Here is a 142,602-nt window from a genome sequence, read left to right on the forward strand (position 1 = left end):
CTAATCCAGAATAAAAACTGCAGCTCTCTATATTGCACCGCTTACAAACTGAGAGCCCTTCTCCTGCTCTCCCCTGCCAGCATGAGCCAGAACTGTCATCACTGCGGTGAGAGCAAGACATGGTCTCTCCCCAGACATGTCCTGGAAATTATCATCTAACAGCTCTACTCCTCCTGCCTTGCACCAGCCCAAATCAGATCAGAATCGCGCACTCCCAATACAATACCCAGACAAAGACATCTTCTGCTTTGTTCTGTAATAAGATGTGCCCAAGGGACTGATTAGGCATGGTTTGGACACTAATTGCTTGGCAGCCCTGTTTGCCTTCAGATACCTTGTTACAGCAGTTGCGTGAGTTTATTTGTTTCATCTAATCAATGGAAGGAAGCTGGGTAGCAGCCAGGTCTGCCAGGAGTGGTTTCAGTCCCTGTAGCATCCAGGGCAGCAAATAACGCACAAGCTGCAGGGCTCTGTGCTGCCTTGACTCTGATGCAAAGCACCTCTCCTGGCTTGCAAATGGCATCTGGGACCCATGGAGCTACAGCTTATGGCGTGGGAACCGCTAGGCAGAGCTCAGTCCTTTGCCACAAGGAAGATGACATCTCATCGATCAGGTGGTGCTCAGAGTCACCCTCAGAGTCCCACAGCCTGCAGTTACATGAATAGTTGGGCTTGAAAGAAGGTAACGTGGCATGAATGATAAGGAAACTCTGCATGAGCAGAGATGCACAATATTAAATGCATCATTAGTGTGGAAGATTTGTTTAAAGTCAGTAAGTCTTCCCCTAAACAGAAAGACTGGAAAGGTTGAAATGTCAGATTCCTATGGGAGAGAAACTCTAACTTTCCTAACTCTGCCTGTTATCTCTGTGCAAACTGCAGCGCAGTCTCTTACCACCATGCAAAGCTCTGGTTTCCCAACACATGTGGATCATCATGTTCGAGGTTTCAGGAGGCAGAGCCATTTGGGCTTGCTGCTCTGCCTCGTGATCAACACAGAATAAAGCAGGCTCAGTGTAGTTCTCCAGACAGCACGTTCTTTCTGAAGTCCATGTCCTGAACAAACTTATTAAGGACGATTTCACATCAAACCCAGGCAACTAATCACTTGGGATTAGACAGCGTGCTCCCTTCCCCCATGCCACTCGCTTCTGGACAAGACCAAATAAATACCATTGCTTTAATTCCACACCAGCAGCTCCTCCAGGGAGGCAGCTCCACCTATGTACAGCCTTTTGAAGATTTTGCCCATGCCAAAATGTATGGTTTTAGATGCTGTATTAACTACACTTACCATTTTTCTGCTGCTGCAAACTACAGAATAATTTTTATCTGACATATTCTACGGAAGCTGAGTAGGAAAGGGTTAATCTCCTGTGGCAAATACTCCTAACCAGAGAATTATGCCAACATCCTCATGAATTCTCTAATATAATAATTTGAGGGACTTTAACGATCGGAACTGAGTCGCTCAGAATATTTTCCTCAGAGAAATGTCTCACAGCAACACCTACCACCACTAGTGTCCTGAGTTTACTGACCTCCTGCTCCTCCAAGACCTGCATCTGCCATCCAGCAACACTCAGTTACCTGGTGGAGAAACGTACACCCAGTCAGGCCTCGGAAGCAAAGAGCTGGAACTGAATGGGTTTAAGAAATTCAGGAGAATAGATAAAAAAGACCAGAGGCTAAATGTTAAGCTGAATCAGGGCCAGTTGAAGCTGATTGATAATAACCATTACCAATTTCCAAATAAATAACAATTCATAGTGGATTTGTCCCATTTCTTGGCTAAACAGTGAATAATTGGATCTAGTCCAAATATTGATCCAGAAAATGACTTGCTTCTATTGAGTAAACACAAACAAGTTTTGCTAGGAGGCCATGACTGAATTATCCTGTTACATTTCTTACAAAACCCTTTTCCCCAGTCTTAGCTGGCATTTGCTCTCAAAAAGGAAGCTGAAGTAATTACTCTAAACAATAGACTTGCTAAACATCATCTTAGCATAGGAGTTTGAGATTCAAATTTTGTTGCTGAACTTTCTTGCCAAGACAGGCTTATGGTTCTTTGACAAAAGCACCACTTCCAGGTTTTTGTTTTGCTTTTTTTCCATTTGTGAATATGAAATCCTTCCGTTTTTCTGCACAGGAAAATACAAGCTTCTCCTTAGTTGGTAAAAATCTCTTTTCCTTGGGTAATGGTAATTTTTAATTCTGCCACAAGGGAAGATCATCATTAGCTGTAAACTGCTGCTCAATCCAAGCTTTTGCTGAATAGAGGAGCTCTGACGTGAGACAGAACTTTCCTCTCCAGTAAGCTGTGCCTCAGAAGCCACACAGATGGAGCAGCAGGACCCATGATGTCTGAACTGCCTGTGTAGCAATTCCCAGCCCTCTGTCTGCAGCTCTAAAGGAGTCACAACCAACGCTGGCGTTTCTCCTTGCTTTGCCGCTGACAAGCCTGACCCTGTTGTCCTGGATAACACCCCTACACATCGCTGTAAGCTTGTGTCACCCCACCAAATACATGAAAATAGCTTCACTTGGGGATTAAAGCCCTGATTGCCACGGGAGAAGCCTTACATAAGGTCAGGCTTCCTCCCATGCATGGGAAGGTGGTGGCAGGTAGACCCTGTCGCATGGGCAGGAGCCAGGTAAGGACAGAGCTGCAAAGACAGAGCCAGCTCAGCTAGCACCTGGGCTCTCAGAGCAGTATAACCAGTTAAGATTATACAAACACAGCTTTGCTCTGGAATTAGTTTTAGGTGTTTCAAAGGCCAAGCCAGGTATCCGGCAGATATTCCTCATGTTTTATTTGTTTTTATACATATGAGATTTCTTAGAGAACAGAACAGTCTCATGAAAGAGTTGTTAATGAAACCTTTCAGCCATAACATCCCAAAACTGCAGGAAATGCTGGAATGGTAAATAATAAATATTTTCATAAAAGCAGGCTATATGTTGTGCTCTCCCTCTGACATTGTCTGCAGCTGGCAGACCTCATCTACAAGGTCTCTTAAGTAGTATGCTTCTGTGATACTTTGCTGTTTGACAAGTACAGCCAAAGATCTGTAAACAGAGACAAAAGCCTAAGAGTATGTGTCCAGGCTATCACAGCCCCAACAGCATGTCCTCACAGGGGCTGGGTGCCTGTGATTGCTAGGATGACACCAGTTTCTACAGGAGCATAACTAATAACATCAAAGAAGGCGATAACATGATGAGTGCTATCCACAGAAACTGGAAACACCCACATCTTTTTTCCTGGGATGACCAGATGACACAGATCTGTACTAGAGTACTTTCCCTGATGCTTTTCAACAAGTTGGGATTTTTTTAGCCCAGATTCAGAATGGATCACAAGCCGTCTCTATGCACATACCTCTTTCCTGCTGCACAGAGATAGAAAACTGCAGCTCTGCTCCATGGCATGCTGCTGCTCTGCCCCAGGAGAGCTACACAAGCACACATACAGCCACACCACTGACCTGGAAAGGAGCAGAGAACTGGGGGAGGAACTAGAAAAGGAGAGTAGCTGGTAGCCTGTTCTGCTTTATAATGAGGTGCCTGGGATGCAAATGAGGAGCAGGTTTTATAAACTGACAGCCACAGCTACTGCTTTAGTACCATCTCTTTGTAGCTACTCCTGCTTTATGCCATAGCTGCTTGCAATAAGTAACTGAGTGGGACGTTCAGCTGAGGACTGTTGTTAACCTCTGGAGTTTTTTTCCCATCTGGACAGCTAACTGGAAAACTGGAGGAGGCTGAGGAACTGCTGATGAACAGAGCTGATGGAAGGACTCTGTCCTGCACTTCACATGGACAGCATGGTGGGTAGGTCAGAAACGCTCCTGCTCTGGGTGGCCTTGGCTCTGATGCAAAGCACCTCTCCTGGCTTGCAAATGGCATCTGGGAGAGGTTCAGCTCTATATAGGAGATAAAAGAGCTGCTTTCAAAGAGGAAATGTGCAAATTAAAGATGTAACTGGATTAGGCTGTGAGTATAACTTGCCTTTAGATTATTTATGTCCCATGTGCTTAGTCTTGATCATATTCATTACAGCAATACAGCCCAGGATGTTTAAACTCAGAGCCAGGACAGTTGAACAACAGCCTTTGAGCAGCAGGGTCTTGTGGCTGCTGTGAGCAGGTTGGTAGGGAGGTGTCAGGAGAGTGACTGTGGCTTTGGGCTTGCTTCTGAATCACATATGCTATTTCAGGATGATCACGGGACAACAAAATACACAAACAAGTCACACTTCTGCTTTTTTTTTTTTGTTATTTTTAATGCATCCTTGCCTGATGAGTTGCCCTGCCTCTTGATGTCTCTACCTTGTTGTAAGTGGAAGATCCACAGAGACTCTCTGAGCACTGTTGGTTCTGCCTGACACTGTCACCCAGAGAACAGATGGGGTAATGCTCTGATTTGCAGGTGAACAGCATGCCGGGCCCAGCCACAGAGCAGATACCTGCCCCTTCTTCCTCCAGAGCAGCTGCTGCATGCCCTCATGGGCATCTCTGCAGACAAGGACTATGGAGAAGCAGCTGATCTGGTTCGGAGCCTATCCTTAGGCTGCTCTGAGCAACAATGGGAAGATAACCAGTGTGTTTGACCCATCCTGAGTAAGGTGGACTCCCATTTGGGGAGCTGCAAGTGTTTATGGGCACATGCCCTTTATTCATCCATTGCAAATGTGAATACTTGGACACATCTTGCAGCTTCTTGAGATACTGCATATCAGGAAACACAAGTTAAAACTCATTATGGTGTTTTGCCTGGCTGCTGATCCTTGAACGTACATAGCTTGCTACTGAATCATTTCATGGCTGCATTGCCATGATCAGCACTTTGGTTTCTATTTGTTTAGGAGCCTGTTGGGAGGTCACTGAGCACTGCAGTGTGCTCACCACCTCCCAGGGTAAACTACTTACCCACTGCTTTAAATAAAGTGACATTTGGATTGAGAAGCTCATCTCTTTTTGTGGGAAAGCAGTTTGCACAGTAAACAGAGGAGAGAAAATAGATTCAGACTTCATGTATGTGAAGACATGGAAACTATAGATTACCGTTCTGCTGTCTCATTGCTTGAAATGACAGACTTCAAGGGTTTTTTACATAACAGATTTAAACGTTGGCTCGTGAGTCCATATTTATTTAGACACTTGCTCAAGTTTTAAGAGTACCAAACACCCAGAATCTCCCACTGAGGTCAGACAGGATGTTTCTGGGGTGAAGAGAGGACCAAGATGCTCAGCCTTTTTTTATAAACAGACTAACTATAGAAAAGATTTCTAATTTTTGGCTTGTTAATTTTTGTAGCTATAGTCTGGAAGCAGCTTCCTTTTCCGAGCTGACCTTGGAAAATGTGTTAGGAGTATTTTCTGCTTTCCATATCAGGAAATGTTATTTGCATCTTAGACTCCTTTTTCCTTTTTAAAAAGAACAGAAAAGAACCAAATCATGTAGCAACAAACTGCAAACTAAGAACTTTATTTCATATTTTAAAACAAAAAAATAATTTTTTATATCTGAACTTTCTTTTTCACCGTGGAGACACTTTAGTCCAGTGTCCAGCTAGTTCTGTGTTTAACTGCTACAATTTGGTTAGCATAAGTCTGTGTAATGCGTAACAGTAATACTGTCTTTGTGCCTTTGCCATCACATGTACCAAGACTGTAAGTGTTAAAACACTTCTGTATTTTTGCAGGAATAGTCCCTCAGTGCTCTAGGAAGGTACCTCAGGGATCAATCCAAGCAGTGTAAACAAGCTGGCTTGCAGAGAGGCCAGCACCATGCCTGGCGCTTGAAGCCTGAACCGCCACATCAGCATCACTTGCAATAGCAAGTCCTAGAGGAAAAGCTGATGCTATGGAGGAAGAGCAGCGACAGGAGGGTCTTGCTGAGCCTGAGGCTCAGGGTGATGGGTCTCAGGGATGCCCATGGCTGTGACACACAGCTGAATATACCCTGAGCCGCATCCAGACCAGTGAGATGAGCCACCTTCAGGTAGAGGAGCACATGGGACTGTGGCTAACTGCCTGGCATTGACCCGACAGCTCTGCTTGTGGATATCCCCAAGTGGGGAGGGAGGATAAGCCACCAAGAGCTCCCTGTGTCACATCCCAGCCCAGATGCTCCATGGGCTCCTGTGCCCTTCTGTGGGTGCTGGGCTAAAGTGAGACTGTGTATTCTGGCCACCTTCTGGTCCCACGAATGCCACGGTGAGGCCTGAGCTGGCTCCAAGACCAGCCAGATTGCTGTCTTGTTTTCTCTGTAGCACCATCATCCCACATGCTGCTTCAGAAGGTCTCATAGCTACTGCATGAAGTTAATACAAAACCCAGTTTTAAAGAGCTGGATTCAAAAAAGAAGAATCATATTAGCGAGATCTAAGATAGCCACCAAGTGTTCATCTCAGCCAATTAATTCCTGGCCTGTGCTGTATCTTTGTCAAGACAGAGCAGATCCAGCAAAGAATGTCACCACAAACTAGTATGTTTTAGCAGAGAGATTTTCCAGAGAACATGGGTTGGAAAAGAAGCTCAGAGCTGGATAGCAAAAGCACAGTTCAACATTACTAGAGATGCTGCAACATTTTGCAATAGGATGTGAACAATTCTTCTCCTGCTTGTATCATTTCATCCCAGAATTGCTGTGTCACTATCACACAGTTTTTAGGCTCCAGGTCCTAGGAACTGTGAATTTGAAGAAAAATTCAGCTGACACAACCATCTTGGAAAGGTTGCTGGAATAAACACTCTCTCTAGTCTTGTGTGACTTGCTCCAACCCCAAATGTGGTCCAGAGTCGCTCCAAAAGTTCTGGGATGTTCTGATGAACACAATGAGTTGTTCCTACTTTCAGACTTGGCACATTTTACCTAGGTGTAGTTACTACCTGCACAGGCTCATACCATCAACCTGTCCGCAATGGTCTGGCTCCTGAGAAGTCCTTGCTCACAATATTTAGACAAAAATCTGTCATCAGTGCTGCAGAATCCAGATCAGGCCAGGAATTCCCCTTTGCTCTTTGAGGCATGTGAAGAAAAGTCCCATTAATGTTAATAAAAATAAATTATGCAAGTCTTATTGCTATTAAAAGGAGGATGCTGAATGGACGAGAATTCCCCGAGCCAAATAGATGGCATCGTTCACACCTGGGAATGCTACACATGGATATATTCCAAGCAAAATGAAAGGATACAGGATGACATCCCTTGGAAGACATTAATGTGGGCTGTACATCCTCATTGAGCAGCTCCTGCATCCAGCCTGTCACTGCTGAATGGGCTGCAGAATATTATGTAAAAGGCCAACAGCCACTCTTTCTGTTGCTATTAATGTAATGGAAAAATTTACCTTCTTTCTGAATTGTCTTAATGATTACCTAGCTTCATTACTAGCTATTTGCATCTTAATTTCAATTTTCCCATTTTAGGTCAATTTTAAAAGCGCTTGTTCTTGAAAATACATCCTCACGTAGGCAGACTGTGATCGACTCACCCTCCTTTCTTCTCCCGGATAAATAGACTGCTCAGCTCCATGCTCTCATGCTGAAGGTATGTTTCTAGATTGCAAGTAATTTTTGTGGCTATCCCTTGAGCCTCTTCCAAGCATTGAGCATCCTGGAATATATTTACATCAGAATGGGAGGTGCTGGATTTTGTTTGCCTGTTTCTCCCCCGTCCACTCCCTCAGCTTTATAGAGCAAACTTCTGCTTCATATGCACAAGTGACAATGCTGCATGGATCTCAAGTTCAAGTTACCATGAATTAATTTGTGTGAGAAAAGCTGTCTGAGCATGATCTGAGTCGCTTGTATGCCTATGTCCTGGTTTCGGCTGGGATAGAGTTAATTTTCTTCCCAGTAGCTGGTACAGTGCTGTGTTTTGGATTTAGGATGACAATAACGTTGATAACACACCGATGTTTTAGTTGTTGCTCAGTAATGCTTACACTAGCCAAGGACTTTTCAGCTTCCCATGCTCTACCGACTGAGAAGGCTGGAGGGGCACAAGAAGCCGGGAGGGGGCACAGCCAGGACAGCTGCCCCAACCTGGCCAAAAGGACATTCCACACCATGTGCCGTCATGCTCAGTACAGAAACTGGGGGAAAGCTGGCCGGGGGGGCCGCTGCTGGGGGACTGGCTGGGCATCGGTCGGCGGGTGGTGAGCAATTGCACTGTGCATCACTTGCTTTGTATATTCTATTATTATTATTATTATTATTATTATTATTTTATTTCAATTATTAACCTGTTCTTATCTCAACCCATGAGTTCTCTCACTTTTACTCTTCTGATTCTCTCCCCCATCCCACCATGGGGGAGGAGGGAGGGAGCGAGCAGCTGTGTGGTACTCAGTTGCCAGCTGAGGTTAAACCATGACAGCCTAGCAGGGAGCCATTTTGTTTTCTAAGGAGTTTCCACTGAAAAAGGGGAAAAGCACTTTAAAGCAGGACCTGAGGCTGACAATGAGGTTTCAGACTGCACCAGCACAAGGTCTGGGTTTGCAGCAGTCTAGGCAGCTGCCGCCACATCTTGCAAGGGTGGCTGGAAAGCACCGTGCCCTCAAACCAAAGCAAGCCACCAGCAGTCAACAATTTGACTTTTTTTTGTCCCATTACCCAAGGAAATATTTTGGAACAATGAAATTTACCCAGGTCTAACAAATCACCTGCCTTGAGCTCCATTTGTCACATCCTCTGTCATTTGCCTGCTTTACTAATAACCTGTTCTCAATTACGCATGTGATGGAGCTGGTCAGGCAGCCACGAAATATCGATGATGGGGTAAGCTCCGCTGCTCCAGCCTCAGCCCACTGGGACTGATGGCAATGGGCAGGGAGTGACTGCCTCAAGCTGACTGGGGCCAATGACTCAAAGTCCTCTGTTATTCCATTCCTGGATTTCAGGAATTAGAAATGCTGATTGAGTACTTTGTTAGTCTCCTTGTATTGCTTTTTCGCCTTGCTGCCTAGTACAGGCAGATGGAGAGAGTAAACTGGAGAGGAGACAGTTCTGGTCATTTCCAACAGTCCATGTTCTTGAGGGACAATGAAACTAGTCAAGAGGTTGATAAGTTTTCAGGAAAAGGGCTCCACTGAGACAAAAAAAAAAAAAATCTTAGCTACTTGACAGCATATTTTAAAGCTTTTCAGCTCATTAGTGAGAAGATGACTATACTGGCATCTGCAGGATTAGTTAATACTGATCTTCCATCACTTTTAAATCTAATTTCATTTTACTTTTTAGCAAAAATCCATAGAGATTACTTGCAGCGGTAGTATGGTACCTTCCCTATAGTTTTTCTGCAATAATTCTCCATTTTTGAGGATACTTCATCTTGTTTTTAGGATAAATTCCAGTATGATAACATTTCTTCCCTTGCACTCTTGAGGTCATGGAGATAGAACTTCAGGCATTCAGCAGCCCAATTTCAACCCTCGTCAGGCTTGTTCATGGAGTAAATGAAAAGAGGAGATTTTTCTTTGGACAAAGTTGGTGTGGAGACGGGAAACTGGGAGCATGCAGCTGTGGGCAGAGCTGTGAGCAACTGCAAATTCAAAGCTCACATTTACCTTGCTGCAGAACAGAGTCACACAGCAATGATTTTTTCCCCACTTGCAGATGTCAAGATGAGATATGCCCATGAACGCTTCATGCTCAAGCCTGACGCTGAATTTGTGAATAAAACATAATGTCTGGCAGGATTTACAGCTGCATAGCAGAATTAGGAAGGTAGGTAGCAAGCCTGTCTGTAGTGCATGCAGGCAATGGTGAGAAATCCCTTGTAGCTCCTCCTCTCTCTCTGCCCTAAAATTTTTTTGTATGGAAGGAGGAAAGTGTGCACAGATACTAAAGTCCTTCTGCAGGGTAACAAACAGTGTGGTTACAAAAATGTGGTAAGAATAGGAAAACTGGAAAGTTTTCATTACATTAAGCTAAACCAAAACAGAAAGTTTGTATTGCAAAGAGCGCTTCTCATAATGCATCTTTTTTTTCCAACAGCATAACACAGTTTGTTGTCAGACTATCGGTCACAGAAGCATCCTTGATGGTTTCTAGTTGTTTCTAGTGATACAGGTGGATCTAGCAGCCACTGCAGGCTGTATTGTCTTTATCATCTGGAGCACAGCACCCTCCTTGGTGAGAAATGCTCTTTACAGTACACTGTATTCCAGCAACCAAGACTTATGACATCTCCATAAAAGAAATAGCAGGATGATGTTGTGGTATATACTGGAAATGTTTGCCTGGTGTAAACTGGTGCTGTTTCATTGCCTCAAGCAAAGTTTTTTTCCTTTTACAGCAGAGGAATACTTGTACTTTTATACTACAAAGAGCCTCTAGACCTCATGACATGGTTAAATTTTGCACAGCCAGCACTGAATCTCATCTTAAAAACAAAAAATGTCATAGTAGATGGGTGAGCTGCTAGAAAAATGTGACACTTGGAGAAAATCCAGTTGATTTGGGAACAGATTAAGACTGTCTAAACTTGGGGTAGGTCTTAGTTCTGGCTACACAGAACTACTATGAATATTGCACAATGAGTCTAGGAAGTTTGGCATTTTCATTGAACTCAGATCTATCCTACAGCATAAACTGATGGTGTATGAGCAATTGGCCTGACCTAATGCTGCAAAATGTTCAATTGAGATGGTATGTTCAACTAAGCACGTCACCTTGTCTTGTCCCATTTGTGCAAACATTCATGCACACAGGGCTTTGCTAGCATTAATGTTCATGGTGGCTGCTGCTCTGACAAATCAGGGCACTTGGGAGACAGAAGGGATGATGGTTATTAGATGTCTTCCAGTATAAATGCGGTCAGACTGTTCCATGTTCGCTCCATGCCTGGCTGCTCCCTTCTCTTCTCTCCCAGAAACCTCTTACCCAGAGACAGGCCAGTCCAAGCAAACAGCAACTCACAAACAACTCACCATCTCAAGTATACACAGGCTTTTTACTGAACAGTTACTGACAACAAACACATCAATAAAAAAAGTATGTGTTCATTTGTGGATAACTCACAGGCAGAGGAAAGCTGGCCTTATGTGGCCTGGTAAATTGTTTGTAATGAATAATTCAACCAGCTAAAGTGCATTTGCTAATAAAAGAGAATGGGAAAGGAGATGTGTTGCCAAGCCAAGATGAAAATGAAAGCCAGAAGTAGGGCACTTTGCTGCCTTCCCTCTCTCCCCTGCATTAATACCCAAGAAAGCTTAGACCCTTTGAAAGCCTAAGAGTTTTGCACTCTGGCAGGAAACTCCAGAAATAAAAGAGAGGGCACTGTGTCATACCGTTCCTTCCTTGGGATTCTGGAGCATGCACAAATACATCATTTCTGTTACTGCACATTTCCATTGAGATGGTGTCCAAAGGCTCTGGTGGGGCTGGTTCACGCCACATGAGGGGCTGAGCAGCATCTCCCCCCAAAGCCGCTGAGGCTAAGGGTGACCGGTGAACATGACGGCTGTGCACACCAGCAACTGGTGAGACCTGCTCTCTCTGCAGCTGTCAAGTTTCAGCCCAGCGGCAGGATTATGCAAACACTAACTGATTTCAAACACGCTCCGGAGAAATTTAGGAGCAGCTGGTGATTAAGAGGATGGAATTATCACAACAGGTTTCTTACTGCCCTGCGTGACATTATCAGCCGGACGCAGCATGCTGCCCACCAGCTGAATCAGCCAAGGCTGTTGTTAGCATCAGGAATGCTGTGCATTTTCAACCCTGTGCTGGTCAAGGTGCTGCCTCCACTTGGAAATGAGTATTAGCAAAACTGACTGGGCATCTGCAGGACAGCATGCCTGGCCTGCGAAGAAAGTGGTGTGGAAAGCTGACAGTTTTACAGAAAAGCTTCCAGGCTTCTCTTTTCCCTCTTTTCAACTTTCACTTGAGCTGTAATATTTAGGATAATCAGATAAATCAGGGGACATTTCAGATAAGTCAGAAGGGACGTTTCTGTGTGCGTGTTACATCTCAGTCTCAAAAGATGCAAAGAATAATCTTTGTCTATTCAATGTGCTGCACTGTCACCTTCCTCGTGACAACATGCTTCCACTGTCATGGCTCATGGTGCTGAGGGCGGTGGCAGCCAGGCTGCAGGGACTATGTAACTGAGGAATGCTGCTATTTTCATCACACTTTGGACCATATGCGTTGAGAAGGAGGATTTTGCTACACACACCTCTGCAATGGGGAGTGTCATACGGGGCAGACCTTGGTGTGGGACAGGAGGTCAGGCAGAACTCTCTCCATAGCTGATGGCTAGGTATTTTTCCCTAGCTGAGCCTCAGACGTCTTATCTGTTCTTTGGGCACATGGGGTATTAACCTCATTGGTAAAGTGTTTGAGATCCACTGGGAAATCCCCTTGATAAGACGAGAGGTTGTTATTAAAACATTTTAAATTCCTCCATGACTGTTTTCAAACCCTGCTTTGCAACATAGTGGAAAAAAATGTTTATTAATGCCTCTTTCTTCGCTTGGCTGCTCTGCTGCAGCCCCAGGTGCTTGCTTTAATACTCTCCCCCTCATGCTCCAGTCTCCTTCTGTAACCCACCACCGCAGTTCACTGTTACCTATATACTCCATGGGCCAGCTAACCATATGGATGTCTTAATTTTTCCTAGATGATCCTTGCTCCAGGGGCCACTAGAACAAAATATTGCTTGGGAAAAGACCTATTCTCCTCCAGTTCTCATCCTGATACTTGGCAATGGCTGGAGCAATTCTGTTCGCCTTCCCCAGGGTGGAAATTCCTTTGCTGTGTTTCTTGCTACCCCATTCCTGAATGCTGCAGCCCCTCTCACAGCTGATGGTGCATTTCAGCACATGCAATCTCAGCTCGGTGGTAATATTGACTGCTGAGTGTTTTGGGCAGAGGATGCATATATGTCTGTCCAATGAGTAATGCACTGTGTGCACAGCGGGGTGCATTAATTCTTTATTTTATGAGGGCTGGCAGTGTTTGCTGACTTCCTCTCTTGCAGAGATGAGAGTGGAAGCACCGTGCCTCCTCACCAGAGCCGGCCTCTGACCATCGCTGCTGTTTGTTATTCACACACCAGAGACCAAGACCAACGGTGGTTATTACGTTATTCAAGGGAAGGAGACAGAAATTGCATTAAACAGAGTGCGGTGAAACAGTTCAACAAGGGGCAGCTTTCCTCAAATGCATCTTAAACATCTTAGTGCACTGCTGGGATGCCTAAAATACTTCTGAATTTACCGTATGTATTTCTTTTCTTATGGGAGCCAGCCTTTTTCCTTGCAGGGCACAGGGATTGAAAGCACTTAAGAGCAACAAAAGGAGGCCAGTTCATTTGATGACTGAACGCAGGTTGCTGTTGTGAGAGCCAGAAATAACAAACCACTTTTGAAACAGAATCACAGTCAGAGGCAAGGAAAGGGACATCAGCCTTGCATGCTACACGAGGCTGTCAATTTAACTGCCTCCAGGAGACGGGGAGCAGATCCTGGCTCATGCCTTGCAAGAGTCGGTGTTTCACCAGCCCCATTTGCAGCCATCCCTGACCTTGCCGCACAGGGCATGGTACCCAGCCCGGAGGACTGGGTTGCTCAACTCCCTCCACCCATAGCATCCCATGTCCCCAGCTGCCTTTCCACACTGCTGATGCTCCTTGCAGACAGATGGGGGTCAAGGTGATCTGCTGGAGTAAGATTTCAAACCTTGTTATGGTGCACTTGTTCTCAGTCAGAATTTATGTACCTGGCATGCTCGTTGCTTGGCCTCTGCTTTCTCTGTCACCATTAAAATTAAGGGACCTGTGAGGGTGACAGCAACGAAGAGAGCATTCAGCGTCTATTATACTGGCTAAGGAAGAAAGCTATGGCAGTACAGCATATTCCCTCCAGGCCTGCAAAATATCATGTCCTTATTTGCCTTTGAGACAGCCCAGAAGAGCAGACTCTTCCCAGTGCATGAAAACTTACTGCCCCAAACTCGCAGTTCAGGAGAAGCTGCCGGCCTGAGCCACTTGCCTAACCTAAGCCTGAGGACAAGGCTGCTGTGAAGAGGTTGATTTGCACCAGGAATCAGCAGGGACAGCGCAGCACCCCAACATCCAGCTCTTTCCCCTCAGCTGCGTGTCAGCGGGGGGGAGCAGGACGGCGCCGGCTCACTGCGGTGGCATGGGCTGCGGAGCTGATGTCCCACGGGTAAGCCCGTCACAGCCACACTCCAGGACTGCCTGCAGGACAAGTACACAGTGTTTCCCTGCTCCCGACACCACCTCTGCTCTGCTATTTCCTTCGATTAACCCTACGGCAATTTCCCAGCTGGAAACAGCTCCCTCACACCCAGCCTGGCCAACGGTTAGCACCGTGTTCAGGACCGTTAGCATTTAGTGTTCTTCCTGATTTCTCCTCTGAACTTTCCCAGCTTTGTAGCCGATCAAATCTGAAAAGGATGCTTTTTGCAGAGAGGCCCTCCTTCTCGCTGGCCCCCTCCCCACATCCATGAGCCGCCCCGGGGGCCGGGCACGCAGGCTGCAGAGAGGCAGAGCAGTTTGTTGGAGCTGCATGGCACTTGAGTGCTTACGAGCTGGGTGGAAAAAATGTTGAGCTGTGGGAAGCAATGATCTTCAATAACCACTGAAAAGTGTACAGGCAGACATTTAAGAGCAGCCCTGGCAGAAGAAACAAAGAGAAGCTCTGGGTGAACTAATCCAAAAACAACAAAAGAAGTTTTCCTTTGCCCCTCCTGGGCTAGAGCACTGCCTTTCCATAACATAGCCTGTCTCACTGTCTCTTTCTCACACGCACCCCATCTACTCCTGCCCAAAAAGTGTTCAGAAAGGAAAACAACTCTGCTGGGGGAACATTAATTTGCAGATTTTTCTGTACTGCAATGCAAGAGGAGAAAGAAGGGGGAAAAAAAGCCATGAGATGGCACACAGCATGGGGTAGGTCAGCCTGCAAAGGCTGAGGAGCAGCAGAAACAGTGCTGTGCTGCCTGCGCTGCCTGCGCTGCCTGCGCTGCCTGCAGGCAGCTCTTATGCCAGCAGATCTGCCCTGAAGGGAAGGACAGAGCAGCAGTGACGGCGTGCGCAGAGATATGCAGCGGGACGGGGACAGGGATGGTCTCTTCTTCCTCACCTTGAACACCCCGGGCTGCGGAGGGTAGATCTACAGCGCGAAGGGGAAATGGCTGTTAAGGGAATGGGGGAAGGAAAGCCACATGGGTAACCGTTACTCAGCCGATCTTAGTTTAATTACTCAGTTGAGCTTAATTTAGTAACTCGTAATCATAACATGTCACAAGTGACACAGGGCATCTCTTCATGAACAGCTTGGCTTGCGTTCCCACCCCAGATTGGATGGGGTTTGGTCTCCTAAATATACGTATTTGGCAAGGAAGGAGAGCTCACCTCCTGCCATCCTGTCACAGAGGCATGAAAATAAGGATCCTCTTTGCTTTTAGGGTTTAAAAGGTTTTTCAAAGCGAGTTCCAGGAGGGCTGTGATGACTCCATCCCCATAAGCATGGCTCCACACCTGGACCCTGAGCCTGCATCCTCGGGCCCGGGGCTGTCACCACGTGCTTCCTATCGCACCCGATGGGCATTTCCAGGCAAACTCTGCCTCACTTGGAAAGTTCCTGCCTGCCTGGAGGTTATTATTTGCAACAGCGCTGGCTGTTGCAGAGCGCTGGATGTGAAAGGCAATGCCCCAGGGAGCATCCTTCCTTCGGTCCAGACAGCTGCTTTCTGCGCCGGGCTACACCCAGACATTGCCACATCTCCTACACACTGAGGGAGCAACCTAGGGAGACACCTGGCCACACCTGCATGGAAATGCCCTGTTCCTCCTCCGTTTAGGTGTCTTAGGAATGCAGCAGGCAGAGCTGCTCTTAGGCAACAGCTCATATGGCAACAGCATTCACGGGGCAGTTCTGACTCCCTCGCACATATGTCTGCATCCCTCTGCTCCACTTTAGCAGGTCATCTGCAGCTTGCTGCCTGTAGCAGACAGGGTACAGGGGCAAGATAAACCTCTCAGCTGACCCCTTGCTTGCCCAACAAAGAACAAGAAAAAAAAATTATTTGCTGTTTAAACAGACAAAATTCACTAGATTTGCAGGATTAGGGAAATTCTGTTTTTTTATAAAAATCTTTTGGCATCTGGCCAAATGAACACGGTAGTGTTGGAGCAAATCTGAAGATTTAGAGAAGATAGACTGATGTTTTTATCATCCTTTGCAATTACATTTCTGATTTTTTAAAAATGCTTACCACTTTAATCAATTATTTTTTAAAAAACCAAAGAATAATTACGTATGAAAAAATAAGTTTCCTGGAATAGTTTGAATCACTGTGGAAGATGAGTTTCTAGTTTCAAGAGCTTTGGAAGACACAAATTCCTTTGCTTTTCATGGCACCAGGCATGGCTCATGGCCGGGGAGCTGCAGCTGGAGCAGGATTTGTCCTTCAGGGCAGCCAGCAGCACGGCTGAGCTCCACAGCCTGGGCCGCACGGAGCTGCATGCCTCACCAGCAGATCCACAACCAGTTAATAATTATTTCTGCATTAGTCTATGATGGCTATTGTAATATTTTCATTGTATATTTCTGCCCTTTGCAGGCAGCAAAGCTGACATTGTATAAATTAGAGGGAGGTGAACAGCAGGGAAGAGCACGTTTCCATGCAAGCTTCTCTTCTGTTAGAGAAAGGATGGTGTTGTCCAGAGTCTCTGCATGTTCATCTGTTCCTGCCCCTTCCCCGGCTTCTTTTGCGGTCGTTATTTCTGCACGTTATCTCCTTGTGCCATTTGTCAGCAGGGAAGGACGCTGGGCTTCCCTTCTGGGTGGGACCAGACAGGCGTGTGTGCTCCTGCAAACCCCTTCCCCGAATGCATCGGCTTCTCATGGCAGTCTTCGGGGCACATATCTTATGAAATAGTACAAAAATAGTCAGCACACAACTAAAATAACACATTGCTCTTTCTTCAGAAGTACTCAAGACCTGGACTGGTTTGGGAGGAAAAGATCGTCCTGTGAACCATCTCCCTTCCCAAAAACTGCTCCTTTGAATGACTTCCCAAAATATCCACACGGCTCCAGGAAAAGCTCCAGAAATCCGAATTAGAGAGGCTTGCTCTGCAGTCAAGACTTCAAACATTGCCATTTAGCAGCCTTCTGAAATACAGTATTTCAGTGTCTCTTTGCACAATAGCAGTAATACGAAGAAATCTCACAAGCACAGCTGGTCTAAATAACTATGTGTATGAAATATAAACAGACTTCTTGGGCCTAGTACATACATCCTGCTGCTCTGGATGATTTCTAAACACAGAACACAGTGAGCATCAATTGACAACTCATAAACTATTGAAAAGGGATGCTGGGCTATTTCTGTATCTTGAAAGTGTGTACTGTCTGGAGACAGTGGGAAGGAACAGTTTTAGTTTTGAGCTTAGCCTTAGTGAAAGGATTTAGACAGCTAAGTACATTTAAAAATACCTTGGCCTGTAGTTTCATTTCTTTTTCTGGAACACCTATTAAGTAGCAACTTAACCATGTATTAATGCAAACATACAAACAGCCCAAGCCCAGAAATGCTCAGTGAATTCTTTCTTAAGAGGGAGAAAAAGGAGACAATCTATAGTTCTGAATTTGGGAGAGAGTTATCTCTCTGCTGTCTTTTCACCCCTCCATGAACCCACTTCCCTGTGCAATGGCTGCAGATGGCTGCAGAGCCAGCAGACCGCTGTGGTGCAGCGAGCTGCACGCCTCAGGCTGTGCGTGCTCCGGGCCTTGGGCTTCTGTGTGACCCATATGCATAACCCAAAAAAATTAGAGCATTGCACCCAGGGGATCAGCCCTGAGCCATTTCTGACAGGAGTTAATATATGGCACGAGATCTGCTGAAGGACAGAGGGTAAGAGGCTTATTTGTCAGCCTCTCCAAAGCAGTTGTCTTCCAGATATATTTCAGCATCTCAAATATTTTGCAAGCTGCTATCTCATGCAACTGTACTAAATTTTTGCAGGCACCGCTGTGGTGGCTTAACTCTGGGTAAAGAGGCCACATTATGCTTCATTACTGTCACACTGTAAGCCTGGCACTGTTGCACACGCTGAAATCCTGGGGAGGGACTCTGTACCTTGTCTTAATGATACTGTTGACACCAAAGCCAAAAATTATATGTGGCCAGTTATAGAGATGAGCTAAGTGAAGGTTTTAGTTCATTTCTTTCTTTCTTGGAACAGAGAAGGAAGTATATATGTTATAACCATATATATTAGTGAACATTTTTTGTGATTTACTTCTCTCTGCTCCAAAAATGGTTCTTTGCCAGTTCAGACGGTCATTATTTGATTCTTAAAAACATGACGGCAGGCAGAGGCATGTTCAATATGCATAAAAATAATAATTTTGATTTGTATAATATGCACAAAAATTCTAAGGATATTGTCCACATAAGTAAGCAATACTAGATATCCATTGATCTACTGAAATCACTAGATCTACTGATACATTGGACACTGTAGTTGGGAAATTAGCTATCTTTTTTAGGAACATAGAATCTATCAAGAAATAAAAGAGCCTGTGGAACTCTCTGATAAGGGAGAAATCTTCGTTGCAGTGGTGAAGTCCTGGTAACAACATCATCTGCTTCCAGATACCAGCATCAGCAAAAACCAGGAAAATATTGGAACAGCATTTAATGATACTTTTCTATGTAAGAATTCAAAAAGACAGCGCAGCGGAAAAATATGCATTTCCTTGAGACGTGCCAAAACAGCACTGTGAATATTCCTGGTGTGACTGTGCACCGTGCCAAATGCATGGTGCGGGTACCTGCCTCCGGCGCAGAGGGTCGCGGGGCACTAGGCAGGGGATCTTCAATGATCGAATTGTCAGGAGAAGATTTCTCCATTCAAAGTGAGAGTTCAGTAACTTTTTTGCAGCTTTTTGTCTCTCACCAGAATATTCCTGCGAGCAAACTTGTTTATTTGGATATTTGTGGAAGGTGAATCATAACAAAGGAATCACAGACGCAGCTGAAACAGGCTGCCACCCGGTCCTCATTCTGGCAGATCATTTTAGGAAAACGCCACTGATTTACTGCCATTAACATCCAAAATCCTATGGAGCAATCAGGCCTTTGCTTCTCAGACACACGTGTTTGATTTTTCTGGCTATGCTGGGTAACAGGGGAGTTATTATTTAAATGGAAACAGTAAGTACAGTGTAAACAAAAGAAAGAAAAAGGGAGAGAGCATCACGACTGCTGTGATACCTTCAGCCTCAGCAGCATGAAAGTTGCGTGACGTTTCTGCAGAACATCAGGCCAAGCAGTGCTGCTTGACCACCAGCTTCCTCTGTAGTGCTGTGGGAGACCTTTGTAGGGTTAAAGAGGAGAAGGCAGTGCTCACTGGCTCTCATCCCCCAGCCCAGGGTGGCCCCTGCTGTGCTGCAGGGATGATGCTGGCTGCTGGCGCTACTGTGATTAGGGACTGTGCAGGTTCTTGGTTCTGTGGCCCATGTCCAAACAGCATCACAGCATCAGCTTACAAACCCCTTGAACACGGTGTCTTCACCTCCCATCTGGCAGCATCAGGAGTGTAACATGGTAAAGACTGCAAGGAGCTCATCTGCTTTGGTGCTGGGTGCTAGGCAGGGCATTGCTTACCTGTATTTCTGGCCCAAAAGCCAACCTACAACATCAGGAAGATCCACCTTAAACAGCACAGAGTGCATCCTTATTTAGCTGATACATGCATGTTATTTTTGGGATCAGACACCTTATTTATAAGAGCCATGGTCACTGCATAGTGCCTTCCGTAGAGCTAAGGAGAGGACATGGCACGAAAAGCTCCTCAGACTGCACAAGGGGAAACTGGGTGGCAGCACTCAGGTTGTGTCACAGGTTTGTGCACATAATGGAATTTGGGGGCCAGATCTCTAGCAGCAGAGTGTGGGAGCTCCCCACCGTGTGGGAGCTGGCCGGTGGGTTGTGCTCCCAGGATCGCTGTGTCAGACGGGGAAGAGACAGGCACTGCTGCGGGTGATTTCTCCTCTCTGCCACTTCGGTTCCATGGGCAGGAGTTTGTCCTCCTAATGAATGGTGTTGCTGAAACTGAAAGGCAATGTTTCAAAGAACTTCTGGCATTTAGCATATGATAACTTAAAATCTTACCAGGATCAAAATGCCTCTGATATAAAAAGCCATTACAAAGTTTTTTTTAATGGCTTGACTTTCTTTGCTCTGCAGTGGATACAGTCCAAGGTAAAGTCCAAACCTGAGACTGTCACACTAGCTGAGCGACACTCTTTTTGCTAATGCTGACACTACTTTTCTAATGCATCTGAAGCTTTGCTGTGGGCGTAGATGCTAACTCCGAAAAATGAGCCACCGTCACTGCTGCTGTTGCAGGGTGGGACAGGATCTTTCCTGAGTGCTCCCCACTGGGCACCAGAGTCCTTGGGATGCACGGCTGGCAGGGGCGATGTCTCTGGGAAGGGAAACAGAAAAAGCATGTTGTGCCAGGATCTGCCTTGCCGGACCCCAGCAGAGCAGCCCCTCTGCATGGCCACTCTTGATCTTCTCATCCATACTCTGGGTGATCAACTTGTGAATTGAAAAGCTGCTCTCCAAAACTCTTCATAACCAAAGATCCCCCTTAAATCATTGTTTGCTTCATTCTTTAGCTGTTGGAAAAGTTATATCCCGTTTCAGAACAGGGAGCAAAGTACTGTACACTGAGGTCCAAATGCTCCTGCACAGGGAACCTGCAAAACACCGCTACAAAGTCCGTAGGCTGGGAGGCATCCTAGCAGGGAGGTGGGAATAAAAGGTGCCATACATTGCACCTTTTGCCCCCTCGATGCTCTGCCGTCCTCGAGCTGAGCCACCCCTGACTTTGCCAGTGTTAAGGGACAAGTCCTGCATAAACACTCAGAAGGAGATTTGGCCCCAAAGGGTGTGTCTGGCACCATCCTGCCCTAAAAAACATAGAAGCCAAAAACTCCAGGCTCCCCTGCTTGGCAGCACCCTTGGCTCCCCCTGGTACCAGCAGCTTCTCAGCTGCTGAGCCTGTCTTGCTCCATGGCAAGGAGGCTCCATTTTCTTGTCACTGCCTCCAGCACTGGATACTCCAAAAACTAAGCCAGAGGGGGCTTATCAGGTACGAGCCAGATGCCAGACTCAAGGGCTGATGAACTATGGCACCCACTGCTATTTGCAGTCGGGTGATCATATGTTCGTAACAAATATGCAGTTAGTTCAGTGCAGTCAGGAACCTGTTTCATCATGTGCGCACCAGGGCACACGTACAGGCTTGAGCTGCCTCCTTCTTAAACTCTTTAACGATTTTCTCTTCTGCTGGACAGCCCCTAAGCTGCTGCCCATGAGTAGTTCACACATCTCCCCTTCACAAAATGAATGCACAAAGGCATTTGGGGAGAACTGGAATTACTCATGATTTTGACAACAGATACAGCCGAAAAACGTTTGTTTCATCTTCTGTTTTCCCCTTTGTTTCACCTTAGGACCTCTGTAACTATTTGAATTTCCAATGGAAGTTTTTAAAATGCATTTTTTCCATTACAAGTGACCTTAAGTATAAGGGGAGTTAAATATAGGGTTAGGAAACACAGCAATGTCCACGTTGAACTAAATGCTTTTGATTGCTCAAGATTAAATATTTTTCTCCTCCCCATCTTGCTAACCCAGACCTGTTCTCTTTGTGGTTTGTTTTGACCTCTGAGCTGACAAACGCTCCTGCTCCTGTGCCTGCTTGAGGGTAGCTGTGTGTTACAGCTACAGTAGTTACAGTGCAGTAGGTACACCTCGTAGTACGTTTCGTGTTTCTCCCCCCAGCATTCTCATTTGCCTTGAGCTCTTCAAATTTGAAGCCTTCATCTCTGCTTTCCAGCACATTTTCTTCTCTGCCAGCTGAGACAAGGCATGTTCAGCACTGCAACGGTGGAGGCAGCCACACTAAGCCCTGCAGGCGAGGGCTGTGGCAGAGCAGGCTCACGGAGCTGCAGAAACCCACTGCAACCCTGAGTGCCAGCATCAAGGTTTCTCTTATGAGAAAGGAAGGATGCTTATAGTTTCCCTTGGTGGATTTTTTTATTTGTGAAAGAGCCAATCTGACCTCAACAGGTCCTCTTGCACATCTTGCTTTGGGTAGAGCCAAGGCCATGGACCTGCATTACCCTTCATTACCTGCATTACCATTACCACTTTCTTGGGAGTACTCTAGTGGCAGATGGGGACACAGTCCTCTTTCATCGTGAGTTTTATATTGTCTACTCATCTGCTCTGTCAGAACAACCTCTGCTGTCAACCCGACTGGGTGGGCAGCAGACGAATCCCCATCCCCATCCTCCCGCATGGAGGGGCAGCATGGGAGCAGCTCCAGCTGTCACCTCCAGCCGAGTGGGTGGCTGCCTTGCCACACCGACAGTGCTGGCTGCATGGGTGGCCATTCCTTGCCATGTTGCAGGTCACCTGTCACTGCTGAAAGCATCCTTACTTTGCAAGACATGAGGATTCAGAGGATTTTGAGCTTGGCAAAGCATTTCGGAGATGCATCGTGGCACAATAAGATTCCTTGGTTTGTGGTTCCTTCGCTTTCTGCACTTCATTTCACACGGATTCCCAATGCTGTTCACTTTAGGATGGGTATTTATCACACACTTAAAGCCTGTCTCCAACTCATCAGAGACAGCCACTTTATCCAGACTAGCAGTTTGATGTGTGGAAGTTTCAACGTCTGCATCGGTGGCTTGTCTAATTCTCTTTCCCGATCTCCCAGCATGGAATATTGCCATCCCTGATCCTCATGCCAACGCCTGCTTCGGGTACAGAAATGTCATAGGTGAGAGTCCTCATTGACAAAACCATAAACACGGGCAGCTTTACGGGAAAGCTGGCATATTATACATGCTGCAGATAACTGCGCTGCTAGGAGAGAGATAGCACAGACAATAAAATTCAAACAATGAGTGTTTGCCCAGCAGCTTGTGAACTTGCAGCAGGCTGCTGGAGGAAGCAGGGAGCAGCTCGTATCAACTACTTCACAATCAAGGCCAGAGAAGCCAGAGAAGCAGCAAAGGAGATCTCGGGGATGATCTCCTGACAGCTGGGACCCCCTTGGGTAGATCTGCATTTGTGGTCCCTTAGAGACAACTGCAGCCCTCTGGTCCCAGCCGTCCTGCTAAAACAGGCCATGAACTGACCATGTGTGACTTTCCCCATCTGCCTTCCACACTGAGCTTTTTACAAGGAAAAGGGAAGAGAAAGCAAATGCAGGTGCAAGCAGGAGTGTGGACCATCCCCAGCTGAATCATGCTGTTCATACAGCAAGTGAGAATATATTACGCTCTTGCATGTGTGCCACTGAATAAATTATGCATTTAAAAATAGTAATGAGGCTGAAAATCAGTTTTGCACACACGTGGGTGTGCAAGAGTGCCGACAGGAGCTGCCCCCCCTGCAACAGGTGATTCCATAAGCCACCCTGGCTGCCCACACCACAAGCAGCTGCCTGCACCCAGGGCTCGACCTGCACAGGCTGTTGTTTTAGCAGCTGTGTCTTCCTAATCCCTCCCACCACATGTTAGCGCTCCCTTGGCATGCTCGGTGCTACCGGCGATGGCTGCAGCTCTGCTTGGGTGGAGCAGCTGGGAACATGAGGAAGGGTGGCCTCCAAGAAGTCTTTATTTTCATGCTGATAAAGATCAAAGTTTTTCTCTTGATGGCTTCACAGCAGTTCCTGGCTGGGGAGGCGGGCTTGCTTGGGAACTGAGTCATCTGTCCCAGGGTGAAGGCAGCTGCCATACCAAAAAGACAGGGCTGCATGTGACGCCGAGGGCAAATTGCAAAGGGCAGTTTGGGACAGAGGGACTGTTAGCCCCTGGCGAATCTGTGTCCAGAAGGTAAAGCTGTCACTAAAGGTAATTCGGATCACAGCATATGTGTCATCCAAGGGCTTGTCTGTAGAAAACATGGGTTTGCATTGCCATAGCCTTTCCCAGCCCATCACCCTCCTGTATCCCTTGGTGATATCACTACTGCCTCCGCAATCATGTCTCTGAGAAATCCCGTGTGTGGACCAGCACCCCACTGTGCTAGATGGCACATGGGCACTGGACATGATCATCTTTATCCCAAAGCATCTAAATACTTCAAATAAAGAGTGAAAGATGGCAGATGATAGACACACAGAGTGGTGTATTCAAGGAGGCGGCACTGTTAAGGAGGGTTGAAAATTTTTAAAATCATGCAAAATATTGCAAGTCTTAACAGAAAATGTTGGGGAATATCCGAGTCACAGGCCTGAGGGATTCAGCAGCTAGGTGGCATTAGCTAGGGTGGGACTTGATAGAGGAAGCTTTAAGAATCCTGTTTTGCTCACTCAGAGATTATTATCATGATGAGAAGAAGATGCCAGGGTCTCAAGCTGAGATTTAAACCTGAGGAGCTGTGCATACGCCATGAAGATGGACGTATGCAGAAAAACCTTCCTCCCAGCTGGGCATGTAAAACCATTACAGGCTTATTTGCATTGCAGGGCAAAGGGTTTGTTTGGTATGTGTTACACACAGTGCATCTTCCAGCTCCCAGGTCTGTGAGGCTGGTCCCCAGTGGGGAAGTTAGATTCTTTTTCCCAGTTACAGGATGGGAAAATAAGGGTTTGGCTGGTGAAACAGAACAGGAGAAGGATCAGTTATGGCTGGAGTGAAAAATAAATGCTTCATTTTGTGTTGACTTGAAGACTTTCAACACTTGCAGCCTCCTTTAAACGTTTAACCTCACATTCAAAATGAAGTGTCAAGTGGCGTTGCTTTAAAATGTTGCACTTGAATCTGTTGTTAGAATTTGTATTCCCCAGGATTTGGGGGCAATTTGCTGAGTTTGACCTGACTCCACACACTTTCTGTTCACCAGAGCTGACCTTTTGGGGGAAGTTTACTATCCACCGTACAGCTTACAACCAGCTTTTATGAGAAGGGCTGGTCTGATGCTGTTTGTGGTTGAGTAGCAGCCCAGAGGCAATAGCAGGGCAGTGCAGAAGGGTGAACCAGGACCCATGGGGCTGCGAAACAGAACCACAACTCTACACCTGTATTGGGTTTGCATGGCAAGGTTTTGGTAGCAGGGGGCAGTGGGGGAGGGCTACAGGCTTGGCTTCTGTGAGAAGCTGCTAGGAGCTTCCCCTATGTCCAATAGAGACAATGCCAGCCGGCTTCAAGACGGACCCGCCGCTGGCCAAGGCTGAGCCCATCAGCGACGGTGGTAGCGCCTCTGGGAGAACATATTTAAGAAGGGGGGGGACAAAAAAATAAGAATGGTGCAACTGCAGCAGAAGAAAGAAGTGAGAATACATGAGGGAAACAGCTCTGCAGACACCAAGGTCAGTGGAGAAGGAGAGGGAGGAGGCACTCCAGGCACCGGAGCAGAGATTCCCCTGCAGCCCATGGTGAAGACCACGGTGAGGCAGGCTGTCCCCCTGCAGCCCGTGGAGGTTAACGGTGGAGCAGATATCCACCTGCCGCCCGTGGAGGACCCCACACCAGAGCAGGTGGATGCACCCGAAGGAGGCTGCGACCCCGTGGAGAGCCCCTGCTGGAGCAGGCTCCTGGCAGGAGCTGTGGGGGACCCATGCTGGAGCAGTCTGTTCCTGAAGGACTGCACCCTGTGGAAGGGACCCACACTGGAGCAGTTCGTGAAGAACCACAGCCTGTGGGAAGGACTCACGTTGGAGAAGTTCGTGGAGAACTGTCTCCTGTGGGAGGGGCCCCACGCTGGAGCAGGGGAAGAGTGTGAGGAGTCCTCCCCCTGAGGAGGAAGGAGCAGCAGAGACAACGGGTGATGAACTGACCACAACCCCCGTTCCCCGTCCCCCTGTGCAGCTGGAGGGGAGGTGGTAGAGAATTGGGGAGTGAAGTTGAGCCCAGGAAGAAGGAAGGGGTGGGGGGAAGGTGTTTTAAGATTTAGGCTTTTTTCTCATTACCATACTCTGATTTGATTGGTAATAAATTAAACTAATTTCCCCAAGTCAAGTCTGTTTTGCCCGTGACAGTAATTGGTGAGTGATCTCCCTGTCCTTATCTTGACCCACGAGCCCTTCGTTATATTTTCTCTCCCCTGTCCAGCTTAAGAGGGGAGTGATAGAGTGGCTTTGGTGGGCACCTGGCGTCCAGACAGGGTCAACTCACCACAACACCTCAGCTCAGAGGAGTCAGCATCCCTTTTTGCAGCAAGTCAGTAAGTATGAGCAGGACCTCTGCGCTCACAGCAGCCACCCTCAGCATAGGGCCTCAGTGGTGAAAAAAGAAATCAGGAAGGTATAGCTGTGAGCCTGGGCAAGGAGAGCGGGGATACATCTGCCAGCGTTGGGTATCACCTCCCTGTTGGCAGAGCACGTCCGGATCAGCGGGACGGTGGGGAGCCAACCTCGCCAGTGAGCTCATCAGGACCTTTCACAGTGTGTGATTTCCAACTCTTTGTAAAACAGCTCTTTCAATATAATCTTTAAATAATTGCATTAATAAAGAAATGAAACCCGCAGTGAACACAGGCCTTTAAAGTAAAGTAATCTGTAAACAAGGCCAGATTTTCCAAGCTGCCTACATAGCTAGCTGGCCTGACAAATCCATCAGACAATATTGTAGTCATCACCACTGCAGAAAGTGTGTTTCAAAAGATAAAGCAAGTATTAGCTACTTAGCAGCTATGTGACAGAGAAAGCTACCTCAGATTTTCTTCTAGTATCAATTTGATGGAGCATAAGCATATAATGATTGGAAAAGCCTCTTTTCACAGATCAGGAGGGGATATTTAGTGGCTGAAAAATGTTTTTATGTGTTAATGCATTTGGCATTGCTTCATTCTCAAATTTCTTATGAGATACATGTGGGAACACAAAACTAAGTCATTTGTAAAAATATTTGGGGCAAAATCAAACGTAAGGCCAAATGTTGCTTGCCCTACTTCTAGAAGTGCCTTTTATTCATGGCTTTCACACCAGCTGAAGTTGGTCTGGATAGGAACACCAAAAATATGACAAGTGAGGACAGATAATGCTAAAACAGCAACAAAAAGTGTAGGAAGAGATTAAAACTCTTCACACTGCTGAGTTTAAACATGAGATGAGATCTCTGTGGGCCAGACGTGTTACTCTGTCCATCAGAGGAGCTTCTTACTCCATCTGGAGTATTTGGTGCTGGTAGCTCTTAACACTGTGTTTTGTCTCCATCTGGAGCACAGGAGATGCTGAAGTCAGGAGAGCTGTAACCACAGACACCACCCGCCCGAGCCAGCTCCAGTGCCTGGAGGCAGGCAGCTGGGCTGCAGGCTGGCGAGCACATGGCCACCTCTCCTGCAAGTGTGGCCCTTGGAAATGTCTTGGACCATCCACCCCTTGTCAAAAAAGCTGAATCTCTAAAGAAATGCAGTTTTGGGCTCTTCCGTTGGAGTGGCTGCTGGGGCAGCGACACAAAAGAGGTGCAGAGACCCAGCCCTTAAACCTCAGAGTGATAAAACGCCTGGGGCAGATGCTTTGGGGAATATCCTTGGCTTGGTGAGGCTGGGGAGCAGGGGCCCACAGTGCCCTTCTTAGAACCAGTTTGCTCTTTCTGTATACGTCAGTATGGCTGGGGCCTGGTTATCTCAAGTATCCTCTACATGTGGGAGCTGAGGACCTCTCACTGGTATGATCTACCATCCTTAAAAGACCTTCAGTGCCTGCTACAGAAGCAGGAGGACGTGGAGTGTCCTTGTTTGAGGACAACACAGCCTGTTTTCTAATTCTGCCTGTGCCCACCCCACTAGAGAAACTTTTTTTTTTCCACAAGAATATTATTTTCTTCTGTTTTTAAGCCACGTTGCAGCTATGAATACCCTTCCATCCCGCACATCCCTATCAGCTCTAACAAAGAGAGCGAGATGGGCTTCTGGGAGGAATTCTTTTCTGGAGCTGATGCTGAGAAACACTTTTTATGAGCTGTTTACTGTCCTTTCCCAGTAAATTACTTTTTTTACAGAGCACGTTGGTCAAAACCTGCAGACTGTTGTCAGGCTGGAATGTGAAATGCCAGGACAGCGTCTGGTTAAAAGTTGCTGTGATGGAAGTTATGTGAGTGCAGAAGACAAGGTTTCTGCTCACCCATCTTAATTGTCGCAAATGCTCTCCAATGTCAGCGAAAGCAAATATCCATGCAAAACACTTTTTGCTATGGATTCATAAAGAATTGCCTGTCCAAATGAATTTTTAACTTTCTGCAGCTTCTTCATTGCTGAGGACTCTCCACTCAGCCAGGACAAGGTACAAGCCTGCTCTGGCCAAAGAGGTTTTTTGGGACACAGGAGCTGTCCGTGAACTCCTTGCACAGACTGTCCCAAGGCTGCACACTCCTTGGAGGCGTTGTTGAAGTACTGTCTGCAGGACTGGGCTTGCTCTCAGACCTGGTGACTGCTTTTAGAGAAAGGTTTTACGTTTTGTAAGGTGGTTGTCATCACAGTAGAGCTGTTGGTTTGTCCTCATCTCCTCCTGCCTAGGAAACATTAAACATTAGCTACAGACTACTGGCTGAAGAGAAGGCATATGGAAAAGACTTTCTGCACTACTGGAAATAAATGTGGTAATGATTCCAGAACACAGACTGGAGGGGAAATGAGCTGGGCTCTTGCCATGTGAAGGCCAATCATTTTACAACACGGAAATGCAGTTTTCTTGTTCTTTTTGAAGAAAATATTCCTTTTTTTTAAAATGAAGCTTGCAGGAGTTTTGATGCTGATTAGTCATCATTCCAAATGAGGTCTTTAGTGGGTTACCAACCCGCAGCCCAGTGCAGATGATTTCAGCAACTGACAGTCACATACTGCAATGACCCAGCTACCTAATAACCTTGCCTAGAGTCAGGCACCAAGAGAAAAATTAATTTTAACACGTCTAGATCAGCAAAAACTAGAACAGCCAGAGCTAAGCACAGGGAGTACAGTGATGGGGTCAGGAAGGAGAAAGCATTGCTGCCAGCTGGATCCAGCACGCCCGCACGCTGCTGCCTGAGGACTGAACCATGCTCCCGTTGCAAGGGGGATGGAGCTGAGCACTTATGGGGCTGGGGATGAGGCTAACCACATTGCACCTATATCCTGCAGCTGCTCCATGCACTGTAGCTGCACCCTGCATGCTGCTTGGGATCCTGCACAGATGGGAAAGGAGAGAAATCCCAGCGTGACTGGCACTAAGAGGTGCTTTTCTGCAACAAACAGGAACTGCAATAGCAGGAGATAAGGCTGGAAGGGCCTTGGAGAGGGTAGCTAGTCTGTCCCATGACCCACAGCAGGATGACCTGAACCTGAACCACCTAGATTGATCTTTGTTTGCTCTGCCTCTGCAGTTCCTCGTGTTCTTCTCGTCCATCACAAGCAGTTCCTCTGTTCTCTTCCCCATCCTGCACATCAGTTACCACAAAATCACATTTTCAGCTAGTTCTCTCTTTTCTGCTGTGACCATAGCAATAAAGCTTAGGGAATGCAAAGCACTGATACATAAGTGTTGGGTGCTGTGCCAGCACCAGTCAATGCACCCCACCTGTGCTGGGGAGGCTGGCACCCACCAGAGCATCCCTGTTTTGATGCAGCAGGATCATCCCTGCCCCAGCAGCACTCAGCTACCTGGAGATGCAATTCAGCCCAGGAGGGCAAAGCAGCTTCCTCGGACCTGCAGATCTGCCTTGCTGCAATGCAAGCCTGTAAGTTCAGGGCGCCTGGCCTGATCTCTGCTCTGCAGGACACAGGAGGATGGAATAAAACCTTGCAGTTACTAGACCTGTAAGAGAAACTGCTCCACTCAGTTTGTCCTGGACACCGCATTGAATTTCATGCATGCTGGGCCCAACTGGAGCTACGCGAGGTGTTTAGTTTGGCAGGCATGGTGCAGCCTGGCCTCAAATCTGGGAACAGTCACCCCCAACCATAGCCTGGCTACAAAACTGCAAAGCAACTTCTGTACTGGGCAGGGTGCAAAGGAGCCGAGCATGTGTCACAGATATACTTCAACACATGATCCTGATGCCTTTTATACACAGTGTAGCGCCTGCGCAAACATGCATATGGCTGGATAGAGAGATATGCATTTAGGGATAACCTATTTGTTCCCCTTGGTAAATATCCTTATCCAAAATCAGCTTATGGGAATTCTGTGAGTCTTATCTTGTTCTGCAATTTTCCTGCTTTACACAGTCACTAATAGTTCCCTATTTATTAGCACTGGCAGATATCCACGTTGTCTCCCAAGCCCTGGGCTCGCAGGAATGTAGACAGCTCTGCTCTGCTTCCACTCTCCATGGATTTTGGAGGCTGTGGGATGGCTGAGTTTTGTAGGAGCTGGGGGAACTTTGTGCCAGCATGAGTAAAATGGAGGAGGAGGCAAAAGTTAGGGGGGCAAAAAAATGAGAGAAGTGAGAAGAAAGTTTAGAGAAAATGAGAACAAAATATTCACAAACATATTACAGACTAGAAAGACAAAAAAGTCCAAATTAGTTACTAGCAAATGGGGAAATATTAGGAACGCTAGAAATAGTGTCCTTAAGCGGCAAGAACACTTCCTCAGTTACCGAGCACAGCCTCCCACTCTCATCCTGTAGCAGATGAAAATTATTCATTAGCTGCCATACAGTCTCTGCGTACCTCATTGTAACTTGAGTTGAGCCAAAGGAAGGCAGAGTGGAGAGAAAGAGGAAAGCAAGGCCATTGCTTGCAAGCCTGACTGGCATGAAGGCCAGTGCTGTGCAGACAAAAGTCCTCCTTGGAGGCCCTGTACACTTTCCAGTTCATCCCATCCCAAGCTCTCCATACCATGCAGAATTGCCTGCGTCAGCAGCTTTTTTGTTTCCCGCCTCCAGTCTTGTCCCAATGCAGAACCAACTGCATGAAATATCGACCTGGTCCTAGCTTGCCAAACCACCAGGCTTTTCCCCCTTCAAACCCTTCCTAAAAGCTCATTCCAGGGTGACGTTGTCCAGCTCTGAGTGGACTGCCAGGATTTAATAATAAGAAGCTGCACGCAGAACTTCAAGCCACAGTAATAACCAGGTTACTGCACGCCAAATTGTCAACCTCGACAAATGACCAAAATGACCTACTGTCAGCTGCATGGGCAGTGACTGTATTTTCCGCAGTTTGCAGCTAACTCTGCTTGATTTTTCTGCCCGAAACAACCTATGTCTGTCCTTCTGCATCTTGTGCTTTCTGGAAACATAATTTTCTTTGGAGACAGTTGTTTGTACCTTAGCTAGGAGAAAGGGAGCGTGGATTCAGTAGCTTTTGAGAGTCTGCTCTTGATGGGTTGATAAATTAAGTAAAGAGAAGAGACAAAAACACCTTCTCATTGCCATGCTGCTTTTTTGTTTTTGGTCTACAACAGTGAAGAAGGGAAGTTCACCCTGTTGATATGAACTACAAATAAAGTCTCAAGTCACCCACTCTCCTGCATGCTTCAAAGGTCAATGAGTCCTCTGGAAGCTCAGCCCATAAAAAAACTGTAGTTAAGTGTTGTACAAAGACATAATGTGAATAACTGGCTTGCCGCTGCTGGGTTGGCAGTGCAGAGCTCTCCTTATGCTGCATGGGCAATCACTGAAAAACTCCCCCTGACAGGAAGGAGCACAATTTCAAACAAATAAAACATATACTGCAGAATAAAGGCAGCATGAAACCCTGGGCAACCCCTTCGCCAAAGCATGAGCTTGCCTTACAGCAGAATAAACAGGAGGCACTGGTGGTTTCACAACACAGTCCAGAGTTCCATGTCCCCCATGTGATCTGTTATCTGGCAGTCAGAACAGCGAGAGGGGAGGCAGCTGGCAGGCAGCTTGCCTACAGCCTGGCAAGCTGATAACTTTGGTGGGTAATCTATGTTCACATGAGGAATCTCACAGACTTCTTCAGACTTTGAATATGGATTCCCTGCATGGGCCAACCTTGCTGGATAGACTGATATTTATTTCCCAAAAGTTGTTCTTAAGTAAAGAAGTGCCCAGAATTATTTGAGTAAATGTTTCTAGCAGGAGGTAAATTCAATTTGCTGTAGTTCAAAATATTATGCAGATTTCCATCTGCTTTCTTGCAATGGAAAAAAAAAAGTCCCAGCTTATTAATCTATTCATAGCGCCACTCAGTTGTTCTCCTTGGTTGATGACAAGTGTTTTTGACGTAAATATCCTGGTTCTTAGATTCTGTTAATGTTGTGGGTAAGTATTTGCAAAAAACAAAACAAAAGTCTAGTTGAGAACAGATGCCCTAATTCTAATGGAAGAACTTCACACCAACTCCTTTAAAGCCCGTTTCTTTAAAGGCCACTTCTGAACCCGTATGCTTACCACTCCCCCAGTATGTTTTGCAGTTTCTCTGTCTCTTTGGCATACTGCACATCAGAGACACAAGTTTTCAATTACCCCATCAGGCTTCCTCCCCTTCTTCCTGATTGTCACCACCCCTCACTTATGGTCTATGATGATCTTGATCTTAAAGCAGCTAGCTTATACATGGGATATCAGGCGTACCTTGCAAAGATGCACGCCATACGATGTTTCACAGCATCTCTTAGGACCATATTGTTTCTTTCGTACCCTTTCCAAAAGGCACTGCCTCCTCTTTAACAAACAATGGGCTTTTTTCTTGTTAGTGATGTTGGCAGGAGCTCTCAATCAGAAATGAGTTAGACTGGCCACTGAGAAGACAAGCATTACTTAACCTCATAGTCCCTCTCTAACTTTATTTCATCTGAGCATTGCCTCAGTAAGACACTCTCACAGGTAAGTGACCAGAATTATATGCTAAAAACACATACTATTCAATAACCCAGCCAAAAGCAAAGATGTAACTTTTATACAATGGAACAGCAGTACAGAGATGTATCACTAAGCTGCCAGATAAGAAGCTTACAATTAAACAGACATAATTAAAATTCATTTTACTTCTGTAGGCACCAAGTCACACTAACATTAATCTGGCAGTGGCAAAGCCTGTTAAGGGCTGGTCCAGCTTCCACTGGAGTCAGTGGCAAAGTCGTACTGGAGGCAGGGTCAGCTCTTCATCTGTCTGGTGATGATTATTACAATAAATTGTATTTATGGAAATTCATATCCTTACAGTTAAAAATGTTCAACACAAAAATCCAGCAGGCAGTCCTTCCATTGTGGCTTTATAGCCAAGGCATTTTCTGATACCTGTTAAATTCACCATCAGTGCATATTTTCTACAAAAATATGCTAGTAGTTTGTGAAGTCAGCATCTTATAAGTGCGTATTTTCTACAAAAATATTTCACTACAACTTTATTTAAAAGTCTCATTAAATAAAACTGCCCATGGTGTAAATCAGGTTGGAAATACCTGTTGCCTCTCTGGCTCTAACCTCTCTGTTCATGCATGCCATTATGCGGAAAGTCCCTCTGCGTAAACAGTGCTCTTTTTGTCATTTTCTTAATAGCAATCTTTTTGAAAGGGCCTTAAAAATGTCCCAAACTTCATTTCAAACACTGGCCAACACTGATATTCCATATCTACCCTGTGCTTCAGTCTCTGTTTAAAATCTCCATGGGACTTTCTATAAGGGCACTGGTTTTCCCCTGTGACCTTTGCCAAAATTTCACCTTTCCTCCCCCAGCTACATCCCCTGTGGATGCAGTGAAATAAGAATACAACTGTGTGCTGTCAGGTGCTCTTGAAAAGGTTTGTTCACTGTTTCACAAAGCAGTAATTGCTGAGCCTTATGTTTATTTTTTGTGAGAAAGGGAAGCTAGTATCTGTGTTAATGAGTGTTTTTAACCATAAATAATCACCTAAGAACATGCAGTTGTGTGTTTTTGCAAAGAAGGCATTTGCTAGTTATGTGTAAATGAATCTCCACATTTTGACATCTCACTCAGAATATAGCAATTACATTGAGTACGCAATAAAAATCTTAAACTGAGCTTGATGACTGTATGAGGATACTAAGCGGTGGTTGTAGCTGAATTAATGGATTTGTCTACTACAGCTTAACTTCCTTTGTGCATGAAGACATGGGGAAATCCTAATAAAGAGGCAACTGGTAAATGCTCAATATGTTTAATACTTTGCTCCCTCATTTGGAGAACAAAGAGTTGCCTGTTTCATACTACTGGTTTGGACAAAAGCAGGGCACGGAAACGTGTAATCTGCATTTTCTGAATAGTCAAGATCTGCAAAGATGATTTCATGTCTCTAGCTCTTTATGTTGGCATGCTAACAAAATCTGACAAAAAATCATCTAAAGTATTTTTTTTTTTTGCTAAAATTTGCAACCAGAATCAGAAATATTCACAGTTCTGTTGTGTTTGTAATGCAATGTGAAACATTGGCCTAATCTGAACACAGGACTACCACCACGGAGCGTAAAATTGAACTAATCCTTTAAATCAGTATAAAATTACTACTTCTATCTCCTGAGAGCTAGTCTAATAAACTGATGAATATGTAAGAGTTTCTGACATCCAATGAGAAATCCAACTGTATAAAAAGAATAAAAGGACGAAGGGAAGAGAGTCTAATTCTTCTCAGGAAGCTGCTCCTGCTAATGTGATGAGGAAACTCCCACTGTGAACCGTGTCGCTTCCATCATGTGGGACCACTCTGTGAGACCTTGTCATTTTGTAGCTTTGGAAAATTAACTGCAAAATGATTTTTCCTGACGGTTTTGACAATGAAATGTGTTTTGTTTTATTCTGTGATGACCGGACTGACAGTCTTGCTGTAAATAATTCATACAAAGACTCATAATGTATGACTATGCAATTCAGATCCAGAAATGTGCACCTGTAACATTGGCAACACAGAGAAATAAATACTCATTACAATGGATTTTACTGGGCAGTTCTAGTCAAATATGCCCTACATTTATTTAATTTTTAAAGAGAAGAGAGACAATGACATGCACACATGTTGGTGTGTACCTTATCTATTAATAGTTTGTTAGGTAAGTGTTGCCTTTCTGCAAGTTTAATTTTTCTGTTAGTGGTGGAAAATAGTTAAACACAAAAAACGGGACATGTGCTATTACTTTATACAAGAGCTAGCACCATGCACTAATGTTCTTGTTTTATGTCTGAATTTATTACTTCTTGCTGTTCTCACCTCCAGGCATGGGAATGGCTCATCTTTCTGACCTGAAAAGGGTCTTGTGTGCCTGAAAATATACCTGCTTTTCTCCTAAAACCAGAAGAAGGTATTAATACCTGAGCCCATGTTTTCTCCTGGGCCCAGTGTCGGGCCACTGGGGAGGGAAACGGCTTCTCCCTTTTCTGGCCCAGCTCTGCAGTGCAGCTCTGGCCCCCTGGCTCCTTCTCTCTGTTCACCTCCTTCTTCTCAGAGCAGGTTTTTGCTTTTTCTTTCTCAGTTCAAGGCCTCTTTTGAATTAACTTCTGTTCTCCACCACTTCTACGCAAAAGCGTCCCTAAGGCCCCTGGTTTCCTGAGCCCTTCTAGCAATTTTCAGTGTGAAGGTCTGTGTGGCAAATGTAGAAATTAGGACAGTCATGAGGCCACCTATCCCAAATCGGACAGCCGGAGGCCAGGTGGGGAAAGGCTGTGGCAAGGCTCTCTGCCCAGGAGCACAGAGTACCGGGTGCAAGGGCCCAGGCACCCGCACCCCACATGCTCCTTGTGGGAGCCAGGCTCTGGGCCAGCCCCTGGCTCCTCTGTGTGGGGAGCCCCTTGCCCAGTGTGCCCACCAGCACCAGCTTCCCCTGAGCATCCTCAGCACCACCCAGCGGGGTTGCTCTTGGGGAGACAAGGGGAGATTGCAAGTGGAACCCAGAGCTCCTCTGTCTGTGTGGCAGGGCTGAGGGAGCCAGAGCTGCCTATGCACGGGAGAAAGGATGCAGTCTTGCATGGGAGGAGGGATGCAAGCACAGGAGGAGGCAGGGATGCTCGTAGGGAAGAAGGGATGCCTGCTTGGAGGAGAGTTGCATACAGGGGAAGAATGAGGGATGCTGTGCAGGACAGGAGGAATGCATGCACGGGAGGTGGGACGCAGGCAGGGCAGGAGGTGGGATACATGCAGGACACGAGGGATGCAGGCAGGGCAAGGCAGGGGAAGGCAGGGCAGAGCCGCCCGGCAACGGCGGGGACGGGGGCGCGCCCTGGCTGGGGCGGCAGCTCCTCCCCGCCCTGAGTGACTCCGCGTCCGCCTAATCGCCGCGCCGGGACGCCGTGATGTGCAGGCGCACCGCCCAATCCGGCCGGGGCGGCGGGGCCGGGGCGCGCCGAGCGCGGGCAGCGGGGCTGGGGCACGGCTGGGCTCTGCGCGGCGCGGCAGGACGGCTGGGCTCTGCGCGGCGCACGGGCGGTGAGTGCTCCCGGGAGCTCTTCCAGCGCGGCTCCAACTTGAGGAAAGTTGCCGGCGCTCGCCTCGCCGCCCGGAGCTGCGCCGGCCCGGGCGGAGCATCGCGGCGGCAGGGCGGGAGGCGCCGACCGGCCCCGGCGGCTCCGCGGGGCCCGGCCCGGCCCTCGCTGCCGCCCGGCTCCGCTCCCGGCCGGGCGTGTCCCCGCGCAGCCGCCCCGGGGGGGTCCCGGGACAACGGGACGGGCGCGGAGCGGGGGAGCGGGCGCGGAGCCGGGGCGGGCGCGGAGCCCGGCGCGCGCCGGTGCCCGCCAGGACGCGGCGTACGTGTCCGCGGGGCGCGCTCCTGCCGCCCCTTCCAGCCTCCCCGCGGCAATGAAAAGGCACTTGTCTGATTCGTTCCCCTGGAACACTTCACCCCCGGGCTGAGCCGCAGCGGGCCCGGCGCGGAGGTGCGCTGCCCCGCGGCCGCTGTTAGCGGGTTTGGTGCGGCCGTGCCGTGCCGTGAGCTCCGCCGCTGGGATGGAGAGAGGCGCGCAGCGAAAGCCCCGACTTCTGCAAAACTTCAGGCTTTGTGCGAGTTGGTAGAGGCAGAGCCCGGCTGCAGGGGAGGGGAGGTGCTGCGTCCCGCTGCGGGTTCCCGCAGAGCGGTGCTGAAAAGGGGATTCGGTTTGCATTTAACTTTTCTCTTTTGTGCAGGATAGTGTTCCCAAAAGCAGAAAAAGTCAGAAAATTGGAGCCGACTTCTCATCTAATTGAAGCGGGGTGAAATAAAATGAATTAGAGGGACAGCTGCGTGGGTTTATTTTTATACATCTCTAATTTGGACTGGGAGAGGAAGCGTCACCCTGCTCCCCCGAACAATGGCTTCTTGTTGGGAGCCTGCAAAGGGAAGGGGAAGAGCAGGGAATTTTTCAGGAGGTGAAGCTTTAGACTTTCCTTTGCATAGGAAAGGCTGGGGCACCCTGGCGCTGGCTGTAAGCATTCCAATGGATAGCATCAAGTCCCGCTGCTCACGGAGGTAACAAACTCTGCAGGCATGACTGTTCTCCAATTTTAAGTTCTTATCTAAGTGGAAATAGCGAGTGAGACGTGGATGGGACTCTAACTTCCAGTTAATGCTTCCTTAGGACAGGCTGCATCTGTCTGCTCTGTAATAGCATCCATACCTTCAAGCAGGGCATCACTTGAACTCATTTATTTCTTTTCAGGAGAGCTGTTGGTATAGCTCTGAGCAAATGCCATTGAATCAGCCTCCGAGGTTGTTATTGCTCTTACACAATCCCAGTGGAATGCATGTGCACATGAGAGCTGGGCTTCCTGTTTTTGGTCAGTCTGTAGAAGAGACTATAAAAGATAATAGATATCTCAGATAAATTGCTTTTGCATGAGAACTTGGAGACATTGTTCAACCAGTAACACTTGTGACTTCTCCAGTGAGCCTGGTAACCTGAGAAGAAAAAACTCCTTAATGCTGGGAGACTTGCTCAGAGTAACTTTAAAGACAACAGCTGGAACCTGGATATAAAGAGGGAATAGTTACAGAGATCAACATATGTTAGGGCTGTGCATAATGATGTATAGAAATTCAGTCTGTTTTGAAAAGAAATCTTGTGCAAAGAGGAGCTGCTGGTAGTTTGTCAGTGGAGAGCAGTGTTTAAGGGGGATTAGTGGACACGAGGCGAGTCCCCTGGGTGCAATATTCTGCAGCTGATTTCTGCTTGGGGGTGTTTGATGGCCTTCTGTGGGGTGTGTGCATGCAGAGAGTTTAAATTCCAGATCTGTTGGTTTGCATCTGAATAATTCTTTAAAAAAAAAAAAAAATATGTTATAAAATAATTTGCTAAGATAAATCCTTTTGAAACGCTGCTGTTATCACAGCCCGTTAATCTTGCCAAAAGTTTAACAATTTGAGGATGTTGCTTGGTTGTAACCAAGCTCCTTTGAAGGAATTCTCTGCTTGTGAAAGATGAATTACTCATTCTTTGTCTGGGTTAAGAGATCATAATGTGATTATTAAACTCAGTTATTCAGTGCTAGATATAAAGAATTATGCTTAACCAGGATCTTTGTTCTCTTATCAAAGCTAATCTGACAAATTTCCCTCCTATAAAGTAGGCAAACATCTCCCCAGATTAAAGAATGCCCAAAACTCCAGAAACCTATTTACTAGTTTTGGCTAGATTAGCTTCACAGTGGGGAGGGATCTGGGGACTGACGACTTCATTAAGTATTCGGCTGACGGATGCTCGGATTTGGTATAAATGCAGAGGAACTCCTTCCCCTGGGGCTCTCTTACTGACTACTCTGCTCCGGGTTTCAATTGTTGTGAGATTAAGATGGTGAGTGAAGGAATTGCAGCCTTGTTAAATGGGTTTGCTGCTGGATCCACTCATGCGGGATCTTCTAGTAACTCTTTCCTGTGTTTACTTGGCTCTCTAGTGCAGCAACTTAACTGGCTTTGGAGAAGTGGAAATACAACAGTTCTGACTTGAAGGAAGCAAATGAGAATGCTACTCAATGATTGATTGAAAGGATGTTAGGGACAGTAATTCAACTTTGCTTAAGCAGCTGCCAGTGATCTAAGTGATCCAAGTGCCTTGTGAATAGCTTTATAGGTAAACTTCATGTTGGAAGTACTGTCTCTGTCTCATGTGTAGTAAAACTGCAAATGCTCCACTTCTTGGAGCATCAGTGCAGGAGTTGTGTTTTTGCTAATGTGTATAGTGTAATGCATCGGGAGAAGAGAAATGCTTTTCTTTTTACATGTTTGGCAGTGAGTTTAGGGAGGGTGTGCCTATCGTCTATTCTACATAGATATTTTAATCCACTTCCTTATCAAGGTAGATGGTAGTGATCAGTAGTAAGTACACTTGGTCGCTTACGAGAGCTTCATTTAGCACTTGAGGTTGTCTTGGTGGTGATATTTCAGGTGGTAGTAGTTTATTTGGTGACGTTGCCCAAGTACACCCTATCTGTGTTCTTGGTAACCTATTTTACATAGCATTAAATGATAGGTGGCAAAACACAAAGAGGCTGTGTTTTCAGCAAAACGGAAGACTGAATGAGTTCTGCTTTATAGCAAATTTTTCAAGTTTAGGGTTTTTTTTCTTTTTAAGTTTTAATGTTTTGCATCTCTTTCCTTCTTAAAATGCTGAGTGCTGTGGACCAGAATCCTCTGGGGACATTTGTCCCTCTTTAGATACAGGCCTGTTAGCTTGATCTTCTTGCGTGTGAACTGCCTGTGGCAGGGGAAGTGATGGTAAAGCAGCGTCTGGCCTGTTTGCGTTATTCCAGCACGGGTTTCGTATAGATCCAGCCCCAGCTCACTAATGATGTTCGACAATGGTGTTCGAGGGTGGCTTTTGACCTGCCGTGTTGGGAGGCAGGTTAACCCTGTGCAGGGACGTGGTGATGCTTCTGATCAAGAAAAGAGTCGGAAAGCAGATGTGGAGAAGGAAGGACAAAGATGTCAACTGCTACAGTGTTGCTTTGCAGTTTGCAGAGAGCTTGACGTTTATATGGCTACAACTTGGTTTTTATCTGTGTGGCACAGAGTAGCCATAAACAGCAAAAGAAACATGGTTTAAGTTGGTGTTTTGTTCGGGCTTTGAATATTACCTTTGCCTCCATGTATGTTAGAGCAGTAATTCAGCATAGAAGAGCAGATTCTCTTCTCTCAGTGCCAGCTGTTTAAACATGTGACTGACAAGCTATCAACCTGCATGGTGCAATAACAGATATTAATTTTTAACTTATTAGTTACTACTGAGAAGTTCCTTGTCGTATTGGGAATAGCCACAATATGATGTGTTAATATTTATTAACAATTACTGACCTTTGCATACTCAGCACTTTTTGAACTAAGTACTATCATGTATTAAGTATTCTGTGTATCTTTTTGGACATTGAGCTCATGGAGTAATTAAAGTTGCTAATTACATCAAAAAAGCCAAACATGAATCCAGAAACATCTACCACCAGATCTGTGTGAAAGGTAGAGTTAAATACTGAATTTAAAAAGCTTACCAAATAACCTTAATGCATATGCAGAGCAAAACATTCCTGAATATCTTTTCATTTCAAGTACGTTGCAAAACTGAGACCAACTCTTTTAATGAGGGTGATGCAAGGTTGTATTAAATCAGTATTTGTTGGGTTACTCTAATGAATGTCACAATATCACCTTGCTCTTTGTTATCTCTGGTCCCCAAACCCTTCGATAGGCATCTGTTGACATCTTTGCACACACATTTCTGTTGGCACTCTGGGAATTGGATTATTGCACAAGCAGCAGTGGCTGTGTTTGTGGTGAGTAGGTCTTGGCTGAGCTCTGCCTGCAGTGTTACTGGTGGTGGGGGTGCATGGAAGGACTGTTTTCCCTCTGACCATCCCAGAGAGTCGCTCAGGCTCTAACACAGAATCAGCTTTCCCTGCTTGCACCATTAAAACCCTTTTCCAGCCCGGAGGTACCTGCTACTCTTGCTGCTGGTAGATGAGTAGGTGAGAAGGGTGAGAGGTGTGATCTCATGATTGAAGGCAGTTGGGTGATGGTCTAGCACCTGGGCTCTGGGTGGTGTGGTGGGGAGAAATGATGCTAACCAGCCATCCTGGAGGTCCTCTGGGCGGTGGCAGCTCAGCTGACAGTGACTGGGCAGCTGTAATTGTTTTCAGCCGTGTGATTGCTGGCCATGAAATGTGCTGCTGTTGTGTCTTCTGCTCCATACACTCGGGTTTGGGTGTTCATATGGTCTCTCTTGGATTTATTGGATGGCAGGGAATTAAAAGTAGGTATCCCCAGCGTGGTCTGTGCTGGGAGTGGGTATGGGGTGGGTGGTGCTTAGACATAGCAGCATTTAGTACAGCTTCAGTCTTAGCAGCTGCCTACTTCATGCTTTTCAATGCTGAAGTTGTAGGTGATGGGTCAGGCTTGTCTTGTCCGTCCTCGCTAGTGTTTCCTGCCCTGGATGTTCTTCCTGCCTCTAGGTCAGGTTTTTCTGAAGTGGAGACCTCGATAACGCCTCTGCATCATGTTCTGTGCTGTGAGATTCACTTGGAGTGCTGCAGCGTGGCCTGTGAGAAGTCTCCTGGTTTGTGCAGATCCCTTTCCTGAGTGAAGGGCTAGGTTAGGTGTGGATTTCCTCTGCTTTACCAGCCAGCGGCATGAGCCTGGCTGGGTGGCATTGCCACACTGTGCCATCAGCTTGGGGACAGGGAATCCCAGCTGTCAGAAATCCTCCTGCCCCATCTCGCTGTGTTGCAGCCCCCAACCCACCCAGTCTCCCTTGGCACGTTGCACCAGCATACCTCCTGGGGTGGGTGTGCTGCGGCACTGAGTACGTGCTGCCTGTGGAGGGTGATGGATGCCCACCCTTTTAATTGATGATCGAAGAGGTGATTTGATTACAGCCAAAAGATGGGACTCATGAGCGCTGGTGGCTGCAGAGCTCAACCCTGGGCAGCAGGTGCTGTGTTTGAGAGTTCAGGTGTTTGGTGTGACCCTGTGTGATAAGGTGTTGGTGGACCCCATGTGATCTGCCAGCAACGTAAAGAACAACCTGTCTTCTCATATCGGCTGAGCACGAAAACAGGATGAATCGATGGAGCTGGAAGACAGAAGTCTCCACTTAAAAAGGCTGGAGAGTGGGGTGGCAGGAGAGGACATGCCCATCTGCCCTCTGCTAATACCACACTGTTTGATCCGGAGGTGGTGGCATTGGAGATAATCGAGCTCTTCCCTGCAGTGGGCACATCTGACGTCAGTGCTAACAGGCAGCTGCCCTGACAGCAGGACTGCCTGCTTAGCCCGGTCTACCCTCTCCTGGCAGGTCTGTTCTCATCAGAGGGGTGTGGACCCCCCTGGACAGGGTGCTGGGCTGTGGTGGCCAGTGCTGTGCATGGCCAGTGCGCTCGGTCACTGTGGCATCTGCTGGTCTCCTGGGAATCTGTAATCTGTTGGTTTTTTTGGTGATAGATTAAAAATGCCAAGAACGACAAGCAAGTCCTGTCTGGCCCGCTTGGAAGAATTATATAATGTGTGCTCCTCTGACAGCTAGTGTTTCACGTCTGGGTTTTGTGGGTTAACACTTGGGCTACTCAAAGCTAGTTTTGTCACTGGGTTTGTGAGTGGCGTGATGATGAAGAGGTAACCTCCATGTCCCTAGGAGAGCTGCTATCAGCAGAGACGGCTCTATTGAGAGCCATTCTTTCCCTTTTGCTTGTTGATGTTTTCCTTTTGCCAGTTGATTCCTGTTAGTTTATCTCCACCTTTCAGCAGCCGTGAGCCATGAGGGTGACCACTGCCTGTGGAAATGCAGTATCCCTGGCAGGTGGGCTGCTTGCCTTAGGTCCCCTTCCTTGTGTCCCCCTGTGCCAGGCTGGTCCGTGCTCTCCAACGCCCTGTGCTGCGGGGTGATGTGCATGTTCCTGGGGGTGAATTGGCTCCTCCTGCAATGTCCGGACTGTCCCCACAGGGCACAGTGGCCTGTACGCTACTGACATTTGGGAATCAGTACGAAAGAAATAAAATAATTATTGGTTTGACATGCATCTGAGGATGTGGGGAGCAGGACAACTGTCTGAAATGGGAAGCTCTGGTTAGGACTGCTGCCGATTGCTCATGTCAATCCATATGGGCCACATGCTTCTAACCAGTCTCCTTGCCTCATTTCCTTCTCTGAAATGCTTACAGCTGTTTTTCCTGCCTCTTCAGTAGGTTTTTTGTTCCTGTAAAAAGAGTGACAGCTCACAGATGCTGCTGGGAGTCCCCACTGCGTAGCTGGGAAGAGAGACTATTGCTGTGATCTTCAAGAGAAGATAAGGTGTAGTGTCTCTGCAGGAGACCTAATTTCTGATGTTTTGAAGTAAGCTTTTTTTTTGTTTTTTCTTTTTAAAGCTGAAAAGAGTTTGCTGTCTCATTCACTGTTCCCCCATACTGCTCTTAGTGAGGGAAGTGAGAGAGCAGGTAGTTGGTGCTGTCACTTATGGGTGGAACAAGGAAGGAAGAAGTGATGTTGGCCATGAACATATTATCTAGTGTTAAGGGGTGTTCAGCATCCAATCTTGCTGCTATGCTTATAATATCTGGGTTGAACTTTACAGTGTTGCTTAGGTATTGGCTTTTTTCCTAAGAAGTCCGTGACCAAAATGATAGCAGTGCTTGAGGTTCATCATTGCTGATCCTCCACTTAGCCCAGTATACCGTCTCTTCTGTTCTGCCCTTTTTTGCATTCTGCCAAGAGAAGTAGTTGCAGACTTCAGTAGTGGGGTTAATAATCCAGCCCTGGACAAGTGAAGAAGGAGCTGTAGAGATGCTGATGCCTATGTGAGCGTTTCACAGTTTATGGATGGATGGATGTTAAAGGGGCATCTGAAGGCAGTGAGAGAAGCTATACGTACCCTCTTTTAGACCAATGACCTGTGTACTGCAAGGAAGGTGGGGTTAATATGGCGAAGTAAATGGCTGTGTTGAGTTGGCTTGAATGCCAAGTTGAGACAGTGCCTGTAACAAATAAAACCTAGTGGTATGTTTATGTGTGATCTTGGGCTCATTTCAGTGCTGAGAGCATACAAAACATCTCTGCTCTTCGTGGGTTGGTTGCCTGTTGGCCATAAACCATAAATAAGCATAACTTCTCTTATTTTCCAATCCTGAGGTCACTTTGGTGGCTCTGCTTTGCCTTTTATGCAGTCCCAACATCACAAAAGAACAAGGTGTCCCAACAGCTGTTGTACTGGTGTCTGAGATAGGAAACCTTCTGTTATAGGATCCCAGTGGTATGTCCATGGCTGGTGACCATTTTCCTGCCTTGTCCTCCCAAGGGTCTCACTGCTGTGCAAGGAGCCGCAGGTTGGCTCTCCTGTACAAAATATACTGGGGCTGTACTCTTCTCAGCCCATGTTATAAGTGATGCTTTATAAACTGCTGTAGGAAATGGAAAATAAAGTAATTCTGATCTGTGTTCTTTTAGAGCCCTGTTCTTTAGACCAAAATACACAGGATAAGTCTGGCCCTTCCCTCTATTCACTTTTCATAGCCTCCTTTGTTTTTAATTTATATATCTTTTTATTCTAAATTCCTCCCATCCCCAAAATAGAACAGACATCAGCCTGCAAGCAAAGGTTGCCAGACATTGGTCTTGTGGATTACAGTGGCTTTTTGGCCTGGTTGGAGACTGAGCCCCACCCTACGTAGGCTTGGATTAAAAATAGCCTTTCTTTTCAGCAGGCTGAAAACTGTACACAACACGTTCACATCTTGGTTTCTGGGGCACTGGCAGCCATGGGAAGCCCTTCAACTGTAAAATAACTCAGAAAATCTGTTTGCTGCTAATTCATCCAAAAGTGCTAAGGTGACTGGTGTCAGGGAGGTGTACAGCCAAATGTCTGAGTGTCAGCCATGTAGTTATCGTAGATATTGAGTGAAGTTTTAGTCATACTTCTTGCAGGACCTGAAAGAGTTGAAAACTGTAGACCACGGGCTCTGTAGTCCAGCGGCCTGGAAAGAGCCCCATGTCCATCCTTGTTAGTGGAGAGAGTTGGCTGGATGGGATGAAGAGATGAATGCATGCCCTGTCACGGAGCCTCAGGGGCAGGAAGGAGTCAAGACCTTTTTTGATTCCTTAAATGCCTATCTTGGCTTAGGCAGTTGTTAAGAAAATACTGGCAGAAGCTCTTATACTTCATTTCCCGCAATGGTAACGTATTAGAGCGATAGCAAGGTGTCCTACGGGTGGCAAGAGGACCCTGAGGCTCAGCTCTCTGGGGGACTGTTTGGGGATGGAAGGAGTTCCTGGATGGGGAGGTGCTTTCATGGAGGAAGGTCCAGCAGACTTGCAGGTCACTAGCTCTAGGAAGGAAGGACAGAGCTCTGGTCAGCTGAAAATGAAGGCAAGTGCTTCCTACAACTGAATGTTGTATGAGCTTGGCAGGGAGTTGGGTGAGAAAGGGCATGTGTGCTGCTCCGATGGCTGGAGGCCATGCATTTAAGAGGAGAGAGCAATCCTGGCCTAAAAACACAGCCTTTTATCATCTTGCCTTCATGTTGACCAGTGTTCTGATGCCAGGCAAAAAGAACAGCAACAGTTTGGGGCTGCACTAGGCATTAGGCTGCCAGTTTAAGTATGTCCCAGCTCAAGTGCTGCGGGGAAAAGTACAAGGGCCAGGAGACTGCTGGCCCCACAGCCCCCGGCTCAGTCCTGTCTGTCCAGACCTGAGCTGCACACTCCTCCCTCTTCTTGTAAAACAGAAAAAAACATTAAGGGCAAGAGGTTGACCAGTATCTGGTGTGGTGATCTCATTCCCCTACTGCCTATTGGAAAAGCCAAGCCTCAAAACCAAGACTTCTCAGGCAAGTCTGAGTGGTCGGCCATGGGATAGCAGAAGGGAAGAGTCGAGTGTCTCCTTGCTCTGGACATCTGTTCTCTGCCTCGTGAACCTCATCTGTTGACTTCTTGCATTGTTTAATTTGTTTTCCACTGTCCTTGGCCATGCTTGTGTGAGGCAGCAAGTTTTTTGGTTTTTTTTTTTACAGGGTGGTAGCAAACGCCAGCTACTTGCAGGCTCCTGCCTGCCCCGCGGGGGAAGGCAGCGTGTGGCTCATCCGGGAAGTGGAAGCAGGCGGTGCTGCCTAGCAATTGAAGCCTCCAGCTTAGCCATAAGCCTCTACGGTTTTTTAGGGCTGGGGTGGGAATAAATGAGCAGGGGAGTGCGATGGGAGGAGGGCAGGGAGGCTCTGCCTGTTGCCTATTCCACAACTGTTTATGACTAGCATGCTCTGTGGGCCTGGAATAGTTTACGTGACCTTGTTGATCAAATGTCTCTCTGAAATGCCTTTTTCTCTTCAATTTTTGTAGACTCCACCTTGGCCTGTTCTGTTTCTGGTTCTTCTATTCTAGACTAGACTGTAAAAAAAACTTAATGTGAAATATTGTCTCTCATAAAACCTTTGTAAACAGTCATGAAACTGACTGCAGAAGGACACTAGAAGGATTTTTTTCTCCCAAAGCCTAGGGACAGAGCCTTCAGCCTTTGTCTAAGTTGCATGTTTTTACTTCAGCTGCGAGTCAAGGGGCTATTTGTTCATATCTCAAATTCTTAAAGTGGAAAAACTGACTCCTGCAGTTATGTCTTTACTACAGACATTCTTTTGCTAGAGGACACTGAATTTTGCTTGAAAAAAATGGTAGCTAGGCTGCTTTTTAAAATTGTATAAATACAGGAACTTAAACAAGGCAATGTGAGCTGTTGCCCACTGCAGGGTCAGGTCAAGACAAGGAAAAACCTACAAAACACCAATTTGGGAAGAAGCATAATGAAGAAAATCTGATACTCTGGGAGATGAGACTGGCTGAATAATATCAGAAGTGCTGCTGCCCTGTATCAGTGTTTCCAATATCAGGTGCTGAACGAGGCTGTGGTTTGGGGAGATGCTGTGTTTTGCAGGAGGTGTCAGTGACTGCTGGTGCAGTAGCCAGAGAGGGCTCGCCTCTGGCGTGCAGTAGGTAATCCTGCCCCTGACCTGGGTCCCGTTAGTGTGGCTCCTGCCAGAGTTTTGTTTGCTAGAACTGCTTCTGTTGCCTTGGCTCCAGATGATGGGGAGGCTGTCTTGCTAGGGAAAAAAAAAAAAGAATTAATTGCAGAGCTCTAGGGTCATCCTCTTGGATTCCTACTGAAATTGTTGTGTCTCATGGAGGTGGTGGGAAATGAAGCTTAAGAAAAATCCTCTTTGTTCTCCCTTGCTTTTTTCTGAAGATTGACATATGAAAAGTATTTTGATACTAGAAGGAAAATAGGAAGGCATGTGATTCTGCACTCAATTTATATATATGGGACTGATTTTTTGCCAATATGTTAGGGATCAAATTAGGGGTCTCCAGAGCTGAATGCACAAGATATTTAAAACACAGGTTGAAGACCTTGGATAACAGAAGCTTGTACCCTCTCTGGATTAGATGGAAGGTGATGTGCAGTGGGTTGTTACTGAAACAAGGTTGCACGGTCACCTGTGTGCCATTTACACATTCTTCCCTGCCTGTTGTATTGGAATCTGAAAACTATAGCTAAAGTCCTGCTTTTCTATATGCTCTTTCCCTCAAAGTATCTGCAGCTTGGCATGGCAGGAGCTGACTGGGCAAGCGAGGTGTGATACTGCTGCTGTGTGCTGGAAGTACCATGTAACACTCTGCATTGTTAGTGCCAGAAATAGTGGCTATGAACTGATGCAGTTTGTGTCAACATAGAGTGGTGAGATGAGTGTTTTTGCTTCACGAGAGCATCCCACCTCTGATGTACCCATTAGCTTCCAACGGGAATTGGAGACTGGAGCACTTTGGGTTACATTCATAGCAATGTGTGTGTCTCTTAAATTTGATCAGGTTTTGGGTTTTTTTAATGTTTGTATTGGTCTTTGCCCTAGCAATGTTGCTAGTGTACGTGGTACTGTCCCAGCCCTGGCCGCAAAAGCCCACGGTGCCAGGACTTCTGTTCAATGGGCTGTGCACAAAATAACAGGGGAGGGGGATTGCTGTTCTGCTTCTCTCACTGTCTCTCCAATGCTACAAGGTAGAAGAGTGTCTTGCTCTACTTTAACAAACAGTAGGACTGGACTTGCTGCCTTTGACTCTGCCCTGCTGGGAAGGACGGGGATGGTGGATGAGGTCCCATGCGTTTTCACAGTCGCTGTCCCCGTTTCTCTGGGACAGCTCAGCGCAGCCCCTCCCAGCAGGCAAAACTGCTGGGTGAGCACCAAAGTTCTCGGTGTGTCCGGAACAGTGCTAACCAAGTGGAAACTTGAATTCAAGCTACCCATCCCTGTAATTGGCATTCATATTTTGTGAGGCAGTGCTTCAGCTGGGTCACTTGCTAAACAGCGTCTGAAAGATCATAAATCCTGGGTCCTTGTTTACGCTGCCATCGCAATCTTGTGCTCCTTCCTGCTAATCAGCCGGGAAGGGTCTGTGGAGCGTTGTTTGGGTTTGGAGCAGGGCTGTGGTTTTGAGATTCCAGGATGCTGAGTCTCATCCCAGGGACAGGCTTGGATGCTCTCCTGCCTTGGAGCCTCTGCAGCAGGATGCTAATGAGCAGGCTGATACTCCAGCCTGTCGCTGTTTTCCTTGGGTTAAAACAGTGTTTGCCTTCTGCTATAACTGTTGAGCAGCTGCGGTGGTATATACATATATATATTCCACTCTAAATCTTGTAGTTAAACATTTCCTTGACCCAGCATAGAGCCAAGGTGCTTGTCTTCAGCTGGTTACAGAAATAAAGGAAGTGAGTTCCAAAGCAATATTACAATTATCTTTTTCTTCCTGAATTCTGCACAAAATGTTTTGCCTCCAAGAATGAATTGTGAGGACTTTTATTTTGGGGAATACATAGGGTGTTTGTAGGTGTATGTAAAGTTATCCTGTTATGGTTGGTATTGTGCAGACAAGCAGGGAGAAGGTTGTCCCCTGCTTTTAAGAACTGTTTCTGAGATAGCAGTACTTTGAAGGAGGTCAATAGAGAACAAATGGAAATACATTTACAAATGCGTTCATGTTTCTCAGTGCTCCTGGAAATAATAAGCAAGTTTCTGAATCCTCACTTAGGTAGAATTCACCTTTCCATAAGGAGAGAGGGGAAACTGGGCCTTCTGAAAACTGAAAATATTTTGAATAAGTGGCCTTAATGTCTGACCTAAACTTTAGCCTGTTCATTTCTGCACTGTTTGGCCGAAGTTGGGACTAAGCTTTCCTTGGGGACACGGATGGAAGATTCCAGTGCAATCCTGCCCCTGCCCTTCTGTTGCCCACCCCTTTGTAATGTTCTTGTTGATCTAATTTCCAGCTGGGCTCTTGCCACTGTTTTATATAAACCAAATGCTCAAGCAAAGGCAGCATAGTCAGACTTCTTGTTGAAAACTTGAAAAACTTACATTTCTTCTGCCCAGCTAAGAAACTCCTGGAAGTTACCATAGCTCTCCTGGATGGATGGTTATGGCAGCGCCCAGTCTACTTTAGTTAGGTCCATCGCTAATGGCAAGACCTTTTATGCCTCCCTCCCCACCTTCCCCTTCTCTAAGAGGTATATATCCTTTTTCTGGGTTTATATAGGGTTGTTTTAGTCAGTCCCTTTGCTCCCTGTCTTCTGAAGGTCTATATAAAGAGGTCTTGGAAAGCCATGAAATGGAGTAAGATTCTGCCAGGTACTAATGGCCTTGAAACCCCTTGTTATGTAAAAGCCTTTACAACCAGTACCAGTCCATAATTCACTTAAGCAATTAAGGCTTTGTGCATTGGGTTGATATCAACTTGGCACATAGCAAAGTATTGCATTTTCTTTTAATGCATTGCCCTTTCATGTGTAACACTCATAGCTAATATTCTTGATCAGCGTGTGGACCTCTTTGGTGTAATCCATGTTGTACTTTGTGGTGTTATTGCTCCCAGCTATAGATCTTCCCCTCCTACCTGAGCTGCAAAGTTGCTTCATGCCTTCTATCAAATAGCATGCCTTGCTTAGTCTTGGCTTTATGTAGGATCTGTAGATTTTTTTTTTATTTTTTTTTTTAAATTTGGAAGGATGAGGGGTTTTTTTTTTTTTTGGTACTAATTGATAAAGCATTAAACTCAGCAGCAGCAACCAACTTGAGAGTATAAGAAATCTGCAGTCAAAGCAAAGACTGGCTTCACAGCATAGAGATCAGTCTGCTACTAGTAGCTGGTTTTTATGGGCCAGAAAATGTGAGACAGCTTACTAATTAAAAGTGTAATGAGCTGTATGGTGAAGATTGCACTCTAGGGACCTGAAGGCTATGGGTGACAACTTGCAGTGTATGTGTGAGTGGTAATCCAGCTCTACCTCACCTTTCTACGCATCTGAAAAGAGTGCAATAGTCATGGGAGCCCCTGAAGTTAACCTCTCCAGCAGGCCCATTCTACAGAAGATTTTTCTGTTGGGGTCTGAGACAAAAGGAGCAGTTAGTGGGGAAGCCAACAAATGCAGGCACGACCTAAATACCAGGAAAAGCTTCAAGGTCCCTTGAGATGAGATTCTGGACTAGTTCAACACAGCTGAATTTGTAGGCCCACTTGCACAACATGATGAGCCGCGTGCCAGAATCTTCTACCTCCAGCATCTGGCAGGATGTCCAGATGAGATAGCAGTGACTCCTCAAAGATCATCTTAGGCTGGGCTGGGCGTATGGGCTGCTGCCCAGGTTGGTCTGTGACTGTACCTGCTTTGCCTTGACTCCCCAGCACAGAAACCTTTCTGATAGTGGGAGGTCACCCGCAGATGAGTTGTGTGGGACTGAAGAGCCACCCAGTGGCAGTCTCCCACAGCCTCCCCACTAGCCAGGAGTGGTTTGCAGCAGACTGATCTGGACAGTGGTCAACAGCTGGCTAAATGTCTATTTGCTGGTCGGAGCAGGCTGTGACTGCAGTGGTATAACCTCTTCCTGCGTATAGGTGAAAGATTTTAAGTAGTCCCTGACCTCTGGTTCTGCATAATTGCCAGTCTTGCTACAGTCCACGGATTTATTTTTCAAGCCACATCCTTTTTGCTGTTGTAATCTTATTTTGAAGATTACACCAATTTTATTAATAATCTAATAGGCTGCTTCTGTAGGCAAGCCACTGGTGGTGCTTGGCATTAGAGAGAGCTCTTGTTTGCTGTTGACTTTTTAAATCAAAATGAGGTACAGTGCTTGGCTTTGGTAAGAGTATTTATGTTTTAGTATTTGGAAAGTGAGTCTTCTCAGGGGAAAAGTCTGGCTCAAGTAGCTGAAAACTTTGCAGAGCTGTTGCTGCTGCTCAGGCTGCAGAGTATTTATCGTTGACAGAAAGTGAAAAGGCTTATGACAGACTTGTGTGAAAATATGAACCTCTTGTGAACAAATCTGTGCTCCTGTCATTTGTATTGTGGTACAATCTGCAGTTAAGATTGTTTTTTGGTGTCTCTTAAAACTTTTTTTTTCTGCATGTAAAAAGACCTTAGTACAAAGAACTATTAAATTGCAGCTTTTGCAAATTAATCTGAAGTTTATTCCATGAGGATGCAGTCCACGTGAATGCTTTATACTTCTCAATTGTAAATGTGTCTAAACTGGATGTTGCCAGAAAATGGATCAGAACAGCTTCCCTGCTCAGAAATCTTGCGCAGTCACTTATGTTCCACAATAGTGCAATTTTATTATAAAGCACTATTTCCTTGAGTAGTGACTTAAGGTGGATAGTCGTCTAGAGTATCTTCTCCAGGTGAGCAGAGGATTGCCTAAGCCATGTCAAGGACTAGCTTGGCTGATGGACACACCTGGCAGCTGAGGTGAAAGATGGAATAGTATGTCTGTGCCTGCAAGACTCTCCTACCAGACCTAGTGCCACCCTTTCTCCAGTGGCCTGGTCAGTGGGGTGGCTGAGCTGGTCTAACTGGGGTGCCGTGCAAGGGTGGTCCCTCTCTGCTCTGCCTCTCCTTCCCTGTGCTGATGTCCATTTGACCCCACAGTGAGCTGGGATGGGGGGACTGAAATGCTGAGGAGGAGGAGAGGGACAGGGTGGTCTTTGGATGGCAGTCTGCAGGGATGTCTGCCCTACCTGGGCGCAGTTTTACTGTGTGTCCAGGTCAGCTCCTCTTTGCATGCTTCGGTCTTCATCAGCCTTCACCTCATGCCATTGTAATCGCCTGAAGAAAAGTGTTTTCTTTGGGGCGTGATAGGTGCACTTTGTGATGGGTTAGGTGGAGCTGCAAAACCGGCTTAAAAATATTCTCCACTCCAAGTTCCTTCCAGTGGCTTCTTTTTTGTCTCAAAGAAGATGTAGCAGAGAGGATGGGAAAGTGCCTCAGAACTGGTGGTGCCCTGCTCAGGACTGAGACCTGCCTGCGGGACTGACCGGAGCAAACCCCAGTGGTACTGCAAACCCCTGCAGCATTTTTGGCACTGGCTTCTGCCCTGGGAAGTGCATCAGATCTGGCAACTGCTTTTCCAGTGAAAGTGCAGAAGGGGTTCCCAGGTCATCTGTACTTTCTCTCTCCCTGTACAAAAAAACCCCGTCCAACCCTAGACTCCCCGTTGCCTGTGATCTCAAGGGAATAACTTGTTCACTTTTTTTCCATGTATCCCCTCTCTGCACCCATCTTTTGTGTCTTTCGAATTTAATAAAGTGGGTGACTCAGTACTAAATATAAAGCCTGTTTCCGGCATCATCTGCCTGTGGCTCATTTCCTGGAGCTGACATCAGTGGAGCCTCCGATTTCCTTATGAAATAGCAAGGCATGAGATATCCTTTGCACGGTGTTCTGGGCATACTTGCTGACTTCTTTGGTGACTGCATGGCTCCCTGCTCTAAGCTGTGAATAACTAGTCAGTTAATTACTAAGCTGAGCGCTGTTGGAGCACAGGGTAAATTGGGCAAGTCCTCAGGTCTGTTTTGCACTGCAAAATCGTACTCTAGTTTGCAAGTGTTTTTTAAATAAAGACTAACTTTCAGTCCCTACTGCATATGCAAGTTTTTTGTTAAATAATCATGAGCCTGACTAATGTCTTGCTTTCTTCCTGATGACAGGCTCGCTGAAAGAGCAGCTCAGGAAGCTTTTAGGGGGGAAATCTAGCAAAGATGGATTTTTTTTTTTTCTTTAAAAAGACTGATAAATTGAGGAGTTAAGGTCAAATGTTTGCTCCTTAATTGTCAAATCCTTCCATAGCTGTTTACATTGATGGAATGTACTCTGCAGTTGGTCGCAACTGAAGGTAAAGGCAAGAAGTGCATAAAACCTCAATTTGTATTAAAAAGCACAGGGGAGAGTGCTTCTATCCATCTGTGCGTAATTTCATTAAAATCCTTATCTTTAAAAGAGAATGTGCACAGAACTGGAGGAGGGGAGCGTCTGGCACATGGTAAATGGTCACTGATCATCGTCCAAAATGGGATGATGGCTGGCCACTCAGCTTTGCTCTCTAAAGCCCTGGCTCGTAAAGTGTGGTGTCTTCTTTCTGGTGGAGTAGACTGAGTAGACTATTTAGGTTACCTGGTTTTTCTTCTAGCTAGTTACTCTTTTGGCCCTGTCCCCTCTTTTTTTTTTTTTTTTTTTTTTTAAAGGAGGTGGGATGCTCCTGAAAATGCTTGATATGCAGCACCAGAACAGACAGGGCCAGGCAGAGGCAGAAGGTTGAGTCAGCTTTGTCACTCCTGGAGGCTCACTGAGGTCCGCTGATGCTCTGGGATCTCCTGGGGCTGGTGTGGCCCAGCCCTCTGGCCATGGGGGTTCCTCTAGGTTGGGGATGCCGGAGGGGGCCAGCATGCCCTAGACCCCCTTGGCTGGATGACAGTGGAGCTGGCTATATCCCAGCAAACAGCTTTTTTAGGCAGGAGCCAGAGGTGCCTGCAGGCAAAACCCTTCCCAAAAATCACTAGGGCTGGTGTAGTGTGTCCAGGGGCTTGTGCATCGCCATCGGTTTCATTGGTTGTCTTGTACAGCTTCCAGTATTAGCATGGCATCTCTTGGCATTGCTAACTAGGGGTGGAAAAGACTACTTCTGAAGTGGGCAGGAAAGCCTGGTGTTCAGGAGCAGGTGGTTGTCCTCTCCTGGGTGGTGGGACTCACTGGGGAAAGCAGTGGGACTGCACAGCCCACTGTAGCCACAGGCCAGTGCATTGGATGTGCTCCCTTCCTCCCTCAGAGCTTTGCCAGAGGGTCTATTCTTGAGGGCTGGTGGTGAGAGGAGAGGGACAAGGTGACTCCTGGATTTACCCTCTCTGCTCCTTTGTCACCTGGTAGGCAGCAGCTGCCGCTCCCAGAGCTGTCGTTGAGTAACTTCTGGAGGACAAATATGTATTAGTGGCCTCCCAGCGAAACTTGGCAGCTGGAGCTGGGGAGGAGATGCATCCTTGTGCAACGATGTGCTGGAGGGATCCTGCCAGTGCCGCAAGTCCTCCTTGTGTGTAAACCTTCGTCCTGATGCTCCATGCAGGGGAGTGGATGTGTCACATGAGCAGAGTAACTTCTGAGCACCTCGGGCATCTTGTGCTTCCCTAAAAGGCTTTCTTAAACAGGGAGGAAGAGGAAAATACACTGGTATACTGGCTTGACCGTAAAACTTCCTATTTTGGAAGAGCGTGGGGAGCGGTGTGTGACCAGCCGTGCTCGAGGAAGTGGGCTGGGAGTGCCCGGGGAGCTGTGTGTCCGCTGCCTTCCATCACCACACCCCAGTGCGGCGAGTCTCAGGGTATGACGCGGAGATGAGTGGTGCTGGCACTGCTGAAGTGCTATTTTAGGTTTGAGTGTAATTGCAGGTTGGACTGACAGGACTGGATTTGGAGTATTTGGAGAGCAGAGTGCTCTTAAAGCGGCGCAAAAACTGGCTATCGCTGATCCTTTGCAAATGTGGAAGATAGGTATTTCACGTGCACTGTGTGTGCATCAGTTAAACAACTTCTCACGGTGGAGCCACTGAGGATCTGTGCTGACTGACGACAGTGGGTAGCAATGCCTTTTGCCTTCCCGGCAGAGGGAACGGTAATAGGTGTTAGCCCTGTAGGATGCATTCCGCTTACCTGGAAAAAGAAAAGTGAGTAAATGGAGGTTTGAGGACCCATGGGCTGGTGGCTTTTAGGTGTCTGCCTCTGCAGCATGAATCTGCCACCTGCACACCTGCAGGTGCTGCTTTTCTATCCCAGCAACATGGATGCCGGAGACAAGGAGAGGAGGTTTTTCTTTTCCCTCCCAAAAGCAGACAGTGCTCCTGCCCTTGATAGAAGTCGTCACAACCTAGTTTGGGAGCTGGGCTTTGGCACGCTTTCCCCAGGACCTGTTAAGCCCTAAGCCTCAGGACTTACTAAACCTTAAGGATGAATTTATACTGTGCAATGTGCTCACACACAGAGCAAAAAAGTGGACGGATTAAACTTCCTGAAATAAGTTTCTTAAATTCTGTTGCATGTTTGCCCCAAGACTTTGTGGGCTGGACGCAGTCATTGGTTTGGATCAGAGCAGCCAGATGGGCTCCTTGCACCTAGGGGCTGATGTGATGCTGATGTGTTGCTGATTCAAGTCAGAGCAGAGTCAAAGTTGCTCTCTAAACCCTGTCTGGTGTGCAGGCAACCTGATCTCGGTGGAGTGCAAAAGTGTTTTTCAAGCCAACTTTCCTTTTAAGTTGCAGCTGCAATTCTGGGCATAAAAACCTCTATTTTGGTTTCCATTATATTTACCATCCTGAGGAAGCTGGCAGGTTGTGGGTTTGGGGTTTTTGTTTTGTTTTTTTTATACCTCTTTTGAAACTTTACAGCTGGAAGCTAAATTTTCAGGTGATACCCAAGAAATGGGACCAGGCGATGACTCACTTTCCTGGCTGACGTAATTTTTAAAAAGAAACAAAAAGAACAATGACCCTATTGGTCAAGTATTTTTAACTTTTAGAACGGTCATGGGTTCTTCAAATTCTTCACTAATTCAAGTATTGTGTTTATTAGTAAGTGACATCCTTTCCTTTTAGCTATGGGAGGGCTCAAACATTATGGACTTAACAGGAATAGAAATTTCTGAAATGTGATTATATTTTGGAAATCCCACTTAACCTTTTTGGTGATTGATTCTGCTCCTGTGCAACAACATGGTACATGATGTTTCTGTTGCTTGTGTCTTCCTGGTTGGCAGCAGACAGGGATTAATCGTTGAGGTAATGCAATATATTACAATATAGAACAGCTCTGAACTCTGTATTTACCACCCATTCAGACCACTTTTTTTTTTTTGTGGAACTGTGGGGTGAAATAGCAGGCAGCATCTTCCTTTGGTGTGGACTCAGGCTGAATAGGTCTGGATCCTCATTGCTCTGTTCATAAGCTTCTGGTGGTTTTAAAGACATCCATAACGTAAGTACATAAAATGAAATACAAGCTCCACGTTGCTGTTTGTCTGGACAAGCCGAGAGCTAGCAAAGTAAAATGCATTTAATTTAAAACATTAAAGGTAAAAGAATTATTTTTCTTTTAAATTTAAAAAAAAAATAGTTTGCTTACCTAAAAGCTTTATATCTTACTGCCTCCTGTTCCCAAGTGCCAAGCAATAAAAGAACAAAAGCTAGTTGTTGGGGGAAGATCCCCCCATCCCTACTCCGTATGTATGTGATGCTTCGAGCCGCCTGTCCCTTAGCCTTTCTAATGCATCTTTTTGTGACACGACCGCATCCCTTCTGTGGCTCTCGCGAAGCGACCTCCCATTTGCTGGGCGGGGATGGTGGGAGGAATGCTGGCTGTCCAGATCCGTGCTGTGGGCGTGGGAGACGCTTCAGCGCTCGGGCCGGGCAAGGGAGTGATTTGCCTTTCGCGAGAGAGGAGGAAAGGTAAGCGTGTCTCCTGCTGCGGGCTGACGTTAGGATGCCGCTCGCATTGCTGGCTGCTGCTCAGGGTTCTGGCTGGCTGCGTGGATGCAAACACATGCCAGAGATTGCCCTGCAAGGATGTGTTTTGCTTTTATTTATTCTGCGAAATGTCTAGTGATTGCTAATGTTGTAGTAAATAAAGGAAAACAGCTCTAGGCAGAATGAAAAGATTAATTTCAGGTTTTAATGCATTTTAAACTTGGAATTTATCTGTGCACCTGACTGAGCCGTGCATGCAAACAGAGCAGCAGTTAAGTGCTGTGACTGACTTTGCATCACCAAGTATTTAGTTTTCCAAGTGAGGACTGCGGGCGTGCCTTCCCAGAAATCTCAGTCTGGGGCACGTCTTTCCCCATCTCAGTCTGCAGCAGGCTTTTAAAAAGCAGAACTGGGTAAACTTGTATGTTAGAAGCATTAAATATTTATATGTTTGCCTTGCAGAAAGTGTGAGGAGCTCTGAGTACTTTTGGCAAGTGGCTGTAGGCTGCTGGCTGTAGTGGCTACCTAACTTTTTGGGGTCTTTCGCCTGCAGAGGCTGGGCTCTGAGTGCTGCTTTGCTGTTCCAGTGGGAATGGCATGTGGCATCACAGCCTGGCAGGAGTTTGTTTCCAAACTGAGGAGTTTATCTTGCTTGCTGTGTTTTCTGGTGAAGGCTGGCGATGCTTGATGCTGGAAGCTGGCGTAGACCCTCTTCAAATGCTTTAGCAGTCGCTACTGGCTAAAACACTTATATACCAAGTACTTTTAAGTATTGGACTGAAATGCTGAATTTTTTGTGCTGAAAAACTTAGACTTAACACGTCTGAAAAACTATAAAACACATCTAGTGTAGCTTCTTCATGTCCTGATTTTGTTTATACTGAATGTATTGCTCTGAGGTTTTGCTTAGTTATATTTTACTCTTACCCTGCATTTATTGTGCAAAACATCTGGCTGTAAAGAGTGATTTCCACAGCTGGAGGACTCTCTCACCCTCCTGAAATTCGGAGTAGCGATGAGGTGGTGTGCTGTTTACAGTGCACACATCTCTCTAACCATTACATCTGTCCTAGGGGTATTGGGCACGGGCTGAGCTGCTAAACCGAGGGAGGAGGAGGAGGAGGAGGCAAAGGTGCTTGAAGGGACCCAACAAGAAGTTAGTGCTTGGCTCCAGGAGTGCTGGATGCATCTTGGAGATCCTGCCTGGCCTTGAAACCTGCTAATTAGGGTGCATTTTGCAGAGATTATGAATGCTTATCCAAAATGCAAGAGTCATGAAGTAGAGCTTGCCTGATCCTGGACTGGCGACTGCTACCTTTTGCTCACTATCGTTCCTCCCCGTAGTAAGTTAAATTATGGAGAAGTGTGGGGAACACCCTGCTGTCAGAGTAAACATGATTTCACTCTCATGGCAGCCTCCTGGGAGGCAAAGACAACAGCTCTCCTGCTCTTCTAGCCGTTCCCCATTAATCTTTGAGATTAATGTTTCTGCTTTTGTTAAGGGTAGATAGGATCTGTACCATCTTCTCTTAGAGAAAACGAGTGTTGAATTTACAGGGTTTTTTCTACTTCCAAAAGCCACTAGGACAGCTATGCAGTGACACTGATTTATTGCAGTCTAGCGTTGCTTTCTTGCTCTGAATCAAATTATTTTGACTTCTTTCCCTTGTTCCCAAGTGCTTTCTAAACAAGATTAGAGGTAGCAGGGGAAAGATGGAAAAAGGTTTTTCTTTTATCAGTAGCTCTTTCTAGTAAGAGATCAGTTGCTGAAATTTATGGTTTTTAAGAGATTTTTGAAACATAATTCCAATGCTTAGAGTGTGGCTTGTAGTCTCTAGTGTTTTTTTTCTTATTTAAGAAAACATTCATTGACACACTTCTCTCAATGTTTATCATCTGGGCAGCAGTCGCTGGGCTGCCAGGATTTCAGCCCTGGCTGTGCCATTTCAGGACAGCTCTGTTTATCTTCAAACTGATAAAACAGCCTGCAAACTCGCTCGACTGCAGCTGTACCTTCTAAAAGGTTGCACAAAACCCACCCTCCCAAAATTAATTGCTGAAACTCCCTATTGTCCAGCTCGCCAGGGATCGGCACCGTCATGCTGGGTGTTCGGCTTGCAGGAGCTTGTTTGCTGGCATTGAATAAGCAGTGACTGTACTGTGATTTAATTTAGGGTTTGCGTTGATTCCCCGGCCTGGGTGGGAGGAAACTATAACAGACTGAGTAACACTTCTTGCTTTATCATGGCATATAGAATATCAGTCGAAAGGTGCTACCTGAGAGCGGAGGCTGGAGGTGCTGGGGGGATGGAGATGGGTCTGGGCTGCGTGGCCTCGGCTCCCTTCAGCCTTTGAAGGGCTTTATCCAGCTGCGGGGGGCCAGGATACAGGCTGAGGTCTGCAGCTCACCCTCATAAGGAACTGGGCTCCTTTTGGGCTGAAAATTGGGAAATCAAGAGACACATGCTTAAAGCATGTTAAGGGTAACCTGCAGGTCTCAGCAAGCAGGTCCCAATCGCTTCTGGGGAAGGAAATTAGCACTGATTCAGCCTTGTGATCCTCATCCCTCCTCGCTTATGCAGGCAGGGAACCCGTTGACTTTCCCACCATTGCTCTGAGAGTCCCGTCATAAAATGAGGGATGCCTTATGCAGAGTTTTGCGATGGGCGGTAAGAGGTGGGTCCTTTCTTGAAGTCATTTATGGTTAAGATACAGAATAAGCAGAAGGAAGTGTTTAATGCTGCTCTTTATTTGGGGGACTAGGCAAGAATAAGAATTACTATCAGCATAAGAATTTCCTGAGAGGCTAGCATGATTTTTCTGTGCCTGAGCCAGGAATTTAAATTAAGCCTTCTGAGTCTCAGTCCATTAGCTGACATCTGACCCCCACCCCCCTCTCTTATACCTTCTTGCACTTAGGTTTAAATTATCTCTGAATGTTATTTGCTTTTGCAAGTTCCAGGCAGGATGAGTGTTCAGCTCTTCCTTTCCTGAGAGGTCTTGAAAGGATCACCTGTTTCATGTTGTACTAATTAGTTAATGGGGAATACTGCTGTTCTGTTTCCACTGATGTGAACAAACTATTGAAATTCAAAAGTGAGTTAAACCAGTCTAGTGGGTTATGATCTCAAATGTGCTCTAATCCTGGAGTAGTTGCTCTGCTAAAACCAGAGGTGTGCCAAAATGCAACGTTTAGGAGAAGTATTTGGCAAAGAGGCTTTTAAGGACTGATTCATTGGTGCCTCAAGCAGTATTTTATCTGGTTTCTACTGTGCCCTGCAGATTACAAGTACTCTGTAGATACATGTAATAGAGTTGGAGCAGCAAGGCGGTCGGTACGCTGTAGCTGCGAGACTGCAGCATGATGGGTGTAAGTGCAGCTGCAAGGTCCAGCAGGCAGCTGCTCTCCTTGAAAGTCAGCACTGTCCCTGCTTTGACTGTCCATCCAATCCACTTGGCCCTGGTCTTCCATATCAGGAGCCTTCAGAGGAGAGTGTAGGTCTGCAGAAAGCTTTGTGTGCTTCTCACTTCCACTTGAGTCCCAAACCAGTTTTACGCTTCTGTCAGTTCAGCCTCCTCGTAGTAAACGCTGGGTCATGAGAGTAAGCAAGCATCCAGCTACTCTACTCCAGGATTGCATGTCACCCCTTAATGCGCATCAGAGGCAGCTCTGGCTCATAGTCCTTCAGGACTGGATGGGGATGTGCTGGGGGGGACTGCACTGAGGACTGGGGAAGCTTTTTTTTTTCCCCTCTCATGTGCAGCTGGAGTGGAGGCATTTGTGTTACTCTGACTTCTGCTCCCCTCCAGCCTTTGGGCAATTGGATATCATGTGGATGAGCATCCTCAGCTGCTTGCTATCATTCTCTTCTCTGTATCTGTGAGGCAGAGGGATTTGTGTACTCACAACCCTACAAATTTCTGTGTCACATCCCCACCTTTCAGTATTCTGGATACTGCCCTGAAGGACATGGCTTTCCTGGGCTTTTAGCAAGGGGCTGATTCCTATTTGATGCTGTGAGCAGGTTTGATGCTGATTTGGGGTTTTCTGTGGGTACCAGCTATAGGTTGGTTCTGGGTCAGGGTGCTGAACGTGCTGACTGTTATCTGGGCCTCGATGCACCCCAAAAAGCCTCCTTGGCTGTGCAGGGGAGTCAGAGGCATATGAATTGGCTGATGTGTCAGCAGTTGTTTTTAATAAGGATTTAAGATGATCGAAGCTAGTGAATCTGGCTCTGTCTTGAAGGGAGAGAAAACACTTTGACGAGCATGCAAAAAGTGTAGGATCAGGTTGTCCAGGCTGTCCATGGATGTTGGGGCAGTGGTTAAAGTCTAAGCAGAAGGCATAGGAAAACTGGTTTACTGCGGTTGTTCCCATAGCGTTGGAGTGACCCTGCCTCTGTGCAGCCCAGATCCCTGCTGGGCATCTGCCCAAACGCTGCTCAGAAAAATCTCTGGCATTGTTCTACCCAGGTCTAGCTAGGAGAAATTGGGTTTTTAACCTGGACCTGCTGGAGGAAAGTGCATGTCCAGAGGTGGATACCCAATAGAGACATGCCTCCAAATCCGGAGAGAGCCACTGGCAAGCCAAGTGCAGTGACTAACTCCAGCGTTATGTCTCTGCTTCTGGTGGATTTGACAGGTTTTTCCCCTGCAGCAGCGGTGAGTTGTGTAACAATGGGAGCAAACTCTCACAGTCTGCTCCCAGGTGAAAATAAGCGTAGCAGGGAGCCTGTCTCTCCCAGCATGACAGTTTCAGGGATTTGAAAGAATATAAAGCAAAACCCGCTAATGGGACTTTTGCTGATGTGGAGATGCTTCAAATACAGCAGCTGGAGATAATCTCTATATGGGATTGGGAAGAAGTGAGCCATAAGGTGTCTGTGCAGTGGGAATAGCTATCTGTGGTCCTGTGTCCTTTCCCTGCAATGCAGCAAGTGGCTGTATAACAGCTGGTGGTCTACATAACCAGCGTGGATGAGTCAAAGTGTGTACTCTGTGTGTACTGGATATACTGTGTGTAAAGGCAGTAGCTTGAGGAAGCTGGAGAATTGGGAGGTGGGAGGTAGTCAATTCAAACAGCAAGACAAGCTTAAAGAAATTCAGTATTAAAATTGAATTTGTGTGTAGTTGGCCCTTGGCCTGTTGAGGTGACTTATTTGGTGCTGTGCATGGATGAGGAGAGCTGGATTAATAATGAAATAAAGCTGGGTTTGGGTGATTGCTTTGCAGGCATTACAGTCCAGTGCTGTTCAATAGTTAAAGCATTGCAGACCTTGAGAGCAGAGCTGTAGTTTCATTGGTGTTGAGCCCGTTGTGCATGGGGCTGGGAAAGCTTGGTTGAAGGGAAGAGCCACAGATGAGAGATCCAGTTACTTGGCCAAGTCTGGCACTGCAAAGAAATACCTGCTCAAAGCTTCGCGTGCCCCTTTCCTCCTGAGGCAGGGGAAACAACTAACTGAGTTGATAGGAACACCTCCGTGTTTTGCATGCATGAGTACCGTATTCATGCAAAGAGCAGCAGCAAAGTCATTTCTGGGGGACAGTGGTTTGTGTAGCAGTGTCACGCTGTTGGCAAGGTGTTAGACACCACAGTGGTGCAGTCTCTGCGGATGGGGTAGCATCTCCTAATCACTGCTCTAATCAGGATGACACCTATCGCCATGTGGAAAGACGAAAGTGTGGCGAAGCTCTAGTTTCAGCCTGTGCCTCTGATCTGTGACTGTCTGGAAGGTAATTGCCAAATAAAAGTTTGTGTTTCCAGCAGCCTGGTGTTTGCTAATAACCACACGTAATGAGTGGGTGCTGTCTTGGAGGAATTTGATTAACAAAACATTGTTTGAAACACACAAACTGATTATGAGCAGGAGAGGATGGAGTGCATGATAGGTTTTCATTTACAGGCCATCAATCACTAAACTTCCCTGTCTCCCCCCAAAGTGGCGGTAAGTATTTATCTTGGAGGACTCATCAGACCAAGCCTGTGCACTGCAAGCTTTCACTTCCTCCTGTTGCTGTCAAGTTTGAAGATGTTTTCTGTAAAACCCCAAAGGCTTTGCTTGGACTGGACCAGAAAAAGGAGCTGCTGGGTGTGCCCGACGATGGGGTGGGGGGGGTATGTGTGCCCTCTCCTGCGTGCAAGCATTTCCAAATGCAGCATGAGCCTAGGGCTGGCCGGTGCCTGTGGAGGAGGGTTTGTGCAGTGTCGGGAGATCCCTGTAGCATCCTCTGCAGCATCCCTGGGATGGGAATGGATGGAAGGGAATCCTGGGAATCAATCACCTGGGAAGGGATGCAAAGAAAACTCAGGCTTTCAGCCCTCACCAGTGACTCGCTTCCTTCACGGCTTTGCCCTGAGCAGAGTGGCTGCCCTTGGGCTGGCCCAGCAGCTCCAGAGATTGCACAGCCATACCGGGATGGGCACGATGCTGCTGGCCCCTTGGAGGGAGTCTGCGTGGCAGCGGCAGAGAGGCCCTTGCAGCAGAGGGCTAGAAAGGACTTTGTGGTGACCAAGATTCATACATCTTGCAAAAGGAGCCAGGGGGGTGTGTGTGAATGAGGCAAGGGAAGCAGCGGAGTGTGGACGGCCACTCCATTCTCTGATGTGGCTCTTGGCAGGGCCCAGCCCTACCTGCAAAAAGGGGAGGAAGAGGAGAATGGGGTGAGCCACAGGAAGCCTGGGGGCCGGATACTACATCAGCTGAATCACCAGGATTCCCTCCAAATTAGCTCTAAATTAGCAAGTCAGTTGCATCAGTGTTGTGTGCTGCAAGCCCAGGGCCTCTGGCACTTGCTGTGGGTTGCCGGGGGGGCGGGGGGAACCGAGTGACTGGTTGTCCGGCTCGTTATTCCTAAAGCAAGACTGATATGTGCTGGGTTAGTGGTCAGAGACATGCGGGTTTTGAAGTATTTTTAATTAGCTAATGCTGACTGACTTGCCTTCTCATGTCTGGAGCCTTTGTCATGAAAAAACAGCAAAACCACAGGTTCCTCTGAAAAGGGGAATACGTGCGGGGTGAGTCACTGCTCCAGACTAGGCCTAGTTTGCTCTTTTTTTTTTTTAATCGGATGGAAAAAGGGCATATTAATACCTTTTTGTTGACACTTTAATATGTCTCTCTGTTTGCCTGTTTGAGTAAACAAATTGATGCTGTTAATCAGTCAGTTGTAGAGATATTAAAACAGGGTGGGTCTGGGAGGGACGGAGCAGCTCGGTTTTCAAAGTAATGTGGGTCTGCTAAGAAAGCAAATTCTTCCATTTGGATCAGCAGCAAATTCCAGCTCTGTTTCTGTTGGAAGTGTTCAAGTGGCTGTCGGGAAATATTTGGTTGCCGTGTGCTTTCAAAATTGAAGTAATCCTCCAGCTTTCAAGGAGATGTGCAAATGCTCCTCCCCCCCGCCCCACATTTTCGGCAGATCCTCTGTGCAGGATGCAGCTCCCAGGGCTTCCCCTCTTGGGGACTTTTTCCTCCGGCCTTGAGTGTTTTTAAGTTGCTGTCTGAGCAGTTAATCCACCCAAATGTCCTGGTTAGCTTCTGGCCCTTGTGCTGGAAGTGCTGAGCGCCGCAGTGGAGGCATCCCTCCGGTGACAGTCCCTGCTGCAATGGCATGTCTCCAGGTGGCTTACAGCTGTTAAAACACACGGGCTGGGGCAGCTTTATTTGACCTGCCCATATTGCAGTTCTGTCTGGAGAGCAAATAAACTAACTCTGATTCAGTGACTGCAATGTGTTTAGAAGCTATAAAACTTGTTTGCACAGAAACTTTATAAGCTCCTCTCTGGGAAGGTAGTTGATATTCGAAAACCTGAGATGCACTTAAAGCAGCTCTGATCTGCAGCACAAAATGAAGTCTTCAGAGGACAGAAACAGGCTGCACCATCTGCCAGCCACTCGATTCTGTGAAGCTGCTTTTGTGCATCTATGTGTTACGGGGCTGCCTTTGCTTTTCTTCTGTGGGGTGAGGAATGAAGGCAAGAGCAAAAAGGATCTGGAGTAGGAATTGCTTCCTTATACACTGCTTATGTGTGCATTGACCGATGGACCATCTGTCACCAGGGTGTAAAATGAGTATGGGATCACTAGCTCACTTCTGTCTTGTCTTTTCTCCTCGTTCTCTCTTCCTCGCTCTAAAATGGGTCTTTAAATGTGAGTTTGTCTCTGGGTGTCATTGCATGCCCTGGCAGAGGCTTTGCTCGTGGTAGAAGTGAGTGTGACGTGGTGAGGCGTGAGCAGCGTGGTGCTGTGTCCCCACAGGGCTTCGAGTGAGGCAGCTGATGTGTGATCCCTATGCCACTGTGATAAAAGGGCTTTTCATGTCTGTGAAGAGAAAGCCTCTTGTTTAAAAATGCAACTGAATGAAAAACAGGATTCTGAATACCCTAGACTCAGCTGTTAAAAACAAACAAACAAAAAAATCCCCACACAACAAAAAACTGAGAATCTTCCCTGCCCCCCAGCCCAGTGTGCCAATGTTGGTGTAATACCTCTCCATTGCAAAAAAACTCTGTAAAATTGCTTTGGAGCTTAGCAGTCCCTGTCAACTTGTAACTTTGTGGCCCACTAACCTTTTCATATACTATTTTGTTATATTATAACATACTTTCCCCTTCCTAGACAGCTATAACAAGGGCAGGTGTCTGCTTTTTCTCTCTTGGTTCAAATTCTCCCTCTCCTCTCAAGCAGAGAAACAGAGAAGGAAGAAGTGATAGAAAACTGAGAGGTAAACCTGTTTTATAGACTTGCCAACTGAGCTGAACAGCATAGGGGCTGGAAGGGAAAATTTTTTTTTAGTGAAGACCCACACAAACAACTGCAAGGCATATCCAGAGTGTGATTATTTTTTTTTTTTTTCCCCTGATAAAGTCAAACGGAGCAGTGTTGTTGTGTTTTTTTTTTTAAAAGCTCTTGGCTTATGGTGGTGTTTGCTGCTTGTTTTGGTGTTAAAGATGTTAGAGATAGTCAGCAGCAAATTAAATTCCAATGAAGTGGTTAGATAATGATGCTTTTGGAAATTCCTCTTTAAGGGAAATCTTAATGGTTTGAAAATGAATTGGTGCAAATGAGGACTAGGAAGAAGGCAGAACTTGTGAAGGGGCATTGGCTGAATTCTTAGTCTCGGCTTCTCCTGCCTGGCAGCTCATGCCCCCTGCCTGCCTGTGTAGCCAAAACTGTCTCCGTTCCCGATAGTGTTCCCAAGTGTTTCTGCCAGTTGTGAAATCCACCTCCCATAGCATGCACCAAGCTTGCTCAGAGCTGACTTTCTTGCTGAGCAACTCCTTTATCCCTTGGAAATAACAGCCAGGTTTTGGTGGCATTGAGGCTCGGGCTGCTGGGGCACCCGTAGGAGTGCTGCAGGGAAGGGGCTGCTTCAGGAATGGGGGTAGGTCCCAGACTGGCAGACTGGGCATCCAGCAAGATGGGCAGCACTGCACGCAGCATTCCTGCATCTTGCAAGGACCTGCATGGTAGCATTTCCTTGGTCAACTAGCCTAACTTGTAATCTGTGAAACAGTATAAAAAATTTACTATGGTGCTTTTTTTTTTTCCCTCTGTCAGTCTGATGCAGCTTTGCTGCAATTTCTCCCCCTGCCCTATTCTTGCAGTACGAGCCCAATGAAGAAGTTTGCTATCTTGCTGTTGGTGGCTTCTACTGACTGTTAAACATCTTGCTGTGTCTGCTGGCAGCTCTGCAGATGCTGGGAGGTGGGGTCTGATGTGCTTTCCTTCATGTCTCTGCAGTGATGCAACTTCTTGTTGACTTTCTCTGCTGCTAGCACCTGTCTGAGCTGCTTTCCCAGACTGCCACACCTGCCCATCGCTCTCATCTCTAACAACTTCGTTCTTTCCAGACTAAGTGTTACAGAAAATGAATATTTACAGCTACAGGCAAACTTGTGTTTTTAAGCTAACAAGAGCTTGTGAAGGCAGCTGGGAGCCTCAGACAAAAGAGGCTTGCTAATCGGAGCACAGACATTTGTGAAACCGAGCCTCTTGTTGGTTGAGCAGCGAGCCAGCCCGTTCAGGATCCTGCCTTCTGACAGGCTGTAAACCTGAATTCACCCCTCATCCTTTTTCTTACAGAGGAGGAGGCAGCTGTGTCTGTTCCCATAGGCAGAGGAGGAACCTTTTATTTCTCAACTTATAGCGATTGTAGCTATCAAAGTGGGAGCTGGAAAATCTTGGGATGCAAATCTCATTTGAAGTTGCACTGAGCCTGCCCAGATCGCCACTTTTAAAGACCCTGAGCTAGAGCTAGTGTGTGTGCTAGAATGTGCTTATCAGTGCCTACCTTTTTGTACGTGCAGAGGGATTGCCCTGTTTGCATTGTTCCATCAATCACTGATCTCTCTTGGTCGTATTGGCTGAAGTGCCAACAGGGCATCTGATGCTGCCGTCATGAATGTCGTGGGAAGGGGATGTGGGCAGGTCACTGGCCTCTTCCCATCCTTATGGTGATACCTCCTGTCCAGGCTGGCCGTGTGGCACCTAATCAGTGCTTGGAAAGGAGGATTATAGCAGATGGGTGTAGGAACTGTATGCTTCATCCTCTCTGTTTCTTAAACACCAAGCAGATCTGATCAAAGCGGAGTTTCTGTGTACTCGGGGTTTGAGCGTGGCTGATGCCTGCTGTTCCGCACTTGCTTGCGGCGTTCCTGCTGTGCCTTGCTCAGGAGGGTGGAGGAGGGTCAGTGGCAGTGCAAACAGCCTGTTGCTTACATGGTTTATTGAGAGACTGACGCTGGGGAAATAGGCAAGTGTTTATTCAAACAGTTTTCTTGTAGAAAAACAGACTTATTTCCTTTTTGTAAACAATATCACGTATACTACTTTGTGCTAAAAGACCTTTTTCAGGTACTGTTCAGAATCTTTATTATTTGGGTTTGGTAGCTGTGTGCTCTCGGGACACAGGCAGGCAGAGTGGTCAGTATCTCTTGCATTAATATTTTAAATCTGGATTCTGATTTTGTTCAAAGTTGTGGAAAATCCCTGGATATGTGAGCTATTCTGACCTACAGAACACACTGGTAGCAGGTACCTTAATGTGTGCAGAACAGCATAGCCCATAAAATAAATACACAGAGCTAAATATTAACAAGGCTAATGGGATTTTTGACTTGTTAAGGAGTGCATTTCCCATCTTCTGAGTTTCACACATCTGTTTTCTTAATGGAAAGATAAACGTGGCTTCAAGAACTGTAGTGACCTTGATACTGATTGTTGCTATACTGCTGTTCAAAACTGCATGCATTTGAATGCAGCCTGGTTTCACACAGTGTCCTTTTTCTCTGTTTAGGTGCTCCCTAAATTAATGAGATGGCCAACACCACACAAATCTCCAAAGATGAGCTGGAGGAACTCAAGGAGGCCTTTGCCAAAGTTGGTAAGTCTCAGTGAGGAGGGTACCTTGCTCCTGTCTGCTGTAGATTTGAAATGAATTTATCCCACCCCTGTGAGCAGCGGTGCCAGCAGGGCGTGGGCAGTCTGCTGCTTTCATGATCTTCTCTGTGCCAAGGAGTCCCTTGGCAGCCTTGTTGCTTCTGGCTTGTCACTTCTATCCAAGGAGCACAAAGGAAGGGATGTGGGCAGTCTGGCTGTTGGAGAGCACTGGCAGACAGACTTGCCCTGTTGCTCCAGGGTGGGCTTTGTTGGTTCCTGATGGCAGAAGAAATATCCAAACAGGCATTGCATTACCTTGGCCCAGGCAGCACTTCAGGGCTTGCACAGTGCTTGGTTATGATGATACCGGTTTTGGCAAATTGGCTGAGCTGTGGAGATGGTAAATGTACGTGCTACGTTTCTGGTTTGTGCAGGTGCATTTGAGTCACTGCGTTTGGTGAGCTTGTAGGCAAAACCTAATTAATGTCTGTTTACCTGGCCGTTATGGAGCAACTTGCGGTGATAATAAAATGCTTCGTGGCTGCAGTGCATGTGCATTGCCCTCTTGTGGCTCTATTTCTTCTCTGGTTCTCACCTCCCTAACAGCCTGCGGTGCTCGAGGGGTTGCACAGCCCACCTACCTTATAGCTTTCCCCCTGCCCTGGCATTGTAGAGGCCTCTGGCAGGCTGCTTTGGGAAGCTGAAACGGGCAGAAAACTGACATCATGGAGAAAATTGTTTTCTGCTGGTTTAGTTTCCTGATATGGCGTACTGGAGGATCAGAGAAATGCCAGGGAGGGGTGGGATGGGAGTTGGAACATGGCAGTGTGGGCTGAGGTCAGCGTATGCAGCTGGGGAACCACACCCAGGACTGGCACTGGCCAGGAATGACTTGCACAAGTGATCAGAGACAGTATTTCGTTTTCCTAACTGGATATCGGCATCACTTGAGCACTGGTTGTAATACAAATTGGTAGGTGCCTTGCATCTGTATCAGGTAAACTGCCCTCTAGAGCAGGGTGGCTTTTAAAACTCTCACTTGCCCTAAATTTGCAAAGAGAAATATGAATTTCAAAGATGACTGGTTCTCATGGAGCGGTATTCCCTGTTGAAGCTAGTTGCATTTTAGGCAGTTCCCTCTCCTGTCTTGCTCTTCCCGAGACTTTTCCAGCAGGTGGAAGTGCGCTGCAGCAGAGGGAGATGAGTGACCATCATGCTTTTTGCTGCCTAATGTGCCTCTGAGTGCACACCTTAATAAGGCTGGGATGTAGGCAGCCCGTTCTGTCCTTGGATAAACTTAAAATGATTAACCTGGCTGGAATGTGGTGGCTTTTTGTCATTAGTGTGTGGGGAAATTATCGAGATTACGTTGGCTGGCTGCCTTTGCACTGGAAACACGGAGAAACTCAAGTCAAATCCTGGTTTGTTTTCAGAAACCAGCTCACCCTGCTCAGGAGGTGGGTCCCTGTTTGGTTTTAAATTATAAAAGCAGTGTCAAAACTTAAGTATTATTGAGAAATGTGATAATTAGCCTGGACATACCCACAAGTGAGATGGGATCTGCTAAGACCTTTTCAGCTGCCTTCTGTTTTGTGTGCTTTAGGCATGGTACAGCCTGCAAGCATTGCTGTGGGACACACCTGTCAGGAGTGTCTTTAATGCTCTCATTCCTTTTATTCTTGCCTAAAGGATATAGAACTGGTGGCTAATTAGGTGACTGACTCTCACTGGGAACTTCTAATGCCATCTCTAGTGAATGTGACGAAAAGTTGGACTAAGGCTGCTATTTAAAATGAAGCCTGCCTTTTATCTCCCAGCTACCTGGAAGACTTGGAACGCAACTGAGAAGCATGGTTATAGCAAAGCTCAGCTGGTTGGCTTCTAGGATGTTGTAAAGGAGATGTGGGGAGGAGGAAGTGTCTCACGGGGTGGTTTCTGCTCACCAAGATGTGCCCCACTCCAAAGCGTGGCTGCATGGGCTTCTTGGAGACCTGCTTTAACTCTAGCATGGGGCAAGTTGCTGCTCTGGATGTGTAGGTTGATGGGACTTTAAAGGCGTGTGTTTGACCAGCTTTTCTGTATGCAGCTGGACCAGATCGAGACATCTGGTGATGCTGGAAGGCAGTGAGGTGTGTTGCTATGTACCCTGTCACCACTTGCCTTCCATGCCACTTGATCCCCTCTCTCCCATGCAGCTGGTGTGCTGTTCTCTGACAGCCAGCAAAAGCCAAGAGTCCCACAGACTAACTACTGCTTACTAGAAGCAGTCCACGGGTGAGAAATCATGGTTTAAAGTTAGCACTAAAGTCAGCTACAGCTCAGACAAGCAGCTCCAGCATCCTACAACCAGGTATTTGTACTGGAAGTGATCCAAGTGGTAAGCAGCAGTGGGGGAAAAAAAAAATTTAAAATCTGAAAAAAGTAATTAAGTGGGGCTTAAGAACTGATTAGGCTTTGAATGACCCGCAGGTTAGTGGAAGAAGAGCAGGTTGCTCCAAATCTCAGCTGATCTCTGAATTTGTTCTGTAGAACAGGTGTGTGTATGTATGTACTTGGCCAAACAGTGGCACTTCACAGGGGAGGCATGGCAGAACAAAATCTGCAAACTTGCTCTGTTTATTTGTCTTCTTTCTCCCTGCTTCTGATAGCAGAGATAAGCATCTTTTCTGGAAACATGAAGTACTTAAAAATCGTAACCCAGCTGAACACTTTGTTGACTGCTGCAAGGTGGTAAAAACAATGCTCCGAAATGTTAGCTTAAGGCAAATAGGGATCTGTGATCCTGCTAGAGTATGTCCTGCTGAGCATATATCCTTAAAAGGAAACATGTGGGTTACTTTCCCCTCTTGCATCCTGTTATTTAAGCTATTTTAAGTACTTGTCTGGAGGAAGCTAAGCCAGAGCTTGAAACAGCTTTTGGGTTTTGTTTATTGTGGCTTTGCTGCGCCACCTGCATATGGGCAGAAGATGGTGCCGTACATCACTGCAGTGACCTTTCCCAGGTTTAGAGCGCTGGTGTGCATGCATCTTTCAGTAGAAATAGGAAACTTCAGATGTGCTGTAGTTTCCTTTCCATCAGGCGGATTATAATGAATCCAGGCTGTAGCTTGTCTGTTAAAACAATTTCGCTTTCTTCCATTAGTAATTCTGGGCTGTACGCCGAAGGATTTAATTTGGGATAGCTTCTATTTTGACAGCCTCTTCAGCTGTTGAATACCGTTTCAGGTTTTGTTAGAGAAGGATTTTAGACCACCTTCTGTCTAAAGTCTAGCCTTGTTGCAGGACATCCAGCAAGGCACCATATGGTGGGCCTGCAGTAATGCTGGAAATAATTATGGAACTTGCTGGTGCTGCAAAGGTGACTACTTTTTTTTTTTTTTTAATGCTGCTACTTTGTACGTTTGACTGTGATGCCAGAGGGGGAACAGAGAAAGCGGGGAAGGGAAGCAGCTGGCCTGTGGGATAGGGGTCTTAGGCCTATTTGTCATGTTAACATGTCAAGAAGCCTTTAGCCCTGTAAAGAGAAGAATGGATCCGTATTCTACCACATAGTCAATCACTAGTTAAGGTTACTCGACTCTGCTACCAAGCTAAAACCACGGGCTAGCACGTCCACCAGGCTTTAACACTTAAATCTGCCCTTCTGTGGCCAAGAAGCTAAAACTTGAAATAAGAGCGTCTTTACTGCAAAACCATTAACTTGGTGTGAGGTCTTGCAGTTGAACCAACAGACCTGTCTTGTATGTAAATCCAGTTCCCAAAGTGTCTGGGACATAGATGCCCTTTTAATCTATGAAGTAAATCAGTGATTAATTTTTTTTTCCCAGGATACTCTGGAAGACTAACTCTTACAGGTGGGTGTTTGGGATGTCATTAAGAGTTGGAAGAACTTAGGTCCTGAGACCCAAGGGTTTAGAGTGAGTTAAGGTGCATTACTCAACAGTGTGTGTCCTTCACGCTTGATTATGTGTGTCTGTCTGAGCCCGATGCAGGTGCTGAGAGCCACTGGTGTGCAGCCCCTCCTGATGGGCAGCATCTTTCCTGGTGCTATGCTCCTGAGTCGCATGCGCTCACATGTGAGCGCATGTTTCAGATGGTGCTTCGTGCTGCAGAGCTGCTAATTTCTTTTTTTTTTTTTCAGTGAGCAGAGGTAAATCTTCTTTGAACTAGGCACACCCAGGGGACTGGGAAGATACCTCTTTGCAGGGGTGAACAAAACCCTCAAAATGGGCAGATGTTGACCCAGACTGCAGTAAATTCCTGATATCTGCCCTGCAGCCCTGTTTGATGTTTGCAGGCTGAGATTGAGGTCTGCCGAGCAAGTGTGGATGGACAGACAATGGCCTGGGCTAACTCCTCAGTTGCATTTCAATCAGTGTTTTTAAGTTATGGCTTCTGTTCTGCAAGCAAACCAATATAAATGCAAGGCTGGGGATTAATTCCTTGAACTAGATTGTACCCTTAAAAGACATGCAGGGCTTCATATGTAGAACTGAGCTCTGAACAGGTTTAAGCATCCTTTTACCCGGCATCTCTCCAATGTATTAGAGATGGGACTTTGGAGCTCAGTTCCCTACTGTCTCACCCAACGGGCTTCTGCCTCATGAAATACCATATATTGTGTTTTTCCCTTTCACTTCTGAATAGGCTCAGACGTGGCATATGCAAGCCTGGTTCAGAAGCACTTCTGAATGCTTAAGCTAGACATCTCAAGAGAAAAACCTTTACCAAATCTGAATCAAAATCACACCCGTGATCCTATCAAGGATACAATATGTATTTTGGAGTCTTATCTTCTCTGTCTTCTCTTCTTATCTTCTTATCTTATCTTAAGAAGTCTTATCTTCTCTGTCCTTTGCCTACTAACATTTGGATAGATGTAAAACTTATTTTTTTAGGTGGTGGATTGATTGGAAGAAGTGATGAACAGGTGTTTCTGGATTTGCCTGCTTAATTTGGCAGCATGGCAAAGGATTGTGGTCAGTTCCGTCAAGCACAGGCTAAAGCAATGGGTGTTGGCTGTAGGCATGCTGAGGGTGAAAGCAAAGTTTTGTTTCGGGTCTGTAGACCCTGGAGATTAGCAAATCCCTTCTTGCTTGATTTTCTTTACTGGCTGCGAGGCAGGGAAAAGATGCATGTTGTGGAGTTAGATTTAGTAATAAGAAAACTGTAATGGAAGAAGCTGTGATTTATCTAGAGGGGAAATAGTTCGCTGATGACATCTCAGGCTGGACTGTTTAATAAAGCTTGCCTTTGTAAGCTTATATTTTTTTTGAATAAAATTCTAAAATTGAAGACCAGACAGCAGCCTGTTGCTATCATTAATCATTGGCCCAAACCACTTTATTTCATCAGCATTATTGTAAACACTGACATTTCATAAAGTAGTTTAATGTATTTATTAATCCACTGGAATTGATGCTGCTCTTTAGTTTGAGACCTAGGGACTGGGGTGTAGGAGGAAGTACAGGTTTGCACTGTGTTACTTTGGATGTTTGTCACTAAGCATTTGAATTTCACCTTCTTGCTAACTTATAAAAACAATTTTAAAATCCCATATGGATCTGGAAAATGAGGAAGGTTGGAGTGGTGGTGAGGACGTGATGCTTGCTGGAACATTGCTGCAGAATAAAACCTAAAAACCACCACTGACAGCTCATTAAAAGTAAACTGACTTTCAAAATTTGCTAAAAAAAAAAAAAAAAAAAAAAAAAGAGGGACTTTAGAGCTATCCTGATTGTTTTCTTTTATTCTTGAAAGTATCTCCCTTTAAGCATAAATACTCACCCCAGTGGCTGTGGTGTGGGATTCCCTCTTGAACAAAACTAAATACTGGGACTGGTGCAGCTCTTCCATCGCGCAGCCTGGGGAGCCAGCAGCAGCCTGCAGTCTGTGAGGCTGTTTGGGCAGCAGAAGCTGTTGCTTGAGTGGACTTTAACTCTACAGCCTTAGGGAGAGGCTGCTGCCTTATAAATAGCAGAAAAATCTTCCTGTGGGGAATATGGGCAGAACAGTGGCTGGGCGAAGCCGAGTGGGGCCGGGTGCCTTGCAGCATTGCGTGGTTTTGTTCAGCTGGTGGTGGTGAGCTGCACTTGGCAGTGCACCATCATAGTGCCAGGATCTCTGGAGGTGGGGGAGAAGGTAGCGCAGCTGCTTAAATGCAGAGACTGCTCTCATTTAGCCTTAAAGAGCTGGGCTGATGTCTTCAGTACAGGCACTGTTGACTTTGCAGAGCCTGTGGTTGAATGACGATTGTAGGAGACTGCCAAATCTCCACCTCCTCAGCCCATCCAGGTATTCCCCACCAGCAGCAGTAATCCAGGATTGGTATCTCCACACGGCCCCAGCCCTGGGGAGGAGATGGCAGCTCAGGCACTGAATTAACTTCCCTGGCCTGTCTGTGATACTTGCCTACAGCAAAGGGATTTTAACATCACTGCCGAGCCAGTAACAGCACACCATGCCCTGAATCCCTGTCTCTCCAAACATGCTGGCAGGTCATACTTATGTCTTGGGATGTGAATCTGGGCTGTCGGACTGCTTCAAATGCTCTGGCTGCTCGTGGACCCGACTGCCGAAGCCTGAGTACTAGCCATGCTGTGAACCACACTGTCTGCTCAACCTGGTTAGCCTGAGGAAGGAGGCACACAGCCTGTGCCTGTCCATGGTGGCAGCAAAACCTCACTTGCCTGGAGAAAGGCTGGGGCTGATGGATTTGCCCTGTGCAGTCAATAGATGTGATGACATCCCCAAAGGGGTTGGGATCTGTTGATGTGAAAAGCTCCAGATTCACACTAGATTCTTGTTTTCTTTCTTCCCAAATCTAGTAGGCAATAACATCTCCCTAAGCATGCAGTGCTGCTGTGGCTTGGTGCTTGACTGTCAAAGCAAATGTCCTTGCAGAGCATTCTTGGGCAGCATTAAAATATCTGGCTGCAATTTTCTGTCAGCGATAAATGGAGAACATCATTATCAACATGATTAAAAAAATGTAAATGCAGAGCTGACTTAGTGTTTTCAGTTCAAAAAGTAAGAAGTGCTGTGTTTCATTACTGTCTATTTTTAACACAAAAAGCCAGCTGCAGTTAGATGTAAAAAGAAACACTCTGGAGATCATTTATGAAAATGCAGATGCTCTGTTGTGAAACTTCTACACCAGACTTGGTCATGTGTGCTGAGAGCCATCCTGGTCAGCTCTGTTTTGAAGCTGCTGCTGCCCAAAGCCAGAGAGATCTCATGGCTTGTGCTGGGACCCTCTCTGAGGATGTGCTGTGTGTATTGTTGTGGTTTAACCTCAGTCGGCAACTGAGCACCACACAGCTGCTTGCTCACTCCCCCCCTCCCCGGTGGGATGGGGGAGAGAATTGGAAGAGTAGAAGTGAGAAAACTCGTGGGTTGGGATAAAAACAGTTTAGTAATTGAAATAAAATAATAATAATGTAATAATAATATACAAAACAAGTGATGTACAATGCAATTGCTCACCACCCGCCAACCGATGCCCAGCCAGTCCCCGAGCAGCGGCCCTCCCGGCCAGCTTTCCCCCAGTTTCTGTGCTGAGCATGACGGCACATGGTGTGGAATGTCCCTCTGGCCAGTTTGGGGCAGCTGTCCTGGCTGTGCCCCCTCCCGGCTTCTTGTGCCCCTCCAGCCTTCTCAGTCGGTAGAGCATGGGAAGCTGAAAAGTCCTTGACTAGTGTAAGCATTACCTAGCAACAACTAAAACATCGGTGTGTTATCAACATTGTTCTCCTCCTAAATCCAAAACACAGCACTGTACCAGGTACTGGGAAGGAAATAACTCTATCCCTGCCGAAACCAGGACAGTATTTACCGTGTGCCTTTGATTCCTGGTGTATTCTTGGTTGTGTCTATTGAATAGTGTACTGCTTGGGCTTGGTATTTTTGCTGTGGTTATCCTGCTGTGTGTCCGTGTCCTGCATGGATCTTGCTTTCAGCAAAGATGAATGGTCTACGCAATGTGGCCCCAAAAGAGGTGTGCTGTGACAGGCCACGCTAGGAGATTCCTCCTTACTTCCATGTCTCGTAGACGTCCCCAGCGTGCAGGTTGCTCTCCATAAAGCACTTTTGAGCATGGGGGCTGTGTTTCTGCCCCGCTGTCTGGGGCTGGTCCTGCCGGGGTACTGGCACATTTCTAAAACCTTCTCCTGCCCCTTCTCTTCCTCAGACCTCAACAGCAACGGGTTCATCTGCGACTACGAGTTGCACGAGCTCTTCAAGGAAGCCAACCTGCCTCTCCCTGGGTACAAAGTGAGAGAGATCATCCAGAAGCTCATGATCGACAGCGACAAGAATAAAGATGGGAAGATTAGTTTTGAAGAGTTTGTCTATGTAAGTGGTATTTCTGAATTTCCAGCAGCCTGGGGGGACCCTTTTTAGACAAAGCTAAGGAAGGGGGTAGAAGAGGTTGAACCTGGCTTCTTGGCCACTTACCCTAATCCTAGTTTTCTTTTTACGGACTTACGACTTTTGAGGACTTGCCATGTAAAAACCGGTTCTTTGTACAGATCTCTGCATATGACCAGTCTTTTGTGCTGTCACTGCCAGCCTTTAGAATTGGACAGAGGGGAAATATGTTGGGTTTTAAACAAAAAACCAAAAAGAATCCACATGCTTTTCCTGTCTGAAAACTTTGTTGGAGGCTGAAAGACCATTTCCACATGAGGTGACAACTGGAAAAAAGACCTCCAGTTCTCCAAGCTTACAGTATTGACTGGAAGCTACTCAGTTTTTCCAGGCACATAGATGAATGCTTGTTTTCCCAGTGAAGCAGTATAATTTCCTTTCTCAGTTTAATGGGATTACAAGTATTTGCTAAAGATTTGAGAGGGCATTTCAAGACACACTTGGAGATGTTGATGATGATCTAGGAAACTTCAGATCTGTTTGTTGCCTTAAAAGGGAAGAACAGGAGTAAGGAGATAGGAGAAGCTAGAGGATGGGTCTAACCTTCAGCCTTTTTCTGTAGAAATAGGTCAGAATTTTCTTTCTTTTTTTTATTTTTACAAAAGCACAACACTTCTGAGATACTGGTTCAATATCTATCCCTTCATCCTTTTTATACTCTGAATGCTGAAAGAGTAGTAAAAGTATGTGCAGTACATTGAGGGAGCTGTTTTTATGTCAACTATTTTTCTTGATATTTCATCTTCACCTTCTGTTCCTTAATTGTTTTCAGACCCTCTGAACTTTTGAGTTCGGAGTCAACTAGTAAGTTGGAGTTTGTTTGCAGTTTGTGAACACTTGCATGCTGGGTGCATGTTTCAGCTGTTGGTTTGAGCTGGTCCATAACTCTAACTTTGCACTAGGAAGGAAGAAATAAATCTATTCTGTCACATTTGAATGGTACCAATGATTGAGTAAACATGAAAGGTCTTACGGGCAACTAAGCTAAACAGTAGAAGCAATGGTTAGTTGTAGGATTTTTACAAACGGAACTGTTGCTGTTTTTTAACTCTGAGCACTTTTGCTGGGGTTTATGGTACAAAGGATGACATGAACTGACTTGAGGTTGGGGCCAAGTGACTTAGTGGTATCTCAGCATTAAAGCACATATTTTCAAAGAAGGTATGCAATACCAGTAATTAGTCCAGCAAATTTTAAAATAAATCAATTGTATCAAAATCCTTATGCTTAAAACCAACCAACCAGAAAACCCAAAACTTTTGGGCTCTTGAGTCTTCACTCAGCTCTACCGGATCACTGGGGTGAGCAAAACCTCTGCATGCCATCAGGAGATAGTTTAACTGCACTGCATCAACATCTTGACTTGTCACCTTCCCTGTGTTTAAGGGACAGGTAAGGTGTGATAGCCAGCAGGCTGGCCCTGCGGTGACACCTCTGCAGCCAGGTGGGCAAGTCCCCTCCTCTCTTTTTAACAGAAGCACTTTTGTTGTTCTGCTTTACAGTACTGTTTCATTGCCTTTTTCTGAGTAGTGTTTAGAGAACCTGCATACGTTTCATTTGTTTTCAGTGTGGTTGCAACTAATTTGGTTAAGTTTTGAGGGAGTTACAGTAGGCTTTCAAGCCATTGAATGTATTTTTTTTAATAGTTGCTCAGTTCTGTAGGACCTCAGGACCACTAATAGTAACATACAACCTGTGCAAATGGCACGTGTAATCTTTCTGCACTAAAGCATCTCTTCTGCCCTCAAACGTGAGGGTGTTTGGTCAGTTAGCCCAAGCCTGCTGTTGGGGGAGGAGGAATCCTTACCTGGAGCGCTCGTTGTTACACATTATTGCAGATTTGACTGTTATACACTTACAGAGAATTGTTTCTTGGGTTGTGGACAAAGTCTTTTGTGTGAACTAAAGTCACAGTCACACGAGCATCTGGCTTACACAGAAAGGTTAAAATTGCACAACAGCTTTATCAACTTTGGTCCTGCGGAAACTGCTGCATGTGTACCTGCTTTCAGACTGCAAAGGTTTCACGGTTTTTTTTCTCATGGTCTCTTGAAATCTACTCAAAAAGGTAAATGTATGTGAGGTACTTCATGCCTAATGCTTCTGTTTCAGTAGGCACTTGCAATATGCGTTTGAGAGAGTGGGACGACTCTCTGCCCACTATTCATGTTAAATTTAATACCACTACACCTTTGCTGGGCCCTTCGCATTTGCTGATTTTACTACAAAGTTTGCTTTGAAGCCGAGAAGAAATAACTGCTTCTGTGGTCCTTTCATTTTATGAAGACAAGTTTTTCTTAGCTAACAGAGCACTTTAAATTGTAGATTTTCCAAGAGGTGAAAAGCAGCGATATCGCTAAAACATTCAGAAAAGCAATTAACAGGAAGGAAGGAATCTGTGCGATCGGGGGGACCTCAGAGCTTTCCAGCGAGGGAACGCAGCACTCCTACTCAGGTATCACTCTGCCTTTCAGTGCCTCTCTTGGGTGAGTGGAGGCCGTATGCCAAAACCAGTAGATTTCTACTGCCCTGCCATGTGCTGTGCTTTTGTTCTCCGATAGCTGAATGATCTCACGTCAAGGTGAGAGCAGGACATAATTAGAGGGTAATGCAATATTAGCAGTGTGTAAATTAAATGTGTGCTTATTTGTTTTGTTAACTGTGCTTGCTGATGAAGTCCTTGTGTCACACTTGCATATAATAAAGTTGTTGAGTAACGAGTAAATAACAGGTAATTGGAAGTGAAAGTCATATTTCTTTAAACTTTGTATGACTAATAAAATAGCGTGGTAATGATAGTGGGGCTTTTATTTCCCTGGGCTATTGTACACTGATTCTTTTGGGAAAATCTTTGCTATGTTATGAAAAAGCCTGTATTAAATTTACAATTGGTTATCTTAGAGGAAGAAAAATATGCCTTTGTAAACTGGATAAACAAAGCCCTGGAAAATGATCCTGACTGTAGGCACGTTATTCCAATGAACCCAAATACAGATGACCTGTTCAAAGCTGTGGGAGATGGGATTGTGCTATGGTAAGTCATGATGGCTCCTGAATTTAAAAAACAAACAAACAAACAAAAAAACCCCCACACACCAAAATAACTTCCCAAAACTGCACTTAGGGGAATTTTCATCCTATTCTAGGCTTTTTTGTGACTAGTGTGTGTGCATAATGTTTTGCATGTATAAAAAGGGGCTCAGTCACCCAGGCTTTCATTGTCATTGCATTATGCTTCAGCTTTGATGCCCACTTCATGAACTGGTATTTTTGTTTAGTGTTTTTGTTTGGGCTTGAGACTGAGTTTGCTGAAGGGGAGAAGGTGTCTTGTGGGAGCAGAAGTTGTCCTGGTGCAAACTCAGCCTGATGCTAGGTGGCTTGGGGGAGGGCAGATGTGTTAAATAGCCCATTTTCTTGGATGTTCAGACAGATGGTAACCTCTGTGGAAATGTTAGTGACCTTATGAATTAACCCCAAAATGGATTTTCTGGGAATCCTCTTGTTGCTTTTGATAATAGCTGCACTAAGTTAGTAAAGTAACTTGTTTTGCTGCATGCTGAAAATAGAAGGCATCCTGGGCTGCTAAACACCAGCTGCCTTCTATGTATGGGGTTTCTTTTGTCTTTCATTGTTTTTTAAATGTAAGTGAATTAATATAACGGAGAACTGGATCAGCCTGGAATTTCAGTAACTCTGTATCAATACACAAAAGACGTTTAGTGGGCTGCCCATTAACTTTCATTTATTTTCTTTTTTTTTTCTTTAGCTTGTGATTTTATTTTTTTATTTCCCTAGTTTCAAGTAATTCAGGTCTTCAGGCAAAGACTGAACTGAGTAGGAAGTAGTTCATAATATAAAGTAAAAACATGCCATGTTTTCTGTTGACTAAAAATTCATTGCGCTCACATGCTCCCCACTGAGCTCTCAAAATGTTTGTGCTTTTTGGGGGCAGTTTTTTCTTGCCAGCAGCAGTACACCTTTACAATAGGAGGAAGTGCGTTGTCTTACTAGAATCTGCGGTGGATGTCAACAGAGCAATGAGTCTTCGCTAGTTCAGTGACTGCGCTGTGAATAATTCATGTGCTCTTTTTGCCCCAGCGGCTGAGATCAGTAGTGGCCAGTAGCATGTTTAAGGTTTCAGGCTTAACTATTAGTTACAAATACATTCTTGATAACATAAATATTAACTCCTGATTTACACAACCTTGATTTAAAAAACAACAACAAACAAACAAACAACACAAACCCAAACAAGCAAAAGGAAATGTACTGTGGTGAGTATTGTAACGGTGCATTGAGTTTTGCTGAGATTAAATACTAAATGTTGTTCAAATATTATTGTTTTTCCTCCTACCAGCAAAATGATTAATCTTTCTGTTCCGGACACGATTGATGAAAGAGCAATTAACAAGAAGAAACTCACACCATTCATAATTCAGGTATAATACATTTCTGTATTTTTGCTGAAATTCGTATTCAGATAGAATCAATGAAAACAGTGTAGTGGCTCAAGGCATTATTGTGGAACTCTGGAAAGGAGCGAGTTTTATAACTTGCATTTAATTATTAAAGGCAGTTTTGTACTGTGCGTAATTGACAGTGCTGTGGGTACAGTTCAAAAGACAAAAATGCTAACTTAATGACAAAATGGGTAAAATGGCTGAAATGCCATGCGCACCCGATACTGCTGCAGTGATTACATACAGCGCTTTCTTTTTAAAACAATATGGTTATGGGCGTTGGTTATCTATGACTCATTTCATAGTATGACAGGTTGTTTCTGTGAGGATGCCTGTGCGTGCGTGTGCGTATAACTTAACACTTCTCTAGCCTTATTCTTGTTGACGCCACTAGTTGCAACTAACTCAGAGGCTGAAACTAAATACCAGAGGCTGAAATTAAACCCTGGTGCCTAGTTCAGTTCTTATTGATTCAGCCTGCTGCCACCACAGCTCTGTTAAAACTTCAGCTGGAAGGCGGCCGGGAGTGTTTCCTCCGAGCTGCTCATGTTGGAGCAAGGACGAGGGGGAAATCTCCTCTTTGCTGGTTCTGGATGAAAGGCAAAGCAGCATCTCCCCTGGCTGTGTCTCACTCGGCTGTGCTGTTCGCAGGAGAACCTGAACCTGGCATTGAATTCTGCATCCGCCATCGGGTGTCATGTTGTCAATATTGGTGCAGAGGACTTGAGGGAAGGGAAACCCCACCTGGTCCTTGGGCTTCTCTGGCAGATCATTAAGATCGGCTTGTTCGCCGACATTGAGCTCAGCAGAAATGAAGGTAAATGAAACTATAAATGATTACTTCTAAAGCATGAGCACCGCGTTGCTTGCGCTGTCACCTCGAGCCCCGTCACTGCCTCTTCCCTCCCCTCCTGTCTGCTGAAAAGGTACTAGCCTTCAGGTTCATCAGGGCATGTGCCAAGCCTGTTTATAGCTGTGAAGCAGGTTCAGGTGGGTGGATTGTGCCATCCTGGTAATGTGTGTCAGCCTTGGAGAACTGGCTGAACACAAGTCTGTAAATCAAGATGCATCTTGGCTCAGGCCTCGCGGTGCGAATGAGCGTGTTGCTTTGTGATGCCTCGGGCTGGGCAGGCTCTCCTGGTGTGCATTGCCCATAGGTATGTAACGGTGTTGGAAGATGGCAAAAGCTGCTTGCATCCTTTTAGGATTATAGACAACTGCACAGCTTCCTTAAAAAAAAAAAAAAAAGGGGGGGGGGGAGGGAGGGCTTCAGCTCTTTGGGAATGTGTTTGCAATGACTTGCTTCTCCTAAAAATCCTCCTTGCTGCTGTCAGTGGTGTAGCTGAGCTCTTGCTTCCTTCTTGGTGGTGGGAGAGCAGTGCTGCAGCTCTCCCCCTGTGCTTGTTTGGTCCTGCATGACAGCCTCCAAAATTTAAACTTTTCAAATAATTCAAAGAGCTCTGTTATTCCTGCATGGGCTACCAGAGCACCCAGATGGGTGGAGGGGCTTCAGTGTGTTTTATTTAAACTTCCCAGTTGTGAAGTGGTAACATGGTTTGGCTTAGATTGAAAATTCATGGCAAGGGAAGCACCAGCCAACTGAAAGGGTGCTTATCTTGGCTTCTCTGGCTTTTTTTAACAGTGCATATGAAACTGCTTGGAAGCACTTTTTCATTGAGATAGAAGTACATTTACATTCAGCTTACTGTCATCAGCTTAAAAGGCTGCATGTAAAATCCAGAGAATTTTGTTATACAAGAAAATGGAAAATATTTTTTACACACAGTTTTCTAGATCATTCATGCTTTTCTCTGTGTAACAACCAACTCAGGAAAACTCCACTAATACCCAGATTATTTTGACTTAATCAGTAGTTGGTACTTCTCCCCCTGAAATGTTGCTGCAGCTCTAATTCTGGCATGCAGATTTGCCTCTTGAAAAGTCCTTCCTTCCCCTCACAAGCACGTTTCTTCTAGCACTGGCTGCCTTACTTCGTGATGGTGAAAATCTGGAGGACCTTATGAAACTATCCCCAGAAGAGCTGCTCCTAAGATGGGCCAACTTCCACTTGGAAAACGCAGGCTGGCACAAAATCAATAACTTCAGCTCAGATATCAAGGTACCGAGAGCTCTCCTGGCCTGCACATGCCTGGGAAAAGGCTGGGAGCTGGCCAGGGCTGTATTTGCATGTGTAAATGAGGCCCTTCATCCGCAGACAGGACCTTTCTTAACCTTAATACACTGAGTGGGCTTAACAGGGGTTTTATGGATGGTATATTTAAGGTACTGCAGTGTTGCTCTCTCTTGCCATGAGGTTGAGCCCAGTGTTGAACTGTACGAGTGTTTCCTCCAGTGCTAGTGGAATCCTGCTGCAAAGCTGTTGCATGTTTTAATGAAGTAGGAAACTGGTATTACTTGTGTTTTCAAATGTTCTTAATCCATCTTTTTTGATGGAAGTAATTTTTCAAGGGCATGCAGCTCGCTCAGACAGGGTGAAATGCTTAGCTGCATCCCTGGAGAGCATGACTTCCACTCGCTCTTGGCAGGTGATGGCATTTCATCCAAAATGTCATGGGCTAGAGAGAGGAAGGGAAACAAGACCCCTTATTCTCTAAACTGGGCTGAGTAGAAATGGGAGCGGGGATTCTTACAGCTATTTTTCAGATGTGAGGGGGTGGCTCTTTTCTCTCAGCACTAGTGAGAAATGGAGGGTCATGACTCTTGGTCAGTGTGGGGTTTTTGGGCACTGATCTCAGCAGGTTTCTGGAGCTTATTCACATGGCCAGCGGTTTTGAGGAGGAGAAAGAGGACTGAAGTGGATTGCAGGTTAAAGGACTGTTGAGGTGGAAAAAAAAAAAATTGATAATTGAGGTGCATGGGGAGCCCAGAGCTCCCCTGTGTGTGTTCATGCATGCATACACACACGGTCACTCTTATTTCCAATTTCAAAATTACTTACAGCTTTGCTGATAGCTGTTGGCTTGTCTGGTGCAACCCATAGGCTGCTAGGATATGCTGAGGACCTTATTAGTGCTGAGGACTAAAAGGACTTGTAGTTGATAAATAATTACTACAGCTATTTGCTCCTCCTAGTTTGTGACCTTCCCTGGCCTCTCTCTTTTTAGCTATTCTAGCTAATGGGCAGTCGCAGGAGAAAACATTCAGACTTCTTATAATCAGCTTTTTGCCTGGACTTTGTCTTCGCTCAGCCACTTTCATCATTGCTGTAGCAGTAGGAATGGCTGCCTTGTTAGGTATTAGGGCCACCTTGGGGCATCTGGCTGTGGGGGCCATGAGAGCAAGCAGCACGGGGTCACTGCCTCCTCCAGCCATTGGAGAGGAGGCTGTAACACCAGACCTTGCAGCGAAGGCAGCTTTCAAACAGTTAAACCCCATAATTTTAATCTTAAATATTTCTAACCTTTTCCCTTTCTGTTTCCTTTTCTGCTGCCTGGATTTCTGTCATCATGCTCTCTTTTAAGCTTACAGATTTTGGTAACTCAGTAAAGGTACATAAGCCAATTATGCACAGTGATTTGTTAAAGATGAGCCTGAAATAAATTGTTATAGTGTATTCACTGCTGTGCGGGAGACCTGAATTTTCTTTTTCATCCATTTCAGGATTCCAGAGCTTATTTCCACCTCCTCAATCAAATTGCACCTAAAGGGCAGAAAGAAGGAGAGCCTCAGATTGATATTAACATGTCGGGTTTCAATGTAAGTATTCAGGCTGTTGTGTCCTCATGCTGTACAATTGTGAACTACCTGTACCCTATAATTGCCCCATAACATCTAGGTAACCTGGTATCTTAATTTCTAGAGCATGTAAAGTGTCAGTGGGCACGTGCGCACCTCGGGTATGTGCAGGCCTGATCACTACCTGCCAATTAACACATATGATTGAGAAATCATTTGTGGTTTTGCTCTGTTTGGGAGCATGCTGACTTCTGCTTTTGAACCACCAAGTTAAAAAAGCATAAAACCTGGAAAGCATAAACCTTGGAAAGCGTATAAACTTGGAAAACACCATGCTAGGAAAAATACCAAGAGAAACCAGGACAATTACATCCACAGCAGCAGGGATTAGCATGCATGTTTCATCCCTTTGATTAGTGACTGATACCTAACGAAAGTGGGCGGAGTTGTGACATTGCCCTCAGGTAGCAGTCAGGAGCTTCCCATCTGCTTTGTAGCCCAATCTCTTCCATGACAGCTCTTGTCTGTTGCATCCCCGGCAGGAAAAGGATGACTTGCGGAGAGCAGAGTACATGCTTCAGCAGGCAGATCGGCTTGGCTGCCGGCAGTTTGTCACGCCAGCTGATGTGGTCAGCGGCAATCCCAAACTGAACCTGGCCTTCGTTGCCAACCTGTTCAACAAGTACCCAGCACTTACCAAGCCTGAAAACCAAGACATCGACTGGACCCTACTGGAAGGTGATGTATCAGTCACAAAATTAGCAGGAGGGAAATATCTAAAGTAAACACTTGTGTCACAAGAGGCTGTGCCCAGCGGAGGTATCTCCATTGAAGTAACACCTGTGATTTGAGGCTTCAGTGCTGCAGTGGTTGTTTACTCATTTGGGGCAGATGAGAAGGGTACTTAACAGCCTGTTCAGCTGCTCTGACCCTGATGTGGAGCCTGAACCTGTAGGAGCACTACCAGCAGCCCATCAGTCCCCATGCCAGGGCTGGGAAGTTGGTTTTGCCATTTCCTGCAATGGGCAGGAGCACCTCAGTAATGCAGTGAGACGTTCATGAGAGCACTAATTGTTGGCAGAACTGGGATTAGGACTTTGGCTGCCTGGCTCCCAGACGTTAGCAGTTAGCTAACATCCACGTGAAAGACCTTCCTGCTACTTTTTCTTGCAGAAAGTGCAAAAGGTATGCTCTTCTGAGGCCTGGAGAAATCAAACTGATATCCAAAACTAGGTATCAGGGCAACCCTCTTCCTTTGACAAAATTATAGTAGAAAAAATACCATTTTTCTGCTTGAAAACCTAATTGATCAGCTATGCTGCTCAAAGCTCCCTGCCTTGCAAGGTGGAAAACCCTGCGCAGCTTTGAGCTTGCAGAAGTTGCATGAACCTGTTTCCTCTTATCTAGGAGAGACACGTGAGGAACGGACCTTCCGCAACTGGATGAACTCCCTTGGTGTGAATCCCCATGTAAATCACCTCTATGGGTATGCGTTAGGCTCTTGGGAGAGACTCAACTAGATCAGACTGGAGATGTGCCCACACTAGTGTCCTGTTGCCCACAGTGCCAAGCAAAGAGTGATGGTGAAAGAAAGGGTGATGGTGGGGAGTGGGAGATGTTCACTGTACCTTCCCTGCGGTCCGTAGCTTAGGGATTTCTGAGCCAGCACTTGGCACACCAGCAATTGGCTTTAAGGGCTGGAGACTGTTTGTTTTCCCCTATCTTGTGTAAATTGGTACCCTGAATCCCAATACATTTAGATCTGCTTGAGCAACTGCATTAGAGCAACTGGAACTAAATTCCCTGTCACCTAATTTTAGGGCTTAACCAAGACATCATAGTTAGGAGGCAAGATACTCTGAGTCCCTGTAGTCAGTAGAGAGAGGTTTGGATTTTATGTAGCAAAATTCTTCCCTGGATCTGTTGCTGATTACCACGCTAAAACCTGCTTTAGCTCAGCAGCTAGCTGATGTTAAGCATGAAACATTTCTCCTGCCCTGAAAACTACAAAATGTTTTGAATTTTTTTCTTTTTAGGGTTGTTGAAATTGCAACAACTTGTAAAGAGTAGTAATTATTCATGATGTGACAAAGTCAGAGTGCATTTAAATCTTGAAACATTAGGCTTAATCAATGTTTTCCACTTTAGCGATCTCCAAGATGCACTGGTAATACTACAATTATATGAAAAGATCAAAGTTCCTGTTGACTGGAATAAGGTTAACAAGCCTCCGTACCCTAAGCTTGGAGCAAATATGAAAAAGGTAAGCATTTCAAAAGACTTTAAAAGAAGCCATGGACACTAAAAATTCCTATTTGAGGCTTCCAGTCAAGTGAGTGTATTTGTGAGTGATTTTCTGTTTGAACTCTTTTCCTTTGTAGCTAGAAAACTGTAACTATGCTGTAGACTTGGGAAAGCATCCAGCTAAATTCTCCCTGGTTGGCATCGGAGGACAGGATCTGAATGACGGAAACCCAACGCTGACACTAGCCTTAGTCTGGCAGTTGATGAGAAGGTAGGACCTGTCTCAACCATGTAAAACTTGTGAATGGAGTACAGAGTTTGGGAAGTTTTTTGCCACAAGAGCACTGCAGCACTGGAACAGGACACCCAGAAAGACTGTAAAACCTCTGTCCTTTGGGGGTTTCTGAGACAGAGCTGGACAAAACTGTGGCAGAGCTGATCCTGCTGCACATGGGAACTAGAGCAGAGACCTCCGGAGAACCCACTGGTGGATCTGTGAACATCCTGCTGACCAGGATCACCTCTCTCTCGCCTGCTCAAGTCTGGTCCACATGCAGAAACCCTAAGCAGGAATGTTTACACAACTTTTATGTTATAATTTTTAATTGGAAATTGAGAGAGAAACATTCCAGGGCTGCTTTATAACCCCCTTCTGCATTGGAATGGGGGGAAAGAGAAAATAACAGATAAAGTTGATCGTCCTTTTCCTTATCTATTTCTGAAGAATTCTAAGATGATGCAAATATATATCTGCAAAATAGCTGCATGGTAGCTCCTTATTTTAAATTAGAGATCAGAACGCTAACTCCGAAGTTGATCCATACCTTTTAGGTAATGTGTTAACCCTATGGAGCAAATGGTCAATGGTGAAACAGTTTCTGAGCCCAGGCAATTTTGTGATCTTATATTAAAGGACTTGAAAGGCTAGAAAGACTAAATACTTTAACAGAAATCACACTTCAGATAAGATAAATGATTCTTCCTTTTTGCTAAAGGAGTTTTTTAAAAAAAAAAAAAAAAAAAAAAGCAGAGCTGAGACTATGTGAAGACTTTCCAAGCTGCCATGGGCTCACATTGTATCCTGGTTGCACGCTCACCAGAGCTTTGCCCAGGCTCTGTGCCTAATCTTGTTCTCTCTTCTGATTCTCAGGTACACGCTGAATGTCCTCGAGGACCTGGGCGATGGTCAGAAAGCTAACGATGACATTATAGTCAGCTGGGTAAACCAGACCCTGAAAGAAGCTGGCAAGTCCACCTCCATCCAGAACTTCAAGGTGCAGGTTCCCCTCTTGCATCCAAAAGGAGAGGGGTGCCTAAAAAGTATTTCCTTAACTGGAGGAACAGCAGGGGCATCTTAGCAAGGGGTTTAAACAGGACAGGATTCAGTCTGTGCTGGGAACAAAGTGGCTTCAAGCTACCAGAGAGGAGACTTTTTAGGACTGCCCACAGTGGGGAATAGCGGTGGGGCAAGAGAGCTGATGGGATGATGGGATGGCAGAGGAGGGGAGGGTCGTCAGGCTCTGGGGCAGAGGTGGGGGCTGAGATGCTGGCAAGCATAGGGGTTGGAGCTGGCGAGCATTTGTAGGTGAGCATTGTCCCTTGGGGTCTGGTCAGCAGGGCAGACCTGCTGCCTGCACATTGGTTACTGCTTCGTATTTTCAGAGCACTTGCAGTAAATTGGAGTAATGATCTTGTACTATTATCAAAGGAGAAGCAGCAGTTTGGTTTTCGCTGTGGTCTGGCTGGGAATAATTACTAACACTGCTGCTTTGAAACGGCTTGTTTAAAGCTTGTTTTGTGGCACGTTGCAGAGCAGCTGAATTGAGGTGAGAAGTATAATTTAAGGATTAGACATTCATCTTTACTTGTCTGTCCCTGTATTCTCTAGGACAAAACTATCAGCACAAGTTTGGCGGTTGTGGATTTAATTGATGCAATACAGCCTGGCTGTATCAACTATGACCTTGTAAAGACTGGTCATCTATCGGAAGATGACAAACAAAATAATGCTAAGTAAGTTTGCTATCTCAGAAGCTGTTTTGCATTGAAGGAGTGAGCCTTCTATGCACTGGCCTTAAACTGTGGTAAAAACACTTGCAGCTTATTACTGTGGTTTTCAATCTCTTTTAACACTGTACTTTTTAGACAGGCAGCACTTCTTGAAATCTAATTGCTGTCCTTGCCCGTAACGCTGGGGGGAGTAGTTGGCTGGGCTCTCTTGCTTGTTGAGAGAAATGCAGAACAGCCCAAGCAGTTCTTAGCAATGATATTCTGTTTGTTCAGGTGTATGAAGTGGTCAAAGTTTTAAAATTGAACCCTTGCATGTCTCATGTCTCGCTGAATCATCATAGGTTGTCAAGTTTAAAGTATGCTTGTTAAAACATGCCTTTGAAATGTGTGTTATGCGACTGTTCTGCAGTGGCAGAATGACAGCAAAGTTTCTTGCAGATAATAGTCTCATTTGATTATTCCTAAAGAGCAAACAGAAGGGGAAATGTAAATGTTAACTGATTAATCCTTGGTTATACATGCTATCTATTAGCCCTAACAAATATTAATTACAATTTTTTTTAACTGTTGGTAAAGTGGACTTGACATTCAAAGGTCAATTTGGTCTTTAAAGACACTTTCCTCTATTGTGGAAAAGGAATACAATAAAAGATCAAAAAAAAATTTATAAAACAAACAGATGTGGTGTCATTGGACTGTTTGCACATCTTGAATCTTAATGAAGAGGATAATAGGTGAAATCTTGTTGGATAGGGCAGGAGCTGACTTGTCATTTATTGGTAGCAGTCTCGGTGCTGACCCGCTCCTCTTTCCATGGTGAATAGGTATGCTGTGTCCATGGCAAGAAGAATTGGTGCCAGAGTTTATGCTCTTCCAGAAGATCTTGTGGAGGTGAAACCGAAGATGGTCATGACCGTGTTTGCCTGCTTGATGGGCAGAGGAATGAAGCGAGTATAAAAGGGTTGATCCATGTAAAGAAAAAAAAAAAAAATGCAACAAAAACCCAACCTGCCACCCTGGGTGCATGAGTAGCAGATCAGCTGTGACCATGGTGAAATGCTGTTGGCCTAGGAACTGTTGAAGTTCAAAGGACTTGTTTTGCTTTGCAAGACAAACTCTTATCAAAATTCTCAGGGAGAGGAGTTTTAACCAACAGACGTGCTCTTTTCCCAAAGGAAAGTTTAACTTATCAAGAGCTCACAGAAATGCATTCATAACAGACCTGCATCTTGCAATACTGCTCTGGAGCTGTTTTCACCCCATTATTTCTCAGATACTTGATGCGTGGGTTTTTTTTTACCCCTGAGGGCTATAAGGTGGTTGGCATGAGTTGTAATGGAAACAAATCTAATTTCTATCTGCAACCCAGTTTAATTTCTATCATACGGTCCAAGCATATTCTAGGTTTGACCACTTCCTTAACTTTGCAAATAAAGCTACAGTACAAGTTGGGACCTGCAGGCCAGCTCACAATGCTAAATGAGAAATGGATAATTAGGAAGATGGATGTTCCTCTGGTATTCTCTGTACATGGTGCTTTTTTTTATACGTCTATTGATTACTTTACAAATAAAGCATGGCAGTTTTTTCTCTTGCCGCTTATAAAAAGGGTTGTGTTTTTTTTTTTTAAAGTTATACTATATATGAGAATACCACCATCCTTGGACCTCTCACAATAACATGATATCATGTTGCCAATGGCATGGTTACACCTGAGAATGGAAGTGAATGCATTTTTGTATGCATCTTGGTTCAGTTCTGTGCACCTAGAAAATAATTTTTACAAAAATCTGCATGAAAACTATAACTTTTTTATTTAAAATGCTGTTGGATATAAAACCATACTACATTGTGGGGAGGTTTTGTGCAGGGAAGAGGCAAATGTTATAAACAGCAGGGTTCAATAAACTGAACAGCAAATGTGCTGGAACATAAAACTATTTTTACAGATAAAAGGAAGCATTGTCGCCAAAGAAGGAAGATGCTGTATCCATAGGATTTAATATTATCTTGCTTTGGCAAGCTGTTTGCTATATTTTGAGATCATATTGCTATTCCAAGCTATTCAAAGTGATGTAATATGGTGGCAAAGCATTAGTTGAAATAAAAACATTTAAATACACATTTCTCTCCTTATTTACACTAACCCAGCATGGCAGCCTGTCCTCAGTTGCTTTTAGCTTTGCTTTGGTTGATCTTTTTGTTTTGCGCCAGGTCCATAGATCTGTAAGATACCCTAGAATCAGGGTGAGCTTGAGGAGCTCTTGTTTTTCAAAATGGGCACTGGCAGTGCGGTTATTCTCAACCTGTGTTTTAGCGAGGTAGCTTCTGTAAAACCTTGCTCTTGAAGTCTTGCTGTGTGCCCAAAGAGGATGTCTGCAGGTGTAGGGGAAGAACCCCGTTAGGGCAAAACCCAGAAGGAGGAAGAAAAGTTGTTCCCTGTGTCAGAGATGTGCCATCTGGGCTCGTTTCCAGAAACCACAGGTCTGGGGGCATAGTGGTAGCTGACGCAAGTCTGGCATGATTCGGGTCTCAGGGTGCTGTGGTGGGAGAGGGGATGCCCAGCAGCCACCAGCTGCTGGGGGGGATTTGCCTACTCGCTGTGTCCAGCAAGGCTGGAACAGGGCCGTGGGTGCTGGAAGGACGTGGTGATCCCAATGCACCAATTCCTTCACTCGTGCAACCCATGGGTGAGAGCTTGGGTATCCAGTGAGCTTTGCCAAAACAGTGGCCTGATAGCGCAGAAGTCCCCAGAACTACCAGTGGCTTTGATGAAAATCAAGAACAATTTGTGTGAGACTAGTGTCATGTAAACAAACTTCTGTGACCGTAACTACGTAAACTTGGTCCCGGTTGTCGCCCTCCTGACCTGTCTGGAATGATTTATTTTTTTCAGTGGCAAAAACAGGTGGGTGTGTTTTGTGCAAGAGGCATGTTGCAGCTTGTGTGCTGATGGAATGGGCATGAGTTTGTGGATTAACCCAGATTACAGGTTGGTGCCCGGCCTTCTCTTTGGGCATCTTCTTAGGCAAACAAGGTGGCACAGCTGTGGGCTTAAGCCACTTCAGAACTCCCACAAGCCAAATGCTTGGAGGAGTGTGGGAACGCAACTACCAAACATGTCATTCCCCATCCCATGCTCCAAACCATCCTGTGGTGTGAAGGTGCCGGTGCGAAGGAGCTCTGTTCCAGTGCTATGTTGTCAGTGCTCCTGAACCATGTACATGGTTGTGCACTCACTTTTCTTTTTAAAGCAAGGAGGGAAAAAAAAAAAAAAACACCAAAAACCTAAGCCCCTCTTACTGTGACCTTGTCCTCCACGAGAGACTGCTGCAGAAGCAGATCCTGCTGGAAAGTGATTTCTGTTGAAGCAGATGTTACATAGATCATTTGGAGCCCATGGTAAGAATCGGATGGCTTCCCTTTGTTCCCCTCTTTGGGTTTTTCAGGTAATTAAGTGTAATTATATTAGCAAGATTATTTGGGACCTGCAAGGTTCTGCCTTGGCGGTGCAGTGGGCTGCCGTGGGTGTCCGTGGGCGCTGGATGAGTCCCCGGTGGCGCAGGTGGCGCACTGCGAACACCCGGGTCGCGCAGCAGGAGCTCCCGCCCCAGGGGAGCCTTTTTTCGCGGCCAGATGCGCGGGGCAGAGGCAGGCGGTGCGTGTGTCTCCAACGTAGGCGCGGCAGCGGCAAGGCTGGGGCTGGGGTGCCATCCAGGGGCAAGCGCTCGGTACTACAGCCCGCTGCGCCCGCGGGGCGAGCGCTGCCTGGCAGGGAGCGGTGCCGCCGGGCCGGGCCCCCGCGGGTACCGGGGTGCGGGGTGACCTGCTCGGGGTCGGGAGGCCAGGAGAGCGCGGGGGCAGTTTGCAGCGTGGAGGACGGGGAATCGCTAACGCCTGAAAACGTGTAGGGCCGTGATGCTTTGGGAATTGCAAGTTTGGGACAGGAGAGCGTGGAGTCGCAGCTTCTTAGAGAAACTTTTGGGTTTAGTGCTTGAAAGATTACCTATTTATCTATTTTCCTTGCTTGGTTTGAAAATGGTGGTTGGAGGGAGATGCTGCCTCCTTCTCAGCCCCCCTTCTCCGGTCAGAAATCTTCCCGCGCCCCTCCTGCAGCTGGTGCTTCTGGGCTGCAATGCCACATGCCATCTTTCCTCATCTTTAATGGCCAGATGCAAATCTGCTGCTAAGTGCTGGTCCTTCAACGCGTGTTGAGAGGTTGGTGCTGCTGGGAGCATAGCAGGGAATGCTCCATTAAAAGCAAAGGAGAACACGTTTGTTTGAAGCAGCAGCTTCTTCTGTACTGTTATGCCTTATGTGGGCTTCAGAGATGAAAGTTTACATGAGGACTAGTTGAGTGATGGGGACTTAATTTTTCTGTGTGTAGGAGATGAAAACAGGGCAGGTGAAAGGGAGGAATTTGGCAGGGAGCTAGAGAGGGGCTGGTGCACCTGAGAGGAGACATGCAGGAGTCCTGCCTGCTGCAGGGGTCAGGGCATGGGATGCGATGGCACTGGCTGGGAGCGCTCACTGCTCAGAGAGCACCGGGAGTGCCAGCAAACCCTCTTTTATTTTTTGGTTTATTTTGGTTTATTGCGTGAAGCCTCACGTACAGCCAGCTGGGAACTTTCCACTGGTACAATTTTTTCATAAGAAAATATGTAAACAAAGCTTCCCACAGGAAATTGCATATGTTTTCACTGAAGATGGAGCGATATACCGTAAGTAGAGTCACATTCATCCTGCTGGAACAGATTTATAGCACTGGCTGGAGGTATGGTATAGTTAAGATCAAAATTCTTATGCTTTGGAAGTGACCACGTGCATCTGTCCTTTTTGCCTCTTTTGCCTCCTGGTACTAGGTCAAAAGGGGAAAAATGGATACTCTGACAATTACTGAATGGGAAAGCATCTCCTTCTTGTGTTGGATGTATTTAAGAAATGGGCTAACTCAACGAAAAGTTTTGGGTCGAAGCAAAGCAGAGATCTCACAGTGAAGGTCCAGTGCACGGCAGGCAGGATAAACCCCAATGCTTTCTCAAAAGAAAGCCCCTGGCAAGCAAGCTTTCAAAATAGTTTCTGTTTTGTCAAACACTCTTGAAAGTTTCCAACAGGAGCCAGAGATGTAAGCTTTAGCACATTTCTTTGTTCCCACAAGTCTTTTTGCTCTTTAATATTCAATTATCTGTTTTTCTGTATTCAATTACTTGGTTTTGTTTGTTCAATTACATGCTTTTGTTTCCAAGGTTTTTTAGCAGTGTCAGCTTTGTTCATGCTGAAATATTCTTTTTTTTAAAACAGTCGAGCTTGCTGCTGCCTTCGTGAGTGCGTGTTGTCCTTAATTTCAAGGATCTCCTTCAAATGTGTTTCCAAGCCCAGACTGCATCTTCAGGGCCTGTGTTTTTTGATGGAAGTTCTTCTTGTATTCCTTGTGAGATTCATTTTTCTGTGGATAAAAAAGGTAGCCACATGTTCTTCCCAAGTGTGCTGTGTACGACTTGTTAAGTATTGTGTGCAACTTGTTAAGTATTTCTATTGCTGCTTCATCGTAGCACAGAAGCAGCAATTTAGTTGTGCTCCTGTTTAACGAGATGGTGGCGTAAAAGTGGAAGGAATATTTTCTGCAAACATCCAGAGGAGACAAGGCTCTCTTTCATATAAACTTTTCACCAATTTATATTTTTTAATGGAAAAACTCTAATTTTGTAGGGTCTTTAAAAAATTGCTGAGGTGGATTTTGCCTGCTAGTTTTTTACTTCTGCCTTTCTCTATTAAGCAGAGAGGAATGCAAAAGCAAGAAACAAACTGGAGTTTTTTTCCACTACCTCCCAAAGTATGTGAAGCTGAGGAAAGTGAGGATGATGCTGAATGCACAAACAGAATGGTGAAACAGCACAAACAAAATGTAAAGCAAAAACGTATTGACCATTGAATACTTTGCACAAATCTAATCACAAATCTGATAACCAGGAAGACGCAGCGTGCGTGGTTTTGTTGTGCAGCCCCAGTTTGTCCCTTCACTGGTGCAACAGCAAAGGTTGGTCTTAACTCTGCACTCCATGGCAGGTTTCCCTTGTTAAAATGTGCTGGCTTGTGTGTTTTCAGCACTAAGTAAAGGTTTATTTCTCTCTTACCTCTTATCAGCTTGAGATAATTTCTCTAAGGACAGGGACAAATGTGGTGTGTCTGCCACACGTTCTGTTGCTTCCTTCTGTGAGCGCTCAGTAAACATTGGGCATGTCTTGTGGCAAGTGTTTATACAGTGATAATTGCTGAAAATTTGGTCGTCTTTCTGCAATGTTATCTAGGTGTTCTTGCTTTTTGAAGTCAGGTGAGAAATAATTGCTGAAAGCATCTCAGAGAAAAAGCCAAAGAGCTGTGAAGAACAACGTTCCTTAGACCTGGCTGTGCTACCACCAGCCTGCATGGACGATGGCAAGGTCAGAGCAAGGGAGGCAGCCATGGTCGGCGGGGGCTCTGCTTACTGTGGCTTTAGGAATTACTAAATTCCTGAAGTCTCCCAAAGGTGGAAAACAAAGAGACACTGTGAAGCACAAATGCTGTCTGTGCAGATCGTGTCTTCTGTGCACCGGCAGCCAAAGCCAAGGGAAGACCATGCTAATTCTGCAGGACAGGTCTCTGCGGGCAGACTTACTCGCTCTACCTGTGGCACAATTTAATCTCTGCAGGAAATCCAGATCTGTCAAGTGCAAATAGCCAGTGTTGACTGGTGCCAGTGTGCCTGGTGCCTGAAGGATGCAATTTGCCATCGCCATTACTGTAAGCACCAGACACCTTGGTTAAGCACCGGCAAATGGTGCTGCTGGTTCTGGAGGTTGTGGGGCTGCTCCTGCGACCTGGCATGGGGAGGTGCTTCCTGCAGAACAGAGGGGTTTCCCCCTGCAAGGGGCTCTGTGCCAGGCAGGGGTTTAGCCCAGCGAGGTGTGCTATCTGGCCAGGAACATGTTGCAAGTCAATAATCTTGCAAAGGAAAAAGCATCCAAAAATACTTAATATTTCTGGATGTGACTACATCAGTAAACAAGGGAAAAGCTACGGATGTCATCTGTCTAGACTTCTGTAAGGCCTTTGACGTGGTCCCCCACAACATCCTTCTCTCTAAACTGGAGAGGTATGGATTTGATGGGTGGACTGTCTGGTGGGTGAGGAATTGGTTAGATGGTCGCATCCAGAGGGTAGTGGTCAACGGCTCAATGTCCAGATGGAGATTGGTGACGAGTGGTGTCCCGTAGGGGTCCGTATTGGGACCGGTACTGTTTAATATCTCATCAATGCCATAGACAGTGGGATCGAGTGCACCCTCAGCAAGTTTGCAGACGACACCAAGCTGAGTGGTGCGGTCGACACGCCAGAGGGACGGGATGCCATCCAGAGGGACCTGGACAAGCTCAAGAAGTGGGCCCATGTGAACCTCATGAGGTTCAACAAGGCCAAGTGCAAGGTCCTGCACCTGGGTCGGGGCAACCCCTGGTATCAAGACAGGCTGGGGGATGAAGGGATTCAGAGCAGCCCTGCCGAGAAGGACTTGGGGGTACTGGTGGATGAAAAGCTGGACATGAGCCGGCAATGTGCGCTCGCAGCCCAGAAGGCCAATCGTATCCTGGGCTGCATCCAAAGCAGCGTGGCCAGCAGGTCGAGGGAGGGGATTCTGCCCCTCTGCTCTGCTCTGGTGAGACCCCACCTGCAGTACTGCGTCCAGCTCTGGAGCCCTCAGCATAAGAAAGACACGGACCTGTTGGAGCGGGTCCAGAAAAGGGCCACGAAAATGATCAGGGGGATGGAACACCTCTCCTATGAAGAAAGGCTGAGAGAGTTGGGGTTGTTCAGCCTGGAGAAGAGAAGGCTTCAGGGAGACCTTATTGCAGCCTGTCAGTACTTAAAGGGGGCTTATAAGAAAGATGGGGACAAAACTTTTTAGTAGGGCCTGTTGTGACAGGACAAGGGGTAATGGTTTTAAATTAAAAGAGGGGAGGTTTAGACTAGATCTAAGGAAGAAATTTTTTCCGCTGAGGGTGGTGAAACACTGGCCCAGGTTGCCCAGAGAGGTGGTGGATGCCCCATCCCTGGAAACATTCCAGGTCAGGTTGGACGGGGCTCTGAGCACCCTGATCTAGTTGAAGATGTCCCTGCCCATGGCAGGGGGGTTGGACTAGATGACTTTTAGAGGCCCTTTCCAGCCCAAACTATTCTATGAGTCTATGATTCTGTACCATCTTGAGGAAGGCCATGCCTTTGAACCTGTGCTGCTGAAGCTTGCACGACTTCTCTGCACTGGTGAGCCACCACGGGACACTTATTTGAAAATTTAACAGAACTGAGTGGGAGGAGCAGGGGGGAGGTGAGGATGGAGATGAGACTGTGATCAGTGTTTAATCACTGAAGAGAAAGGGGTGTAGTTTAACCTTGGCTCTTATACTGTAAATGAAGTTCATCCCTGGCCATGTGGGTGCTTACGGCTCTGATGCAGCACATGGATGGCGCGAGAGCTTTCTAGTGGAGCATCACATAGTCTGCAGCAGGATTTGGGCTGTTTTTAACATACCCGCAGAAATGGAGAATTCCCTTTGGAAGGATGGAGAAGGCTAATCTGTGTGAGGGAAGAAAGAAAGGTGAATACCACTGTGATGGGAGTCATATGATGCCCCATCAGTGTCTCCCAGCAGCTGGAGGGAGGCGGCTCGGGGGTATGGCACTGGTGTGATGCCATGCCAGAGCTCGTCGACAAAATGCAGGGAGACACAACTCGTACAGACCATCCCTGAGACAGATGAGCTCTTTGCAGGGGTAAATGCAGAGCCGCATTAGCTGAGGCTCAGTACTGCGAGGAGTAGCTGAGCAATAAAATGTTTTACTTCGTGACATTTTTGCCCACTCCTCCAACACTGTCTTATATTCTAACAGCAAAGCACCTTGTGTACCAGCTGTGGGAAACTACTGCATGTTCACAGAGATGCTGATGGACTGAGCCTTTTCTAGGGACTCCAGATGTGCTGGAACACATGCAATTTATTCCTAGTTCAGCAGTACTCACAATATAGAATCATAGAATCACAGAATAGCTTGGGTTGGAAGGGATCTCTAAAGGTCATCTAGTCCAACCCCCCTGCCGTGGGCAGGGACATCTTCAACTAGATCAGGGTGCTCAGAGCCCCGTCCAACCTGACCTGGAATGTTTCCAGGGATGGGGCATCCACCACCTCTCTGGGCAACCTGTGCCAGTGTTTCACCACCCTCAGCATAAAAAATTTCTTCCTTATATCTAGTCTATAGCTATCCCCCTTTAGTTTAAAGCCATTAATATCCCCAGTGTGGGCTGAGCGCAGGAAGGCAGCCCTTACCTGAGAGATCACACATGGCTGTGGTCAGTCGAGAAATGGGGAGGACAGAGGCTGTGGTGGGGCCACGCTTCCCGGCCCCACATCACCCAGTACAAGCCCCAGCCTAAACTTGCTAATGTGAGCTTCTCCTCTGCACGTAAATGTTTACACTGAAGTTTGATATTAGCATTTCAGATTTGAGCATTGCCCCTTGCCCATGAATGAAAGCATTTATTCCTATATAACAAAATCCCTCTATTTCCATATAAAACCCACCTGTAATGAAAACCATTGTTCACAAACAAATAGCAAGAAAATAAATAAGTGGCCTCCACTTTATAATCTGAACATTGTCAAATTGTGGCCATGGAGGTGTCCCATCCCCTTACAAAATACCACACGTGACAGACAAATGCCAGCAGGATGACCTTGCTAGGGAGAGTGGGGGGTCCAGGAGCCACACTGGTACCAGCCACCCTGCACTTATCTTTGCTTGCCAGCTCAGGTGGCACCGTGCAGTCCGTCAGGTCCTCTGGACGGGGGACATCGAGCGCCGTCGTGTTGTGAGGGGCCAGGAAGGCACAGTGCAGTCCTTCGATCACTCCCCTGTGTGTTGCAGTCCATCGCCAGAACCAAAGCATCTTGCAGTCGCATTTCCAGGGGTTATGGGATAAAAACACATACTTCAGTTTTGGCAGTTCAGCGAACAAGCGGATGGGGAGGGAGCTGAGGTTGTTCTTGCTCAGGTGAAGGAAGTGCAGCTTGTTTAAGTACGAGAAAGCAGAGTCTGAGATTGAGGAGATCTGGTTGTTGTTCAGGTACAAGTTTCTCAAGTTCAGCAGATGTCTGAAGGTGCAGTCAACAGCAGTGATTCTGTTGGCTTCAAGGTGCATGGTCTTGAGCTGGATCAACCCGTCGAAAAGCTGATTAGGCAAATCAGCGATGAAGTTGTGTCCTAAATTTAACATGCCCAATCTGAGAAGCTTTGTAAAAGCGCCATTTTGAATGATCCATATCCGATTCTTCCTGAGATTCAGATCGTACAGGGTTTCCAGGTCCTTCAGGGAATCTCTGCCAATGGCTTCTATGTGGTTGCCCTCCAGGGACAGCCTCGTGAGGCTGGAGAGGTTCCTAAAAGCTTGTGGGACATACCGCATGTTATTGGAGGCTAAATCGAGCCTTTCTAAAGAAGGCAGGTGTGAAAATAGAAGTGGGTGGATTTCAAAGATATTGCAGTGGGACAAATCCAGGCTGATGAGGTTTAATAGTCCTCTGAAAGTGTTTGCATGCAGGTAGGTGAGGCGTGAGTTCCTGCTGAGGTGCAGCTCTCGCAGCTTGCTGAGACCATTGAAGGTCCCAGGGGACAGGAAAGTCAGATTGTTTCCATCTAGCCAGAGGCTGTGGAGGAAAGTCAGGTTTCTGAAGGTGTTGGTGGTGAGAATCCGCAAATAATTATTGGAGAGGTTTAGAGAGACGGTGGATGCTGCTATTTCTCCAGGGAGGACTCTCAGTCCGGCTCTGTTACAGTGGATAATCTCTTCAGGTGCACATTTGCACATGCTTGGGCATGATTCAGAGATATTCAGACTCAGTCCAGCCTTTGCTGCACAAGTAAATATAAATATAACAAGAAAGAACATGACCAGCCACAAGTCAGCCACTGCATCTAATACCTGATAGATAGTAGAGAAGGAGGCAAGAAAAAGCATGTACCTTTTGGATAGGTGAACCGTGAGCATTGCAGGGTCGGCTGGGCTGTGCTTTTAGTGCACAGTGAAAATAAATTAGCTGGTTCTTCCTACTGCAGACCAATGGGGATCAAGTCTTTAGGCAGATAAAAGCCGATTAAGTGCCGCCCTGCTGTAAAGAGCATTACTGAGAGGCAGGGATCTTTCTCAGCAGAGCATTATGCTCTGACTGGTTTTTCCCACCTCCTGCCCTCTGCAAACAGCAGCAGGTAACAGACTTCCCTCAGGATCTGTCTGGGAGAGGCTACTGCTCCTGGGTTGATCACCGTTCTCAGGATCTGCTTGGCAGTCTGCTCACAAAAACTTTGTTTTGGGGGCGGATTTTTGTACTTTCCTCTAGTTAGGGCTTCAGCAAAGGCAGCTGAGAGCGGCTTTGCCATCCAGATGTGAGATGGGGGGCTCTCACCCTGGTGTGGCTGCATATGCTGGTAGATGCCCTGGGTTCAGGCCGTGATCCGGATGCTGAAGAAAGTGGAGCTGTGACTGAGCCCCGAGCACAGCCCTGTTGATGGATGTGACTCCTCTGCAGTAAAACGGGAGACTGCCAGGAGCTGTGCAAGCCTCATGCTCCCTGCCAGCTGGGAACGTGCAGGGGAGTGCTGTGTCCTGGTGGAGCTTCTTCTCGGGATAAGCCCTGAGCCACCTATGAGTGGCAAAAGATGATCCCCGTGGGTGAAACGCAGAGCACCCCAAGGGCACGCTGCCCTTCCCAGGGCGCTGCCTGTCTCCAGCAGGTCTGAAGATGTCACTGAGCAGCTGGAGCTGGGCTTGGGTCCCTAAAAGCCCATGTCCTTGTGCCCCTCCCTGGTTTTCATCCTATATCCAGAGTGCAAAAGAAAAGTGCAATCGGGGGGTTGATTGATGCACCCGGCAGTCAGGGATCAGCAATTTGCAGGCTGATTATTTTGCTTACGATGACAAGAGGACTAGACCCGGGCCTTGCAGCTGATGTGTCTGCAGGGCAACCAGTGACACAGTTGCTGCTCTTGTTTTTTCTCACTCTTAATTTTTGTTTTCCCCGTCGCTTCTCTCTGCTGGAGTTCTCATGTTTTTGATGTGTTTGAAGTACCTTCTCTCAGCCCCCTCCCTTCAGGTGCATTTCCCTGCTCTTAATTTCTTGGTCTGTCTCAGCTTTTTTCTTTTTCATGTTTTATAGATTTGGGTTTCCTTTCTCTCCCCTGCTCTGCCAGCTCTGTCCAGACAATGGCTGAAAAACCAAATATATGATATGTCCAACTGTAAGTGCAAATTGGACAAATTTGCAGATCCATTGTTTTCTCGGCAGAAGCAGATTAGGTTTCCTGTGCTGTTAAATCTCTGTGTTAGCTTCAGCAAGTTCTGTTTTCTTCTTCATTTTTTCAAGCAACAACCCCCCAAAGAACAGCTTCTCCCTGGAAGCTTGGCTCGGATGGCCGCATTGTGTAATGGAGACCATCTTCCAGCTGTAAACAACATCATTTATTTAGTTAGACAGGCTTTGCTGCAATGTTACTAGGGCCCAAAATCTGGTTTTCACCCTGAGAGCAGCAGCGACGGCACCTTGCCAAGGGGCTTGTCCTTGGAGCCCCAGAGGAAGGTGGAAATGTGCGCTGCTCACCCCATCCAACTACTCACATTTGGGGCCATTCCGAAGGTTTTGGTGGGCAAATCTTTGTTTTCTGTATTCCTGGCTCAGCTGGGACTGCTCCTTTGAAGATATCACTTTGGAGGGGTGGCCTGCTGCTGGGATCTCCACAGCTTCTCTTACCTTCTGCTGCAGCACAGCTATGAATATCCATTGCTCCACGACTTTGCCTGTGCATCCCTGTGAAGGAGACAGGTTTCTGCTGGTCTCTCTGCAGGAGGAGTGAGCTGCTCTGTGTCTGCTAGGAATGGTCTCACCGCTAGCTGAAGTTTTGTACCTCAGGCTGAAGAAGATGGATTGCTTGCTCTGCCGTCCTTTTTATTCTACACAGGCTTTATTTCTGGTTGTAATTCCAGCAGTGTTGCCATGTTCTAGCCCTTATTTAAGCCCAGTGCTCTCTCTAATTCTCCTTGATTTCATATTGGAAATTTTCAGAGACCAAAAGCATGCAGCTCTTATAGCTCATCATTGCCAGATGTTGCTTAACCAGACTAAAACGTAGTGGTGAAACAGGACCACACAGCTGCAGAATGTCTCCTTGCTTCACAGCCTGTAGGCCCAAGGAAGCCCGTAAGTATCAAAATGACCAGGTTTTTACACTTTGTCATGGGTTTGGCAATTCCAGCTGCTCCCTGTAATGACTCCACAATGCACGGTGGGTGGCAGTTGCCTTGCCAGGATTTTGGCTGTGGCTGCTGCCTGGGCCACACTTACTGATGGCAGCTCTGGTTGCAGCTGCCCTTGAGGTGGAAGCAATGCAACGGTGTACCATCACTCAACACCGTGGAGAGCTAAACCTTTGCTGGGGGCTGAGTGTTGATCCAAGATAATGATCTCAGGTATATCCTGTGTGTGCTGCAGTGCCCAGTGCTCCTTTGCAAGAAGCGCTCAGCATTGCCTGTCCAGCTTCAGCTTCCTGAGCATCACTGCTACAGTCAGCAGTAGCCAGCGTCACTACCACATCGGATGCTGCAGAGACAAGGTAAAGACATGGTCCTCGAGAACCACCACGTGACTTTTCTCTTTAGCTACTTTTTTAACAAATACTTTCCCACTATGGTCCATTCAATTATAAGCATTCAGCTCTTGGGCTGTCTTCTCCAGGCTCATCTCTTTGTGCTCTGCATGCAGGGATTTTGGTTGTCTCTGTCTGCTAAGAGAGTTTTCTGGAGTGCATCATGTTTTGGCTAAGGTGGCTCATCCTTTCAGCTTTAATGGAAAGGCTGAGCCACTGCAGGTCTTCTGTTAAAATGTATTCCACCCATTGCATGACCGTGATTGTGTTTTGTCTTTTCTTCAGTCACTGATTTATCTGACATTTGGGATTTACAGCCCAGCACACCCACTTTGGAAATTGTTTGTAGCTGATGTCAAGAGCTTTGCCTAATACTGTAGATTTTAAGGAGCTGTATTCTCTTTACAGGATCAAGGTTTGATACAAGCAGTGCAAACATCTACTTCGGGATGGTCTTGCTGGTCTAATGAGTTAAAGGAGCAAGGTTTGCTTTCTTTAAACTTTCTGGTGGGCAAAGGTGGGGTGAGCAGAATCACTTAATAGCTTTGCTGATTAAAAGAAGGATTAAATAAGTTGGGATACCCAAGTGTCAGGAATTCACAAGTGTCAGTAGTTCATCAAAGCTTTATCTAGCTGGTGAACTCTCTTTCATGTGTATCTCAGCATTTTTGGTACATAAGAGAAATTCCTGATAAAAATACTTAAAAAGTGGGAAATGATGCTTGCAGTGAGTATAGCTCAAAACAGCAAAGGAAGGAAGACTTTAATTTTTAAAGGATTTCTGGAAAAAGACCCCCTGAGTACTCTGTAGCTCTATAAAACTTGCCACGGAATCCTAGCTCTTCCTAAAAAAATCACCTTGAGACCCTAAAAAGAAATGTGAAGTATGCTGCCACATGCTTTAAATGCTGGGTTATATACATATATAAATACTAACAAAGCAGAAGTTAGACAGGTGGGAGCTCTCTCCCACAAGCTGTGGGCATCAATGTCTTGACTTCTGCTGCTCATCACAACAACTGGTCTGGGAGAAGTGAGCAGAAGAAAATTGCCTGTGATGAAAAATTGTTTATGAAAACTGAATGTGGGTTCCCATTGAGATCTGGCTGAGAAGGTCTCAATTGCTGAAATGCTCTGCTTCGGCTGTAGCGGCGTCAGCAGGATTTAGGCTCTATGCCCATTGTGGCCAAGCGCCGGTGCCTGGTGGACAAGCCCCGGTGCCTGGTGGTTTATCTTTGTCTGGGGCCATGGCTCGAAGCTGTGCAGCACTCGGGAACAGAGCTCTGGCCAAGTGCTGCAGTGCTCCCCCCGAGAGTGGGCAGTGGTGCCAGGGTGCATGTGCACGCGCTGCCTTTAATAGCAACGGGTGCAGCATGTTTTCAAAGTCACTTATGTGCTTGTTTTCTTTACTACTTTTAGTAACTTGTAAAATGCTTACAGCCAATTATTTGAACAAACAATGTCATGGAGGATAATCTCAGTCTTGGCAGTGCTATTGGCCGGACACAAACTTCTCATAAAAGAAATGCTTTGGAAAAGTTTTCTGCATGCTGGAGGTGGAAAGAGCACCCCTCTTCCCTCCAAACTGCCTCTGCCACACTCTAGACACTGAACTGCTTCAAAAACTGACTTCTTCCAGCAGATGAATGGGACCAGAGCTCTCTGATACTGTACTCTGATGGGTCCTGGCTGGATGGCCCTTGTGTTCACTGCTGTGCTGCTCCAAAGTGGAAAAGCAGGGCTTTCTCCAGGCCTGCTCAATGCTTCCATTTGAAATCGTGACTCCAGGAGTGAAAGTGAAACACTGACCAAGGTTTTCCCTTTAAAAATGCTAGTAGTTCTCCCTCCTGGCCAAAACACTGGGTTTGCAGACACGCAGTGTCAGAACTGATCATGCTTCAGAGGTACGTGAGACGACGTTAAGACCCAGCATGCCAAGGCAAGAACCGCGGATGCTGGGTGCGAGCAGGACTCACTGCCTCGGCCACCAGTTTTCAACTGGTCACTGCTCACAACTGCTTTCCTCCCTAAAGGCCCCAAAAAGGATGTGAGAAAGCAGCCTTCTCTGCAGGAGTGCTCTGGGGCTGGGGAAGGATGAGGTAGATACTCCAATCTTACTTGCAAGACTGAGCAATTAACCCCTAAAGAAACCCTTAAACAAACAAATGCGAGAAGGAGGAATGCATATAAAAGTTTACAGAGTGCTGGGGGAACCCAGCTGCAGGGGGGATGGTTTCAGCGTGTGTGTGTGCAAAAAAAAATTTGCATCGTTCGGCACGATGCAAATGCGCCATCCAGCACAATGGAAATCATTGCTTCCCCGGCAGTGTGTGGGTGCTGGGTGCCCAGCTCCTGCTGCCAGCCCCGGAACCAGGGAGTCCGGGCATCCTGCTGTAAATCAGCACCAAAGGGGTCAGAGCCATACTGACCTCCTGCATTGGGTTATGCATCCTGGGGAGCACATTTATGAGAGACTTTTTTTCCCCTCTTCCTTTTTCAAAAGGAGCAAATCAAGCCCATGAATACAGTCTGCATCTGGATCACACATTGCTTTGAGGATTTGGCAGGCTGGCAAGGTTTAACCTCAAGAGCTGGCTCTGACAGTCTGCTGGCGCAGTCGGGTACGCTGCCTGTTCAGAATATTCCATCCCTGACAGCACTTCCCTGCAAAAGCCAAGACCTAGGGCTTGGAGTGCATGAATCCATTTTTTTTTTTATTTGCACAATTGATCAGAAGTTGCTATTTGAATTGTGTGTGTGTGTGTGGTTTTGTGTGGGTGGTTTTTTTGGTTTTAGGTTTTTTTGGGTTTGGTTTGGGTTTCTTTAAACACTTCTAGTGACCTCTTTTGGTGCATGGGCTTGAGAATAGAAAGGTAAACCTGAGTGCTGCGTGTGAACATGCAGCAAAATTTCTTGTTTCTCTTGAATCGTGATTTTTTTTTTTTTTTTTTGGTATAAAAGACATGCATAAAATCCTTCCCCAAATACATGCCCCAGGAAACACTAACTCCTCACCATTTAACATCAAACAGGTCTTCCTGTGGTGAAAACTCCCAGCTTTTGTAACTTTGCAGCCAGATGAACAGTAAAGAGGCCGAAGAATCTGCCCCTGTGCTGAGCTGTGTGCTGGGCTCTGATGCAGCAGATCCATGTGCTGGATTTACCAGCCTGGCTGTGGAAGCTGGACAAACATGTCCTGCAAGCTCAGGGGGCATTAGCTCAGCTGCAGCCCTACATGGCACAAGGTTGGCTTGTGCATGGGTAGCTTAGGTGTCCATATCGGGTGTACCTTCTATTTCACAGCCATTTGTGCACAGGCAATGCTCAGAAATAGTGGGAGGAAGAAATAGTGGGGGAAACAGGAGAGGGAGGGGTTTTGTACCTTGGCTAAGTGGAGCTTTGGAGTAAGGACTTGGGATCAGATGAGGAATCAGATGCATTGAGCACTGGCAGGGGAAAGAATGGGAGCAGGATTTGGCAAAAGGCAGCCGGAGCTATGACCCCCATCGCACCAGGTGCATCAGGCCCATCTCTTGTCTACTAAGAGTTATGAACCCAGCACAAAGGTTCAAACAGTTTGGGAGGTAGAACAGACTAGACACAGTCTGTATCTGTGAGGATCAAAAATGCATCTGGAAAGGAAAACGTTACATTTAAATCTAAACAATTTGTGTTTGTTATCTTTGCAAAATAAACATTCTCATGCATTTGACTTTTTCCCCTGCTTACAAAGCATGCTGGATGTTTGATGAAGGATGGAGCAAGATCTTTCACTGGTTGTTTGCGTGCAAAGCAACTAGCAGCAAGAATTCCTGGCTGAGGGTGGCCTGTCACATACTGATAGTAAATATTGAATGAATATGGGTCAGAGTGAGTGCTGACATCTCGGGTCACTCACCTGAGAGCCAGCAGTCCTCTGGACCCGAGGCAGGGTATGTACAGGGGGGATCGGTGGCAAAAGGTGCATTTCTTCTCCTTTGCAGTGGGACACGTGACCTCTGCACTTGCACATCCCACATGCTCCTACTGACCTGCTTGCTAGATGTTTGGTTTGAATAAAGGGCAGAGTTCTTGCAGCGTGTCTCTAGAAGGTGCATCGTCTGTTTAATGCCTCTTGAACAAAACAACAAGTGCCCTGGTAGTAGTTGTAGTATGTGGGAACTGAGTGCAAATCTTCATCTTAAAGCTTTTCAGTTAAGTCTTGACCTTTTCAGCCCCCAAGCTATTATGGATGTTACTGTTTCCTTTACAAATATTCTTTATTTTTTGTTGAGTAATGCAAATTTCAGTGATTCCAGGGTGTCTCCCCTCCTCCTCTGCCTTTTTCATGACAATCTCAAATGAGGGTGGGCAGGAATGAGTGGGGAAAGGAAGAGGAAGGGATGCCCCAAAATCAAACTAAAGATGTATGTAAACATTTATGGAATGGGTGAGTGTGTGCATTAGGGAGGTTCATATATCTCTCGAGATAACAAGGATGTGCTGACATGTATGTTGTCTAAGTCTGGCTGTGACATGCAGTGCTTGAGCCTTTGGGACAGATGAGGTCTCTCATCCTGTGCAGTGATTTGGTATTACCCTCCCTCAAGATACCTGTGATGTTTGGGTCTGTTTCTGTTTTATCTGCTCTCAGCATGTCATTTCATGGAGCTATTTCAGCTTTCTTTCCCTTCCAGTGTTTGGCCCAAGCACAGGTACTCTGCCTGCTGGCAGCCTGACAGTCCTGACCACTGACTGCTTTGTCATTGTGTCCATGAAGCAGTAAATCAGCTGCACTGTGATAAATAGAAATGCTGCGTGGGATTCCCCTTCTTTAAATAACCCAGTCTCCTTTTGTACAGAAAATGCCAAGAACTGGACTCCTAATATGAGGCAGATAAAGCTAAAAGCTGCCAAGGACTCCTCTCTCTGCCTTGAGAAGTAGTGCTTTCCTCCAGTGGATGTATATGAGTTTGCTGATGAGCTTTTCCAGCACTCTCTGCAGCTCTTTCTGGGTCAAAGACACAACCGGGCAGAAAGGTGAGTTTGTTCTCCACAGCCTGCTCAGCCCTTGGTTCCTCTGAAGATGCTGCTAAAAGACTATTTTCCCTGTTCCATCTCTCTTCTGGGTCACCTTGGTATAAGCAGAGCTGGTTATAGAGCCTGTGATGCCTGTTGCTTCTGCTGTGCTGCACAGTCCCAGAGCAAGAGCAGGCACCGGGGATCCCTCAAGCCACCACGGTTGGACACCCCTCGCTGCAAGGCTGTGCCAGTGTTCAAAGACTGGGATGAGCTTGGGTCCAGCCCTGGCTGGTGATGGACAGCCAGCCAGCAGCAGCTGGCTGGGGCAAAGGGACATGTCACTGGCAGGGACTTCTGTGGTTGCTTTCCGTCTAGCACGTGCAGCCTTGCCTGGGGAGCACAGCACAGATGTCCCCAGTAGATGGGCTGCTGCTGCACAGGAGATTACACTCAGGGTATCAGAGCAAAATCTTTAAGGCTTACGGATGCTTACTTTGCCCCAGTGCTTATCCTCCAGCAGTCCCCTTGGAGCTCCTTCCAGGAAAAGGAGGCTGGGGCCAGGCAGAGCATGTGACGCAAGGAAGAAGCAGATGTAAAAACTCAGTTTTGTGTGAATGGGAAGTCGGCGTGAGCATGCAGCCTTGCCGATCTGCTCACTTTAGTCGTGTGCTACCCCAGTGCAATCTCAGCCAAGCCTGCTCTCTGCCACATGGATTTGTCCTGCTGCTCTCCTCAGTTCGAGCAGTGTGCATGTCTTTGCAAGGACTTGGGCAGTGGCTTTCCTGTCCTACTAATTGGGAGACAGGATCAGCCCCCTTACACAGGCAATGCTGGTGTGAATGCTGTGATGTTCCTCCGCTTCCTGTCTCTGTGTGTTCACAACATGGTCAGCTCTGCCAGGACTAACAAATGTCTTAGCAAGTGCTGGGGCTCCATAGGGTGCATGGGAATCCCTCTGCCCTCAGAGATGCATGAATCCTTGCACGGAGGCTCGCACGTGCTGCATGTACACCTGGGGGGCAGAAGGGGGTTGCATGTGGGTGTATCCTCCTGGCCCAAAAGCTGCAGTAGAAACCCGCAGAGATATTTGTGTGAATTTCCTTTTTCTTTCTTGCTTTCTTTCTTCTTTTTTTGGTTGTCTCATTCCTCTCTCCTGATTTACTGCATGCACTCACATGGCCTTGGAAAGGGGGGTTCTCAAACTGTTTTGCTTCCAAAAGGAAAAGAAGCTGGCAGGCGTTCATATTTCAGTTCTCAAGTTATGTAGGTTAAAGTCTCCCAGTGGGAAAACGGAAGATATGAGAGAGCAGATTGCTGGTGGTGATACTCGCTAGAAGGAAAAGAGAAAAAAGGAGCGTGTAACCCTAGAGCTACATCCAGATGAATGTGAGGTTTGAGAGGTATGTTTTCTATCTACTGTTAGAACATAATTTCCATTGATTTGATTTGATTTGTGATAAAATGCCTCATTGTGTCTTAAGTAATAGTAGGAATGACTAGTTTAGAAGCAGATTCTAAGCCACCAGTTGTTCACGTGCAGAGGGGGGAGCAGCGTGTTTGTCAATGAAACCTTGTTCTCAGTAACGTAACTAAAATTAATTATGGTGTGGTCCCTCTATTAGGAGTAAGTCAGATACGTAATGCTTTATGACTAGTTCTGAGATTTCAGCTTCTGTAGGTTAAAGTGAGGGGTTCAGGACATAAGAGTTAAGGGTGAAATGGGGCTCCAGACCCTCTCCTGAATCTTTGTCGTCTCCAGACAAAAAGCTTTCCTCTGGTTTAAGACTTGTTTGATTACAGAACGTGGGCTTGTGATCTAGTATTTGGGACTTTAAATACCGGCACTCTGCAGAAATGTGCATTAATATTCTCCTATTGAATTTTCATTGTTGAGATAATATAATTAAAATTAAATTTTTGTCAGTATATTCAAAGTAGCATATTGCATATTTTGCATTGAGCAAATGATAAGCTACAGTACACTAAACTGTTAATACAGAAAAATATGTTTGAAATGATCAGTTGCCTTCTGTTAAATGAGAGATCATTACCCAACAGTAAATGACATTTTGCAAAGACCCTTCAGTGTCTTTGTATCCAGCCCTGTGAATTAAAGTTGTCTTGTCTTGGTCAAAATTTCTGTTGTTTTTAGAGCCCCTTGAGAATTCTTAAATGCCTTAGGCATAAGGACTTAATTAAAAAGGAATTGCCTCTTTCTATTATGTAAAATAAAATATTTGGGTATGATATCTTCTTTATTGACTATAAAGTCTTAAAGTTTGAAAAATGCCCTGCTTAGAGTGCAGACACGAGCTGTTGAACTGGAACAAAGACAGACCTGTCAATTAACTCTCCTATTTCAGCTGTTTCGTAGCTACATTTTCCCCTGCTGAAACCCAGCCTTGATCTTTCTAAATGAATGGCAAATACTACTGTTAAATCCAATGCCTGCAAGGACTGAGTACTTGACTGTCTATTGCTTGTATCTACATTGAAAATATTTCTTTTACTCTTCTGATTAAAAGCTGTCATGAGGGCAGGAGATGCAGATTTGCTTTGGGAAGGACTTTGACAGTAAATGACATTTTTGCAAAGACCCTTTAGCATCTTTCCATCCAGCCCTGTGAATTAAAAAAAGTCAAAGCTTGCTTTCCTAATAGCCTTCTTAAAAGGCTGCTTTCATGCCTGTGAAGTCCCAGGTGACCCTCAGGTGTGAAGTACCTGATTCCCCGCTGGTGAGTGCTGCCTTTCTACATTATTGTAACTGCACAGAGTGCTGGAAATAGTATGAGAAAGCCAAGAAAAGGATCATGAGGAGCTTCGGTGCTGTCTTTGGTCACAGAAGTTCCCGAAGTATCTCCAGCTCCTGAGTCAATAATCTTTCTGCGCTGCTGGCCACAGAAAGCACCATCTGTAATCACAGATAAAACCCAGCTGCTCGCTTCTCTGCCAGGCTAATTAAAAAACACGGTGACCTCCCTAGGGCTAATGGTGTCCTGTCAGTGGGGTGGAGGAAAGGAGTCCAGCGGGGTTGCCTGGTATTTCAGCACTCAGCTTACTGACATAATTTTAAATGGTTTTTATTTTATTGTGACTATGTGATTCCAGAGCTAAGACAGCTGCAGAGTGCATGTCTAACACATGGTTTCTGATCTGCAGGTGAGTGATGTGATAGAAAAGTGCTGCTAGCAGATGAATTTCCTGCAGAACTCCCCTTTCCACCAGCATCAACATGCAGAGCAACTACTCCCTGGTCATCACCACCAGAGAAACTCTCCAAGTCCTCTATACAGCACTGACAAACTCATCGGCTGCATTGCACTCGCCCCCTCCCTGCCCACTTACCTCTTCAGATTATCAGTTTTCACTAATTCCAGCACTCTTCTCTGTGGTTTTTGTTCTGGGTTTGGTTGGTAACAGTGTGGTGGTTGTGGTGCTTTGTCATCACAGTGGCCCCAAAACAGTTGCTAATATCTACATTTTCAACCTGGCCATGGCAGATTTGTTGTGCCTTGCCACCCTTCCTTTCTGGGCTACGTACTACGCGCAGGGGTACAACTGGTTCTTTGGGTCTCTCATGTGCAAAATCTCCAGTTCTGTCCTGTGCTTGAACATGTTTGCAAGTATATTTTTCATTACGTGCATGAGCATGGACCGGTACCATGCTATTGTCCATCCTATTCGCTCTCAAAGAAGAACTCCACAACAAGCTTATTTTATAGCTTTGGTTCTGTGGGGCCTTGCCTGTTTGTCCTCCCTCCCAACTTTCTATTTCCGTGACACTCACTACATTGAAACCTTGGCGGTCAATGCTTGCATTATGGCCTTTCCTCATGAGAATTACGCAAAATGGTCTGTGGCAACAGCCTTCCTGAAAAATGCACTTGGCTTCTTCATCCCCTTGACAGTGATCACCACGTGCTACATCTGGATCAGGAGGCACTTGCTCAAAGCACAGGAGTTTGGGAAAAACAAGCAGAAGAGGGACAAAGTCCTAAAGCTGGTGGCTGCTGTTGTTGTGGCCTTCTTAATTTCCTGGCTCCCATTCCACATTTTAACGTTTTTGGATGCCTTGGCTCATATGAACATCATTAACAACTGTGATGTGACAGGGATCATTGACACAGCGCTGCCGTTTGGCATCTGCATGGCATTCGCCAACAGCTGCATCAACCCTTTGCTGTACTGCTTTATTGGGAACCAGTTCCAGGAGAAGCTCCATCGCTTGTTCAAGCGACGAGTTTATCAGTTCAACAGCCATCAAGAGAGCTCTTCTTTGAGGAAAGGGAGCTGCTTCAGAGATGCTGAGACACCCGTGGGCAGGGAAGGGGAGCCCGGGTCCTTGCTGTAGGCACTGGGGCATGATGTGGGGCAATGTCAGTGCAGCTGGCTGTCCCTGCAGTGGTGACACTCCTCTCTCCTGTTCCCTTTGTTTTGTGCCCATTCATTCACCAGCTCTTTGAAGGAGAATCCATTTTTCTCATACATGGGGATTTATTCTTCCTTCCTTTCCACAATGAACACTCAAGTTTTACATAGAGTGAAGATTCTGGCAAATAAATATACTGATGGCATTTTAAATATCAGCTTTTGTGTGGCTGAGATCAGGCGAGTGTTTAGTGTAACACAAAAAGACAAAATACACCAAAGGACCATTGCACGATAGCTACAATTGTGTAGGTGCTGAGTATTACACCCTAAGCTGATTTTCTAAGGGATTCTCACTAGACAGTGTGTAAATAAAGAAGTGCAGATTCTTCTGTACCTATCTGTAAGAAAATATTTTGACCTTTATATATATATATATTTTTTTTTAAATATATGGCTAAAGATGTCGTATGTAAAATGCATCAAATACACCTCCTGCTTGCTTAGGCCTGGGATCCTGAGAACAGGTGGAGACACGGTTCTGCAAACTGCTGGAGGCAGGAGAGTATTCTTGGGGGAAAGTACAACCACATGCATGTTTTTATACCTTTCTCATAGCAGGTAACAGGTTTGCAGGCCAGATGGTCCTTTGCTTTGATTCAGTGTGGTCACTTTTGACAGTAATGCCCCAGGAACTGAACATGCTACGTCCCACTGCTACATGGGCATGCTGAGTCCCACGCACTGTCCGGCAGCCTTTGGGGAAAGGACTTGCTGATTGTCTAGACTTTTTGCATTTTAAATGTTGATTACTACTGTAATTTTGGGGTACTGTGTACAGAAAGCCTAAGTGACTCTGTCTTGACACCCAGAAGCAAAATCATGGTGTGACTCCTAAGACTTACCCACATCTCAGTGTGGGAGTTTACTTATTTGTAAATAAAAGAAAGGGGGGGGGAAGTATTTGGCAAATGCTGATTCTACTTTGAGTTCACTTTTGATGATTATTTGAAATTTTCTTTTGCTGGAGAGATACTGGTCCTTTTGGACCCTTCAGAAAGGATCATGTTTGATAGGCTCAATCTAAAAGAGGGATCTATTAGCACCTTGCTCAGTTGCCAGCAGGTTGTCCCCAGGCTGGGTGACCGAAAGATCATTAGCTTCAGGGAATTCTCTCTGACAAGTTACTCTTGAGGGTTGCATTAGCAGTTTTGGGTCCATGGGTCAGAAATTATACCTGCCGGTTGGGTAACCAAGAGTCTGGCGTCCCTAGAAGTCCCAACGCTGGCTGGTGCCTGGAAGCTGTGGGAACCTGGAGCAGAAGCCATCCTTCAGTGTTAGGGTGGTGGTAAGTTTCTTCACTGGTGCCTGTGAAAATGAGATTATGCAAGAAATGTGCCAGTCTCAGAGTGATGCGAGATGAAATGTTTATGCAGAACTTGGTAAAATGGGAGCTTGACCACAAATAACCCCTTCTCTCTGTCCTGGTCTGGTGTTCTGTAATGGGGTATGTAGCTGGAGAGATGCTTGTCCCAGAAAGTGGAAGAGCCGCTAATGTGTCTCCCCTGGAATGTTTTTGCTGAAAATGTTTCGAGGAGCTAATAGTGTCTGGGGCGTCGGATATTTCTGGAGGGATAAACTTAATTGCTTAACAATGAGCACAGCAAGGCAGTCATGCTACAGCAAAACAAATCACCATACTAACAAAATTACCAGGTGTCCAAAGTGGCAGGCTCAGAGGAGCAATAAGAGGTTCTGGAGGCTTTTTACCTTTGCTGCAATACAGGTCAGTAATGAACACAACTGTGCTATTAATTGGCATCTTTGTAGTCTCAAAACAAAAGCTAAACTACACCATCTGACCCCAGTGGTACCTGTGCTTCAGCTGTACCCATCCTGGGCGTAAGCACAGACTGCACGTTTTCTACACATCAGTTTGGACCTGCTCAAAAAGAACAGTTTTTAATGAGTATCATGCCTTCTGTGTGTGCAGACCTATGCAGATAGGGAAATACTACAGGAATCTGAAATCCAGCTGCAGTTGCATTTACACCTGTGAGAGACTAGAGAAAATGAGTACAAAGCTTTCCCGAGGAGAGAGCAGCAATGCAGCATCTCCCACCGCTGCAGCTGGAGGGCAGGGATTAATGACTGCTTGCTGGGGCTGAGGCAGCTGCACTCTCCTAGAAACAGGGAAACAAAAAAAGAGTATTAAATGGGAGGCAAAACTGAGAGGGGAGCAAAATTCCTTCTTCCAAAATGCAGTTTCAAAAGAAGTCTACCCTGAAGGTCGTATTCTGCAAGAATGACAAACCAAGTGACCCCATGAGCTCAGCAGTGTGATATTTCTGTTTGCCAGATTTGGCTTGCACTTCTAACAGGTCATGAATTTGAGTAGCGTGGTTAAACAAACATCCAAAAAACTCTGTCTGGAGAGGAACCTGAGATGGAAGTGGGGGAGGTGCTATATCAAGGGTTTTGCTTTATTTTTAGAGCAAATTGAATAACATTGAGCTCTATGAATTTCTTCCATCATGCTCAAGTTTCTCATGGGGTTTTTCAGGGATTTTTAATGGAAAATGTAGGGTTTTTTTCATAGTTTCAGTGTGTTGCATTTATTTTTTCAGGATTTTCTGCAAAAGAATGTGGACAAAAATTTAAGTAGGTTTTTTTCCTTGCAAATTTAGAAGGTACTTTTTTCCTTTCAAGAGAACATTTTGCTGATATTTACAAACGATTGGCTACAGCCTCCCTCTGTCAGACCCCAATTCCCCCTCCCACCCTTGTCCTTTGCAAGCCCTGTGTTCCCTTAGGCACTCCTAGAAAATGCAGACACCCTGTCCAAGACAGGAGCCCTGCAGCCCTTTGGCAGAGTGCGCAAGCCTGGGAGCCCCGCTCAGGCCAGCCTCGACATCCTGCAGCGCCCTGAGCCTGCCCTGAGATTGTGCCCTAGAGCGATTCATGCGATTTCGTCAGGGCCACTGGGAGTGTGTGTGGTTGCTCAGTGTCTTGTTCACTCTGCAAGTACGGCGAGATGAATTTATGATCCACAGCTGGATTTTGGCTGGGGCTGCACCCGCTCTGCCCTGCCATGGTGCAGTCAACGTCAGTGGAGAGGAAAGCCCGCTGTGGAAGGGGTGCATTGTGATCTACCAGGTGGAAATGCTGATAGGTTTGGAGTCAAAGCTGAGAGTGGTAGCAGGGTTTCTTTGGAGAGGGGAATGTCCTGGAGCACTTCTGGGCCTGTCAGTGGGTTTTTCCCCAAAGAGGGATGGAAGGGATGGTTACCTACAAGGGTCAGTTGGTCTCTGTCATATTTGCACAGCAAATCCTGTTTGTGGCTTCCTTTCTAGCTGTAGTTGATTACTCCCAGCTTAAATGAATTGCAGAGAGTCTCAGTCCAAACTGAGCATCCTGTTTCTGTCCTTGAGCTGACTTCGATATATGAAGCAGAGAAAGTCACTGGCATTTATTAGCACGAGCTAGTGCTGGGTGGTGAGCTAAATGCTTTGTTTATGTAAGATACACAATAAGAAATGTTTGGTACAGCGTGTTCTCCCTGAGAAGTCAACACAGCCTGAGCGTGTGCTGGCACCCACTGAGCACACTTGTCCCGTTCCTCAGGCCAGATTTTGGGCAGGAATATCATCTTGCCACCCTGCAGCCGACTGCCACAACTTGGCCACCCTTCACAACACTACCCCTTGTCCTGGCTGAAGGGCGAGGAGGTGCCATGGAGCAAGTGAACTGCTTACATTTCCCCATGAAAATGAGGACTTTTGGATACTGTATTTGAGTGGTCCTGGTGGGCATGCAGGAAACCTGAAGCGTGGGGATTGAGGTGTTCTGGCAGCCTTTCCTCCATGCTGGCAGACTTGCTGCTCTCATCTCAAATCCCCTTCCCTTGGAGGAAAATCACTGCTGTTGTTAGGAAGGGCTGCTCCATTCAGCAAGGTCCTGGGATGTACCTAACTCACATCTGCCTGCTGCGGGATCCAGCTGGGTGCAACAGGGAGGGGCTTGTTGCTCTCGCCCATGGGCTCTGCCAGGAAGGGTTTGTGAGTCTCTTATGGCTTTGCCTTACCAGATACCTTGTCTACAGAAGGAGCCCAAGGCTGCAGTCTGCAACATCACATATTCTCTGGTCTGGGTACAGGGGTTAGCCGATTGCCTTGCTGTTTGGCAGAGCATCCAGTGAGGTACCTGGCTGAGAGCCAATGCTCCCCCGTTTGCTAGGTTTCATTAGAATCAAAAGAGGAAAGAAAAAAAACCAAAACAACGGAGTAAAAATTGAGATTTTTTAATGGAAAACAGCAGGTTTGTGTGTGTTTAAAGGGAAGTAATGCCTAACCCTGTGGCATACCCAGCTGCCAGCAGCAAGCCAGTGTGCATTCACCTCGTCTAATGAGGTGTTTGCAGACCTTCTCCCACACTGGCATTTCTACATCTGTAATCACCACTTTGCAGTGTTGTGGTGCCCTCAGCTTCTGCCACCACTGGGAAGCAGGGCTGTGGGGTGCTGGGCCTGTGTTTCAATGGGGGCACACCTGCTGCCATGGACAGTAAGGATGGGAACCAGGGGGGCTTATGCCTCTTCTGCATGGGAAGCCCAGAGGCACCTCCCCACACCACTCCTGTCCTTGATAACCCATAGGACATCCCTCCTTCCCTCCCTGTCTGTGCCCAAGATGTAATCCTGCCCACTTCAAATGTCAGCCGTTACATCTGTCAAAGACCATAGATGGTGGTGTAACTCCTTCAGCTTCCAAAACCAGCTTTTTCGGCTTTGCTGTCTGTCTGCCATTGGGAGTGATGTGGGGCAAGAAGCCAGCAGGCCTGGCTAAAATGTTTCTGGACCTTGGTCTTGGAGTGGAGAGCCCTGGGACAGGGAGCAAGCCTGCCTCTCTTATTGCCTCTTTCAAATGTTTACTTTCCACTTCCTCTTCAGCTGAGACAGAATCTGAATTTGACACTATAAGCTCTGGATAGAACTCTGTTAATTCCCAAAACATTTCACAGGGACAAAGCAGAGTAATATGGAAGTGGATGAGGGTCATGACATTAATTTTCCTGCTGTGAGATACATCTGAACTTACTCCCTCTCCCCCGCTGACAACCAGTAGCTCTTCAGTTTAAGCAAACATAAGTTTGCAAAGCTCTACTCCATGCCTGTAAGACAAGCAGTTATGGGAAGCCAAGACCCAGTGTGAGTTTTGGCTTTAAGAATTGTAGATTTAAATATTTTATTTAATATAATCAACAATACCCAACCCAATGAACTGCAACAGTGCAAATGCGACTTATCCAACACAGCTGCCAAGTCAACATGACAGACATCTAAAATGAAACAGAGGATGAGGCTCTCTCTAGAAATCAGACTTACCTTGTGATAAATGTAAGAAGCCTTTCTAGCAGGAAGGAAAATGGTATAATTATTAAATGCATTTAGACAGAGATTTATTTGGTATACAAGATACAATTACTGTTGAATGATGTGTGGGAGAGCTTGCAGACACTTAATGCAATGAAATGGAAAGATGTCACATTCATATAATATATCCATACGGAAGCAGAAGCAGCACATTATTATTGGTGTTTAAACTTTGGTTTAACAGTGTCTTCTGCATTCCCTAAGGATGCCTCTGAGGTTGTGCTCTGAAGCTATCTGCCCACACATAATGCAGCTTATTCATTGTGGAGGAAGTACATGCATGTAAATATGTTTGCTGTGCTGGAAGCATGGGGCTGAACTCTGAAATAACTTGCCTGTGCCTTAAACTTGCCCATTTGTGCTTTGCTGCAAGATGGCATGTGGGCAGCTGGCATGTGAGCCCTGAGGTTGGGCAGTGGGGAGCCATCAGCCACAACCATCCCTGCCCCAAGCACTCTGGGGTGCCCTGCTAGCCAGGGTGCAGGGCCATATGCAATGCACAGCCTCCTTCAAAAAGCACAGCAAAACATCTGCATTAAGTATTAGGACAGCATCCAAACATGCAGCTCTTTCGCAATGAGAGGAAAGTGAAAATTATGAATACAGCATGTGCTAGGCATGCAGCTGTGTCATGACAGAGTAGAAAAAATGTAGCAACTACCACTGTCTCTCGAGGAAACGAAGCACTTCATCTGTAGTCTTAAAATCTGTTGCTTCCCAAAATCTTCGATGAGATGATGTTTAGGTGGCATGCGACTGTTTAGGGTCTTCACTTGCAGGGGAACATAGTAAGTTTTCTTTGCAGATGCTGAGCAGCATTACTCTGTATTGTTTGACTTGCTCTGGTAAGTGCTTTAAGGAGTTTTACACATAATGAAATAGATCTTATGACCCTCATGCTGCTAGCATCTTACCCTGCAAACACCTTCACTGCCCACAGCGATGCTTCTTCAAAGTAAGGACAGCGCAATTTGGCTCTCTATACAAATCTCTACTGTTGTGAACTCCAGGGTTTTAGAGCACCATGTATCCCTTTTTATCATAAAGTGCTGAATGTCCCTGTTTTACTGTATTAACGATCTCCTTTTAGATGAGTATGGTGTGCAGAATTTGTTCTTCAAAGTGCTTGTGCTTCTTTGGAAGAGAATTCTTCCATGTGCAATTCAGTATGCAGTAAATATGTTTGACAAAGGTCTACTTAAGAATGTACTTTCAGACTAGATAGACTTTGTAATGTAATCAACATTTAATAGTAAAAAGATTTGTTTTTCTTTCAAACCTGTGGTAATAGACTGGTGCAGTTTGGAACATGTGGGCTTTTATTAGGGAAATGATACAATCCAAGGGAGTTGTTTTCAAGGACAAGTTTAGGAAAAAAGACTTTAGAGTACGATACTAAATGTGCTATATTAACTGGGGAGAGCCCCATGGACATCACTGGCTCTCAGCCTGGGATCTGGCAGTCTTTCACCTGATTTTATTTTGATCTTTATCCCCTGCAGGAATGCAAAGAGATCTTTCTTTCATTCACTGGAACACCCAAAAAAGAAATTACCCTGAAGAGTCAGGAATGTTTATTCCTTCAGCTCTGAGTCCAGCATAGATCTGAAATACAAGACAACTAGCTGCTTTTCTAGCTACTAGCTACTTTTCTGCTGAGATTTGATACTTTGCAGGTAACTCTCTCCAGGGTGAACTGGAAACGCAAACAGGTAATGAAAACACATAGGAAAGTTCTTAATGTTGGGCCACCCTGTAGCTAATTCAGCTGCAAGAGTACCCAGAGCGGACTTCATACTAAAGGCAGGAGCAGATTCTATCCATACCCAAGCTGGGTGGGAAATTGTCGTTGTCAATTGCTAAGACAGCACTTGGGTTAAGCAAGACTCTTTTAAGGCATACCATGGAAAAAAAAATCTGCCATTTGAAAAAATGTCAGAGGTTCATGTGGAACGAACAGGGTGGATTCAGCATGAGGGTCTGTTGAAAGCCTCTGAATAATTACTGAGGAATGTTCACAGGTTTTCCTTGGGTCGCAGAGCAGGTGACAGCGCTGAGGACTTGTTCTGGTACATTGGGACACTGGTAACACGTGGCCCAGTGAATCAAACTAGATGTGGTTAGAGACGCATGAAGAATTGAGAGGTTGTTCCCAGAGCTCCCTCCTACTGTGGATCCTGTCATAAATCTTTGCTCTGTTCATGTTGCCACCTGTGCCTGTCCTATAATCTTTGTTATAACACTACTGCAGGTACACATGTTAGACCAGCTGAAAATATATCAGTAAATTCAGTTAAATTTAACATCTTCTCTGAACAGCTCGGAGAAGTAGCATAATGCTGGCAGTTAACATCTACAGCTGTTGTACAGAGCATTTCTTTTGCCCTTGCTCCCTTTGTGTCTCCAAGCTCTTTATAGACCCAATATTTAATGAAAGCATATAGAGGAAATCTGTTTTCAGCTTCACTGGGGTCTTAAACCCTCCTTGTCATGGAGTCAAGAAGAAAAATACTCCAAAGAAGCAGTGGAGCTAAGTCAGAGGTACAGCAGGGCGAACATGTGTTCTCCTTCATGCGATGACCAAAAGAAGTCACTAACCACTTTCCTCTTCATGTGTGTCCATATGACTCCCCAGAGAAGCAGCCTGTTGTAGATCACCCTTGTGCTGGATCTTCATTTAGTGGCTCTGCAGGCTCCAGTCTTTGTTCTCTGCCTTGCATGAAGCATTTACCTGCTCTGTAAACAAATTCATCCCATTTCTACTGATAGAGGAAGGTGCTATTCAGCCACACCATGTCAAAACATGCTTTATTTCCTCATACGATCTCACATAACAGCACATACTGCTCTAAAGGCTGAACATGCTTGCAGGCATTTGTTTAGCACAAAGCTTATCCTGCAGAAGCACAGTGATTTTGCAATAAAGTGATTGTGCTTTCTGTGGTTGGGAAATACTGAAAGGCGAATTAAGAACCCCTGTCCTGAAGCCATTTTGCCAGAGTGCTCTCTTGCTGTAGGCAATGCCTCATTTCCTCGTTAGCCTCTTCAAGGAAGCTAAATGCTCCAATTAAAATATTATGTGCTGGTCTCTGCATTAGAAACCTCACTCCCATTAGATTTTTTACCATCCATGAAAGTTTCTTAAATGCTCCATGATTCATCACAGTCTTCTGCTTTTGCAACCCACTTGGCAGCAAGAGGACACACTACTGGAGTGCATGGGCTTTGTTCAAAGGGGGAGGTGAGGCTTTGAATGCTTTTTTGGATCTCACCTGGGAAAACCTAAGCAGAGTAGAGAAGAGTTACTATTCTATCTTCACATCCTCTTTCCTTCTGTACGCTCTTGCATCTATGAGTTGGATGAAAAGACATTGTGGCGGTTTTCTTCAGGAAAATATACTATGTGTACCTCCCTGGAGGTTGCTGTGTGGATAAAACATTGTTCAAGGCTCAGGCTGCAAGCCAGGTTACATACATTCAGTTCTGTATTCTGAGTTACAGTGAATGCATTCCAGTTAGGAAACAATGAGCTATTTTGCAATAGTCACCTTAAAACCCTACTGAACAAAGTTCTGTAGATTTGCTTGATCATTTTTTTTACTTTTGGTTAAGTCCTTAGGTGATATAATGACATATCAGACCTTCTCTGAAAGAAGAAAGAGGCCACCTAGTGCCGAATTATAGGCTGCTGCAGAAAACCATCTGCTTGGAAAGTATGAAAACATAACTTCAGTGTAATAATAATACTATTTGTGTTTAAAAAAAGAAAAAAAGAGGGAGAGTTAGACATTGAAAATTAGATTGCAATCGGCCGTACTTTAAAAAGTTCAGCATGTCTATTTTATGGGTGGATCTACCGCTTATCATAAAAAAGAGTGAGATTTGGCAGTCTTTAACTTACTGAAAGTTCAGTGTATCACTCAGAAGATGACCAGTTCCACTCTGTTTGGTAACTATACTGACATATCTGTGAAAACCCCACTACCCCACAGAATACTATCAAAGCTGAGCGAGAGGTGAAGGGTAATTGAACAAATGTTCATGAAAGGTGGTGCCAGACCGGCTGCTAGGGCACTACAGAAAATCCCTGTGGGCTGCTCTCATCTGTGAGCAGAGATACCATCGGCACTGCAGGACCTCTGGCTTCCTTTACATTCAGTGGTGAAAAAGGTGCCCTAGCACTTTGTTTCATGTCTTATAAGTCTGAATTGCCTGCTGGCATTGCCCCTCTTTTTGCATTGACTTTTAAGGGAGCTTAGAGCTACTGGTATGTTTGGAGGAGGGTCTAAACCTATGTTTTTTTGACCTAACGTCCCTTTGTTGTCCTCTGGAGATACTTAGCTTTTCATGCATTGCCTGCACAAGGAAATTGGGGTCCTAGCTGCCTGTGCTTCATCTCACTTGGATGACTAAGGTAGATGACGCGAATAGCTCCCCAAGGCATGTATCAAGCATGTCTGTTAAATATTGGTCTTGCACGCTTTAGGTGTTCAGCCAGGCTTTCAGTGACACCCTTGCTTTCAAAGGGAATCTACTGTATAGAGAGTACAGGGTAATCTGGCTACATAAAACCACTGTAGGGAAATGACTGTATCCATCTGGAATGAGTCTGTCTATATAACATGAAACAATTTCCCTGGGAGAAGAAAAAACTCTTTTCCACGTTCTCTTCTGAGCCATGGTGTTGTCCAAAAAGATGGCTGAAACAATCAAAGTTCTTAAATTTTAGCGTCATCATATTTTGGTGCTTAGTTTCTCTTGTTAGTCACTGGCAGCTGGAACCTTCTCAAAGTTTAGTACTTTCCAAATTACCCCCTAAGTATCTTCTTTGAAGCACTCAGAAATGGAGGTGTCCAAAATCAAGGTCTCTGTGCAGTTGTGCCCACTTTATTGTATTCAAGCAGTATCATGAAAATACTTCCTCCCTACAAATATTCACTACGCGCATCAGAACTTTATTTTAGTAGTGTCTGCAAGCACAGGGAATGCTAGCATGGGACTTCACAAGTCATCGTATGTTGCCCATATTATGGTCCCCGGTGGCATGGAATTCCAGTAAGGTCAGTTTTATTTTTTATGTAGCTATAATAAGAGTAGAGTTCTGGTGTACATGACTTCTCAAAAAAATTCTACATAGAAGTAAAGGGTAAAACAGAAGACAAGGTAAGATTCCATCTAAGATTACACATTGATGAAATGAGCTTTGTTCTGTGTTTGAGGCATTTTGCTGCAGGCATAAGTTGTTGTTTTCCAGATTAGATGGGAATAGCAAAAATAATAATAATTTTTTAAAAGTTGCATAACTTCAGAGAAAAAAACACATTTAGAGGACTCAATGTGACAGACTCCACAGATATGAATATTACTTTATACCTAAATGAAATATTTAATATGTTTGGAAAATGCTTGTGGCAGTTTCATGTGGCAATTCCAGCCCTTTTACATATTTCAGTAGAAGCTCTAACTCAGTCTGGCACCTATGTGGGTGTTAAATTAATTTCAGAGCAAAGCAATTTGTTTTCTATTTGCTGGAATCTAAGTTAGTCATAACTTAATAGGAACAGAGGTCCTCAGTACCTGGCTTTAATGCCTCCCAGTTATTTGGCTCATATCAAGTCTATCCCAGGTGTGCTGTTAGAGGTGTCCTCTGTTCATGAATAGGACAGTTCACACAGGCTAGTGAGAGCTTAGGTTTTTCTCTATGCCTGTCTAATATCTGAAATTCCAAGATTTTAAGACAGGAGGGTTGTTTATAATTTTCAACTCTTACCTCCTGCACAGGACCCTCGTGAATTAAATCTTGCTTCAGCCAGGGCTTGTGGTTGAACTTAATCAGTGGTTTTCTACCTCTTTGGATATATGAATCCTAAAAAAAAGTCCTGTGAAAGTGCAAGCCCAAGAGAGTACTAGCAGGCTGTTGTTTTATAATTGTTCTTTGTAGACCCTTAGAAGTAGTCCACTGGTCTGCAGTGATCACGGACAAGAGACTGCAAACCACTGAGCTGTGTTTTCCAACAGATTGGAAAACCATGACGTATGTGATGATTCTAACATGCTGAAAACAAATATGCATGCGCCAAGGTGTACACATGCAAACTCACATGCTCTTAAATCAGAAGGTATCATAGGCACTAATGCTGATCCTCTTACATCTACAGAGTAGTGCCTCCACCCATGAGCTATTGATATCAGTATTATTTACAAACCAGTTAGATTGATCATGGAGAAAGAAAACACTCACTGCATGGAGGTCATCAAAAGCTCTCAGAAAATATTTCGGGTAAATACGGCATTCTTTGCTGGTGACGATCTATTTGTTAGGAAATTCTGTTGGTGGTTTGTTAATTTTGTTTGAAGGCAGCAGCAGACTGTATCTTCATGTCCCCTTCCAAAACACAGTCTAGGAATACTGCACTATAATTAGAGTTTGCAAATGATGTGTTTGACAGTGTGTTCATGGCAATGAGTAGTCCCTCCTCTGGGGAACTTCACAAGCAGCAAATTTGCTGCGTCCTTCTGTTGTACCTTTAACAAAAGCTGTTCCCTCTTCTATCTGAAGCAAAATGATTACTTGAGTAAATAAATACCACCTGGTAGATTTATCAGCAGCTCTCTTTCCTTTCAGAGTGCTAACTTCTGCCTGCAGAGTCCTCCAGTGTTTTCTGTCTTGTGCAATTGAGGGAAATGTTCATAAGCCCTTAAGATACTAGAGCTGAAGGAATGCTCCAGAGCTTTTCTGATAAGCTTCAAAATTCTCTGGTAGTATTAATGTCTTAACTTTCCAAACCTGAAGAAATAATACTGATAAAAATTGCACACAGAATGAACACACACAGACAAAAATGCCACGTTTCAGCCAAGGGGGAACATTCTTCTGTAAAGTTCCTTTTAACAAGATACTACCAGATTTTTTGCCATTTCCAACAAAAACTAAAGCTAATATTGAGAAATCTGATGCTGCCCATTAGTCTCGTTCACTGCAATAATTCCTGATGGAAGAGAGAAGCACCCAAAGCTTCACTTTGCTTTTGCTTTTTCCTCCTTTGCTTTTGTGCAAGCCTATAGAAGCCATCTTTTAAAAGCTGTCAGGTCAATGTTTCAGAGCTGAACCTGACTGTCCTTGCCCTGAGTAGGGCTGGAGTCAGTCATTACATCATTAGTAACGATCTCGTCGGTTCTACTTTTCTTTTTTTAAGCTTACCTTTTCTATTTTGCAAGTCTCCGACCATCTCTACTCACGCATCTTCCTATCTGGCTCACAGCTCTTACAGAGCTTTAGCACTGCATTCTTCAGAGCTGCAGTTAGATTTTGTGTCTGATTTTACTCGTCTTTTGTCTCCTGTGCCATGGGTACTTTCTTTCTCCTCACCTCCCTTGGTTTCAGGAGAACTGGTTAAGCTTTATTTTTGTTTTCCTTCTGATAGAAAACACGTTTTGCTGAGTGATTTTACTTTTTAACGCAGCAAGTTGCATATGGTCAGACCCAAGAGTTGGTTGTTTACACTGAGTTTCTTCCAAATCTGTTAACCTTGTCCTCTTCCTTCCCTCAAACCCCATTACACAAATGACCAGAGTAGTGCTGGGATGCTCCTGGCATATGTAACTGTTACAGAACTTAATACAGGAATCCTACCTTGTACTCCATTAAATAAACAAGCACATCACCTCCTTTGGCTGTCAGTTTGTTGCTTGATTTACAAAGTGGGAAGCTATGGCTTCTTTCTTTCCTTCAGCTCCTTCCTTCATTTCTGCTTCAGAAACTGAAGTTTCTTGCTGTTGGGAATGCTTGGTAATACCAGTAAAGCCAGTAAGTCTTCTTTTAGAATAAAGGATGTGGGTGGGCTGTCAAGGCAGCTTTGACCTCCAGCATCAAACCCTCCTTCTCCCTCTTCCAGCATGTACAAAAAGGGCTTATAACAGAGCTTCCTCAGGGAAGAGGATCTACTCCAAAAGACTTGCAATGGGAATTTTCTTACTTTTTAACAAATACATTTTTTTAAACTATTGCACTGAGATGAATCCAAGGAAAACCTTAAATCAACCATCCAGTACTTATGCCTGCATCTAAATTTGTCCCAGGCTCTGTACTGGAGAAGAAGACACCTCCCCAGAGGTGTCTTATTTCCTCCTAATTGTCTTTCTGTGTTATTTTTTTTAATCACTGCCTGATGTAGGAAACCTAGTGGTGTTTGTCCAAGAGTTTTGATCTAATAGCTTTCTAAGGGTCATCTCTTTTTTTCACAGCCTTCTAAACTTCTTGTGTGAGTCATAAAAAGCAATTATTTGTGTAGGTGTAACTCTGTGAATGTTCCTCTGGGTCCCTGCACAGACTACACAGAAAAACTACGCCCCAAAATTATGCCATGAAAAATCTGTGACGTACTTCCTGAAGAACTGGTCAAGTATTGCTTCAGTGTAATCCTCTAAACTTTTTGCTGCAGGCCTTAGTCTTCTAAACAGGTATTTCTATAATTCTCAGTAATGTACTTTGAGACACCACCCAACACAGTCAGTGACAGTGCTTCCTTTTCTTTCTCCCACCAGACGGCAGGTTAGAGGTTTTACTGTCACTTGTTTTTTTGATGGGAAGGAAACTGTTGCTGGGAGCACGTGGGGAAAAAAAAAGGCTGCTGTTGTATTTACCTTTGGATGGAGGGAGGGGGAGGAACTGATCAGTGGTTGGTTTTGATCTGGCAGCCAATGGGTTCCTGGTTTTGTTCCAACTCCTTGGAAGCTTTATCTCACACAATCACAAAACTCTCCCTATTGAGCAACAGTTTTGTTCCTCCTCTGGAGCATAACTACCTTGGAAAGGTCCAGCTGGAGCACAGAGTAACCATAGGGCAAGGAACTGCAAATCCGACATCTGCCTCGGGCTGTTCAGTGATGAGGTCTGCTCAGAGCAGTTTGGAGGGGATGACACTCTGCGGTCCATGCCTGGCTGCTGTGCTGTGCTCAGCTGGGAGGTCTCCAACACCAGTTAAGGAGAACTGTGCTTACAAGCCCCGGTGCTGGGAAAGCAGAGCCCATTCTGATCAGACTGGGTGTGATTCCTAGGCCAGCCCGAGATGAGTGGGAACACTTCTTCCCAACTATATCTACGTGCGAGTCAAAGAAGGTCCCAAGGGTCCTTATTAGTTGAGCAGTCTGAGGGGAGAAGCCTTTAAGGGAAGGACTTTCCTATGTAGGAGGAAAGTTGTCTGCATTCTTCTCACTGTTGCATTACAGTGGGGAGGTTAGTATGCCTTGGCACTCTCAGTACATGCTGTGCCAAACTGTACCAGTCGTAAGACATGACATCAGATGCAGCCCGTGTGGGTGGGCTCCAGTCCGGTGAAGGCAGGCTGTGGGGTTTTAACTTTCCTGAAGTGCAGGGTCGGAGAGGAGTCCTGAGAGGGGGTGAATATGGTGGGATAGGGGCCTGGGAAGAAGGAAGAAGTCTCAGTCTCACCTTTACTTTCTCCTTCAGCAGAAACACCTTTATTTGAGGTGAAATCATCCTCCCCTTCCTCCACCCTGTCAGCGAGGTCACTGTAGCTGAGGAATGTGTACATGAGTTTTGGGAGAGAGAAAAACACCCCTCTCCCACACCCAAATATAGCCCTTAGAGCCTACACTGTCCTAAGACTTAATAGCATGCCACCTGCTGGTATCATGATAATTTAATGAAAGTACTGAACAGGTGCAAGGTCTTGAGTTGCTCTGCACTACAAAATGCTACGCAAGGATAATCTTAGGTTAGATACATAGCTTAGTAGTTATCCCAGTTTTATATAGGAGGAAACAGAAAGTTGAAATTGTCCTCTCAAGCCGTGTGTCTGCATTCCAGGCATATTCCGGCCTCCCACAGGCTCCCTGATACCTGTGGGTGAGAAAGACAATAGAAACTGGTCAGCAGTAAGTCTGCGTCAGACTCGGGATGGATGTTCGTAGTTTCAAGTTCCCTGTTCTGTCTGGCAAGCCATATGGTCTCTGCTTTAAAATTTGTAAGAATGCACTATAAGCCATGAGAAAGTGAAATGATGCCAGTAATTCTATTTATCCCACCTGCTTTTACAATGTAATAAAAAAGGAAAATTTGTCTGTGTAGAAATTCTGAGAATTCTTTTCTTTGGAATCATTATGAAAAGCTGAATTTTTTTAGTTTAGTATAATAAAATTTTTCTGATAGATTTTACTTCTAAAAGAACAAACCAACCTGATTAAAATACATTTTTTTACTAGATCAAGGCATGTCATGACATTATCATTGCAGCAATGTTAAAACCAAGATTTTTAATTCTATTGGACTGAAAGGAACATTAAAATTGAATTCATTTAAGTTGAAACAAAATATTTCTGTAGAGAACACATAGATACAAAATTATTGCTGCCAAAGACCCATTACACAACTCTACCAAGTCACTGCTCTTTTGGAGAATTGTTCTGTGGGTAAATTATCAGCCAGTTCTAACAGCAATTGCAAGAATGAGACTGATGAGCTTTTATCCATCATTCCTAAGTCTCTAAGACAAATAATTTTTATAGGAACATAGAATTAGGGGCATCTTTTAATGAGAAGTGCGACACCTTTTCATAGCAATGTGGTAAATATAAACATAAAATTATGAAGCAAGTAGAACACCTAGTTCGGAGGATTTAGTTTTGCAATTGCCAATTATTTTTAGAGTAGTTTCTGAATTCACCCTTGAAACTACCGTGGGCATGGTGTTATTGAGAGTTGTCTGTGCCCCTTATGGGAAGGGCAGATGATTGGTTTCTCTACAGCACTTGTCCTCTGCAATTGCCTTGGATCCCGTCATGCGCCTGTAGGGCAAGGGTGACTGTTTTGGTATTCCCCGTGGGAATGCTTGGACTCTCTTTTCCTGGAGGTGATGAAATCCTGATCCTGCAGTGCCGGTTCTGTTTGCACCTTTCTGGTGAGTGCTTTTGTTTGTCATTCCCCGGCCTCTAAGTCATTTCCATTTAATCAGGTCAGGTTATTACTACACTGGGGAATTCCAGTTCTCAAGAGAACGAATGGTTCTGACCTGACAGTTATTTCTAGTCTTTTCCCCATTTCTTTCCTGGAAACCCTCACCTTGCTCTCTCCCCGACTTTGGCATTCATTCTGTGATTATCTGTGACCTTTAGAAGTATTTCCTTGCCAAAAGCCAACCCAAATTGTCCTTACCAGTTCAGTAACAATTTCTTCAGTCAATGCAGCACTTTAAACAGTCATTAGCGATTTTCAATTTTGTTTTAAGGTGTTTTCTGCCCACGACTGTGTACATGGCTTCATACAATATTCTTGATTAAACATGATTCCCTACCAGATTTCTAATCTAATCAACATATTCTATGGAAGGACACGGTATTTTACCTAAGACAGATTGAAACTCAGCCCCAAGCTCTGGCTTGCAGTTCAGAGCTCTGGTTCTGAATTTGTCCAGTGGCTCCACTTCTGAACTTGACCTTGTTTCCTTGTTGTTCAGATAGACTGGCCTTCATATAACATTTCAGCCCTTCAGAGAATAAGGGAGCTTATAGTCTTTCCTCTATGTGCAGTCCCAAGAACAGCTTTTGAATCCAAAGCTTAACTTTCTTTATAGCCCTGACAGCCATCCTAATGAATCTGGACATTTATTGGAGTGCTTTCAAGATGAAAAAGGAGCATTGTACATAAGCAATCATAAATTCTGTACTCAGTAAACTTTGGAACACTGATGGATTTATTGTTTTTACAATATTTATTTAACTCAGAAAACTATACAGATAGCCTTTCAGAAGATGTTCAAAGTATGGCAATACTGCTGTATTAATAATGAGTACAAAATGTCTTCACAACATACTCACAAACAATCACACTGTCTTTACACAAAGAGCAAGTACTCAGTGGCAAAGTACACTTCGGTCTGAGAGCTGAAATATGGGCAGACTTCATTGTAATCAGCAACCACACCATATGCATGTAAGACCTAGGCAGAAGCGTGGACATTGCATCACAGGAAAGAAGGGTTTTTCATTAGTGTTTTGCACAATATGTAAGAGTTTTCACAGATCATAAATCATTGCTTGAACAAATTGTTCATTGTGTAAAGTGAATGCCCAGTCCCATTTCCTAGTTTAGCTCCCTGTACCTTCAGCAAGAGAGAAATATCATTTTAAAGGTTTACTAAATCTTAAAAATTTTCATCTGTCTTACAAATAATTAGCTTTACAAGTAATATGAAGCAGTACCTTTGCATTAGAACAAGATATTAAAATTGAAGTTACTAGGAGCAGTTGGAGCCTTTACCCATTAAGTTGGTCATGCTGCTAGATTCCTGGTCCATAGTGAGTTGTACCTGGCAATGGGGCTGACCTCCACGTACCTCATGATATGGTCAGGTCTTCTACCTCAGAGGTTTATTTCTGATGGTGTTGCTGTCAGAGATTGTCCCAGTCAGAAAGCCTATATCTTGAGAATCTTATGGAATAAAATTTGGGTGGGTAACTAACAATGAACTTAATGACTAACTAAACTTGACGATAATGAAAAGTTCCTGATTAAGAACACTGTAGCAGCTTATACAAGACATTTCTTTTTGTTTACACATTCTACTCTCAACAGTGTGTGTGTGTGTCTGTGATCTCATATGATTTTTATGGTACTTCAAACAAACTATCTTTGATTGTATTGCATTGACATCACCATTTAAGTTCATGCAATGCTTTCCCTCCTGTATGTACATACAGCACAAACAAAAATCAATGTCAGAAGCAGAAATGGAACTAAAAGAGCAAACAATTAAACTCCTGTAACTGATGTTGCTACATTTAGTAAGACAAGATCAAGATGCATACCAACCTTGACCTGAATGCCACAGTGATGGTGATGAAAGACAGTACAAGAATGGGTGCCGCTCCCACACGAGCTGACACTGAACACTGCCAGATGATCTTACAGCCTCTTTGTATTTCTGTGGTGAATCTGCTCCTGCTGTCCATATTTCTTTAGCAGCACAAAAAAAAAAAGATATTTTTCTTCCTTACAAGAATGCCTTTTGTTTCATCAACTGCAGTGTCACCGCAGAGCTGTCAGAGAATGCAGGAATTGATGTGCATTACATATGCATCAGCATTTTCTAAAAAATAGGCAATAAGCACCCCGAAACATTTATGTCCTTTCAAAGTCCTTATATCCTTAGATGATAATTGGGCTGCAGTTCTCGTGAAAGCAAGCTTTATTCTGAGAAGTTCAGGATATCTTTTTTTTGAGTGGAAAGTATCTTTTATTGGTTAGTTTAAGAACCCAGCAGGAGCTGGGAGTAAGGCACTTTAGCAGTTGTACAGTACCTTCTTTTTTTAAAGTGCTTTATAATACTAAGTATCTCCTTCCCCTGGATTTTATTCCCCTTCTCCCAATTGAACCACCACTCTGACTGAATATCTGCTCTGCCTCAAATCAGTTTTCCTGGGTGGATCTGTTTCTCAGCATCTGTCTGCCTTTAATCAGCATGCCCAGCAAGCTCTTGGGGACCAGGACCATCCCTCAGTATATCTGGCACATGGGCTGAGTCTCTTTGACCACCATTACCATACCAATCAAATAGCAATAAAATAAAATGGTGAAATCCTACCCATGCTTCTTTATAGCTGGAGTTATCTAAGTATAAGTCTTCTAATAACCTGCATGAATTAGCGGCAAATACATGGGCAGGGAATAGCATACGTGAAGAACAGGATAGGGAGGCTTTCTGAGGGAGGGATGTCACAGGGAGGGAGCTACTGCAGGAGAGGGTCCTGTCTGTACTTTCCCCCAGGTATTACATGTTTGCTGCATGTGAAAGTGTAATAAATGAGCCTTGCATTGTTCCGACAAGGGAAGTGTGGCTTGGATCTCTCATCTCGGTGTGTATATCTGGTACCTAGCATTGTTCTGATTTGGATACTTTGGAAGATGATGATTCATACTTCAAAGGTTCTTGCTCCTCGGTTAGTTATGACCTTGTGGTCCTTTTTCCTTCCAGGGATCCTAGCCGTGGCTGTGTGCTCTGTCTGGTGTGAACAGCATTTCGCTACATGCTCAGACGCTCTGGTTGTCACCATGATATGGTTGGGTTTTTTAGGTCAGTGTTGTAGGCACTGCAGAAACACATGCATGGAAAGTTTTTATCTATGCAAACAAAGGGATCTGCAGGGAAAGGGATGACTGCTCTATGGCCAAGATAATGGAGTGTTTTGTTCCAGATATTAAATTTCCTCTACCAGGTGCCAACTTCTCAGCACTCTCAGGCAGCAGCTGCTGTCCAGTCCAGCTCCTGTGCACTCACTGCCAAGGTGTCCAAGTCTAGGCAGACTGTAAATGAGAAATGGTAGCTTCACTGGTGTCTGTATTCCAAAGCATGGGACTTCCAAGATCTTTTGCGTTCGGTAAGTTTTTGGACATGTCATTTTTCAATATGCAGCCTTTCTCTAGCAGCAGTAGTTAAGCTAATATTGTAGGCCAGTTACTTCCAAAAAGAAACAGATTTTAATTGTGGTAAATCCTAGAGCCAGATCAGGCCATAGCAAGGGCAGTAAGAGAAGGAGAGACCAAAATGAAAGCAAAAAGTGGTTGAACCCTGCTGCTGGCACTTAGCGAAGAACATTGCAGGTCTTTAAGGCAGTGCTGGGTGGGAAGAGGAGGCGGCTGGAGGGACAGCAAGGAGAGATTTCTTTGCAGCTGTAGGACATAATTATATGGAAAGCCAGCTAAGGAAAAAAAAAAGTCAGATCAAGCAAGACACAAACTACACTAGCTCAATACTTTTGGAGTGGTAGAAGAATTAATGAATATGACAGATGAAGCTATAACTTAAGACTTGCTACAAATTAGAAGCAGATGCTCATCTGCTTGCCACAGGATGTTACCAGATAAAAATAGAGTTCAAGTCTAATAAAGACAAGCTTGGTTTTGTAGGTTTTTTAACTTCATCATCATTAGAAGGAAACATAAAATTATTTAACATCGGAAGTGGCCAATAAACAAGAATAGTTAATATGGGCTTGCTCAGACAGCATTCAAGACAGCCAAAGGTGGTTTCTGGAGGAAAATGTCATCTCAAAATTCAGTGGAGAATTTAATTTTTCTGCTTTCCACACAGGAGACCTGAAAACAATTTTCACTGCCAGTTGAATAGCATTGCCATTGCTTTTGATTTCTTTTGTCTGTCTGCTTGAATGAGGATTTTTAGCTTAAAAAAAATTGCTAATTTTAATTCAAAGCTAAAGGTTTTCAGTGTTTTTTTTAAACAAATGTCCAATATTTTTGTCTTAGGAAAAGAGACTTGGAAATTCTTTACCTGTCCAAGATCGCCAACAGTACAAAATGGTACAAACCAGTACAGTACAGCCCTCTTTCACAGCCTCTACCACCCAGAGCTACAGCAGAGGCTTAAACAGGCAGAGAACTGAAGGGCCAAGAACTGCCTCTTGTGCCAAGGGTGGGGACAGAGCCAACCCTCCTGAGTCCCACTTGTGCTTTTACTGGAAGGGAGATGTACGATAAAAACTTGGGGTTAGCAATACAGCACGTTCCTCCTTACTGAGCTTGAGTATTTCCTCTCATTGCAGTGTCAGACTCAATCTCGTTTTCAGCTTTTTCCTTCAAAGGCTGGGCCAGCCCCGTGCTCTGTGTGTGTGTTTCACAAGGCTCTGTTGACCTGATCCCCAGACCTTTGTGATATGATGATGTTAACTACTTTCTTGAACTTTCCACTGGTTGGCCTTTACTCTGTGACTGCTGCAGGTGGAACTACACACTAATCCATTTATGCCGTCTTCCTGCTTGCAAGTCTATGAGAGGAGAGCGTTCGATAAAGGCTTTGAGTAAATTCCTTTTTGATAAAACAGAGAAGGGAAGGTTATCTTGGGTTATCTTTGTGTCTAAACTCCAGCCATTTCTATGTAAATAAATTACCTTCCTCAATGCCAGGCCAAGTAACTTTAAGGAAAGTTTAAAACATAAACCTCACACCTTTGAAACAAACCAGCCAGAAAACAAAAACAGAGCCAAACAATTGATAGTATCTGCGAGTTGCCTCTTTACACAGCTCCATGACAGATATTAAAGCCTCCTACATTTACACCTGCCATGGCTTTGCAGCATGATATGTGGTTCTGGGAAACTGTGAGCAGGGAAAAGCAAAGTGGGGATACAGCAGGAGGTGTGCTGCATGCATTTAACGCCTTCCTATGGGGGGGGGGTGTGTCTCTCTTGTTACGTGGGTTGGTGAGCATGAATAAATAGTGCTCGTGGCATAGTGAAACTGACACTTCTAACTAGGCATCCCTGCTCCTCAGTCCCTTCATTTTCTGAGTATTTTAACTCATGCGAACTGCAGTGTGTGTGGAGGCTATAGCCATAGCTGGAGGGTGGACAGGGGCACAGGAGGCTGTACTGAGTTTCAGAGGAGAGGCATGGCCAAGCAAGGACAGGGAGTGCCTTTGGGATGCTGGGTGCCACCATTCTCCTGCCATCTCCTCCCACCTGACAGCTTGAAGCTGGGAGCAGTGTTAAGGCCTGATTTGCTTAGATAAAGCTTTGGAGGATCACAATCATAATCACAATCATTGTGATCACAATCTGTCTCTCACAGTATCCTTCTGGATAAACAGTCCAGCACACAGACAGACAAGTCCATAATACATTGGGTGAGCAGTTGGCTGATGTGTCAGGCTCAAAGGGTTATAGTAAATGGGGTTACATCAGGCTGGAGGCCAGTCACCAGTGGGGTTCCCCAGGGCTCAATTTTAGGGCCAGTGCTCTTTAATATTTTCATAAATGATCTGGATGCAGGAATTGAATGTACATTAAGTAATTTCGCCAACAATACTAAGCTAGGAGGAGCTGTGGACTCCCTCGAGGGTAGAGAGGCCTTGCAGAGAGATCTGGATAGACTAGAGAGCTGGGCAATCACCAACCGTATGAAATTTAACAAGAGCAGGAGCTGGATTCTCCACCTGGGACAGGGTAATCCTGGTTATACACACAAATTGGGGGACGAGAGGCTGGAGAGCAGCCCCACGGAAAGAGATCTGGGGGTTTGGGTTGATGGCAAGTTGAATATGAGTCAACCGTGTGCCCTGGCAGCCAAAAGGGCCAACCGTGTCCTGGGGTGCATCAAGGACAGCATAGCTAGCTGATCGAGGGAGGCAATTGCCCCAATTGCCACTGCACTGGTGCTGCCCCACCTCGAGTACTGTGTGCAGTTTTGGGTGCCTCGCTATAAGAAGGACATCAAACCATTAGAGTGTGTCCAGAGGAGGGTGACCAAGATGGTGAAAGGCCTCGAGAGGAAGACTTATGAGGAGTGGCTGAGGTCACTTGGTTTGTTCAGCTTGGAGAAGAGAAGGCTGAGGGGTGACCTCACCGCAGTCTACAACTTCCTCAAGGGGGGCAGTGGAGGGGGAGCTGTTGATCTCCTCTCTGGTGACCAGCGACAGGACATGAGGAAATGGAATGAAGCTGCGTGAGAGGAAGTTCAGATTGGACATTAGGAAAAGGTTCTTCACTGGGAGGGTGGTCGGTCATTGAACAGGCTCCCCATGGAAGTGGTCACGGCACCAAGCCTGTCAGAGTTCAAGGCACGTCTGGACGATGCTTTTAGTCATATGGTTTAGCTTTAGGTAGTCTTGCGAGGAGCAGGGAGTTGGACTTGATGATCCTTATGGGTCCCTTCCAACTTGAGATATTCTATGATTCTATGATTCATTTAGCTCAGCATGGACTTGCAGGGGAGGAGGCTTTTAAGTTTTCCCGTGTTCAGGAAATTATATTTACAATTATTTGGAAAAACAAGGAAAAGACATTAGCCTCCCAATTTGCAACCTAAAAGATTTGGCTTAACTTGGCAGGAGGTTACTGCAATCTTTAAAGTAATTAGCAAAGTTTCATAGGGTCCATTTAGTAGGTTCTGTGAAAATATATATAGTTAAATGTAACCTAAACTAGTCTCTGGCAACTTCCATGGGGACCTACTGTGTCCCACTTGGGAAACAAAAGGAATTTTATGTAGGCTTTTGAAATCCAATTCCCCACTTGGCCTACTGCTCTCTTTGCTCCTACAGAAATCTTTTGATCTGAATGTAGCTGCAGATAAAAAAGAGAATGGCTGTTACATCTGTTAGGCATCACACCTGACAGATGATGGTGTAGTTTAACAAAGAATTAGAACAAGTCTGACATTTCCTTCCTGGTCTAAATAGTCTAATCCACAGAAAGCATACTAGGCACAGAAATACTAAATTATTTGAGGTTTTTTAAAACAGAAACTAAGGAATAGGATTTAATAGGAGAAAATAAAATACTAAGAGAAAGAAATTGATGATATTTTCTCATTTTGAACAAATACAAGAATTAAATAATCAAATTCTCTTACAAAAGCTATATACACCCTTTGACTGCTAGCTTAGGCCAACTATCAGTCCATTGCTATCTGACTTCTATCTTTCCTCTAAAAAGAGAAAAGGAAAAGTTTGTTTAAAAAGGTTTTCTTCACTGAGACTCTACCTCTGATTGTATCCAAGTGTTTTGTCATAAAAAGAACTGAAGGGGGACAGGAAGAATAAAATATATAGAAAAAGGTGTTTTGGCATGGATTGCTCCTCATGATTTTTAGGCTGTACTGGTATTTTATCCAGATGCTGACTTTCGTTCATGGTCACGGCCAAACTGCATACGTGGGACTTTGTTCCAATACCGGAATGTTGCTATTGAATAAACAGCCTTATTCTCAACTACCTCTGAAAAAGCCCCTCACTAGAGCAAAGAGCCATCGTTCCTAACACTAAGGGTTGCCCATGTGCAGGTGCCTCCCTGGCAGAGGGCACACTTAGCATGCTTCGTCGCAAGGTGTTTGAAGTCAGATGCCCAAGAAAGAAGGTCCCAGATCATTGCTGCAGTTTGAAAACTTGGCCAAGGAGGAGGATGACTGGTCCCATCATCAGGAAAACCAGCCCAATGGGTTTCAGTACTGTTAACACAGCTTGGTTTCTTCAGCAATTGTAAACACGAGTAATCCTTCTATAGAAAATAGTTGTCATGGAGCTTCCGGAATACAAAGAAGTAGGTATTTATAGAAATGGCTTGGAGGTCAGCTGAGTGTCTTTGACCAATGTGACTGACACAGGCTCCAAGGCTCATGCTCATCTCAGCTTTGCATGTACACAGGCTAAGCCTGGCATCTCATTAGAGGGGTGGGGAATGGAGATAGTGTTAGTCAAACAAACAAGTTACGCTTGTTATCCTTCTTCCACAATTAAGCTTGAACTTTGTCTCTTTCTCACCATCCTGCTGTGAAATTGGAATTTCTGTTGTGATTGCACGTGGCTTAGGTTTTGTGTGTGTTGGTTAAATGGTGTCTGGGTTACAAATCAGTTGGTCCAAACTGGAAGAAACAGGAGCAGATGCACAAGGAATTGGTTGAAGGAGGAAAGGAAATAGCCAACACACACACAAACACACCTTATCTACTGCATCTGCAAATTATTCTTCATTCATGACACAAAATAAGTGTGGTCAAAAACCTTAGAGGCTGGCAGATTTCAATAAAGGTGAGAAATTAGATATTGTGATCTCACAAAAGAGTTTTTGAAATACGTGTAAATCCAATGAGGATAGATACAGCAGGTTGACTCATAGATAGATAGTTGCAGAGGGACAAGTGCAGGGTTTGGATGACATCACAGAGCGTTATTATTTCATTATTGTAAGGTTTCATAGCATCATCACAACATTTGTGTATGCGATGGACCCACCATATTGGCTAAGCATGGGATAGACAGCAGTGACTCTGGAGCCTGTTTTTTTCTCAGAAGAAAAGTATCTTCTATTTTCCTGGCATTAGTCTGGCAAGAATTTGTGTTTCACAGGCCTGAGGAGATGACCTAGGTACTGCTTTCTACCTGCTGAGCCTTACTATATCCATAGTGAAGTGCCATAGTATATCCAAAATGCATCTTCAGGCTTCAGAAACATTAGTATCTTTTATCTGCCTTTTCCTGTTTAATTGTTTCTCTGTGGCTGTCCAAGCCTTGTTTTAAATTTTTTCCATAACTTGAAATGATTTTAGGGTGTTAGAAGCTTTCAGTTTTTCTATTTCACTACTGTTTCTTTCTCTCATCTCCAGCAGGCTTTTGCTTTGGTGTTGATTTTTTAAGCACTGAAAATTTTTCTGAATTTCTCTTTTTCAGGAGTCTCACTTGTATTACTACTGGTGTTCATTAAAGTAGGTCTCAGGACTTTCAGCAGAAATGTTTGTGGTAACAATATTAAAACAGGACACCTCTGACTGCCCCTGTTCATTCTGAGACATAAGCTATTTCTCTTGGCTAGCTTTTAAAGGTAAAAACAGTTTAAGCAGAAGGGCCAGATAAAGCAAGACCTGAGTCCTTGCTTCAGCCTAGATCTCCATCCTCTTCAGTGGCACAACAATATTCCAACTGCAGAGGTTTACTTCATTTCATATGAAAAAAGCAAAAAGCCCAATCACCTCATAGGCAGGAGGCTGGACTAGAGGTACCTTCCAGCCTGAGTTGTTCTGTGATTCTAAATAGTGTATTTCTCAGTTCTGTGCAGAACTAATACAAATGCTCAGGTTAAGTTGAAAGAAAAAAAATTGGCAATTACAACAAAATTTAAAAAATGTTTTGAAAATAAAAGTTAAAAAATGTTGTTACAACATTTTCCCACCCTTTTTTAAATGCTTAAGCTTTTTGCTGAATTTGAGACTATTTAGTCCTTTGGAAAATCAGTTCTGATGAATTTGCTATTTAACAAAAAGACATGTGTCCCACCTCCAGTGACTTCCTCCCAGACACTTTTCTTATTATAAAAGAGACTAATATGGTCTAATCTTCTGCAAATATAGTTTAGCTTGTTTTGTCTCCAGTGGGAAACTACCTTCAAACATTAACCAAGGAAACACCTTAATAAATAAACATATTAAAGTGATAAAAACTTTAGACTTACTGGTTCTGCTTTATCACCCTCCTAGGATCAACAGTTTTTCAAATGGCTGGAGAATGTGCCTCTTCTGTTTGGGCTCTCATGTAAACATGATGCTTAGATTGTCTTCAAAGGTTGCATCCTTGTCCTCCCTGCTCTTTGTCCCTGCCTGTGGTTACCCATGTTCAAAGAAGCTTAATCCAGACTGGAAGAGGTGCAGAGAAGGGATGTCAGAATGACCAGAGGAACTGAGATGTGACTAGAGGAATTTGGTTTATTTACCTTAGAAATACCAAAGACTGAGAGGAGATATGATAGGTCTCAATAGACAAAGGGCAAAAGGAAAGACAGGAGGAAAGAAGGGGAAGGGGAGGATAGCAGCAAAAGAGGAGAAGAAAGCTAATTAAGCACAAATAACAGTTGTTAAAAAAAGTGTGTTTGATCTTCAGAGGTGTCAGATTGTGGAACAAAGCTCCATCTAGAGTAGCAGGGGGAAAACCTTAACTTAACTCAATTTGAGCTTTGATCATTTTGAGAGGGGAATGGAATGACACTACTGTCCACAGCATATTGGATTGCATGACCTAGAACTGCCCTTCCCAAAACTCCTCCTTTGTGTCTTCTGACACCACAGTGACCCTTCCTACTAAAGAAGCTGACTAGGATAAACCTTTCCAGATAATCCATTCTGACAAATCTTTATAGAATTGTTTACTTTTTTTTCTGACTCTGTAATAAGAATGCTTGATACCTTCTTTTGGTAAAGAAGAAGATCCAAGTGCCAAGTTGGTAAATATCCATACTATTTTGGAGCAAAGCTAGCAAGTTAGCCATTTGCAGTCTGTTTTATCATTTGTGATCTCAGTGTGCCTGTGAAACCCCTGACCTTGTTCAGAGTGTCACATGGTGATTGTATTCTTGTGTTTGCAATCTTTCTCTTTCTAAGTGAAAGGCATAAAACAGGTGTCCATGTCATTGAATATTGTGCTTGAAATATTCAAACTAGTGGAGATGTTATCTGGCCTTGATTTAGGCAGACAAGGAAGGACCAGACCTCGATCTTTATATAAACAGCCAACAGTGTAGCAGTAAATCTGCATGCCAGTGTGGCAGATTCAACTCTTTAGGGTTCAGTTTCCTCTCTACCATCCACACCCACTTTATCAGCCAATGCATGCCCACGGGGAAAGCATATTCATTGTCAAGTGAGCCAGTGAACCCTGAAAAGCCTTAGGAAACAGTCAACACAAATGTACCAGAATTTCTGATTCAATTGGTATCACCAACAGTCTTTTAGTCTTTGATGGGAAAATGTTTCTTTCACAACACCATCAACCTCCCTGTAATCTTGTTGAGGTTAACAAATGAGAATATCTATTTGTCTAGTGTCTCAGCAAGTTACCTCACACACACACAGAATAAGACCCAAGTGCATGTCATTTGAATGCAAATGAAAAAACATGATTGTCTTCTCATCACTTACATAAGTGGGTAAGTGCAGCTCTCCTTGTTTGCCTTCATTCTCTACCATGAAGTTTCCTGCTCCCCCTTCAACATTCACTTAGCTAGGAAGTATACTAGTTAAAGAAGTTTGGACACAAAACTGTGTAATTTGGCCTGTAAAGCAACACTATATATGGGCAAAAGCCAAGAAATAGGAAGCACTGAAACATCTGAAAGAGAAAGCCGGCCACTATTAACCCTTTGTTGGAAGGACTCACGTCCATTTGTTGCCCCTTCTACTACCAGTGCCTAGTTTAGTATCAGTGTCATCTTAATGCTGCACACATACCTGGGGCCCTTCCTCAGTGTCCCAGTAAAGAAGGCAACCATGATTTACACCCTAGGAAGATTCAGGTAATGTCTTTTTCTATTTCCATGCATGCATATCAGAATAGAAGTGACCAAGTTACATGCTGAACAATTCCTTCTTTCTGGAACTACATTCCAACATCAAAGCTTATTTTCCAGAGAACAAATGAAAAATAACAGCAGAAAAAAAACCCCCTCACTCCAAAGCAGAAAGCAATTTTTCATGTAACTAACAAAGCTATGCCTATGGGAGTGTCTCCTACCCACAGAATCTTGTATAAGCAGGACTGGCATGTCTTCCCAAAACTGGATGTTTGCTGGCACCACAACAAACACCACTGGAAACAATGCTTGTAAGGTTACCATTTGGTTGATATCTACCACTAGAACGGCTTAAATGAAATGCTACCTTGAAACATCTGTAGAACAAAGTGGCATGGGATTGGTTAACGTAAATCTGCAAAGCTACGATCAATAAACATAGGATCTTACAGTTTGGACATGAATCGTCAATTTTTAAATGAAAATTAACATTCAAAAATTATTGTTTCAAATGATTCTAATTTCTCCATACTTCAACAGCTCTGGAGTATTTGTACCAAGTGTTGGAGTATCAGCTCAAATGTGCTTGGAATCAGATGGAATAACGGAGGGAAGTTTCCCAGGATGTTTCCCAGGCCTCCTGGCACTGCACTGTGCAATTGGGAAAACGATCATGTTACATGATTGTCTGTAGGACAGGACTTGCTTTGATTAAAGCATCTAATTGCCTCACATGATTAGATTCTTAATCAAGGCAGGTCCTCTCCTTTCGATAGCCTGAAAATATAATATGTGTTAACTGCATACCTCAGGCTGCTATAATATGACAAATATACCTACTTATGCTGGCGTGGGAGGTATGGCTGCAATCTGTATATCTGGATATACAAACAAATACAGTCTCTGTGCCCATTTCTTGGTTTTGAAGTAGCCATTCTTTAAACTCTGGGGCTTGTTACTAATTTTATAGAATCATAGAATAGTTTGGGTTGGAAGGGACCTCTAAAGGTCATCTAGTCCAACCCCCCTGCCGTGGGCAGGGACATCTTCAACTAGATCAGGTTGCTCAGAGCCCCGTCCAACCTGACCTGGAATGTTTCCAGGGATGGGGCATCCACCACCTCTCGGGGCAACCTGGGCCAGTGTTTCACCACCCTCAGCGTAAAAAATTTCTTCCTTAGATCTAGTCTAAATCTACCCCCCTTTAGTTTAAAGCCATTCCCCCTTGTTCTGTCACAACAGGCCCTGCTAAAAAGTTTGCCGCCATCTTTCTTATAAGCCCCCTTTAAGTACTGACAGGCTGCAATAAGGTCTCCCCAAAGCCTTCTCTTCTCTAGGCTGAACAACCCCAACTCTCTCAGCCTTTCTTCATAGGAGAGGTGTTCCATCCCCCTGATCATTTTCGGGGCCCTTTTCTGGACCCGCTCCAACAGGTCCGCGTCTTTCTTATGCTGAGGGCTCCAGAGCTGGACGCAGTACTGCAGGTGGGGTCTCCCCAGAGCGGAGTAGAGGGGCAGAATCCCCTCCCTCGACCTGCTGGCCACGCTGCTTTGGATGCAGCCCAGGATACGATTGGCCTTCTGGGCTGCGAGCGCACATTGCCGGCTCATGTCCAGCTTTTCATCCACCAGTACCCCCAAGTCCTTCTCGGCAGGGCTGCTCTCAATCCCTTCATCCCCCAGCCTGTCTTGATACCAGGGGTTGCCCCGACCCAGGTGCAGGACCTTGCACTTGGCCTTGTTGAACCTCAGGAGGTTCACATGGGCCCTCTTCTCGAGCTTGTCCAGGTCCCTCTGGATGGCATCCCGTCCCTCTGGCGTGTTGACCACACCACTCAGCTTGGTGTCATCTGCAAACTTGCTGAGGGTGCACTTGATCCCACTGCCTATGTCATTGATGAGATATTAAACAGTACCGGTCCCAATACGGACCCCTGCGGGACGCCACTCGTCACCAATCTCCATCTGGACATTGAGCCGTTGACCACTACCCTCTGGATGCGATGACCATCTAACCAATTCCTCACCCACCAGACAGTCCACCCATCAAATCCATACCTCTCCAGTTTAGAGAGAAGGATGTTGTGAGGGACCATGTCAAAGGCCTTACAGAGGTCCAGACAGACGACATCTGTAGCCCTTCCCTTGTCCACTGATGTAGTCACTCCATCATAGAAGGACGGAGTCACAGAAGGTCACTAGGTTAGTCAGGCAGGACTTGCCCTTGGTGAAGCCATGCTGGCTGTCTCGAATCACCTCCCTGTCCTCCATGTGCCTTAGCACATGATCTTGCCAGGCACAGAGGTGAGACTGGCTGGCCTGTAGTTCCCCGGGTCTTCCTTTTTTCCCTTTTTAAAAATGGGGGTTATG

The 142,602-nt window shown here is 45.5% G+C and overlaps 3 protein-coding genes across 9 annotated transcripts; 2 read left to right on the top strand and 1 right to left on the bottom strand.

Annotated features, from left to right (window-relative positions):
* Positions 1-36,302: 36,302 nt before the first annotated feature.
* Positions 36,303-91,026, top strand: PLS3 (plastin 3). Of its 5 annotated transcripts, none has more exons than XM_076346876.1 (17): positions 36,303-36,357; positions 67,985-68,071; positions 76,256-76,419; positions 78,820-78,949; positions 79,396-79,528; positions 80,852-80,933; positions 81,606-81,771; positions 82,931-83,073; positions 84,437-84,463; positions 84,576-84,671; positions 85,193-85,388; positions 86,058-86,136; positions 86,799-86,913; positions 87,032-87,165; positions 88,045-88,168; positions 88,783-88,907; positions 89,729-91,026. In XM_076346876.1, exons 2-17 carry the CDS (start codon positions 68,005-68,007, stop codon positions 89,859-89,861), a joined length of 1,914 nt encoding a protein of 637 aa, XP_076202991.1. In that variant the 5' UTR covers positions 36,303-36,357; positions 67,985-68,004; the 3' UTR covers positions 89,862-91,026. The 5 variants fall into 5 exon arrangements, with proteins under 5 accessions (XP_076202991.1, XP_076202992.1, XP_076202993.1 ...); XM_076346877.1 differs by lacking the exon at positions 36,303-36,357 and adding an exon at positions 43,125-43,214; XM_076346878.1 differs by lacking the exon at positions 36,303-36,357 and adding an exon at positions 54,784-54,898.
* A 7,437-nt stretch (positions 91,027-98,463) lies between these two features.
* LOC143164704 (uncharacterized) lies at positions 98,464-99,882 on the bottom strand. The gene has a single exon (XM_076347627.1). It carries the CDS (start codon positions 99,880-99,882, stop codon positions 98,596-98,598), a length of 1,287 nt encoding a protein of 428 aa, XP_076203742.1. The 3' UTR covers positions 98,464-98,595.
* Positions 99,883-107,592: 7,710 nt separating this feature from the next.
* AGTR2 (angiotensin II receptor type 2) lies at positions 107,593-112,400 on the top strand. Of its 3 annotated transcripts, none has more exons than XM_076347630.1 (3): positions 107,593-107,648; positions 108,890-109,030; positions 110,790-112,400. In XM_076347630.1, exon 3 carries the CDS (start codon positions 110,863-110,865, stop codon positions 111,979-111,981), a length of 1,119 nt encoding a protein of 372 aa, XP_076203745.1. In that variant the 5' UTR covers positions 107,593-107,648; positions 108,890-109,030; positions 110,790-110,862; the 3' UTR covers positions 111,982-112,400. The 3 variants fall into 3 exon arrangements, with proteins under 3 accessions (XP_076203745.1, XP_076203744.1, XP_076203743.1); XM_076347629.1 differs by lacking the exon at positions 107,593-107,648 and adding an exon at positions 108,457-108,516; XM_076347628.1 differs by lacking the exon at positions 107,593-107,648 and having other exon boundaries at positions 108,731-109,030.
* Positions 112,401-142,602: the final 30,202 nt, after the last annotated feature.

This window comes from Aptenodytes patagonicus, chromosome 9 (genome assembly GCF_965638725.1).
Source record: "Aptenodytes patagonicus chromosome 9, bAptPat1.pri.cur, whole genome shotgun sequence".
Taxonomy (NCBI): Eukaryota; Metazoa; Chordata; class Aves; order Sphenisciformes; family Spheniscidae; genus Aptenodytes; species Aptenodytes patagonicus.

Bases quoted from the DNA above. Each gene is read 5' to 3' on its own strand.
- PLS3 (XM_076346876.1), top strand. From the start codon at position 68,005: ATGGCCAACACCACACAAATCTCCAAAGATGAGCTGGAGGAACTCAAG. The intron at 84,464-84,575 runs GTACATAAGCCA...CATCCATTTCAG, and splicing joins ATTTTGGTAACTCAGTAAAG to GATTCCAGAGCTTATTTCCA. The intron at 88,169-88,782 runs GTGCAGGTTCCC...TGTATTCTCTAG, and splicing joins CCTCCATCCAGAACTTCAAG to GACAAAACTATCAGCACAAG.
- LOC143164704 (XM_076347627.1), bottom strand. From the start codon at position 99,882: ATGTTCTTTCTTGTTATATTTATATTTACTTGTGCAGCAAAGGCTGGA.
- AGTR2 (XM_076347630.1), top strand. From the start codon at position 110,863: ATGCAGAGCAACTACTCCCTGGTCATCACCACCAGAGAAACTCTCCAA.